Source organism: Hoplias malabaricus, chromosome Y, assembly GCF_029633855.1.
Source record: "Hoplias malabaricus isolate fHopMal1 chromosome Y, fHopMal1.hap1, whole genome shotgun sequence".
NCBI lineage: Eukaryota > Metazoa > Chordata > Actinopteri > Characiformes > Erythrinidae > Hoplias > Hoplias malabaricus.
The window spans coordinates 550,542-678,676 of record NC_089820.1 but is presented as its reverse complement, the minus strand read 5'-3'; the positions used below and the strand labels follow the sequence as shown (position 1 = coordinate 678,676).

The window sequence follows — 128,135 nt, the reverse complement described above, 5'->3', positions numbered from 1 at the left end:
GTTATTTTGGAGGTACGTTTTTGATTGGATAGCAACGATGTACTTGTATGCTCCATTGACAACTGTACAGTAGGTGAGACACAGGTGAGTGTCCAGCTTGTTGTTGCTGCTCTATTGCAGACAGAAAATTTAATCAATGTCTGCCTTGATATATTTACTGCCTCCATCAAATCCAAGGAAGCACACACACACACACTCAAACACCCTTAAGGCTAACTAAACACTCCTTCAGACTTTACTCCATGTGCTGACAGAGCTGTCAGCTGTCTTAGTTTGCTCAGGGCCTAAATGCCTTCAGGCTCTAATAGATCACCTAAAACAGGGCAGACACAGTACTGCAAGAGTGAGCTCTTTAATGTGAGCTTTAGTGCCTCAATAAAGAAATAAACCAGGGCTGTTTTTCTGTAGTCAGATAAAGCATTCTTTCCTATCTGTAGGCCATTGCCTCACTAAATACACTGTCTTTCCAAATGTTTGTAGACAATCCATTGTAGGCACCGGTATTAAACTGTGCATTTACATTTTAAAGCATTGTGTGTGTGTGTGTGTAAAGCATATAAATGTAATACAAAATGCACACATTCTCCTGCTGTTTTGTCATTTTGTGGTAGCTTTTTCATATTATTAAATATGACTCTCGTTTTATTCAACTAACAACAAAGATGATTTTTTTCATCACTGCAAATCAAGAAAAATACATTGCAAAAGCATGGGCATCAATTGGTCCTGTGCTTGAGGATAGTAATGTATCCAAAAGTGTGTATGAGTTTTTTGTTAGACAATTTAAAGACTGTGATATCGATGTTAGTGGTTGTGAACATAGGGTATTAATGATACATTTTTAGGTTGTTATTAGGTTTTTGAGCAATATTCCCATTGTCATTTTAATACTAAGCAGCAGTTACCATAAAATGTTAAATTACATTTTAAAACACTTCAAAACACATTTGTTCATCTTATATATTTTGTAGAATATCCATAGAAATGTCTGAAATGGCATGGGATGCTATGGAGCAGCCCAACAGCCTATATCCCCCAGTGCCAAGTGCTGCTTAGACAGGTATAAAGACCCTCCAGCATTTTAATGTGGAACAATGGAACTGATTCCTTGAATGACAGAACTTCCATCATCTGTACATGTGTGTTTGAATCAAATCCCATGTCAATTGCTATATACCAAGTCCAACACACACACAATCTCTCCAGAACACAAATGTAATCCTTAATGTGTGCCCCAACAGACATAAAGACTCTAAAACAACCCAAAAACAGCTACCTCCCCACCTTCCTAGAGAACTAGAGACTATAACTGCAGTAAAGGGGGAGGGGGAGAAACGTTTTTATAACTGTAATATCAGACAAAACATGTATAATATTTATTGAGTAGATGACATTGGACTAAAGAAGAAACAGCTTATTAGCAAACTCTTGCACATTTACCTTGATGTGGAAAGTAAAATGTTGATTAATGTACATTGTTCCTAATAAAGAAATGAATGAATAATGGAAAAAATGTAAATTGTAGCTGGAAAAGGACATTTTATTAAAATATTCAAAAACAGCCCTGGGGTGTCTTTGTTGAGAGACTTTTGGTTCAGTTCAGTTCAGCTATTTTGTCATTATAGAGCAGGATAGCAAATAATTTTTCCAGCGTTCTCATTGATGGAACGCACACAATGGAAAACACAAAGGTGGTGGACAGAGCAGTGTGGATAAAGTGCAGGATAATGACACACCGTTAGAATAATCCAGTATTTTTCCAGCCTGTCTCTAGTTGTCAAATCAATATATTTATAGGATGGTCAATTACAACCAACAATCATCATGTGAAGTGTTTCTGTGTCCTGTACAAAGAACCATCACATATTGACTCAAACACACTCAAAATAGAAGCCAATGTTAGCTGCTTTAGCATGTCTCTTGTAATTGTGAGTGACAGACTTTGTATTCATTTCCAAGCACAACAATGGTCTCTCAAAAGTAATGTCTGCTGCCCTATACTGTATACAATGCACATGCAGCAGTTAAAGGCAACATTCACCTTTTTAATTAAAATAGAAAAAGAAAAAACACAGAAACAATCCTTAGGACTTTTGCTCACCATTGTCTAGCTCTCCAGGCAGTTTGCACACAGGTAACAGGTCTGTTGTGTTTACAAAGCCCAAGTGTCAGTAATTGTTTAATAAAAAGCAAAAACAAAAAAAAAAGTGTCTCGTCGGGTATGTTAGGCTTTCTCTCTCTGTTTACGGCAGAGAAACAGCATCTGAGGTTTTTAGACAGTGAAGAGACCTCCAAACTTTGAAAAGCATGAAACAGAAGATTATTGCTTGTCCTGATACATAGGTGGGAAAAACTTATTTTTGCTGTAGTAATTACGGTGGAACTGACTCTACATTAGGAAGAGCACTAACTGCATGAAAGTAAACATAGGCTGAAAGGCTACAAAACTAAACAACTCAAGTTACAAATGAGTTTCTGTGGTAATTCAAACAGTGATTAAAAACTTACAGACAAGTTGAACTTAAACATACCATTTTACCTTAAAAGACACTGAGCTTCTGAACATAAACAAACCTGAGAACAGATTTTCCCGACAATCTTAAAGGTTCCCTACAAAATATAACATTTAAAAATCTTGCTATATTCCCTATAATGCTGTATCATTTAAACAGAGATAGAAGGAGTATATTCTGTATACATTGGCCACAAGATTAAACTGACCAAAAAGTTAATGTAATAATATGGAATTTTTTATTTACTTTTTTTTATTTATTTTTTTTACACTGGCCCCTGTCAAGGAGTGTGATATATTAGGCAGCAAGTGAGAGTTTATTAAGTTGATGTGTTGGAATGCATAAAAAATGGGCAAACGTAAGGATTTAAGCCACTGACAAGGTCAACATTGTGGCAGCCATGTTGTATTGGTCAAAGCCTCTCTAAAATGACAGGTCATGTGTGCTGGTCCCAGTATGCAGTGGTGAGTACTTAGTTAAACCGGTCCCAGGAAAGACAATTAATTGAATTTGGCTCATAGATGGTGTGACGTGAAGGCTAACCTGCTTGGTCAGACCCAACGAACAGGCTTCTATAGTACAAATTGCAGAATGGTTCTTATAGAAAGAACCAGAACACAAAGTGTATTTCAGCTTTCTGCATATGGGGTTGAGTGACCATGCTGACCCCTTTACTCCCGTTGTACCACATCACATTTAGTATCCATAACCTTAACCGCGGTTCACATTTTGTCCATTCTTGGATCACTTTTGTAGTTCCTACCACTACATAATGGAAATATCCCAATAGAGATGTATGCAGTAGATACTGAAAAAAAGTATCTTGCTGAGATTTGTGTGTCATATGTTTTATACTTATTTTCTGAATATGAAAAAAAAACTTATTTAATAGCCATTTTGACTTGAAATTAAATAAATGAAATGGGGTTCCTGGCTATTGCATAGCATTGCATTATTAAAACATAGTTTTTTTTTTATAATAGTGATTATAGTCTTTGGGCAATATGGTGTATGCTGCAAGTAATGTTGGTGCCACACAGCTCCAGGGTTCTGGGGTTGTGGGATCATTCCCTGCCTCTGGTTACTGTCTATGAGGAGATTGGTGTGCTCTCCCTGTTTCTGTGTAAGTTTCCTCCGGATACCAGTTTCCTCCCACAGTCCAAAACCATTTGATGATAGCTGGATTGCCTATTGACAAGTGTCCAAGTGTTTTATGCCCTGTAATGAACTGGTGCCCTGTCCAGTGTTAGCGCTTTTCCACCAAAAGAACTCTGGTTCTTGAACAGGTTCTTTTCCTGATTCTTGGAACCTTGGTTCTTTCCAGTGAACTGGCCTGCATTTCTACATGTTTAGAGGGGAATACTTCACCAGCGTGGGGCATCGCTGTGGCTGAATACAGCACCAGTGCTAAAGATAATCTGTTAGAGTCACAACAGGGTCATTGTTTATTCTTTGTTTATCATGGAGTCAGACCAGAGTGAGATATAATTTGTGTGTAAATGTTGCCGAGTTCAGACCCATCCTGCTGAGGTTGTGAACAGCGGAGAAACGTAACCAAGAGCCACGGTTCTGACCAATGAGCATGGTATCGTGCCTAACAGCACCAGAAACACACAAAAACGGAGCGTGTTCCTGTTTTATTTCCTATTATTTATTTATATGAAATATTGTAAATTACCGAGTCCAGCTCTACTGCGTGATAACGATGTATTTGAATCTCTGAGCTCTTTCTTGAGATACTGAACCTCGACACGCCCATGGATAATGTCATGGGTCGTGCTGAAAAACCTTCTCTTCTTTAGTTCCAGTTGGGAATTAACTTTTCTGGTTCGTGAACCAGATTTTGTTGGTGGAAACGCGCTGAACGATTCCAAATTTAGTTGGCAAACTGGAACCGCTCCAGTTCCTCGTTGATGGAAAAGTACTGTGTGTGATCCTGCCTTGTGTCTAATGACACCTGGTAGGCTCCAGACCCACCTCTGTCCTGAACTAAATGAATTACAGAATATGAATGAATTAATAAATTAATGATGACAGTCTTTGTATAGGTTACTCCCTTTAGAAATTTTGAACATTTATTTGCTCAGACACTTTTCCCGGATTCTTAATCACACAGACACTCACCTTTCACCTATTTAGTCTGGTTTCTCATGAGAGAACCTCAGATATATGCGTGTGTGTGTGTGTGTGTGTGTAGGGGGTTGGAATGATCCCATCCGGTGCTGTGATGTGGAACAGAGGTTGCACTGTGGAGAACATGGAGGAGGTCTTTCCTCTCTAGCAGGCTAGAAAGAGCAGATATTAACCCCACAAATTCTAAGCCTTCTTTTCTTGCTTCGCCTATCCCTCACTCCCCCTCCATTCCTTTGTACTCATTTTTTCTTTCTTGTTTTGTCCTTTTTAGAGTGGGGGGTCCTTCACACTATCGTGGACCCTTTGTGGCTTCATTTTCTCCAACAATGGATACTTGTTCTCCTGAGTGATAAATAATTCCACACAACGACAGTTCAAGCCAAGGAAAACTCAAATAGTTTTGACTTGTTGGGTTTTTGTTTTCTTTCAGTGGAATAAAGTGCATTCCTCCTTAAAGGACACTAGTTCACTCTGTGGGAATGAAAGGGAGAGCTACACAAATTCTATAATCAAGATATATTCCCATGACACAATTGTAATAAAAATTGATGTTTTCACATGTTTTCAGACACCTATTTTAATGATTATAATGCATTTACTGTGGACACAGTTTGTATTATTTCCATAGAAAACCTTTATCAATACAATGATGTGATTAAATTTGAGGGGAAGATGAGTATTTGTTAATCCATTTTAGCTACTTATCACAGCTGGAAAAAATACACAGCTAAGAAGTAAAAGAAATAAAAAAGAAAAAAAAAAATTTGAACAAGTGTTACTTTTATCTTTTTTTTTTTATTGCTGTTTTGTTTTATATATTGTTTATATAAAACTTTTTGGCACTTTCAGATTCCACTCTGGTTCATGTGCTTACATCAGAACCATAAACGTCAGCTTGTTTCTAATCTTCTAAGCCAGCCACAGTAGACACCTCATATACTGTATGTGTATACATTCCTCTTTCATATGAAATCATCTTACATAAAGTACACCAAATGTGCATTGAACAATCACTAAATCTACAGTAATTTTCCGAAAAAAATTCTAGCAGCTCTGCTGTGTCTGATCCACTTGAACTAGCACAACAGTGTATATACCAGGTAGGTGTTAAAATCCAGTGATGAGTCAGTGTATAATCTCCACAGGAAAGCACAAAATGAAATGGACTCTCTGGAGCAGCTGCACATAAATCTAATGGCATTAAGCTAAGAGTGGCTAGAAGGGAACTAGGCACTGGACTGTAGTAGAAATGTGTTTTCTGGAGTGGTGTTCCAATTAGAACTTATGGGATAAGTCTGAGTTACAGCATTTTTTGTCCCAAACTAGTCGTCTAACACATGTACCTGACCTCACTAATGTTCTTACGGTGGAATGTAATTAAATCCACACAACAATTTTCCAATGACAAATTTAAAGCCTTCATAGAATCACCGATAGTGACAGTAACAAAGCAGACAAAAATACAACATATTACATATTACCATTATTTGGTAAAATGCTGAGTACAGTTCATCTTAAAGTAGCACTAGGTAGCATTTGTACTGATTTGTGATGATTCGCTGTCCTGTAATTGAATTAGAGCTTTTCTGAGATTCAGTTTTTGCTACCTGAAGCTAAGAACTGCAGAAATTGCAGTATGTAACATTTGGAGGTGGTTAGTAAACCATCCTATTCCTCCCTCTTGATTTCAGAACAGTGCTGTAAACGTGAATTACACTCTATAGGATGTGCCCAGGAGCAAAAATGCCAAATATAACCTTGTGTTTCTTTAATGAAAATTATTGTAATGTAGTCAATCAAATAGTTCACACTATAAAACCCCCATCCTGTTTGTTTTAAATCAGACACTTTGCATCTCGAGCTGATTAGTTTTGTAGCACATTCGGTACATGTTTTTACGTTAATGCATTTAGCAGTCTCCCGAATTTAAACTTAAGTAATGTGTAACAACAAATATAAGTCAATCTGCACCTAAGGAGCAGAAATAGAGCCAAAACCCTCAACACTTTTACAGCTTTAAGGTTAGGAGGTCATAATCAAAATGCTTCCATATGCCATTTCTTGTGATACAGTCAGCAATGCACAGAGAAAACCCCTGAACAATTTTGGGCAGTGACCCTTAGTTTTTCCCCACATTTACTGAGCCAAGGCTATGCGCAGACACTGGAGTTTTTTTCCAATTCAAAAGACTATAGAGGGCTAGCAAATGGTTTTACGATTAAACTCACAAACCTCAGAAGACACTCATGAGTAAAAATATCTATGATCATTCTGACATAAAGTGTAAACATAAGAATATTTTTGCCTCAGTGAGCTGTATGTAGACCAACATTCAGAATCACTCCCCAATAGTGTGATATTTAAAATGTCAGCCATTTTGTGGTGCTGTTCTAATTATATGTGATAAATACGACTCACTCTATACTATTGTATAAAAGGCCCAGCATGAAGAATAGACAGTTGGGTACCAGTGTTGTACACTTCATTGCACAATTTATACCATATTTCTGTGCATCAGATGAATGTCTCAGATTGCGTAATGCAAGAGAAAGACACATTTTCTTAGGTACTATTGTTTAATTAAGTGTCTAAAATGTCTTTTGGCTGTTCCATGGTTGTTCTCTAGTTAGATGTAGCAGTAATAGAGAAATAAATAAATTAAAAAATAAATTAAAGATAGATGTAACTTTGTCAGAGAGTCTCTAGGTGTGTGGACCACTTAGCTATAACTGCAAACATCGGAAAAACAAGCATAAAAAAACATTTAATACATTCTTAGAATGAAGAACAATGGAGAACAACTCCGAATCACATGTACGGGTCTACTGAGTCCTAACACGGTGCTGGACATTTGGGTCGAGTTTCGGTTCAGTCCAGAACTCACCAGTGGATGGCATCCGGTGACGTCGGGCGTGACGCTACTGCATGGCCCGTTTAAACCCGGAGGGCGTTGGGGGTCGACAGCAAAGTCCTGAATATTTTGGAGAACCGGAGACGCTGCCGTGAGTCTGAGCGCGGATGCAGGAGAGCGACTAAACTTCCTCTGTGTGTGTGTGGACCTCGAACAATAGTGAACGAGTAAGTTACACACAGAAAACACGCAAAGTTCACTATTTCCACAGAAAGTAACTAAAATCCGGTGATGGAACTTTTTTGGTACCGTATGTGTTTCGAGGTCTCTAACTGAAACCGTGATTAAAAGTTGAGCGAAGCTGACGGAAGTTCTAAGGGAAGAGATATTTCGCCAGATAACCGTCCTGCTACTTTTCAAAACAAGTTCGGCGGAAACTAATGAACAAATTTGCATTTGGAGTTTGTGCTTTGCTTGTCATTACTTACACCGAGAGAAAAATTTTCACTGGTTGAAAACGCCATGTCAAACGTTTGTTTATTTAGTTATTCATCTATTTATTATTTATTTATTTTTGGGATAAATGTTCAGGAAGGAAGAAGGACTTTCCTTCTCAATAAAGGGAGATGATGAGAGCAGAAGTTACAGCAAGAAGAAAGAACAACATCTTGGCCTTTCGCCAAAATTCCACCAAAATATTTATATATATATATATATATATATGTGTGTGTGTGTGTGTGTGTGTGTGCACGCGCATAATTCAGTAGCTGAGATAGAACAATGCAATTCATTAGGTTTGTACGTTCAGTTGATCATTGAAACTTGTTGAAATTGGATGGTGATTGGCCAATTCACCATCCATATATTACCATTCAAAATAACCATAAGAATAATCATAATTTTATGATCAATCTGGAATCATGCTTTTTTTTCAGGATTACATTAGTACACTGTAGCTTTTCAACATAAATAATGGCTAATGTGTGTGTATTATATATAATGTAATAACAGTTTCATATGAAACTAAAAAAACTACAGTGAGCTATCCAGCTATTAAAATATTTGTTTTAGAGCTGGAGGATAGCCTATAGGTTTTTTTTTTATGTTAATGTGTTTATTTTTAATGTTCATGCTTTATAAAATGCTTTCTCATCATTCATAATCAAAGTAAACTTTCCTGACACTGATATAGTAACACAAATCATTTGAATCCATTTAAGTGTGCTTAAGTTTAGAAGAAGAAAAATGGTAGCGTAGGAAGATTGAAATAAGATCTGGCTCTGAATTTCCTATTTTCTTTTCTCCAAAGGCATAGCAAATACTGCCATAAAACAGCAGGCCACTTCCCAAACAGGAATACACACAGCAATATGCCTGTGTATGCATGAACTTGGTTTCACACACTCTGTGAGGACCATAATCAATATACACCTTCACATTTTAGGGACTTGTCTTCCTCCATAGTATAAATCATTCGGTTTTAACATAGAGACATGTTTTGAAGTTGTGGAGAGTTTTGTGTGATTAATGCACTTAGCTGCATTCACTCCCTCTTGACTTGAATGGGCTGATTAAGGCAAGCTGTGTCAAAGGGTCAGGGTGGAGAAAAAGAGAGAGATAGAATGCAACGCTCTCTCTCTCTTTTCTTTAGCCCTAGACCTTTTCACCTGAGCAGTACCCATGCAGACCCCTTCCCTTGTCCATTTCTCCACTTTTCCTCTTCTGATGCTAAGCAGGCCTTTTTTCTCCCCTCAAAGCAGAACTGAAGGAAACAGAAGCATACTTTCATGCGTGCAGTTTTTGGTATACCTAACTAGAAATTCAGGACCCTTTTTTAATGGCTTTTGTTGGGGTGGAAGGGGTCAGTGGAAATAATAGAGAGCATTTCCCTGTCTCACTCTGAGTGTGTACATGTTTCCATACACAGAGGGGAAAAAAAAACAAACAAAAAAAAACAAGGTAAAGCATCATGCTGTATTTCAGAACACCAAGGTGACAAGTTGATTGTATTCAGCCATGTGCATCACAAAACTAATCCACATGGTATTGAATGGTTCTAAATCACTGCAAAGAACATGGTTCCAAAGCTTCAAAACTGGCTTTAAACCCGTCTAACCTATGCTTGTTTCTGTCCGTTCCAGACCATCCTATTATACAGCCAGTGCTTTTTTCAATAATAATTACAAAAGTTGGAACAAAGAGCAGGCCAGTCTGATCCCTATCCTAGTGGAGAACAAAAAAGGGTAGTGTTATAAATCCTAAGGAATTTTAAGGATATATCATAATTGTATAGGATGTAGCATTATTATTACAACATTATATTACACTTAATGCAATTTGTAACATTTTAAGTGTACTATTAGTATGTTTTATAAAGAGTAAAAGATATTTTCATTGTTGTCCACGGTCATAGGTTTATGGTTGCTTTATACTGGTTATTTAAAAAAAATCTGGGTCTGGGCCCTCAGACAGAAACTTGTTGGGGCTTGGACAGACCATAATGAGTAGTTACACTCAGTACTGGTGATATTCTTTTGCTTACACGGAGGTCTGAACCCAAAGGGCATAAATGCTTTAGTGGTGGAATAAAAGTGATTCTACTCTGATGGATTTAAAGCACTTCTACTTGTTCTCTCTGAAGAAAGAAGTGAGCTACATAGGGAGACAGGGGTCTTTGTTTTCCCTGAGTGTGTTTGTATGTATGCGGATGGGTCAGTATTTTGTTTTTTCTTTGCTTTTCTGAGATGTCTTGTATGTGTGCATCAAAGTGAGAGAGAAGAGATAGAGAAGCACTTATAAAGTTCACTGCTTTCTTTTAAACAATTATTCTTCTTTCAATGTAGATTTTTAAGGGTCTGTTGTCTTTTTTTTTCTTTTTTGCATGCATAGCTAGGATGAAATACATGGATTTATGACTTGGCCCAGGTAAAGTTTTCAGAAAATGTACTGATGAAACTGCTGCAACAGCTGGTTTCAGTTTGGTGCCTGTCTCTCCTTGCCCAGACACATCTCACCATTCCTTGTCTTTCTGCTCCTCCCTGTATGCATACCCATCTCTCTGCAGTTGAGCATGCTGAAGTAGACCTAGAAGATTTATTGCCTATGCTAGAAACAATGCTAGTTCAGTAATGACAGTATTAAATATATTTACATTAGGTATACCTACAGTAGTAGCATGTTTCCCAGTATCAGTAGACAATAAATTATTTTTATATATTTGGTAATGTGTAACGATACATACTGAATAACATACTTAGTTTCCCACACTAAGTCGGCACCACATCATGCTCAATTTTAAACCCTTACTGTAAACCTTATGTTAGTTAATATAGTTCAAGGCTAGACTAATTTATGTCAACAAAACTGGTCACTTCTTGGGAGCTTCAGATTGTTTTGAAAACACATTTAATATAAAAACTAAGTAAATACTAAATTTATCAAGAGGGACAGCAGGCATGGTTTTCTACCCTACTCCAAAAGTTACATAGTTCCGTTTCTGCAGTGCTGAGGCCAGAGTAGCAACGACAGAGGCTCTACTCTCCCAATTATAACTAAGTGGAGCATCACAATAATCATATGTTAAAACAATACTTCCTAGAGTCCTTTAATGTAACTGGAAATTAAATAAATGATGGTGGTCCCTGTCTTTTGCACAGTACTGTGTGTCAAGTTTGTACCACATGCTTTCAGCATCAAATATCACAATACCTCTAGAGAATATAGTGGGATGCTTGAATCATCTCACCAAGCACATTTGCTTTTTACTTATTCATGAAATTGTTATAACTTAAGCTGAGATTTGTGCCCCAACACAACGGCAGTAAGATGGGTTTTTAAACCTCTGAATGGAGCACTTTAGAGCCAAAGCCAGACTGATGAGCATGCAAACTGTGCCATATGCCCCAGAACAGCAAACTGGGTCACAGCTTTGTGTTATTGCCTCCGTTATGTAAATAAGTTTTAATTCCAGCTGGTCATACAGCAAGTGCTACACATCCCCAGACTCTCTCTGTCTCTCACACACACACAAATCAGTCCTTCATGGGCCCTGAAACTGAGTGAAAAAAACATAAGAAAATAGGTTAAGAGAGGAGAAAATAAATGTGTGTGTGTGTGTGCGTGTGCCTGTGTGAGAAGAAAAGTGTGTGTCCAGCCGTCCCGCATTCCTCTGTGTGTGTGATAATAGCTACCCTAGAGCGTGTGTGTGTGTGTGTGTGTGTATGACTTTGTGGGTCAGAACAGCCTTGTTGAGCTTTAGCTCTCACATACAAAGTGCAGCCTGGGGACACTCTCTCTCACGCACACACACACTCTTTCATCCTTCTGGACTAAAATTTTTGTGTGTTCTTCACTGGAACAATAGTTTGCAAAAAGAGCAAGAGGAGTGGAAGATAATTTGTAAAGAAAGTGTGAAGAAGATATAGAGAAAGGGAGAAGAGGAATTTTGAGGGTTGGAAAGAAGGAGTTGGGGCAGAGGGGGTGCTGGGTTGGGGATGAAATTTTTGGGCCTGAGAGGCAGGGGCGGGGGGTGTTTTGGGGGTGGCTTTAGTCATGCTTCAGCAAGCAACTGACACTTAATTAGTGTTTCAGAGGGAAGAGCTGGATTTAGTGGGTCAATAGAATATATTTATGGACTGTTTTAAAGGAGAGCTAAGGCACTAATGCATTTGTCTCTGCTGAGAGAGAGAGAGAGATGGAGAGTACGAGAGGGCTTTTTTGCTGCTGGCTGTAAAGTTTTTTTTGGCAACAAGTCTTAGGTGAAAGAGCCAGATCTTTCTGCAGGAACATGACTGTGAATGTGATTTTAAAGGACAGAGAGAGAAAGAGGGAGAGTGTGACAGCCTCCTGCTGGCTGATGCTTGCCCACAAAACTGAGTTTGCCTTCCACGGCCAGTGGCCTTTAGGGTCAGCCGTACCCAGTGGCAAGGAAAGTCCATTGTGAATGAATAGAAATGAACTAGAGGACGAAGATAACTCTGGGCTGTTAGGAGCTTTTCAAATTCTCAATTCCCTTTTCAAATCCCTTTTCTTAACCCTTATTTTAACCCTTATTTTAAAGTTCTCATATACAGGTCAACTAATGCCAATATGTAAAGAGCAGGATGACAGATTGCCAATATACAATGCCATATATATCATATATCATAATGTTTGTTGTCTTTCTTTCTTTTTGGTTGATAAAATACAATTTAATTAATAATAATAATACAAAACTGCTTAACTTATATTCATTCATTAACATTCATTTAGCAGTTTATTGTCTGCAATGTCTCTGCTGTTTGCATTCTGCAGTGAACTTATTTTAAATAAATATCATATCATATCAACTAAATGAATGTCCACAGGCAATAAAAATCAACTTTGTATAAAACTTATGAATGAAAAATAGTCTCAGTGCACAACAGCATTTACAAGCAGATACCAGCATCTTTATGGAGTGAGATTACTGTAAAAAATAAACATGTGCATGCTTATCTACATTCATACATATATATTTAAGTTGTACACAAAAGTCTGTTGTGTGTGTGTTGTATGAATACTTATAAAAAATAAAATATACGATTAAAAAAGCTTACGTATATGACTTGAATTATTAGTACGACTTTTAGATTATGAACACGAATTGAAAAGTGAAAAAAAAACACTGTCAAAAATCACTGGACTCACAGGCAAAATGCATTGACCAGACAACCAATCGATTCAATATCGTGTGCATGCATGGTCTGCTGCGTCTTGTTTTGAACTAGTGGCGGCAGTAGGGTCTGTGTAAATTTTATTAGTTAATTTTTATTAGGTCCTTGGACTAAATGGAGAATGGGAGAAATGAAAAAAAATGGCACATTTATTCATTTTCAGTTTGAACACATGAAGACAGAAACATGAATTCAGTCCGTGTTTTGTATACGGTTCATTAGTTTGATTGGGAAATGTGGGCGGGCTTAAAGCACACATTACACCTCATTGGTCAGTGATCACCTGTTCTTTAGCGGCTCTCTGCAGTTAAAATAAAAGTCCCAAACTCTTAGACTCTTCTTGGCCATGTATGTATTATCAGTTTGTGTGAAATTAAAGACTTGTACGTATACTGTTTTAGCATTATAATTTAACGTGGTGGGAGATTGCGTTTTATTTTTAATGAATTATAAAATCATCTTTAAATTAAGTTTCATGAAATTAAATATGGTTTGCCTGCTCATAGTTTTAATCATAGATAATGAACATGGGAATGATTCTGTTATCAAGCACTATAATTGAACCACAGAAAAATATATTATGTTATTTTTTTAGATTATTATTATTATTATTATTAATGCTCCAGGCACAAAAGCTTCATATTGCACATACAGGAAAAATTACAAAAAAAACACAAAAAAAAAAAAAACAGGTAAAATCAATTGACCAAAATAAAATGAGATAAATTCATATGATGTTTAATAAATGTGTCCTTTTCATGAATATAGTATCTCTCTGTTTCAAACTTAACTGAAAGTTTTTACACACTGGTGGTTCCAGACTTGCATCTTCATGTTCTTCACTTCATATATTCCATACTCTATAAGGCAGATACAAGGTGAAGGTTTCATATGAAAGCTGGAACTATCCTCTTTCCATCAGAGCAGAATAAAATTATGTAAAATCTGGACAAATAATGAGGAATCTGCTTCAAATTTAAAACACAAATAAAATGCAGAAGTACAAAGGGAATAGAAATTAATAATGTGTACAAAAAATAAATGTCATCCAAAAATTATAAATCATTCATCAAATCAATGGGCTGGTTCTTGGGATTATGAACTGACCAAGTATTAGTTAGTTAGTTATCGTTACACTTATATAGCGCCTTTCTAGATACGCAAGGATGCTTTACAATCTACACTGCTCAGAACACTCAATTCACACACACTGGCGAGAAGCGGCAGCCAAACTCACACAGCGTACTTTCAACCAGAAACGACCGTCCACCTCGAGGACTGCATCGGGCACTAGGATTTCACCCAGGACAGAGCGCCGATCCATATCTGGGCACACACATTCACTCACACACATACACACTCATTAACTCACAAACCAGGACAGTTATTACAGAAGCCAATTCACCTACCCTTCATGTTTTTGGACTGTGGGAGGAAACCGGAGACCCCGGAGGAAACCCATGCAGACACAGGGAGAACATGGAAACTCCACCCAGATGGGACTTGAACCCAAGATGCTAACCACCAAGCCACCGTGCCGCCCTAATGCAGAGTCAAGTGTTCAGATTTCTATATATTATAGGAAATAACTGTAATCCTTTATTTTGGGAAAAACAAATCACCAGTACTATAATATATCTGTGCTTATACAACTTGTATAAACCTGGCATCACTGACTTTCTGAGATTATCCTGAAACTAACAAGCTGGAATATGATCCACTATATTCATCAGTTACCACATGAGAATAAAGTAAAACATAGAAACAGGGCTCTAATATGTAAAAACACTTTAACCCAGGTAAAGTTTATATAATCGTAAAAAAAAAACTATTTTGGCCTCAAGGGGACACCAGCTTGCATTTGAAACCTCTCCCACTAGTTCAAAACAGGATGCAGCAGACCCTGTGCACACTACAGTGATCCCTCGTTTTTGGTGGGGGATGCGTTTCAAGACCACCCGCGAAAAACAAATTTCTGCAAAGTAGAGGAAAGATTTATTATGTATTTAGTGAGTATTTGGACTTTTAAAAGCCTCCCTGTACTGTTAACAACACACCCTTTGCATTAAACAGTCATTCTATAATGTTTTTCAGCTGGAACTACATGTGATATCCTACCAGTTTCTTTAGTAGAGTAATTCCTACGCTGTGATTTAGCGTAAGTAAATTTCACTCGGATGTGGACATGAACAATACATTTACTGTACGTATGAAATACTGGTAAATGATATATTTTTGATAAATTTGATTTCCAGCATTTTATTTTATAAACCAAACTGTCTTTGTACAAAACTTGTTTCCAACAACTCACATAAAAAATTATATGTATGCTACATTGAGTAAAAAAAAAATAATTTATTATTTTTATAATGTGCAACCAGCATTTCTTTATATTGTTTTGTTTTTTTGTATTATATTGTTAAACAAACTCCTATTCAAGTATTGAATTTACAGATGGTAAACAGTTTAAATGTCTTTTTAAAGTTAATAATTACTGATCTAAAATGCAGACAACAATGCAGGCAAATTGAAATTACATAAATGGATATTGGGTGATGCTGCCATGTGCTGAGAATAAAAGGGAAATTCAACTAACACATATGATCAGATATTGTTAAGATATTTAAGATTTTAGAGAACTAATGTTGTAATTGTATAAGGAACACACAACCTACCATTATTAAAAATTAGTGTTTACATTATTTAATAACACAACAGTGTATGAAATGTAAATATACACTTGGCTGTGATACTCAAACACTAACACGCAATGCCCGAGTCAGAAAAGACCTTGAAAAAGGCTTTAAAATGTATTATTAAAAAAATGTAAAACAAATGTTGGTTAACCACTCTAGCAGACTCTAGTAACATTGAGTGAGAGAAAAATAGAATGAACTTACTATACTTAATCTCTTTCACACACAGCTCCAACAGGCTTCATTTTCAGGTGCTCATGTAGTGATGTTGTGCTGCCGTGCCATGCGAGATCAGCTGTGCTGATTTTGCACCTAACGCTGTTCCTTGAAGGCACACACGCTGGCGAGAAGCGGCAGCCAAATGCGCACAGCGTACTCTCGACCAGGAACGACCGTCCACCTGGAGGACTGCATCGGGCACTAGGTTTTCACCCAGGATAGAGTCCCATTCACCCATTCACTCACAGAGCAGGACATTTATTAGACAGAAGCCAATTCACCTACCCTCCATGTTTTTGGACTGTGGGAGGAAACCGGAGACCCCGGAGGAAACCCATGCAGACACGGGGAGAACATGGAAACTCCACCCAGATGGGACTTGAACCCAGCCCTGGGAGGCGAACGTGCTAACCACTAAGCCACCGTGCCGCCATACTAACATTATTATAATGTGCTAACATTATCCTCTGCTGTGACCACCTCCGCCATTTTTCAAACGCTTCTTCCAGAGTTCGTCAGTTGAGCTGTGCAAGGCATGGCATTGGTTCCCTTCTTAAGGCATCCAGCTTAATGGTGCTTTACTGCCACGACTTTGGTTGGCTTACTGCCACATATTAGGGTGTAGCAACTGTACCTATATGTATAATAACTTAGACCCAACTAATCGATTATTAAATTAGTTGCCAACTATTTTAACACTCGATTTTAATCAATTTAATCGATTAGTTGTTGCAGCCCTAGTAGCAAATCCGCGAAAGATGAACCGCGAAATAGCGAGGGATTACTGTATATAGAATCAATTGGTCGTTGGCTCGATGCATTTTGCCTGTGAGTCCAGTGAAGTATTTCTGACAGTGTTTTCTCAGTTTTCAATTCGTGTTCATGATCTAGAAGTCATACCCGTAATAATTCAAGTAGTATGCGTAAGTCTTTATAACTGTATATTTTTGAAGTTGTATTCGTACAAAACACACATACACACAACAGACTTGTGTACAAATTAAATATTTATGTACAAATTAAGTAATCTTACTCCATATATATTTGTTTCAGAGAGAACAAACATTCATAAACTTACATAAATAAAAAAAGTGAACAATGACAAAATAATCTGTCCATGTATTTTGCAAATACCAGTTTAAAATAACTATTACTAAGATCTGAAGTGAAAGAATCTATTTGGTCTAAGAGTCTAAAAGACAGTCTCATCTTCATTCAGGCCACATGGGTAGCTGCCCAGAGTGGCATTATGCAGGGGGCAGCACGCTGATGAACGTAGCTCAGTTACCTATTTTGAAGTGGGCGCCCTGTCATGTTGTAGTTTTCATGAGTCATGTAGCTTCCCTGTTGTTGCTTGTTTTCCTGTCTGTTCCACGATGTGTTTAGTTTACGTTATAACAGCACCTGGGTTCACTGGAAGTCTGTCTGTGTCTCACGGTCTGGAATGTGTACAAACACCGTTACATTCATAAATACATGTTTTTGGTTTTCATAGATATATCACAATTTTATGCGAAAATAAATATATTTGTTTAAATTTACCTTGCAAATATTTGTAAAGTCTAAGTCTCGAATTTAATATGTGTTTGTAAATTGTTGGATCAAGTCACTCACGTGTTTTCGGTGACGTGCATTTGTTCATTTCCTCTCGATGGTTTCTGGATTTTGAGATTTTCCTCTCGCATTTCACCCGCTCCAAATACAAATGCAGCCTGATCCACAAATGTGGCCAACAGGAGAACAAGCCACCGCTAGATGACATTGTTGTTTTAGGACGTGTGGGGCCAACTTAAATGGAGAAGCATTTGCACAGAATTTAATGTGGAAGTTCGAACAAGATCCCAAAAAGTATTGCCCAAAAATATTATCACAAACATAAAACTTGCAAACAAAATATCCAGCTCTGATGTTTGTGCTCCATGAGTTCTGCGCGTGCTCTCTCAGTTTTTTGCGCGAGGGCTTCGAGTTCTGTTTTGTGCGCCTGATCCCTGAGTTTTGCGAGCAGTTTTGGCACAAACCTCTCGCGTGGTCGGGTTTTCTCAGGGGTGCCTTCCCATTGGCTAATGAATTTTTAAGTGACAACTCGGTGTCCAAGGTATTTTGGACTGCGCATGCGTACTCTACGTTGCAGCTCAGCAGTGGAGACACACTGGGGATTTTACATAAACACGAATACTCTCTGTGATTTACTGTTTTAAAACGCTGAAATACCTGCAAAATCCGATTATATCAATGAGGTAGTTCCGTCTAAAAAAATAAAAACATTTTACTTTTTTTTAACTTTTTTTACATTTTACTCTCGTAGATATGAGGTAAATGGACAGTGATGTCTGTGTTTACTCAGGATGAAACAGAATAAATTAGCATTATTAGCTAATGTAGCAATTACTAGCTAATACTAGCAAATTAGCGTTTATTTGTAAAATATTTTTTTTATGAGTGCTTGAGTTCCTGTACAGAAACCAATGTACTAACGTATTGAACCTATTCAACAGAGTGAATCTGTTTTTAACAAATTTCATATGTGCATTTCATATTCATTTCATGTGTGTTACATGAGGTCGGAGAAAAGAGAAACATGACAGACAAGTGAGAGATGTCCCTGTTCCTTTAAGAATGCAAATTTAACATGATTCGTTTAAAAAAATCATTAATAATTATTAACAATCAGCAATAATTATAATAATAAGTATTATTAATATTAATAAACAAGAACAGGTGATGTGACATAAAAATTTAAAATGTCCTAATAGTATGTAGTTTAAGCAAAAATGGGCTATATGTTTAAATATTAGGAAAGGGGAAATTCTATGAGAGCTATTTAGCAATGTTCAAATGCATGATATTCGGCACATGCGGAGTCCCAAAGCCAAATAACACACGCTTGCTGCAGATGTGAACAACTTCAGTGCAGTGAGTTGTCACTCAAAAATTCATTAGCAAATGGGAAGGCACCCCTGAGAAAACCCACCCACGCGAGAGGTTTGTGCCAAAAATGCTTGCAAAACTCAGGGATCAGAGCTCTCGCACATAACTCGTGCAGCTTGCACACAAAACTGAGAGAGCACGCGCAGAACCCGTAGCTCACGTGCAAAAGTCATGGAGCACAAATGTCAAAAATCTGATTCCATACCCAAGCCGCTGAATTCAGCTTCATATCACAGACAGTTAGGAGAGGGTGATCACTGTGGAGCGCTTTTGAATGTGCCCTAAATTTAACAATGTTAAAGTCCAGCAGAATTTCCCTAATTAGATTAGGGTTGTGAAATAAAATACTCCTTCCGTATTTGGACACTAAACGCCATGTTGTGTGTTGGACTGATACGGGACGCGTTGTGTTCATTATTTTTGAGATTAGATTGTTAAGATGTGATTTGTTTCAGACAGACGGATGCTCTCTCTCAGCCGGATACCCCACGGCTTCTCATTGGTCATCACTTTTATTTAGCCAGGCCGCAGCCAGAGTTAGCTGTCCATCATTTACTGCAGCAGCCAATGGAGTCATAGTCCCGCCTAGAGGGGGTTGTTTTGCTGGCCCTGAGAGTAATAGGTTAGTCCTGAAACACCGAAGGATACAAAAGTGCCACCTAGCGGTAGCTCGTTTGCCTGCTGGCCACATTTGTGGATCAGGCTGCATTTGTATTTGGATCGGGTGAAATGCGAAAGGAAAGTCTCAAAATCCAAGAACTCGGGAAGAAATTAACAAATACATGTCACTGAAAACATGCAAGTGACTTGATCCACGAATGCAGATTCATTTATTCATTCACTGTCTGTAACCCTTATCCAGTTCAGGGTTGCGGTGGGTCCAGAGCCTACCTGGAATCATTGGGCGCAAGGCGGGAATACACCCTGGAGGGGGCGCCAGTCCTTCACAGGGCAGGCTCTGGACCCACCGCGACCCTGAATTGGGTAAGCGGTTACAGATAATGAATGAATGAATATATATATATACTTTTTGTTTGTTTGTTTGTTTTAACATCATATGGATTTGGAGTATGAAATAATCAAATAACCATCCATTTTAATTTTTTATATCTGTATTTAAAATTAAAATTTTACACAGACCATAAATACATATTTCATTTTAATTTTCATTTTGACTCTTATTATTCTTTTTCTCATTAGCTTTTTCACTTTAGATTTAACCATGTAATACCAGCATAGTTCTGAAAATGACAAAAAGCTTTTTTAATTTTGTCAGTGCTGACGCATGTAAAATGATATTGCAAATGAAGTCATTTCATTTCATTTTTAATTTTGTCATGATATTTGCACACAGGTTTGGAAAAAGAAATGGAAAAAAACAGTATCTGCTATTAATTTTCTTGTTTTCATTTCAATTATACTTCACCATCCATATTTATATAGCTCTTACTGTCTATGATTTTGCACATTTTTACCCCTTAACCTCATAAAATAAAAGATATTTCAGCTCTCACAACCAAAGGTGTATGTGTATATATGTAAGGTAGTGACCGACCGATATGGATTTTTTTGATGATTTTTGGACAGCAGTAGTGGCCGATGGCTGATATGTAAAGCTGTTAGGCGCTGAAAACATATGCGCTGTTATGTGTTTGTCCCTCCTCCTTGGGTGTGCATCGCCATAACTCTGCCCCTGATTGGTCTACAGACTTGATTGACATGTCATTGGAAGCTGAAAGCCTAAGCTACGCAGCAGCCACAGGGATCATATTGTAATTATTTTTCGAAAATGAGTACTATTTTTTCGGCCAGTACTCTTGACACAAACATGAGGATTACTCACGAATGGTTTGACATAGAGGTTTGACTAGTCTTGTTTAGTCTTGTTTTGAAGGGGACTATCTCAGGTAAGCGCTGCTATGCAAACTTTGTGTGTGAGCCGCTTGTGGGATCTTCAGGCTTCAAGAAGCAGTGGTTTTGTCATCGATGAGGAAGAAACCTGAAGTTTGGATTATCTTATTTTTTCGGCTTTAATTCCTTAGTCCTACATTTTAGTGTATATCCTCGTGATCCTGCAACTGCCCGTTCGATTGATGTATGATATGTACATATTACTCAAATATAGTGCCATGAAAAATCTGAAAATCTGTACTGTCACTAATATTTTTTCATAACAATTTCCAATAACAGCAAAAATACCTATAAAATGATTAAATCAATGAAAATCGGTGACTTTAAGCTTTAATTTGGTACATTGACTGTCGAATTTGGACCTGTAGTACTTGAGATATACTGACGGATACAACAATGAGTGATTTTTTTTATAGGCACCGCCAACCAATGAGCGAAATAAGAGGCTTAATAACGCTGGGTTTCTAGGTTACAACTATCAACTCAGTCGTTTATGATGCAGATTATTGAGTGTAGGTTACAAAGAGCAGCCAGTAACAAATAGTGAGAGCTGAAGAAGAGAAAATAATTCATACCATTTTCTCTGATGAGACGGCATGCAGCTACAGGTTGGAGGCTTGTACTCCTGCACTTGTGCTCAATGATGTCTGCCTGTAAGATGGCAAAATGGACGCAAGAGCCGCTCTAACAGCCAGAATGACGGAGCTGCCCACAGCACTGTCTGTGTGCATTGTGTAAATATCAGCTTCTTGCGCTAATATATTGGCCGATGACGATTTTATATAAAATGCCAAAAATCGGCCGATTAATCGGGCGGCCAATATATTGGTCAATCACTAATGTAAGGGCCTGTATGTGGCTCCACACTAGAATAATAACCCTGTAGTGTAAAGGGTTAAATGAATCACATATGACCCTGTTGAATGAGTTAGGCCACACTGATTTAACACCAAGATTTTGATGCACTGTAGTGTAGTGGTTCTCCTCGTCTGTTCCGGAGTGAGTATTTTCTGCTCCAACAATGTGTTCCTACCATTTCTGGTCACGCGGCCTGGCCATTGCCATGGAGATAGTGGCCAGTGCTAAAGAGTGCACATATAGCCCAAACCATGCAGTTCTGACACGGGGACGTGAAGGGTGGATTTACGGAGGCAGACACACTCGCTACAACACAGAGATTTATTATAAAGATAACACAACAAAACGAACTTTGACGAGGGACACGAAATAACATTACTTAGAAACCTAGGAAAGGGCAGGAAACAACACTACAAGACTGGGGCATGAAACAGGCAGTAGACGAACAAGGAACGAGAAACAAACACTAATATAACAACTGGGAAACAGAACGAAACGACACGACCTGATTTGAACAGAGCAAAACTACAAATGACATCACACAAACACAAACAACACAAATGACCGATCACAGGAAGTGAGGGAAGAGGACTTAAATACATGAACTAACAAGAAACACCTGACAAAGATAATGACAAAGAGGCGGAACAAAAGGTGGAGCTAGAGTGGAACGAGGGCGGAGATAGGAAAAACAACAAACAGACAGAGCCACATGGTAGGAGAAAACAAACAAGAAAGTGCCAAGATGTGATAAGTTCCCAGCAACAGCACTATATGGGTGTGCTTTAAATAATATTGAAAAACAGTGTGTGTGCATTCTTAGAAAACATTCAGACTCATCAAATTTGTCATTTTGCCTGTACATATGCATGAAAAAACAGGAATCATGCTCATGTTAATAATATGGGCATGTGAATGCATTTCAATACCCTGTCATAAATTTGTCTTAAAATAACAACGTCTCATCAAATATTATACATTCATATCAATTTCATGTCCTCCAAAACTGGGGATTTACATCAAAACATTCTGCTCTTAACCATGTATTATATGTTATGCAGAGGTCTTTAAAGAATTAGTCCCAATTTTTTCAAAATGGCAAAAATATTAGTAAAGGTTATTTTACCTCACACAATACTTTCTGCATAAAGGAAGCAGTTACTTTTCTTACTACAAATGTGTGCCAATGATTGGATTTGCACATAATAAAGAGTAAGAGTGGCATAAATCAACCCAGCACAGTTCATTTGTGTCAGCCATAAAGAACAAGCCTGTTAAACCTATTATTCTGCTCCAGTGAAACAATCTAATAACCTTCCTCAATGAAGTGTGACTGTTTTTTTTCTTTTCATTTTAGAGCAGTAAAATGTGAAAACCTCAGTTCATGTAAAAGTAGTACCATTCACCATGGTTTGACCTGGATTATCTCAGAGATCCTTTAAAGTCCTGGGAAAAAGCTACAGTAAACAGTGTTATCAGTTACATCATGCCCAATGAATAAATATGTCCAATGTCATGACAGCATTGACCTAAGTAAATGCACACTTGGGCGCAAGGTCAAATACTTTATTGATTGGACTGAAATACTTTTAGGTGAGTAGAATACTCTTGTGCACAAATGAATATCAAAACACAGAAACAAACTGCTTTAATCACAAAGACCACCATCAACAGAGACAAGTGCATAGAGAAAAGAAGTGAACACCAGAGACACATTCCATTTCCATCATATGTCAACAATATCAACTTAGTAATGTATTTCAGAACATTGTATTATTTAATATATTTTTATATTTTAATGTTTCTTTATTTTTTTATTTTTTTTAATTATTTGACTTACTGCCCTGTGAAGGACTGACACCCCCTCCAGGGTGTATTCCTGCCTTGAGCCCAATGATTCCAGGTAGGCTCTGGACCCACCACGACTCTGAACCGGATAAGCGGTTATAGATAATGAATGAAAATTTGACTTATAGTGGAAGTAAAAAATCTGTAAACAATAGTAATCTTGCAAATGACGATATTATAATATATATATATATATAGTATGATATTATTATATGCGCTTACTGACTGACTGACACCTAATGTTGAAACGCGAATGTGCTTTTAATGTACTGTTAATTCAGCCATACTTCACAAAGAGACCTAAAGGTGGCGACACTACACTGTCTGTTGTTAGTTCAGCCACATTTCACATTCTAGTTTGTGAACTAAATTTGGAACCGTTCAGCGGTGACCAGAGGTCCTCTTTTCCCTGGACAAGTACCCTTTTGAGACCTAAAATGAGTGTTCTAGGGATCAGAGAGTTGAGAGCTGAATTGGGACACACTTGCGCTGCTTCAGCTTCACCATCCACCGCGGTGCGGCTCAGTGTTTTAATGGAGCCTTTAACAGAAATGTGTTGAATGTTGTTGAGGTATTATTTATTATATTCTCCTTTTTATGTCTGGAGCCTTTTGTTTTCTACTACTTGGTCATAAAATTACATTATCATGAAAAGTTGATTTTTTCATTAGTTCTCAGTTATAATAATCAAATAAAAAGAAATAAACCCTTGAATTATATCAGTCTGTGTGTAATGAATGAGTATAATATACAAGTTTCACTTTTTGAATAGAATTACTGAAATTAATCGACTCTTTCATGACGTAAAGAACCTATGACCTAACCCTATGATAAATATTACCTCAATAACGTTCAACACATTTCTGTTCAAGGCTCCAGTAAAACACTGAGCTGCTCACTGTGGTGGACGGTGGACCTACAGCGCTGAAGCGGAGCTAGTGTGTCCCAGTTCAGCTCTCAACTTTCTGACCCCTAGAACATGCATTTTTTTAGGTCCCAAAAAGAGTACTTGTCCAGGGAAAAGAGGACCTCTGGTCAGCGCCGAATGATTCCAAATTTAGTTCACAAACTGGAATGTGAAATATGGCTGAACTATCAATACTCCACCTATAGGTCACTCTGTGAATTACGGCTGAATTAACAGTTCCTACTCACGCATGCGCGTTTAAACAGTCAGTCAGTAAGCGCATATAATATCATATTATATATATATATATATATATAGTATTATATTAAAAAGATATATTTTAATGCCATACTATATATATTTAACATACGGAAAGTCATCTTGTCTGTCCCTATAACAACATGAATACATGGACACACCTAACGGTTACTGATTTTCTGACGAGTAAGAAACAGACAAAATCTCCATTCTCTATTAAAGCCAGAACACCAGAGCGAGGTGTTATTCAATATAAACAAGGCTATGAATTTGTTACAGCACCTTTTTATCAGTCGGACCCTTATATTAGGTCCCTTATCGGACCTAATGTCAGTACATAAATATCTAGCCCCCAGCAATGCCCTGTTTCTTTATCAAGTATAGATTACCTGGTTGATAAAATGTTAAGGTGCTTGGTTTTAGAAATGTTCAAAAACATAAATGTTAACTTGTTGTTTTCTGGTAAATAAGTTGCTTTAATGTCATCTCAACACAGTGCTTCAGTTTTGTAGCTTTGTATGAGCAGAAAATAACAGGCTTTCCATGATCATACACACACTGTCAGCAACTGACAAGATAAGCTATTTTTATATATAGTTTGTTTATATAGTTTGTTATTATTGTAAACAAAGACATTGATACGAAGCACCAAATCTTCTCCAGACCTTCCAATGACAATTGTATGTATTTTGGGCTTTCCTGTTTTTGAAATACCAGAAAAACCTTTGTGACAATGGCTATATGGGTCATGGCGGTCCGGCTAAACTAGGCTTGCCTAGTTTCTTTTTGCTCTTGTAATAATAAAGACTGTATGTAAAAAAAAGTATGTTTCTCTGAACAAAGAATGTAATAGTAATAATTAGTTCAACTTATATAGCACCTTTTGCAAACTTAAGTATGCTATACAATCATAGCAAAGAAAAACAGATATATGAAGGACACAAGAAGAAAGAAATGTTTTACAGAGATTTTTAGAGCCTTAAATGTGAGAAGGAGAATTTTGTACCCTAGATTTAACAGGAAGCCAATACAGTTGCAGAAGAACAGGAGCAATATGAGCTCTGTGCGTGGTGAAAGTAAGAGCCCTGGCTACTGAGTTTTGGATGTACTGGAACTGGCTGATCAGTTTGACTGGTAGAGCATAAAAAAGTGAATTACAATATTCAATACAAGAAAAGCTGAAGGCATTAATCAACATCAAAGAAAAACTATGCTCTAATATCAGTATTGCTTATCTTATATAATAGTAATGATAATATAATTATTAATTAATTATAACAAATTAATGTAAGGGTGGCATGGTGGCGCAGCAGGTAGTGTCGCAGTCACACAGCTCCAGGGACTTGGAGGTTGTGGGATTGATTCCCGCTCCGGGTGACTGTCTGACTGAATATTATTATATTAATTCTTTATAACAAATGAATAAGCCCTACTCAAGCAATATGGGTTGATGTGCTGATGATACAAATGCTTTGTATCTGTATTCCTTTTTTTCCTAGCTCCTTCACTGTACCAACTGTGTTGTTTTGTTTTTTGGAGGCCATCTGACTACCTTCTTTGGCAAACATACACTTTAACATTTGAACAGCTGTGTACTGCCACTGGTTGGCACTTCTTGCAAACACCTGGCCAGGTTAAATTCAGTAGCTCCATGAGGCAAGTATAAGCCACCAATATCACAGCTGTGAATTGAGGATTTGTCTTGAGGAATGATGAACACAAATTTAAATCCATATATGAGATTTTTCTCTTTAGTGGAACAATTTAGTAATGTATGAAAAATGTTCAGTCAGAGGTGCGATTAACAGAACGGTTACAAGTTTAATCTCGTCTACTACTCTCATGAGCCCATTGCTGTTAAATTGTTAGATTTCATATAAAGTTAAAATCACTGATTTATTTTACGTGTTTTTTCCAGGATGCGCAGCTTATTTTCCACTTACTTTCCACTTTTCCTGCTGCTTGTGGCCTTAATGATCGTCACTACAGAGGCTGGGAAAAACAAGAAAGGTAATTTCATTTTTTTAAGCTCCTATATCAGAATTTCTGCTTTAAGATAAAAGACTACCAAGAGCTTAAAACAAGATTTAAAAATTGTCCATAGTTCATTTTAGTATATTTTTTCACATCAGACAAATTTCCAGTTAAAAGAATTCCCTGTATCTAGATCAGACTTCTTCCATTCTTTTGTGTATTCTAATGAGTACAGGTCCAGGGGTATCAAGCTGATTTTCCAGATACTTTCAGAGTGTTTTCTAAATTCTAACTCAAAATTTTACTCAAAAAGGCCTCTTAGCTGATGATTTTTATCACTTGCATTAAACGAGGTGTTAAGCCTTAAGGGCTATGCAGTGCTATGGCCCATCAGGACTCAAGCTGACATCCCTCTTTCATTATCTGACTCTTTGATAATTACCAGTCTACCCATTAATACTCCAGGATATTAATATTGACAATACATCACACTACCTGTTGTAACTGACCCGTTGTAAATTCACATGGGTGAACCTATTTTGTGACTAATTTCATGACTGACTTCATTACACTTACCAATGATTTATGTTTGTTGGATCACACAAATGCCTTGATACATTAAAATACTCACAGAAGCATATATGAAACATCTTTAGTTGGTCAGGATGCTCATACATAAAAATAAATAAATAAATAAAAATCAATTTGGATGCTGCAAAATCAGTATGGTGATATTAACTATCAGATAATATAGTGCCTTATACATTCTTTATATTTTAATCAGTGTAATTATTATGTGTTATAATTTGATTGTACTGTGGGTTTTAACATAAAATAGAATAAATATATTGGTCATATTTATAATCTTAGGACTGGACTGAAAACCTGGACCTGACAACTAGCTAAACACCACCAAGATCTGAATTTTGCAAAATTATAAAGTCATACATCACATAATAATGAAGCTCATTTGTTAAATGCTGTATTACTGTAGTTTGTTTGTAGACATAATCAGAAAAGTCCTGTATGAAAAAATGTTCCATCAGACTGTAAAGGTTGGCGCTTTGGTGCCTGTGTTGCCAAAAATGGAGACTGTGGATCCGGCACAAGAGAAGGCACCTGCGATAATCAGACCAAGAAGATGAAATGCAAAATACCCTGCAACTGGAAGAAAGAGTTTGGTGGTGAGATAGTTAAAACACAGTATTATAATATGTAACAGACATAATTACACCTCAAGCATACTTCTATATATACCTCAGTATAAATTTGTTCCTCACATGTTCCAAACAGAACAAAATTAACAATGGCATTTTCTGCACATTTTCCAAGAAATAAAATAGTTTGTTTGCTGTGTTTAACATGGTGGGGAAAATTTGAAATATACAATCTGCCATGACTGTTAATGTCAGCAAATAAAATTTTAATGTCAGCAAATAACCAGTAATTGTGCTTTAAAATGAGTAGAAGTATGTGCTTGGAGTCCTGTCACACATATATGTGTATCTTTTTTATGCCTGTATGTAACTGTAACATACCCTGACATACAGGCCGGCAAATGGGAGGTGGTTCGAGGAAAATCTGAAAATGTCCTCCGAACGGCAACAGAACACCACAGCCAGTAGTTGTATTTCATATTCATTGAATTGGCAACATAGTAGAGTTTGTAAGTGTGGAGTGAGCGTGTAGGACAGGAGAGCAAGATCTATAGGTTGTAGTGTGGGTTCAAGAAATCTTCTTGCTAGTTCGAAATATCTGCGCGCACCCAGAAAGGAGCATTCTCTGGTCCTTCATTAATAGTCACAGGGTGATGCAGACAGGACGTTTTTGACTGAATATTTTTGGTTGGTGAGTTTGTCACACTAAGGTATTTAAAACTCCAGCAGCCCTGCTGTGACTGATCCATTAATACCATCACAATACACACTGTAAATTGGGACTGATAATATGGAAAAATTAATTTAGCAACAAAGAGGTCATTTAAATAGTTTGGCTGATCCATGTATGTCCATGTACATCTTTAATTAAAGTTTAATTTATACAATATGTATAGTATTATAGCATAACGTTATATTTCATTGTAACACAGTAGAGGGGAAATTGTTACAGTTACTAGTAACTGCAAAACCTGATTACCAATTTCTTATGAATGAAAACATAAGGTCCTGTTTTTTATTATATGTTTAGAAACAAAAATCCTAAATCCTGTGTTTTCTGTGTGCGTTTTTGTGTTCAGCTGACTGCAAGTATAAGTTTGCTAACTGGGGTGAATGCGACACTGCTGCGGGCATTAAGTCTCGCTCTGGAATGCTACAGAAGTCCCTCTTCGATGTTGAATGCCAGCCCACTGTCATAGTGTCTAAACCCTGTGGCACCAAGAGCAAAGCCAAGTCCAAAGGTATAAATCCACATTTTCTAACTCTCCTTATGTAGGACTTTTAGAGTTTTTTTATGTAATGTTTTAGAGTCTGTTTAGACATAAATAAGGAGCCAATACACTTCTGTATAATCAGCCCTGATTGAGCATATAACAGCTACAAGTGGGGTACTTTATACAAGTAGCCATGAGTTCACACATTTAGGTTGTACAGTGTCCAGTGATGATGAAGAAGTGAAAATTTAATTAAAATTTAAATACTCCGGCTTCTCAGGATTTTTAACACTTTCCTCAGTGTTGTATTATTGACATAATTTGTTTTAGGTTGTTTTGTTATAATCAAGTTTAAGGTGCACTTATCAAGATTAAAGGTAAGTGTTATCTAGCAGCTAAGTGGATGACTTACAATAACAATGGACTAATGTTTCCTCTTTGTAGTATTCTCCCAGTCCTGCCCATTATGCCTGTCACAATAATTACATTAATGACTTATTTCCTCAATAATTTTGCTGACCCTATCGTCAATTGTGTTTACGTGTGTTTGTTTACATAGAAGAAAATCACCAGTATTTTAACCACTCGTCCTGTTGTGTTCTTTGGGTTTCCATAGTCTCTCAATTCTGAGGCTATTTATGTTGATTGTTTGAAATTAATTTTTTATTTATTTAGAGTATTTAAACAATTTCTATAATCCAATGGTAAATAAATTTTTGATAAAATTTCATTGCTGTTTGAAGAGGTGTATTTTAGGGCTAGGCGGTATCCACATTTTTCATACCGACATATGGTTTCAAAATTTTATACCAGTATACACTGTGGTACACAGGGTGTGGGTGTGTGAGGGGGTTCACTGTCGAGTTGCACCAATCATTATATTTCTGAGCACAAAGTCGAGTGAAGGGTCTTCTGAGTATTTTGTCTGTTTTCATCTTTCTTCCTCTCTTAACCCAAACCCAGTGCTAAACTCACAACTGCAGTGGGCTACTGGGCTTGTTTTTCTGTACCCATTGTCAGACTGTCACATCTCCAGTCAGTGAGCTCCTACAGGGCCCCCTCCCTAAATGCACAAAAATGTTTAGCCATGTTCTTAAAGACACAGAAAAGAAATTTGACACAGCACACACGTCATAAATACCGCCCTTGTTTTCAAATACCGGCCACATTTTTAAGTACCGCAGTATACGGTATTATCATTATAGCGCCCAACCCTAGTGTAAATGCATTATTATGCTATTATATTATCATTATATCAGTGGCATAAAATGGTCATATTGTTTATAGCAATTATTTCTGGGACAATATATCGACCACAAAAATAGTGTAACTACAATTCTCAGCCTTTGATTAGACAGTGGGCATTGTTTTACTATATACTAGCATGATGATGTCACTTTCGAAACATTACCTGAGTATGCACGTGATTAACAATTGTGTAAAAATAAACATTGATAGAGTTTAATGGGTACAGTTTTAGAATAAAACTACACTTATAAAGGTTTGTAAATGATTTAAAACCTGTTTATTAAGGGTTATTAGATATGTTTTAATGCATTAAAAGTCATTAATATCCAGTTAAATCACATAGACAGAAAGGGCAACAGTGACCTGTTGTTTGCCAAATAGTGAACCCACATCCAGCTACACTGCTAAACCTCAGGTTTTGCCATATACTGACCTTACTTTGTCTTCCCCATAAATTGGCATTAATCTTTTCAGCTTTATTACATAGTTGTTAAAAAGTTAATAAACCACCAGGTTTATATTAACCATCAACATAATATCTTTTATATATTAATGATAATATGGTGCACCTTAACATGTGAAATTACTAAATTCACATTCTCAGATCTGAGCTTATTCTTTGCCTTGACATTTTCAGTATGTTCTCTGACACTTTCAGTATTAGTTGAAAAATAGGTCATAGGTCATCTCTGACTTACAAATGATTATTAATGATGTTTAAGGTGTTTACAACCTAATTTATAACAAAGTAGTAAACTGGTAAGTCATTTGCAAACCTTTATAAATGTAGCCTTATTTTAAAGTGGTACCTTTCAATGCTTTATAAATATCTGTTAAAGAGGAATGATGCAAATTCAGTGACCAGTACTGCCCCCATCATATCTAACAGTTCTCACCATTTATAAAAGTCCTTACAATATTCACACATGTTTTACTATGTTTCTTATCATTAAGAGTTTTTTGGCAGCAGAGTGTGCATTTTTTTAATCCACAGTATAAGCATCTGCTGCCACAGATATACAGATGTTTTTTGTGCTAATTCGAAAATGAAAAGAAATTGGCTGATGCCTCTAAGACTGGATTTGGAAGCACTGACAAGGTGAGTACATAGTTACTGTCTACTAGTCTCAGTCACAGATGCCTGCCCACAAGTTGACTGAGTGTCAAATGCTTTCAGTACACTAATCTGGCCTCACAGTTACGATTCTGCCAGTTGCATTCTGATTGGCCCTCTGTATAGCCATGTACTTCCATGTATTGTTTTGTACGGAGAAAATGGAGATAAATGTTTTTCTTTGAACAACAACAAAATAATTGACGGCATATTTTAGCTTTAGTATGAAATAATTTTACAAATCAGTTTTCTTACTGAACAAGTTCAGATTTACTAGAAACCTTGGCTAGTGAACTAAGAGCTATTCCACTGAGACCCCTGCTACCACTTTAGCATTTCCATTCAGTGACTCTTTCTATGGCCTTTTTGTTTATTTTGAGATGCTTATGTTCCTATGTTAGGTTTAAAATGTCTAATGTGAGGGGGAAAAAACAAAGGTCCGACTGAGTGTGAAGCCCTCTCCAAAAAAAGGCAAACAACCAAATGTCTTTTATCAGTGTGTGTGTTAGTTTGGGCAATTGTGGAGGTTTTTATGCATGAGTAATGTAAGCTTTTGTCTTCTGTGGGATCACAAGGCCCTCAGTGGGCGTTTGAGTAGGACGCTGAATCGAAGATGAGCCAGGGAGCTGCAATGGAGAGGCCAGGCTACATGAAGCTGGTTTTGTTCCACTATGCTGATTCGTTTATGATTTTGAGATAAATCTTCTAGGTTTATCAAACCTTGAAAAACAGAGGCTTATATTGAAAAATTAAACATGGGGACTGTATAAAGGCACTGGGCTGCATTCTAGGGCTGCATAGAATAATGGAAATTTCCTTCAGACTTATGTATCTAGGTCTATGTGCAGAAGAGTGTGGCTGTAAATGCCATGTTATCTTTGTGAGAAAACAGTTTACTACAGTATTTATTCGGTCCCATAGAAATGAAAGCCAGGTTAACTGAAACTTTTGAACTGCCATTAAAACAAAAATTTTACCCAAAATACAAAATTAAATTGTTAAAATGTTAACAAAGTCATGTTCTAAGTGTTTTGATGTTTTGATGTGAAATGCTCTATTTTAGAAGCAGTATTAAATATGGCGATCAGATCCAGACATTCAAAGCATTCAACAGCTCACAGAAAGATATTACACAAAATTGTTATAAATAAAGTACATGTTGACTGAGGCATAGTTTGTCATATTTTTATGATGAGATACTGTACTTTTATCTGTCCTTTTTTAAAAAAGCCATTCTTGTTGAAGTGTTACATAGAGGGTGTTGTTTGACGAAATTGTATGCAAATATTTTCATTTTGTATAAACACTCAGAAGACATAATTGTTCACTGGCTTTTTGGGTTGCAAATAAACTGGCTATATTTATGTGACGTTGTTGCTAATCCTGATCCCTGTTGGTAACAAAAAAAAAAGTTGGTAAAATGTACAGTGCAACATTCCACCTTAAGACTCTCTGAATTACTTTGTTTGCATTTCACAATTTAGATTATGCAAGGCTTTTTTTACTTCTGGTATTTTAATTTAAAGGAACAATAGGTAGCTTATAACTTTAAAATCATTGTAGTGTTCTCTTCGCAACTCCAGGCTTAGCACTGCAGAAACTGTACTATGTAACTTTGGAAGAAGGTGGGAAACCACAACCACTCCTTCCCCTATTGATTTCAGGGTAATGCTGTAAAACTGAATAACACTCTGCAGCTGCAAGGTTAGCCCAGGAGCAAAAATACCAAACCTTACCTAATGTCCCTTTAAGACAAAGGAAGAGTCTGATATACTAATGTTAAGCCCAGAATATTTGTCAAATGTTTGTTTTTAATCGACTAAATCATACATATATATCTGTTGCTCAGTTAGTAGCATGTAGTGCTCATCAATAGTTTTCCTAAAAAATAAAATATACAAAAACCGTGTCCTTTCAGAGGCCCTGTATCATCAATAAGGCATCTGTTAACACCTCTTTTCACTGTGTCAGAGCAAATGTAACAATGAGTGCTAATAAATATTAGTAAAGTGGACTCATACAAATTGTGATGATGTACAGTACCTGTGACACATCACCAAGAGAAACCATTATATGTATACTTACCTGTACTTACTCACCTGCAGATGGGTCATGTGAGAGGGAAAAGAGTACTATCTCTTGATGCTGAGTTTTACTTACCTGGTTGAATCCATTCTCCATAGAGGGAAGCGAGAATTAGCATCTAGAAGAGGGAAAATATATTAACTAATAAATATTGATATTATGAATAAATGTAAAACATGCCATGGCCGTAATTGAATCTTGGTAAAGTTGTTAGTTCATTGTTATTTTTATTGTTTATGAAACTTGTGTATCCAAGATACAATAACTTTTACCTCTTAAGGGAATGGTATATTCTAGGGGGCGGGGCTACCTATATATATACACAAGGGTAAAAGAGAAACACTCTGCTAGACCGTAGCGAGAGAACATAACCCAAGTGTATATAATAAGACTCAATTGACTTTGTTGTCATTATCTTTTTTTGTCTCTGCTAATAGAGAATTTCGTTTTGTAAATTTTTTGTTCTCAAGGAGCGCGCGTGTATATATTGTAAATAGTAATGTAAAGTCTCGTGTGTAAATAAAGGTGGAAGGGAACCAAAAATCGAACCCCTCGGTGTTATTTCGAGTCAACCTTACATCATCTCAGGCCTCTCGTCCGACTCTACCCATAGAGAACACCTCCCACCATTACACGTTGCGATGGTGAAGGGGTGAGCTTTATCACACAAATGCTGAGTTTAAAGATAATGAAGAAAAATCTTGGCAAATGCTCATGAAAAAAACAAACACAGACATACAAAATTCAATGTTGGAATGTTAAAGACTTTTAATAATACAAAGCCCTTTGTCCACCTGATGGGAACGACATAAAAATATAACGTGAAATACTGCACTCTTAACAAAGGAGGGTTCTTCAGCAAAGGTGATGGTTCTCCTAAGAACAATGGGTCCACTGCTGGTTTACTGGAGTAAGTGGTAGCTCACTTTTAGCTCACTTCTTAGTGCTGGACATCGATTCTGGTAATAAGTGCTATTCTGTCAGTTGCTGTGGTTATAATGGCTGGAGTAACACCAAAGTTACAATTTATGGTTGTAATACCACAATACCAGAGTACCACAGTGCAGAGTATGTTATGAGTGATGTATGAGTTTTATCATGTAGTCAACATCATTATATTCAATTACACACTCACCAGATCAACATCACCTGAAACACAGAGAGTCATTTGCTGGTGTAGATATCACCTGATATGTGTGTGTGCATGCGCGCGTGTGTGTGAGAGAAAGAGACAGGGATGTGTCAGTAGAAGCCCATAGAGCTGGTCGTGTTTGTGAGAGAGGGAGATGGGTCTGAGACTTGATTTAGTGTTCATGTAGAACCATGAACACATGAAGAAACTTTTTCATGATTCTTTAGATTGATGTGAGAATTTGTTATATATGGTTCCATATTGCACCTTTAGAGAAGGGTTCTATATGGCACCAAAAAGTGTTCTTCTGTGGTTACAATGTCAGGCACATTATACAGAACCATTGTTAGCACATAGCATCAGTCTGAAGAACCCCATTACAATGCAACAATCCCTTTAATCATGAAAAAGGGTCTTGAAGTGTTCAAGGGTTCTATAATGTAACAAAAAATAAAAAATAAAATAAAATAAAAACCTTTGTAGAACTATAACTCTTAAGTGCATAGTACACGATACATCCTTAACTAAATAACCCTTTTTTAAAATTTAATTATTTATTTATTTATTTTGACAACCGGTAAGCAGTGCCAAAGCTTCAACATCAAATGGAAGAAGTAAATTAAACATTGTTCCTCTGTGTTCTGCTCTCTTTTCAGGGAAGAAAGGGAAAGGGAAGGGAAATTAGAGAGAAGGAGAGATCTGGGAAAGGCATGAGGACTCACCCTTCACCATAAGATGAACAAACAGTTCTCCAAACACCAGCTTTTCGTTTCTTAATCTGCCATCTAACTTCAAGACAGATACTTTGTCAGACACAGCTTTGTATTCCATTCTGTGAAGCTGAGGATCCTGTAGTTTGTGTTCTAGAGCACAGGAGTGTGTCGAACTGAGATGCTTGACTGACACACTGTGAAGCATTTCTTTCAGAAGTGAGAATGAAAGGCTGATATTTGGAGGAGAATTTTGCTGACCCCACCCCCTTCCAGCTCTCTGTAGAAGACAGAGAGATTATACTCTACCACTCTCTGTCAAAACCTCACTTTTTCTGATATAACACAAGAAATACACACACACACACACAAAACACCAGCCTGTGTACTTTAATTTTTATAATAAATAAGTAGTCTTTTTTTTATTTTTATTTTTTGTTTATTATTATTATTATTATTATTATTTTTAATCTTCCTGCTCTTTTTGTAGGATAAATGTAAGAATTATGAAAAAAAATAATTTGAAATAAAATATTTTGAAAGGAAATTTGTGCTTTATATTATTGTTTTCAAAGGTGTCAACATTGTAAACAATATTTTTTAAAAAGGCATTGAGCTACCTGGACATGGACCTGGCACAACAACAAAGCTGGTTGCATCTAATAAAGATTTCATATATGAGAAAGAGAAGACAAGCAAGATTGTTTGCACTATTGTTTTACATCTATAAAGCCAAAGGCTTCTGTCCATCCATCCAATGTAAGCAGATAACCCAAAACTGGGGGTCTGAAAGGCTGTGTGGCTGCCAAATATTTAAATAAAAATAAATGAACATTTATTTATTCATAAATAAATGAAAATTTATTTAAATGAATTAAATAAATAAATGTGTTGGCCACTCCAGAGTCCAATTTCTAAGACAACACTAGAAAATTGAAAGCAAGTATGTGAAGACTGGGAGCTGTAATAAAGACACATGCGAGCACAATATGCTACTAAAATGTGATTTTACAGTGCCTTGCGAAAGTATTCGGCGCCCTTGCACTTTTCAACCTTTTGCCACATTTCAGGCTTCAAACATAAAGATATAAAATAACATTTTTTGTGAAGAATCAACAAGTGGGACACAATCCTGAAGTGGAATGAAATTTATTAACAAATAAATTTTTTAACAAATAAAATCTGAAAAGTGGGACGTGCATTATTATTCGGCCCCTTTACTTTCAGTGCAGCAAACTCCAGAAGTTCAGTGAGGATCTCTGAATTTTCCCAAGTGACTGATGATGATACATAGAATTCACCTGTGTGTAATCAAGTCTCCGTATAAATGCACCTGCTCTGTGATTGTCTCAGGATTCTGTTCAAAGCGCATGAAGACCAAGGAACACACCAGGCAGGTCCAAGATACTGTTGTGGAGAAGTTTAAAGCTGGATATGGATACAAAAAGACCACTGCAAATCTACCAAGACCTGGCCGTCCCTCTAAACTTTCATCTCGAACAAGGAGAAGACTGATCAGAGATGCAGCCAAGAGGCCCATGATCACTCTGGATGAACTGCAGAGATCTACAGCTGAGGTGAGAGAGTCTGTCCATAAGACAACAATCAGTCACCCATTGCACAAATCTGACCTTTATGGAAGAGTGGCAAGAAGAAAGCCATTTCTCAAAGTTTTAAGTTTGCCACAAGCCACCTCAGAGACACACCAAACATGTGGAAGAAGGTGTTCTGGTCAGATGAAACCAAAATCGAACAGTTTAGCCACAGTGCAAAACGATATGTTTGGCGTAAAAGCAACACAGCTCATCACCCTGAACACACCATCCCCACTGTCAAACATGGCTTTTCGTCAGCAGGGACAGGGAAGATGGTCAAAAATGATGGGAAGATGGATGGGGCCAAATACAGGACCATTCTTGAAGAAAACCTGTTGGAGCCTGCAAGAGACCTGAGACTGGGATGGAGATTTATCTTCCAACAAGACAATGATCCAAAACATAAAGCCAAATCTACAATGTAATGGTTCACAAATAAACGTATCCAGGTGTTAGAATGGCCAAGTCAAAGTCCAGACCTGAATCCAATCGAGAATCTGTGGAAAGAGCTGAAGACTGCTGTTCACAAATTGTCTCCATTTAACCTCACTGAGCTCGAGCTGTTTTGCAAGGAAGAATGGGCAAGAATTTCAGTCTCTCGATGTGCAAAACTGATAGAGACATACCCCAAGCGACTTGCAGCAAAAGGTGGCGCTACAAAGTATTAACGCAAGGGGGCCGAATAATATTGCACGCCCCACTTTTCAGTTTTTTGTTTGTTAAAAATGTTTGACACATCCAATAAATTTCATTCCACTTCAAGATTGTGTCCCACTTGTTATTGATTCTTCACAAAAAATAAAATTTTTATATCTTTATGTTTGAAGCCTGAAATGTGGCAAAAAGTTCAAGGGGACCGAATACTTTCGCAAGGCACTATATGTTTATCATATACTCTCCAGATTCAGTTAATCAAAAGTAGTCTTTTTTAACCAGTAAAACTGCACTGAACGCTGTGAGTGTTCTACACTGACAAAGACTGAAAATCTGGGGTTCAAGGGTTTACAAAGGAACTCTGTGTGTATAAAACCTATAAGAACAACCTTGGGGTTTTAAAAAAAAGCATAAGAAACACTGGATGCTTCACTGGATATTGCTAGTTAGTATGCTCCAACTCTTTTTCATTCTCTCTCTCTCTCTCTCTCTTTCATTTCTTTCTAATATCAGAAGGTGTTGAACTGTGACTACACAGCTTATATTATCTCCATAGAAAAGCACTGCCAAATTGGGATGCAGCCACCAATGCTCCTGAGGTCGCCAGGTCGAGAGGTACACTATTATTGCATATGCATCTGCATTTTCTCTAATGCTGGAGTGCCATTCAACAGCTTTGAGATTGGTTAACAGTGTTTGCTTTCTGGAATTGGCCATTCAGCATCTGTACCTGAGCACGCTAATGATTTTATGTTCCAAAATCTAGTCCAAAGCTTTCCCAGAAGACGTTATTCATAAGGTCTACTTTGTAGAGGCATATTAAAAGCCTACAAGATGAACATTAACCTAATTAGAAAATAGTCATTTATGCTTCCATCGAGCTTTGATAATTTCATTGATGTCTCCATAAATAGATTTGTATTGCTATACAGAGACATGCTTACCATAACAGCTCTGTAAGTACAAGATCTTTATTAGGTTTTGTGCATTAGAAAAAAAAAAAAAACAGGTACAATCATCTGTACACCATTCCATAGTGACTTGGAGGGGGTGCTATTTCTGTTGATAGTCTGTAATAACCAAGTATGAATAACATTCGTCACAGGAACAGTGGATTGTATTTCACCTGCAGCAATGTCACAATTTACAGGCCACATTGCTTATTTTTAACATGTGCCACTAAAGCAAAGAATAGGATTATTGAACATTGAACATATTCGACTATTCAGGTAAATGTAAACATTACCTGAACACGCAGTTTCATACATCAAGTCAACCCCCCCCCCCCCCCCACCACACACACACACCCTTTATGGCAATACATTTTAATACTGTCACCAAGAGAATGCTAGCTGGAGGTCCAAATGAGGTTGGAAAAATGAAATCTGTTTTTTTCTTTTTTTTTGACATTCTCTCTGGATTGTTTATGAGGTAGAAAACAAATGAGATGCACGCTGGCATTAACTCAAATCCCACAGTGTTAATGAGCAACAAACAAAACCAACACATTATAAACTCCATTAGAATCATATTTACAGGAGTACTGCTCTTAAGCATGCCTTATATTATTTGGTTCAGTACTGAAAATCAGTCATGAAAATGAGGAAATATACTTTGCACCATGAGCTAATTTCCAAGTAAAAATAAATAAATAAATAAAAGGCCTTCAAATGAGGGACCAAATGTCAAGCTTTCCCATTTTTCCAACATCATAGATGCCATTAGGCACCAGCTACTTTGCATAATGAGCCTTAAACTTTTGTAACAAATATACAATCCCTCCATTATCGCCCCCAAACATCCAAATGTCATCACAAAAGAAAATATCTGTTTAATACATTTGCTTACAGACAGCAATATGTTTCATACTTAGTTTGTAAAACCACATGTAAATCTTCAATTAAATACAAGAGAAGTACAAGCATCCACATATGAAGTGCAGGAAGGAAAGGGCTTTTTTCATGAGCATATATTCAACATGTTTATGTACTATTTACACTTTAGGAACTAAAGATCTGACCCAGAGTTACAGATTTATGAATGTGTAGTATTCCTACAGAGGTGCCCAAATCCAATGGAGACTATTTTATTTTCATCAGGCAGGGAACCCTGATGGAAAGGCAGTGTTAAGGGGACACTGTCTCATCTTTGCAGTGAACCTCACTTTAAACATGTGCCAATAAACCAGTCTGCAGTCTAACAGGGTTAGCTAACACCAACTCAATTTTTGTCTTAACATGGATCTGATTGGGTTAAAAATGCACATTGATAGACTTTATAAAAATATGGTCATATGCTCTACATTCCCTTTTGATAGAGATAAGCCATAGTAGTAGTCACTGAGCTCAGTTTTGTCATTGGGATTCATTAAAGAATTCATTTGCAGTGTCTTTGTGATGTTGGCCGGATTGTATCTGCTTTGAATGCTGAACCGAAACAGGGAAAATAATACTAGTAATATCATGATCATTGTTCGACTTGTCTGCGTACCAGTTTCAGAGAAGAAAAAACAACAACAACCAAAATTTGCCCTTTTTCATTCTGCTTGTGTTCAGATTATCTTTCTGTACCAGTGAAGTAAAGGACTTTTTTTTTTGGCTCCCGTTGCTCGGCTAATGCAAATAATGCAAACCATAAGATCTGCTGACTGGTTTGACAGTGTATGTAAGAAAAAGAGCATCCCACAGGTTTGGTTTTTGGCAGCAGAACAACCATTTTGCATTCAGATCCTCCATCTGATGTCACATAAGTAAGTGTACTCCGAGGGCTTTCAGTTTTTCCAGTTTTTCTTCTTTTATTGGTATCTTACAAATTTGATAACACCACACAATGCACCAAGCGTCACTGGGTTATGAAGCCTCACACACGGTACTGCATGATACATTCCAGTGATTTAAATTCAGGCTGAGAATTTACTCTTAATACCAGGGGACAGTCCAATCCTTTACAGGCCTCCATTACAACTGCTTCAGCTCATCTGGTCCCAATGTTCTTGTATTGACACATGAGCAGGTTCTTGAAGGTCTTTTTGAAGGTGGCATTGCACAGGGCATAGCAGGCTGGGTTTATGGTGCTATTGACGTAGCAGAGCCAGTAGCCTATGGCCCACACCGTGTCTGGAACACAGGAGTGACAGAATGTGCTGATCAGGACCATCACGTTATACGGTGTCCATGTGATAATGAAGGCCAAGAGAATGGCAAAGATGGTTTTGGTTACTTTTTTCTCCCTTGCCGCCATCTGACGTTTCCTCTTCACCTGACTGCGAGCAATGCTGGCAAATTTTCTGGCCACTGTGCGAGGCCTGTTTAAGGGTATGGAGCGGCCCTCACAGCCACTGGCTGGCGGAACAATCTCAATAGCTGTGATGCATTCATCTCCTGCTTGCTTGGTGACAATCTTGATCTTGGACCATTTTGAACCTGGGTTGAGTTTGGGTGCAGGGACTGGAGCAGGGGCCAGGCCTTTCTCAGACATAGCCTCACTGTTGGCTCTGTCTTTGGGCTCTTTTGGTGCGATGCTGGCTGTGCTAGAGTCATTCGAGCTCTCCTTTTCCTCTGGCTGTACGCTGGAGTCTGCTTTAGTTGAGACCACGGACTCATCAAGCTTTCCATTCTTCATGGCTTCTGCCATGCTGCAGGTGTCCAGGCTGGGCTTAGGAGGAGACTGATTATTGTTGTTCTGCTTCAAGATATGACTCTTCAACAGCACAGCAGACTTCAAGCCTTTCTTCTCCTTCTTTACCTCTGGTTTCTGCTTGGACACGCGGCTACGGCTAGCCAGGGAGATGTGAACGTATAGCACTGTCATGATGACCACAGGAAGATAGAAGGCAGCGATTGCTGTGCCAAATGTGACTGCTGGGTTGGACAGGAACTGAATGTAGCACTCTTCAGGTTCCACTGTGCGTTCCCCAACAATAAACTGCCAGAACAGGATGGCAGGAGCCCACAGTATGAAAGACAGGATCCAGGCAGAGGCGATCATCAAGCCAGCCATCTTTGTTGTGCGGCGTGTGGGGTAAGTCAGTGGTTTAGTCACACAAAAATAGCGGTCGAAGCTAATAATCAACAGGTTCATGACAGAGGCGTTGCTGACCACATAATCCAGAGCCAACCACAAGTCACACACCACAGGGCCCAGTGGCCAGTAGCCCTTGATTATATATACTGTGTACAGATTCATAGAGAACACGCCAATGATAAGGTCTGCACATGCCAGGCTGAACAAGAAGTAGTTGTTGACAGTCTGTAGATGCCGGTTGACTTTGATGGACAGCATGACCAGGATGTTACCCACCACAGTGACAAAACTGAGGGATCCGGTAACCAAGGCAATGAAGACCATCTCCACCGTCTTGTAAGGACTCCCGGTTTCCTCAGCAACTGGACATGAGCCATTGCTGCTGCTTCCATTACAGCTGAGGATTTCATCACTGGACACATTACTCAGTGAGGCTGAAAGAGAAACAAACACATCAAATAAGATTTGATTACAGAAGTTAATTTCAGCAACTCTGTAGTAGCAGTATCATTAAGCTATTTTTCTGTAGGGAACAAGGACTGACTGCAGGCTTTCTATTTTTTATTTTATTTTTTTGCACATTTTATGATAACATGGCTCTAATTAGGTACATCAGAACATTTTCTACATGTTCAGTTCTACAAGTCAATATTCTCATTGCATGCTTTTGTGATAACATCAATAATTTTATTTTCAATTCAATATCAAATAATATCACAATCAATGTTCCTGCTAAGCATTCTTATGCACATAAAAATCACTTCTATGAAAAACCACTTTTATTTCTAGAGTGAAAACAAGTAAATTGAAGTGGGAAAGCCTTTTAAATCACTCAATCTGATTGCATAGTAAAATAATTAGTTACCACTTTAAAACAAGACTACCTTCATAAAGGTTCATATATGGTTTAAAATTCAGTTTATTAAATGGTTATTAATAAGGTTATCTCTTAAACTGTCAAGGTAAAGGAAGACTTTAAAATGTGAATAGAGTCGTTTCATATGTTAAAGTACACCGCATTATCGTTATTTACTAAAAAGATAGTCTGCTGGTATTTAATTAATTAAACTTTATGGAATAATTGTTAAATTATTAACAAATATGTGCTGAAGGCAACAGGCTTAATGTTGAATGATGGAGAATACAAATTATTCACAGTAAAGTCTGTATCTGGAAAGATCTGAGGTTTAACAATAAAGGTACTAAAAAAGGTTCTTTGAGAGATGCCATAGAAGAACCCTGTTTGGTTCCATCAAAAAAAAAACATTTTTGCTTTTATGTTTACATGGGTAAAGAACTTTAAGATTGAGTGATGAATTTTAAACCTGTAAATTGTTCTTCACATTCACACGTCTCTTAAACAACCACAGTTCTTTATGAAACCAAAAGTGGTCCTACTATGTCATTGCTCAAAAACCTTTTGTAGCACCTTTATTTTTAAGAGTGTAGATGGATGTGGGTTCCTTATTAGGCAAACAACAGGTCAGTGTTGCACTTTCTATTTATGTTATATCTGATTAGTAAAAATTTAAAGGTGTTTACAACCTAATTAATGATCATTAATAAACAGACCATTCACAAAGCTCTCTCTAAGTGTTGTCCTATTCTAAAGCAGTACCATACTCCAGAACCAGAACATACTCATTTTCAATAACAAGCACTTTTCTATAGTTCATAAAGAACAGCTTACATTAATAAAGTATTTCTTAAGGATTTTGCAAGACCATAACTAAAGTGTTACCAATTCACCTTTTACATCTACCAACTTACACTAAGGACGTGTTTATTAATGCTATGGTTCATAGCAAAAATACAATAATGCTGTTGCATACTAACCTGGTCATTTTAAATTTATTGATGGTTAATTGTGACTTCTGATCAACAGAATATATACTAATCCTACCATGCACAAGAACTGCAAATATGGTCATTTAATAGTTATAACTACCATATTAAATCAGTCTGTATTTTAGTATTATTAACATGTTTATATTTTAGGGTAAGCATGCCAAATAAAGACATTTGAAGTCTGCTTTCAACTAAAGCATTAAAATGAAAAAATATTTAGGAAATGAATAAATAAACAGTTAACAACCTATTTAAACAATCTTTAAAAAAAACATTAAATAAATACCTTGTATGTTACACATTTTTAAATGCTTGCAACTGACATGTTACTATTAAATTAGTAATGGTCAATTCCTTGTTAACAGTTAATTACTTACTTGCTAAAAGTTTATTAACTGTTAAAAAGCAGACATTTAATAAAGTGTTACCAGAAATGCCTGTAAGCACACATTATGCATTTTGATATCTATGATAATAGTGAATATGTTCTGCAGCTTACAAAAAAATTGCAAGTAAAGTGGTTATTCTGAATGTCTGTTTAGTTGCCAGTATTCAACACATTGTATAAATATATTTATAACACATTTGTAAGTTCTCTTACAAATAATATGTTAATCTTAAATAGGTGACTATTAATTGCTTGTTAATCATTAATTAACCACCTGTTACTAAACTGTTAAGAGGCAGACCTTAAAATAGTGTTACTGAAAAAATATGAGCAGATGTTCACAAATTTTTGGTGATACACTCTGTGTGTGTGTGTGTGTGTGTGTGTGGTGGTGGTGGTGGGGGGGGGGGTATGCTTCTGTGACACCAAGACACCACGAGTCTGCTAATTATTTAACTTAGTCAAGAGCAATTAAACAGTAGAATACTGGAGCAGTCTCTCAGGGCACGTTCATTATCGAAAGCTATGGCTAAACAAACACAACTAGATACTGAAGTACATGGGAATGCCAGACCTTGATCTAGGCAGTATGTCTGAAACAGAACGAAGCTCTCTTCCCATGAACTGAATATTTATCATACTCTTTCACTCACTGCCATCCTCCTTTAGATCTTTTTTCCTCTGTAAAATATTAAGAGTTTCCACTTTTTCATATGTGAGTATGAGCTGCATTTCTAACAGTTTCATCATGATTTGCACAGATTCAGGGAAAAACATGCTAGCACTCCTGCATTCATAAAGCAAATCTGGGCATAAAAAAATAGAGAATGAAGCATTTAAAGTTATATCTTACCTGGATTTTGCTGTTATATTTTTTTACCGCTAATTATGATTATAGACTGACATCTGTTTTTAACATGTGCAAAATATTCTTATTATTACCTCATATTTAGCTATGAGATAGCAGCAGTTTTATATGACTGGGGGAATGGACAATTTACAAAACAAGTCAGTGTGTGTTAAAGGTGAGGTATGACTATTAAAAATCATATACTACATATTTACACACTAACTGTGGCCAATGATAATGTGTAGTATGCAGTATGTGACCAAAATTAATTTTCTGCTGCAGGCCAAAATACTTGTACTACATTTGTAGTCTGGCCATCAACTACTGCACAACTTTGTCAATTAAAAGTGTAGCCTAAAACTTTTGTTAATGTTCTGTTCAAACTTAAATGCTAAAGCACTTGATGAACTATTTAAAGTGGAATGAAAAATACAATTTAAATACTAACTTTAGCATCATATAAATGCATATTTATTGAGAGATTAACATTTTTAGCCTGGGAGATGACAAAAAGGACATGCTTATCTGCTGCAAAATCGAAGGTAAAATAGATATTTTGAATAATGATTTGCAGAATTTTAATATTTAATTTCTGATTAAAATTTAGGAAGATACAGAGGAAGATTTATATTATGCTTTGGGTATAAGGAAGAGAGCTATAGATTATTAAAGATATATATATATATAAAGCATACATTTCAAATTAATTTTATGGATTATAGAAACGTCATTGTTATTTTTCCTTGTTTCTTGGACATATCAATAAATATTCCTAAAAAAAATTACAATAAATTTTTCAACACTGTGATTATAGGAGTACTTCAAGCTGCTGTGATGGCATGAGCTATGGCCCCGATCGTGCCAACAAGCAAAGAGACTGTGTATAACTCTCTAAAACCCAAACATTTGACATGCTGGAACATCATGAAATACACGGCAGAGATCAGAGCAGAGTAAACAAAAAGGAAAAAGGTTTTAAAGGACATTTTATATCAGAGGCTCTGGACTGGATTTCTTTTGAAGGTGGCCCTCTGGTGGCAAATGAATAGAATAACTATCCCTTTAATCAGGGTTTGTAGGTAAAAGGCAGATCCAGGCGCCAGCTCCTGTTGGTTCATGGAAATCTGTATGAAAAATAAACTTAAAGCTTAACCCAAAAACAAGGAATGCTAAATTAAAGAACACATTTGATTTCAAATCCAGCATGACTCTATAGCCCTCCCTGCCTCTTGCTCTGTCTCTCTCTTTCCCTTCTCCTCCTCAGCTGTAGTCATAGGCTATCATCATCTGAATCAGTTCTCACTTGGCAGGGGCTGACGTCCTATAACCTATTCCTTTTGAAACCTCTTTGCCAGACTCCCAGTGAACACATGTATTAAAGTTCTTTTCTGGCTGTATACACTTGCTCTTCTGTTCCTTAGAAGATGTGGCCACTGGTAAATGAAAGCTCATTTTCTTCTCAGTGTCTTTTTCTCAGGTGTAGAACGATGAGTTCTTCTTCCCCTCATGAATTAGCTCTCTATTGGCTATTACCCAGTGGAAGATTTGGAGCTGAGTGTGTGCTGATACGTGCTGAACCTCATTAAATATGAATAAAAAATCATTCGTCTGATATAGCTGCAAAGACCAGAGAGAAGAGCACGGCAAGATACACTGGGATCTTTTTTAAAAGGTATATGCAGCAATCCTTTCAACTTTTTTCAATACAGTTTCTATTCTTGGGCATGATCTGTGCAGAGTCTCTTGCTTAAATTTATTCCAGACTCAATTTATTGATTCATTTCCTGTTAACCTTTATCTTGTTCAGGGTCACACTGGGTCCAGAACCTATCCAGAATCATTTGGGCACAAAGTAGGAACACTCCCTGTATGGGGCACCAGCCTATGACAGGGCCAACACAATCACACACATGTATATTTCTGAGTAACCAGTCCACCTAGTAACAAGTGGGTCATTTATAGCATATATAATTAACACTATTTTATATACAATTATTATAGAATTATTATATAATATACAGTTTTGTTCCCTAATTAATGGTATATAATATGTACCCTTGAGGGTACCACTAGAGTGACAGTTTTTAAGTTCAAAGGCTGAAATTTATAGGTTCACTTTTTGAGACACAACCATTCTAGTAGTTGGAATTGGTGGAAATGTGGGGTGTGGGTGCCATTTATCAACACGTATCTGTCACTTGATAACTACACAAGGGAAGATCAATAAATGTATGAAACAGTGGGAAGGTGTTACTGAAGAATGTATAATGCCTGCAACATGCCCTGATGCACAGAATATTATTCATTCATTATCTGGAACCGCTTATCCAGTTCAGGGTCGGGGTGGGTCCAGAGCCAAAATCCTCACACCCGGAGCAGTCACCTGGAGTGGGACTTGAACCCACAACCTCCAGGTCCTTGGAGCTGTGCGCCACCGTGCCGCCCCCACAGAATATCACTGTGGCACTACCACTGAATGCTGCTGTTTTGCACTTTGCAGTGTATTTGTTTATTTTATTACCCAGAAATGGATGATTATTTAATTTAATAAGCTATTTTGTAATACCTACCTTTTGGGTTCCATTGGCTATATTTCAGAATTTACAAGTGATTTTTTATTAAGGTGTTTAAATAAAAATCCAGTTATTTATACAATTGAATGTGTGAGTGCAGTCAGTGAGTTATTACACGACAGCCATAAAACAATTGGCCATTGCAACACTATTTATTATTTTTAATATTGAACAATAATATTTTGTCCATATAGTCATGTAAAATGTAGGAAATATTGTTCTGTACAAGTGAAAATAAGTGGTAAAACAAAGAGCCATTTAGGAGCCGAAAGAGACGGCTCCCCAAAAAGAGCCGAAATTCCCATCACTACATTCAACCAATTTCTTGCAGTTCTCTAATAAACACTCTTGTTTCTGTCTATTTGTATTGCACCAAATTTTAGTCACAACTGACAGGGTTCAACAAACAACTTTCTCTCCCTTTTGGATTTCCTTCTTGAAGAACACTTGCTTCATTGCTTTAATTAAATGACAACACATGTCATGTTCGTGATTGGTTTATTTGTTATGAAATAAACTTGAGGAAATTATGGATTAAGATTACAATCAAAAATAAACATGTGCCTGCTTATTGTACATAAATATTTAAGTTGTACACAAAAGTCTGTTGTGGGTATGTTTTCTATGAATACAACTTCAAAAATATATAATTAAAAAATAACGCTTGAATTATTACGGGTACGACTTTACCTGGGTTAAACCATCTTTACATATTAGAGCCCATTATCATGTGGTAACTGATGAATATAGTGGATCATATTTGATAAAAACGTTGTAGACAGACAGATGACAGCTTGTTAGTTTCAGGATAATCTCAGAAAGTCAGTGATGCCAGGTTTATACAAGTTGTATAACCACAAATATATTACAGTACAGGTGATTTATTTTTCAAGGATTACAGTTATTTCCTATAACATATAGAAATCTGAACACTTCACTGAATAATACTTTGTCAGTTCATAATCCCAAGAACCGACCCATTGATTTGATGAATGATTTATAATTTTTGGATGACATTTATTTTTATACAGATTATTAATTTCTATTCCCTTGGTACTTCTGCATTTCATTTGTGTTTTATATTTGAAGCAGATTCCTCATTATTTGTCCAAAGTTTACATAATTTTACTTTGCTCCGATGGAAATAGGATAGTTCCAGCTTTCATATGAAACCTTCACCTTGTATCTGCCTTATAGAGTATGGAATATATGAAGTGAAGAACATGAAGAATGCAAGTCACCAGTGTGTAAAAACTTTCAGTTAAGTTTGAAAAAGAGAGATAACTATATTCATGAAAATGACACATTTATTAAAAGTAACATCATATGAATTTATTTCATTTCATTTTGGTCACTTGATTTTATCTGTTATTTTTTGTTGTAATTGTTCCTGAGCGATATGAAGCTTTTGTGCCTGGAGAATTAATAATAATAATAATAATAATAATCATCATCATCATCATCATCATCCAAAATATAACATATAATGTATTTTTCTGTGGTTGAGTTATAATGCCAGATAATAGAAACATTCCGATGTTAGTTATCTATAATTAAAACTCTATGCGCAAACCATATTTAATTTCATGAAACATGATTTAAAGATGATTTTATAATCCATTAAATATAAAACGCAATCTCCCACCCCATGTTAAATTATAATGCTAAAACACAGTATACGTACAAATCTTTAATTTCACACAAACTGATAATAGATGCGTGGCCAAGGACAGTCTAAAAGTTTGGGACTTTTATTTTAACTGCAGAGAGCTTCTATGTAAAGTGCACTTTAAGCCTGCCCACACTTCCCAATCAAACTAATGAACCGTATACAAAACACGGACTGAATTCAGGTTCCTGTCTTCATGTGTTTAAACTGAAAATGAATAAATGAGCCATTTTTTTTTCTTCATTCAGTCCAAGAACCAAACTAATAAAAATATTTTTGACAGTGTCTTTTCACTTTTTAATTCGTGTTCATAATCTAAATGTTGTACCCGTAATAATTCAAGTCGTATGCGTAAGTCTTTATAATCGTATATATTTTTAAGTTGTATTCATACAAAACGCACACAGATGCAATAACACAACACAGCAACCCACTCACCTGTTCTGTCCTCCACATACCATTAACACATTTACATTATATTTCCCTAACTGGTCTGTGCTGCCCTTACCCACAAACACTGACTAGACTTTCAGCTACTTCTAATAACTCCTTCACAGCTGCCTTTAATATCTGGCCCCTGATGCCGAACTGCACAAGCAGGGATGTAGCAGACTTGGCTTCAAATCCCCTGATACCTATTTCCACTGGTCTTACATGTGCTTACTACCCGTGTTCTCTCACCTCAGGCACCAAGTCTGCGTACTTCAGTTCCTTCCTTTCAAAATGTTCATGTACTGCATTCTCAAATGGAATTGTGAACTCCATGTTTGTCACTAGAGACTTATGATTAGGGGGCTAAGTTTTAACCAAGGGGGTTAGGGTAATTGCCTCATAGACAGGTATAATGTGGCTTTGTTGTGGATCAGTTTAATAACCTGGATGTCTGAATGTGACATTTGACAGCAGAAATAATGTCGCTATTATTTTTACATTTATTTTTATATAAGGAATATGTACAAAGAAACAAAGAATTCTTTTAATCCATTATTTTAATCATATTTTTATCATGGTCCAAAAACACACGTTGGTAGGTGGATTGGTGACTCCAAAGTGTCCGTAGGTGTGAGTGTGTGAGTGAATGTGTGTCTGTGTTGCCCTGTGAAGGACTGACGCCCCCTCCAGGGTGTATTCCCCGCCTTGCGCCCAATGATTCCAGGTAGGCTCTGGACCCACCGCGACCCTGAATTGGATAAGCGGTTACAGATAATGAATGAATTAATGAATTAATGAATATTTTTATCAAGAGGCAATTAAATCTAATTAGAAAGTTTTCTTTAAACTGTAAAAAATCCTTTCATTTGACTGGCTTTTGGAGGAGCTGCTGCCTTTACAAAACAAGGTACAGAAAATCCATCTAGAGGTTGAAAAACAAAAATGAGTTGTGAACAACTATTAACTCATTATATACAGGTATCTGTAAAATATACAGTCATAACATCAGGAAAGAACATAAACATCAGTTCAATCTGCTGCATAATACTGCACTAAATACTGTTTAAGGCATGAACATTTTAACTGTCTTTTTTCAGCAGGCTTACTTTACACTCATCAATAATCAGGTTACCTCTGCTAGCATAATGCTATTTCAAATAGCACATCAGTGGCTTTTCAGTTTGGTTAATTAAAGATTGTAACAGGCATTCAATAAATTTTTTTTCTTTATTTTTATCTTGTGATGATACTTGCTGTCAGGAAACTCACTGCACCTTCTCCCTGCATGCACCACATGCATATTCTGTCAAGAAAGCAATACAGACACCCGTAGCCAACTGTGTCAAAGGAGTAACAGCAGCAGCTCCCCCATGTCCTAGTGCGCCCAAGTTTCAATACATTGTTAATATGCACATTGTAGGGTGGGGTGGGGTTGCTAAAACAGGTCTCACAAAGTCCATGGTTAATTCTATTAAATAAATTGTTTATTTTCAACACTATTTACAAATTTTTACCTACACCTGCCAGCAATTTCTAGTCACATGCTTCACCTCATTCGCCAATATTTAAAGCCTGCACATCCTCCTGACCATTTTTCCCCTCATGCACAAATCTAACCACTTTATTACTACAACCACTCAGCAGTGCATTAACCTCTAGCCGTTTGCTGTCCAATGGACATGACAATACCCTAAGCACCTAATTATGTCTCCACGTAAACTGACTCCACAACAAGCTAATAGAATATGCTTCAGTGTGCCAAGCCTTGAACATAATCTACAGATAGGGTTTTTGCCTACCCACAGTCCAAGATTTTGAGTTTGAATGACATCATAAGCTGCTCCGAGCAATAAATGAATGACTCTACATTGCCCACAACTCTTTCCAAGTGATCCTCCATTTCTCTAAATTTTCCCAATAAAGCAATTGGCCTTGTTTCACCTGTGACACTACTGTTGAAAACATGGCCTTCTCTTCCTGGATCTAAATGAAACTAGTGATCATTTGCCTTCATTCTGGCAATGTGGCTTTACCAAACGATTTCTAAGATTCACCTGTCCCAAGACTCGATCTTCTGCATTGCACATCCTTTAGCTCTGTTGAGCTCCTAGCTACCTGCACAGCCACTCACAGATTCCATTTCCTTCCTGCTTTTGTGTCTGGTTCTACTGCCTTAGATCCTATTTCACGACTCACCTTTGCACGTTTAAATTCCTCAACTGAATAAAACAAAATACTGAGATATACTGAGCATGTTTAATTTTTCCAAAGACATTTCTGGCAAGGAAACCCATGTGGGTCCAGGCAGAGCTTTACTGGTTTATGGCATGGTATTTGAAAATCCCCACCCAATGTACTAATCACAGTCATCCACGCCTGTTAGCTGGTAACTAATTACTTTTTTTTGCTTCAAAGGCAGTGCTGCTTCTGGAACCATTTTGAGTAGTGATTTTGCACGCAAGCACATTTAGACGTGGTGTTTGCTGCTGCAAAACTGCATAATGTTATCAAATTTTATCCCTAAAAACTTGGAAGAAGTTAACTATGATGACTATGATAAGGGTGTCTGAATTCAGCATTCAATTTCGGTGTGACATAATTTCCTGTTCTGACATCTGAAGGAACACTGGAGCTCAAACACCACTCTTACTTATCCCAAAGGTATTAGATGGAACTCCATCTGAGCATGACTTTAGGTTCATATGTAGCTGCTCCACAGTGTCGTCTTGTATTTGCTTTTTCATAAAGCTGGTTATAGCAACTGAAAACCTGTGTCAGTAACGGTTCTCCCCTCTTTACAAAACATTTGACATCATGACAGTGAACACCTTTACAAGCCCAGTACTAATATTCTGACTATATTAGCAAATACAAGGGCCTACGGGTGTTTGTACAAAAAATGTTCTACAAATGCAAGAGTGAAGTGAATAGCTCATTTCAGGGAAAGGGCATTGATTGTCCTGATATTTGTGGTTTATGAGATTTGCTGATCTCTCCTACAGTCAGTGAGAATATAGGATGATAGCTGGAATGAGGGGAGACAGCAGAAAAGACCCTTCATTCTTTCATTATGTTTGAATTACTTTGATATTTTTTATTAGTATGTCACACACAATGAACACAAATTCAAAATGCAAAGATTTATAAAAATGCACACTACATATTGTAAATGCCTTTTGCTCCAGATTTGTATCTGTGTGGACAGACATAGCAGATGATAAAAGCATTAAAATTACCATTTTATCATTAGTAATAATAATTTTAAAAGTATGATTTTAGCATCTCCTTAAAATTATCTATTCCACTTTCAATAGGGAGAATCTGAGTTCCTTATTTGCCAACTTCTTTTTTTCAGTTTTAATTCATTCATTCATTCATTATCTGTAACCGCTTATCCAATTCAGGGTCGCGGTGGTCCAGAGCCTACCTGGAATCATTGGGCGCAAGGCAGGAATACACCCTGGAGGGGGCGCCAGTCCTTCACAGGGCAACACAGACACACACACACCTACGGACACTTTTTTGAGTGTGTTTTTGGACTGTGGGAGGAAACCGGAGCACGCGGAGGAAAAACACACGGACACGGGGAGAACACACCAACTCCTCACAGACAGTCACCCGGAGCAGGAATCGAACCCACAACCTCCAGGTCCCTGGAGCTGTGTGACTGCAACACTACCTGCTGCGCCACCGTGCCGCCCAGATCCAGGTTGCGGGGGAAGCAGTTGGAGCAAAGAAACCCAGACCTCCCTCTCCCCAGCCACCGACTCCAGCTCCTCCGGGGGTATACCGAGGCGTTCCCAGGCCAGTCAAGACATGTAGTCTCTCCAGCGTGTTCTTGGTCTGGCCGGGGCCTCCTCCCCGTTGGACATGCCCGGAACACCTCTCCGGGAAGGCGTCCAGGAGGCATCCGAACCAGATGGCCTAACCACCTCAACTGGCTCCTCTCGATGTGGAGGAGCAGCGGCTCCACTCCGAGTCTCTCCCGGATGTCCGAGCTCCTAACCCTGTCTCTAAGGGAGAGTCCAGACATCCTGCGGAGTACACTCATTTCAGACGCTTGTACCCGCGATCTCGTTCTTTCGGTCACTACCCAAAGCTTGTGACCATAGGTGAGGGTTGGGACGTAGATTGAACGGTAAATTGAGAGCTTTGCTTTTCTGCTCACCACAACGGACCGGTACAGAGCCCGCATTACTGCTGATGCTGCACCGGTCCGCCTGTCAATTTCACGCTCCATCTTTTCCTCATTCGTGAACAAGACCCCGAGGTATTTAAACTCCTCCACTTGAGGCAGGATCTCACTTCCAACCTGGAGAGAGCACTCCACCCTTTTCCGACTGAGTACCATGGACTCGGACTTGGAGGTGCTGATCCTCATCCCTACCGCTTCACACTCGGCTGCAAACTGGTCCAGCAAGAGCTGGAAGTCCCGGCTCGATGAAGCCAACAAGACCACATCATCTGCAAAAAGCAGACATGAAATCCTGAGACCACCAAACCGGACACCCTCCGCCACTTGGCTACACCGAGAAATTCTGTCCATAAAAATTGTGAACAGAACCAGTGACAACGGGCAGCCCTGACGGAGTCCAACTCCGATTGGAAACCAGTCGAACTTACTGCCAGCCATACGAACCAGACGCTTGCTCTGTTTGTACAGGGAGCCCAGTACCCCATACTCCCTGAGCACCCCCCACAGAATACCCCGAGGGACACGGTTGAATGCCTTCTCCAGATCCAAAAACACATATAGACTGGTTGAGCAAACTCCCATGCACCCTCCAGGATCCTAGCGAGGGTAAAGAGCTGGTCCTGTGTTCCACGACCGGAATCCGCATTGTTCCTCCTGGATCCGAGGTTCAACTATCAGTCGGACTCTCTTCTCCAGTATCCCCGCATAGACCTTACCGGGGAGGCTGAGGAGTGTGATCCTCCTATAGTTGGAACACACCCTCCGATCCCCCTTTTTAAAAAGGGGAACCACCACCCCAGTCTGCCAGTCCAGAGGCACTGCCCCTGATGTCCACGCGATGTTGCAAAGACGTGTCAACCAGGACAGCCCCACAACATCCAGAGCCTTGAGGAACCCGGGGTGAACCTCATCCACCCCCGGGGCCCTACCGCCAAGGAGTTTCCCTACCACCTTGGCCACTTCAGCCCCAGTGATAGACGAGCCCCCCCAGGGTCCCCAAGCTCTGCTTCCTCTGCGGAAGACGTGCTGGTGGTATTTTTGTATAATTTGTGCTGTAGTTCAAAGGTTAGATCCTCTTTTGTAAGTCGCTTTGGATAAAAGTGTCTGCCAAATGCATAAATGTAAATGTAAATGTAAATGGTGGGATTGAGAAGATCCTCAAAGTATTCCTTCCACCGTCTGGTGACGTCCCCAGTCGAGGTCAACAGTTCCCCACTGTACCTGTCGGCTGCCTCCGGAGTCCCCTGAGCCAACCAGGCTCGATAGGACTCTTTCTTCAGCTTGACAGCCCCCATCACCCGGGCTGTCCACCAACGAGTGCGGGGATTGCCACCCCGACAGGCACCGACAACCTTGCAGCCACAGCTCCGTTCAGCCGCCTCAACAATGGAGGTCCGGAACATGGCCCACTCGGACTCGATGTCACCAGATGGGAGTTGAAGATCTTTCTGACAGGTTCCTCTGCCAAACATTTCCAGCAAACCCTCAGCACACGTTTGGGCCTGCCAGGTCTGTCTGGCATCCTCCCCCGCCATCTGATCCAACTAACCACAAGGTGGTGATCAGTTGACAGCTCAGTGCCTCTCTTCACCCGAGTGTCCAGAACATATGGCCGCAGGTCAGATGATACGACTATAAAGTCGATCATCGAAATGCAGCCTAGGGTATCCTGATGCCAGGTGTACTTGTGGACACCCTTATGCTCGAATATGGTGTTCGTAATGGACAAACTGTGACGGGCACAGAAATCCAATAACTGAATACCACTTGGGTTCAGATCAGCGAGGGCCGTTCCTCCCAATCACGCCCCTCCAGGTCTCACTGTCATTACTCACGTGAGCGTTGAAGTCCCCCAGCAGAACAATGGAGTCCCCAGAATGAGTGTTCTCCAGCACTCCCTCTAGGGTCCCCAAGAAGGCATGGTACTCTGAATTGCTGTTCGGAGCATAAGCACAAACAACAGTCAGAGCCCTTTCCCCAACCCGAAGGCGCAGGGAAATTACCCTCTCGTCCACTGGGGTAAACCCCAACGTACAGGCACTAAGCCGGGGGGCTATGAGTAAGCCCACACCTGCCTTACGCCTCTCACCCTGGGCAACTCCAGAGTGAAAGAGCATCCAGCCTCTCTCAAGGAGATTGGTTCCAGAGCCCATACTGTGTGTCGAGGTGAGCCCAACTATATCTAGCCGGTACCTCTCAACCTCGCGCACCAGCTCAGGCTCTTTTCCCACCAGAGAGGTTACGTTCCATGTTCCAAAAGCCAGTTTCAGTAACCGAGGATCAGAACGCCAGGGCCTCCAACCCCGACTGCCTCTCCCACAGGTGGTTGGCCCATGGGAGAGTGGACCCATGTATCTCCTTCGAGATAAGCCCAGCCGGACCCCATAGGTGAAAGCCCGGCCACCAGGCGCTCCCAAAGGAGCCCCTCCCCCAGGCCTGGCTCCAGGGTGAGGCCCCGGTAACCCTGCTCCGGGCAAGGGAGGCTGTGTCCAAGATCTTATCTTTTTCATCCGTGTCTTTATGGATCACTCTTTGTCTGGCCCATCACCTAGGACCAATTTGCCTTGGGAGACCCTACCAGGGGCTATTGCCCCCGACAACAAAGCTCCTAGGCTCACGCAGGCACGCAAACCCCTCCACCACGTTAAGGTGGTGATCCAAGGAGGAGTTTTAATTTACACCTTAAATTTATTTGTCAAATTTCACAACTGCAAAAATAAATCTGCAAACAAATTTTTTAGAATCAAGAGGAGAAAATATACACGGTGGATGCAACAGGAAAAAAATATATCAAATATATTGTTTTAAAAGATAATTGGTTGCTTTATCATCCTTTGCAGTTACCTGAGCCTTTTTCATTTGTATTCTGTCCATCTTTGCTATCTTTCTTTCTTAGTAAGGTCTTTTGCCTCAGGAATCTCTTACTTCATTTTTTGGAATATGAACTTATTAAAATTCTAGTAAACTGGAAATAGGGAAGAAATATGAGCATCTGCAATATCTACAAATCATTTTGCAATTAATTATGTTTTTATCATCTTTTTTAATGCTAAAATTCAGTTCTATTGATTGTCTGTATGTGATTTTAGTGCTGTTTATATTCAGTGAAATGAAAATGGCTTGGCAAACAACTGTGTACATACATTTTTAAATTCATCTTATTGTATAAGAAGACAAGAAAATCATGCCTCTAAACACTGCTAAATGCAGCCACACTAAATAAATTATTCAATTTAATTCTAGCTATATGTATGAATGACCATGAGCCTGAAATATTTCTACACCTGATACAGCTGTTGTTTCTACAGCTCTAAATCTAGATTCTTCTAAGAATTCTTAAAAAGTGCATGGGTGGGTCTTTGGAAAATGGCTCCATGAAAAAATAAAGCATAAGCAAACAATAGATTCCAAGAGCATAATACCTCACAGAGAAAAAAAAAACATGGCAAAATGCAAATGAAAATAAATATCAAATAACTGGAAAGGGTAATAAAGTAACCAAGTATCTTTTAAAATGATTAATTCACTCATTGTGTGTGACCGCTTATCTGGTTCAGGGTTGCAGTGGGTCCAAAGCCAAAATGTAGGATGATTTTTTTCAATTTAAATAGAATTTATTATTCAATTATTTTATGTTTTGGGATAAATAATTTATTTTCAATGTTCACATTCCTATATATTTTGATACTTGAAGTCTTATATTTTTCAAATGCAGATTTTCTGTTTTCAAATTCAAATCTTATTTTTTTTTCATATCTTTTTTTCAGTCACAGATCTTATTTTCACTTTCAGATCCTTGTTTTTCAGTTTCAGACATCTGCCCCTTTTCTCGCATGGGAGGCGGGACATCAGCGGAGAGGGGCATAAAATCTGCAATTGAAAAAAAACTTCAAATATCAAAATATATAGGAATGTGAACATTGAAAATTAATTAATTGAATCAAAATTCTATTTAAATGGAAAAAAAATCATCCTACACTTTTTTAAAATTTGAATGCACTATTGTATCTCAAGATTTGTACTTTCAGTTTCAGATTTTTTTTTCAAATGAACAAAACTTTTGACACATATGGACATTTTTGAGTCACCAATCCATCTACCAATGTGTGTTTTTGAACTGTGGGAGGAAACCGGAGCACCCAGAGGAAACCCATAATGACGCGGGGAGAACACACCAAACTCACAGACAGTCACCTGGATTTTTAACACTAAATTAGCTCCATGCCTTAAGAAGCCTAAATTAGCATACTAATTTGAATAAGTTAAACCACATTTAATGGACAACGTTTTGATGTTAATTACTTTTGAATGTTCTTCTATTTCCTATTCCAAATTATACCAACTTAAAACATAATCCTCTAGGTTACAGCCAAGCCTGATGATCCAATCCCAGATCGTCATGAGTTGACAGCTCAGCCCCTCCCTTTACTTAAGTTTTCAAAACACATGAGATCAGGTCAGAGGACATGATTATAAGTCAATCATTGACCTTTGGCCCAAGTATACATAAGAGCAACCTTGTGTTCAAACATAGTGTTTCTTATGGACAAACCATGACTGTCAGATGTCCGATAACATGCCACCATTTGGGTTCAGATCAGAAAGGCCATTCCTACTAATCACTCTTCCCCACTTTTCCCAGTCATTGCTAACATGAACACTGAAGTCCCTTAGCGTAACAATGGAGTTGATTCATGGACTCCTTTCCAGAACTGCACCCACTATCTCCAAGAAAGCAGAATACTCTGAAATGCTATTTGTCACACATGCACACATACAACAATCAAAGTTTTTCTCTGCTGAAGTCACTGACATTTGGTCCAGTGCGGAACTGTCTGGTTCGGGAAAAAATGTCAACAATGTACATTGGCATCCCTCCACTTCACTGTCGACAAACAAAGTTATCGCGTGCAAGCAGAGGAACAACAAGAATTTAACAGGCAGCCAATGCAGTGATGATAGAACTGGACTGATATGATCAAATTTTCTAGTTTTAGTGAGAGCCCTGGCTGCAGCACTTGAACTAGTTGAAGTTTATTTAAATTCCTTCTGGTGCATCCTGACAGTAGTGCATTACAATATTTAGGCCTTGAAGTAATAAAGACATGTACTAATGTTTCTATGTCATGCAGGGATAAGGCATTTGTTATATTTGCAGTGTTGCAAAGATGTAAATAAAATGTCCTAGTGATACTGCCTATGTGTTGATTGAATGATAAATCCGGGTCAATTAAAATGCTATGAGTTTTTGCTGCTGAACCAGGTTGAGAAAACTGGAAAGTCAGTGAGATTTAACGGTAACATGTATAATGTGTATAGTATTAATCCTAAAATAGAGCCTTGCGGAATTCCAAATCTTACTTTAAAATAATTATAAATTGCTGTTTATCCTGCTGCTCACACGTGATCACTCGGGTTTGTTTATGGTGGAGCGGAGGAATGGCAATTGTTTCAGGGTGCTCCCATGTTATGTCCTTCTGACTCTCTTCTTTTAGTTAAGCTGTTATAGTCAGATCTGCCGGAGTCATTCGACACACTCTGGATACGTTCACATTCTCTGTTTTACATACGCCCAAACAGAACCAATTCAATCCCATCTCCCTACCTTTCGTCAGAGTAAGTGACTGCCCACCTTTCTGGATGACTGATGAATGACTCACTGTCAAGCTCTCCTGCTACCCGCTTCTAACTAGCTGCACAAGCTACAGCTACCACCACTATTATTATTATTATTATTATTAATAATAATAATAATAATAATAATAATAATATCATAACATGAGCATAACAGCAGACCTATGTGATGGTATAGGGTCCTTTTTTTGACAATAATTGGTAGGTAGTTTTGCCTTGGATAGGTCCCCCCTTGTGAGCCTTGGTTCCTCCCAAGGTTTCTTCCTCAGGGAATTTTTCCTTGCCATGCCGCCACTGGCTTGCTCATCTAGGGGTTTTACATTTACTTTAAACTTTATTTTACTGGAATTCTGTGAAGCTACTTTGTGACAACATCAGCTGTAAAAAGCCCTATACAAATAAATTCAATTTAATCTAACATCAGCTTAATTTATTTATTGTAGCTCTGAGTCTCACCGAGAACCTATGAATCTAATCTTCTCAGTTAAGAGCTTTATTGCTGCAGGTCTGTTCTGTAGCAATCAATCTCTTAATTGGATATTTAAATATACTGGTCCATGATTGGTTCATGACAAAATTAATTCATGACTTATAAAATTGTTCTGCTTCATGATAACTTCCTGGTTTTTAATAGAAAAAAATATATTATGAAAGCATATCATATTGACACCAATATCACCCTTTATATTCATAACAACCTATTTTACTTAAAAAAGGGGCAGCACAGTGGCACAACAGGTACTGTCATTGTCACACAGCTCTAGGGCCCTGGGGTTGTGAGTTTGAGCCCTGCTCCAGGTCTTCAAGGAGTTTGGTGTGCACTCCTCATGTCTGCATGGGTTTCCTCTGGGTACTGCAGTTTCCCTAGGTGTGAGTATGTGAGTGAATGTGTGTGTGTGTGTGTCACCCTGCAAAGGACTGGCGCCCCCTCCAGGGTGTGTTTCCCTGAACCGCATGGTTCTGTGTGCACATGGTCTTTGAAAAGTGTAGTATACTTTGTAAGAAAAAGTGAAAATATAATCCAAATGCATTTTCTGTTTGTTTATTTACCACCAAATAATTTCATGTGAAGAACATGCACACATATTGTACATTACATACAGATTCTGGCACAGACTTATAGCTGAGGGAACATTCACAGGGACCAGTATCACATTCTGACAAAAAAAAAAAAAATTATATATCATAATACTAACATCTACCAAACATTATCTTTTTCATTTAGTTATGATGGTGAGAAACAGTTAATTTTCCCTGTTGGAAAATATATTTCTACATGAAAATTGTTGCTCCGGTTTCCTCCCACAGTCCAAAAAAAAAAACACACGTTGCAGGTGGATTGGCGACTCAAAAGTGTCCGTAGGTGTGAGTGAATGTGTGTGTGTCTGTGTTGCCCTGTGAAGGACTGGCGTCCCCTCCAGGGTGTATTCCCGCCTTGCGCCCGATGATTCCAGGTAGGCTCTGGACCCCCCGCGACCCTAAAATTGGATAAGCGGTTACAGATAATGGATGGATGGATGGATGAAAATTGTATTAAAATACTATTAAATTGTATTAAAATACATTATGCCAGATCAGCTTTATCCTGATTAACCTTATTTATGCTTTTTTTTTAAGATTAAACATGTTATTTAAGGATAAATAATAAAGCTGTGGAATAATTATGCTGGATTTACATCAGATTCACAGTCACAGACAAATTTCCAACATTAGAAAATATCATGAGAGTTTTCTTATACTATTTTGGCATGCTTCAATCACCTTGAACCTTTGGTATGTTGGTCAGGATAGCAATCTTGAGTCAGTTTAACACAAATAAAGACCTTACAACATCCCATCTTTACTCTAGGTTTGTCTTTATATGTGTAAGACATTAGATTTTAAAGATTATTCAGTTGTTTTAAATTCTTCTATTGAATTTGTACATGTGATTTTAACAAAACAATCACAAACAAATATACAATATCACAGCTATATAATATCAGTGTTGCAAAAAGTAAATATTATGATTATGATTAATTATTCATATATCATGCTGCACTTCTGCAGATATTGGATTGGACCATGTCAAGTTCCATCTCTTTCCAGCTAGATTGTGTTGCTGTGCCCTGTATAGGCCTACTGGATGTGCACCACAATAGCTCACAATGACCCCTGAGCCATCCAGCCCACCCACTTCTGTTATTACTGTCCATCAATCTTATTCTGGGAGCTCTACCTGTATATATGGCCTCATACAAACACAGAGTTATCCATCATTACTGCTCTAACCCCAGCCTCCTAATGCAACAAGCCTAATGTATTGGTCTCTGAGGCCCGTCCACATGGATCAGTTTATTTTTAAAACAAAAACTTGCTGTTTTTGAAAAAATCCCCATCCAGAGGAATATAAACATAGTTGCATTATCATGTCAGTCCAGCAGGGTCCATAGTACCTCTTAAAAAGAGACATCGAAACACCACGAAGCATGGGAGAAAAGGTTTAATCCTAATCTCTCCCTACTCCCTATGTATTACACATTGTAAGTCATGAAATTACATAATCTAGATCTTAATAGCTCATTATATATTTCTAATACAATATCATTTATATTCATTATGTGGGAATCTGATGTATATCTATATCTATATGTATGTATATATCTAATCTATATGTATGTGTACATTGTTGTTATTTAACTTACGTAATATGACATAGTAAGGAGCTATTTCAATTTCAGCCAAGGGCAGGCACTCAATGTTACGTCAGCATTTTTGATAAGATGCGTTTTCCTCATTCACACAGTGACAATGGTGTTTGCAAAAACCTCCATTTTGGGGAGTGTTTTTGAAAACCTCCATTTTCAGTGAAATGCTGTTTTCATGTGGAAGGCCAAAATGCAGACAAAATATCCTTATCCATGTGGATAGCATCTGAGTCACATACTGACTGTTGTTTATTTGAGGGGTTTTCCCCACTTCAAAAGTGGGATAATACAGAGCAACACCAAATGTATTCTTTGAGGCTGTACTGATATTTGTGTGCTGCAGGGGAATATGAGCTTTGAACCTTCTCATCTTAGATTCCAGATTAGGAATGTTTCACCTGAATTCATTGCCCATAAATAAAGTCAGATAAAATTCACAAAAAAATACTGTTAGGACTTTTAGGGAAATTCCATCAAATTGTCAAATCTGTTGTTTAATTCAATATTTAACATATAAAGACAGTCATTCAAAAGGGTTTCATGTTAAACCAGTCAGACCTTTTCATAAATAAACTACAAAGCGGTTATCTAAATCTAGAGAAATATGTTTTCTGTCAATTTGCTAGTACAGACCAAAGGACAAAACCCCGTAAAGGCTGAAACAGGGAGGTGAACTTAGAAGTTTTTGGGAAGGAGTTTAGGGTGGCTTATGAATGTGTATGGAGCCATACCCCAAAAATTACAGGAATGCTAGACATTAAGTGCTACACAATGGTCAGGTTGAGGTACTTTGGTCAAGTGTTTGGCTGGTGTCCTGTTTCATGTGTAGGTGAGTGAAAGGGTTTAGTGAGTCAACAAATTAAGATGGCTAAGATCATCGGGCCAGTGGTAAGTGGATTAGTAGCAGCCCTGAAGGTCAAATACTACAGAGGAGCAGCATTAATGAATTGAGATGTCTTGAGTTGGCAGGTATGCCATGATGGTGGGAATTGAGAAATGGAAGGGTGATCTGGGGGATGACAGGTGAGGCAAATAAGAAGCCCCAAAAGAAGAGCTGACGGTCAGCACTACAGAAACAGCAAGTTTGTACGACGTGGAAATTATGTGAGTTTGCAGGATATATATAGGGCTTAGGGGAGGACTTTGGGTGTGGTCATACTCCCAAAATTATGTTATTACATAACTTCAATTTTATTAATTCATGTTCCTCAGAAAAAGCTTTTTTCCCTTATTATTAAGATATTGTTTGTGTTTCCTTAACACTTTTTATGTTCCTGCAATTTATGTTCCCTTGATTAAACACACCCATTTACACTCAGAAAGGGCTTAATAAGATGATTAGTTGTATCAGATGTTTTGGAAGCAGGAAAAATGATCAATATGTGCTGGATAAGAAGCATTTCTTGAATTGGGTATCACTGCTCTAATGAAGTAAATCCAAATATTTTTGCAATTTAATTCATGTTTTAACTCTGAATGCACACACTGACACTGTCACAGTGCTTTCAACAGTAATCGAAGCACTGATGTGTCTTTTATATAGTGTAAGTGTTGAAAAGGCCCAGTGTGTATAACAGACTTATAGTCGTTCAGTACATAAGAACTTAAATGTGTATGTTAATATTTAGTTTTCTTTATAAATGTGCATTTAGCCATAGTTATTTCTCATTGGTTGAAGCTCTGTCACATGACACACGTTAGTTTCCAGCATCTTCTACTAGCGGAGCAGTGGTTAAGTGCAGTCACCATAGTTCCTCCTCAGTCTGCTTTGTGTTATTCGAACTAGCCGATGTGCGTCATTGATGAAACGTGAGTCAAATGTTATTCATTGGTATTAGTACCTGGATGCAAAGGAAACTCCGCGAGTTCATATTTATGAGCATTATTGCTTAATTAGGCGAGTGTGTTCTGTCCATGTGCTCCTTTTGTATGTTCCGTTTCCCTTCTCTCGGTTGTGTACTGTGAATTTATCTCTTACCGATAGTGTCCTACTTTAAGTGTAGATTTATTCATTCTTTACGTTATATGTTCATATATATATAATATTCTTAATTTATGTTATGGACATTGAATTGGTGGGTGGAGAAACCGTAGGAATGCTACCATCGTCTTCTCTGAATATCATTGGGTTAGTTACAGGAACCGACCGCTAGGTGGTGTCTCAGTACTATTTATAATGATTAATGCTCTGATGTTGCTGTACTGATTCCTGAGTTTAGAACCCCACCCATTTATCACAGTGTGACATATGTCGCATTTCTTTCTTATTCATATTGCTATTTTGTGTATTAATATTTACAATCTTGTATGTATTTGTTTTCTACAGACCACACACACACATACATACACCCAGAGCTCTCATTCCTCATGTTCATGGACCAATAAATTCTTGAATTAACTCTGGCCTCAAGTGGTGTTCTGGCCGACACACCGGATTGAACCCAGGACAAACTACGTATCAGTGGTAGCCTCCTAAGAGTACAGTGGTCTCCACCACATTAATGGTCCTTCGAGCCGGATACTCCTGTGTTTACTCCCGAAATGGATACAGTTCAAGAATATGAGGCAGAGGGTGGACGGACTAAGCGACGTATTAATCCCCCATCCCGTTATGATGATTATGAAGTACAGTTTCCCGGTTATCGTCGTCCCCGCCATGAACATGAGGAGGAATGGACAATGCTTCAGGAGAGACCGGTCAGGGTGACCCCTCTCACATCTCCCCATTGCTCCCCAACACGACTGCAGCTGAGACAGGATGCTTTTCTCCCACAAAGGGATAAGTTCTATGCAGTCAAAGATGTGACCTCTGACGAGAATATGCCAGCCCACCAGCTGCATCCTGAGCACCAACATGGGCAACTGTTTCCTAGTTACTTAAAACCCTCCTCCTTGGTTGAACACTCCAGACAACCAGTCGGTCACATTAGTGCAGAATTAGAAGAGATACGACGTGAGCGACTCTTGCTTCAACAGTCCCAACAGTGTATCTCCTCTGACCTAACAGAGCTTAGAGCTATCAGATCAGAAATTAAACAGCTAGTTGATACAGCACATACAATTCGGTATGACATAAGGCATACAGGTGCCCCTCAGGGACAGGAGGCAGGGCCAGGGCCAACTTCTGCCCAAAGGTGTTTACCCCTCAAAACTGCACCAGAGAGCGAGGAAGAGGACGACTGGCCTCCTCCACCTCCATGGCCAGACAGTACAGAGGAAGTACCAGGAGGAGAACAGCCAGCAATAGAGAGGATTGACCAGCTGATGAATGAGCTTCAAGTTCTCAAAATGGAGACCTTAGCCACAGGGCAGTACAGGCCAGCTATAAAGGTACCTACAACAAGTACAGCCTCTGAGTTGTCTCCTCATAGAAAGTACTGTGCCATTGGGACTCCTTATGCTCATCCTGGAATTTTCAATAAGACATCAGCACCTGATAAACCTTATGGGGGGCCACCCAACAGCCATCCTCAGATTGGACAATCTGTAGTTACATCGCAGCGACTACCCGGCATGACCCCACTGCCATCACCTCACCCAGGGCAACTGCCTCATAGTAACCTTACCCTTATGGATACCACCTACAGGGGACCTCGACCAACAATACCCAACTTTACTAGTCGTGATCCCAGTGAGTTCGCTCGATTGAAGCTAGCACTTGAGAACCTTTTACCAGCTGATGGGACTGAGTTATTTAAATACCAGGTCTTGGTGGACCATCTAAAGTTAGAAGAAGCGAGACTTGTCTCAGATGCCTATCTGCATTCTCTGACACCTTATACAGACACCCTGGCTGCATTGAATGACAAGTTTGGTCAGCCACACCAGTTAGCGTTGAAACGGATTGCTATGGTGATGGAATCTCCTGATATAAGACGTGGAGATGTTGCTGCTTTCGAAAGGTTTGCCCTTCAAATCCAGTCCCTGGTGGGCATGCTCCACACCCTTGGCTCTGAGGGGGAAGTGGAGCTGCAGTGTGGTTCCCACGTTGCACGTCTTCTCAGTAAGTTACCTCCAGAGCAGAGAGCAGATTTTCGTCGCTACATGTATCACCGTTCTGGCACCAGCTACACTCTGGTTGACCTTGCAGACTGGCTTAAGTATGAAGCCTGGTGTCAAGACTTTGATGCTACGCTGCCTGCTAAAGCAGCAAAAGAGAGCATGGGGGCCAGTATCAGTAGCCGTCAAGGGAAAAGGTCTGTCACGGTTCTGCATGGATCCAAAGATGAGATAAGAAAAAAAGGGTTACTTAATGCCACTACAGTAAAGAGCAAGGGAAAACCATACTGTCCATTTTGTGATAATTCAGATCACTACCTCAGTAAGTGTACCGCCATTTCCCAGCTCTCCTCAGACCGAATAGCCGACTGGATAAAGGTAAACAAAAGATGCTGGCGATGTGCACGATCACATCAGGCTGCACAATGTAATCTAAAGAAACCTTGTAACATTTGCCAGAGGAGACATTTGCAGATTTTGCATGAGGTCAATGAAAAGCCGTCACGGGGGTTAGTGATGACTACAGCAACAGAGAAAGGTGAGAGATCAACAACGGATGTGCTCTATTTGGATCGTCCAACGGAAGGTCACAGAGTCTTATTGAAAGTAGTGCGTGTTCTTATTCACCATGGTGATAAGACTATTGATACCTTCGCAGTATTGGATGATGGGTCAGAGAGATCGATGTTATTACCCGCTGCAGCCCAGAGTTTGGGACTACGAGGCACTCCAGAGCCCTTACCCTTACGTACCATCAGACAGGATGTACAGACCCTCCATGGTGCTTCGGTCTGTTTCTCTGTCTCATCCCCTGCCCGACCAAAGAATAAATACCAGATCTCTGGAGCCTTCACTGCCACACGGATTGATTTGGCCGATCACACTTACCCCACAAAGCTCCTTAAAAAGAGATATAAACACCTAGTTGATTTACCCATACCTTCTTTCAAGCGGATCCGACCTTTACTACTGATAGGCAGTGACCATCCGCATCTCATTACCCCAACTGAGCCATTCAGATTGGGCCCACCTGGGGGCCCTGCTGCAATTCGTACTAGGCTGGGCTGGACACTGCAGGGCCCAGCAAGAGCGATCCAGCAAGCTGCATGCCCACAGCAGTGCTTGGTTACATCAGTACCACCCCAAATGAGTCAACTGATGAAACATGTTGAACGGTTGTGGCAAGTAGATACTGTCCCACATCGAAGTGAGAAAGTTGTGAATCGCTCAAGACAGGATTGTGATGCAATTGCTCTGCTTGAGGCAAAGACCACTCGTGTGGAAGTGAACGGTATACTCCGCTATGCCACTCCACTGCTCCGTAAAAAGAGTATGCCACATCTCCAAGCCTCAAAGGAAGCAGTCATGCCAAGCTTGAGAAGTGTGGAGCGGAGGCTCTCTCGGAATCCAGAACAGGCTAAAGCCTATAAAGTTGAGATGGATAAGCTGGTTCAGGCAGGGTCAGTAATCAAGCTGAGTCCCCAGGCGCTGGAAAGGGAGGCGGAGGCATGGTATGTTCCCCATCATATGGTGAGCCACAATGGAAAGAATCGTCTGGTATTCAATTGCTCTTACCAGTATAGAGGACAGAACCTGAATGAATACCTCCTACCTGGACCGACATTGGGACCATCACTGATGGGTGTCCTCTTACGGTTCCGGGAACATCAATTGGCCAAGCAGAAGATCCATTTCCGCTTCAACCCCCCGGCTGCTCCTCACTTTGGAGGTGTATGGGAGCAGGAGATTCGCTCAGTGAAGACTGCACTTTACACCACCATTGGTGCGCAACCTGTCACTGAAGAAGTCCTTCGCACAGTACTTCTTGAGGTGGAAGGAATCCTCAATTCAAAACCCCTGGGTTATGTCTCATCAGATATTAGTGACCCAGATCCTGTGACTCCAAACACCCTTTTGATGGGGCGGCCAGATGGATCTCTTCCACAGATAGTCTATCCGAAAGATGAGCTTCTGAGTCGTCGTCGGTGGAGACACTCACAAATACTGGCTGACCACTTTTGGACTTGTTTCATTCGTCTGTACTTACCCAGTCTGCAATCACGCCTGAAGTGGAATTCCAGAACAGTAAGTAAATACAGAAAACTGAAATCTCTCCTTAAAAATAATAATGTTGTTTTCCTGCATAACAAATACAGAGCAAAAATAGCAAAACGTCGATGTGTTCTTTAAAAAGTCAGTTTCCTGTGAAGCAGACTTCACCAAAGTGCTTCCTCCTGTGTATACTTCTGTACATCTTGTATTTTGTCTAAATAACAAAACATGTAAACAGACTGAATGAAATAAAATAATAATAATAATAATAATAAAAAATCCATCCTTCAGTCATCAGTAGGGCTGGGCGATATGGACAAAAAAAAATCATATCTCGATATGTTTTAGTTGAATGGTGATATACGATATATGTTGTGAAAAAATAATGTGAAAAAATTTTTTGAAAGAAATTTTGTTGTAGAGCAAAGCAAAAAAAGATGTCAGAAATCCATTTTTATTTATCAAAATAAAGACTGAAGTACATGTCAAATTTATTAATTTACAGACCTACAGTGTCTGTAATAAAGTGCTTTTAAGAACAGTGTAAAGCAGGGGTGGGCAATCTTATCCGCAAAGGGCCGGTGTGGCTGCTGGTTTTTGTTCCAACCAACTAGGAGGTCACATGATCATTTGTTTTACTCAAGCCAACTTATTAAAGGAGTGAAATCAGGTGTGCTTGAGCCTGAATGGACTTAAATCCAGCAGCCACACCGGCCCTTTGCGGATAAGATTGCCCACCCCTGGTGTAAAGGCTTTGGCTATGTGTTCCCTGTGTAGACTTCTGGGAAATAGCTTGTCTGCAGACACGCAATTTAATCTCCCAGTTTTCAATAAAGTGTATACTCACGCTCAAACATGGCTCACAGGTGTGACCATATATCTGTCTTCAAGGCAAAATGTTTTACTTTCGCGAGCCGGTTGGAAAGGGTCTGTCGGACTTAAATGTACATGTTAAGCAGTGCAAAGAAATTGCGACTGGACAATTAGTATCGTGGATCAAGAGTTTTAATCAGCCTTTTGGAGCGTTTTTTCTCTATTGTTGAGATGGGGAGCATACATTTTGCTATTTAGTAAATTAAGTAATACCACGCCGATTAGTACCTTTTCTTTCGCAAGTCACAGCATTAGCTAATGAAGCTTGCAATGTTGTCTGAACTGGTTTAGTGGAACTGTATTGGGATATGAATACTTCAGAACCGTAGCAGCAGCACCTCAGAGTTTGACAGCTTCAGACAGAAGTTTGTGCTAGTGATGTGTCGGTCGCAAACGAACCGGTTCAAAGAGCCGGCTCTTGTAAGTGAACGATGAGAGCCGGTTAACGTTTAAGACTGAGCCATTTTTTTCTAAGGCTTGTCATTCAAACAATCAGAGAACAACAAGCAAAGCTGAGACACTTGGTTTTCCTGAATGCCAATCTGCCTTCTAGGGTTGCAACAACTAATTGATTAAATCGATTAAAATCGAGTGTTAAAATAGTTTGCAACTAATTTAATAATCGATTATTATACACATAGGTACAGTTGCTACACGTGACGAACTCTGGAAGAAGGGTTTAAAAAATGGCGGAGGCGGTCACAGCAGAGGATAATGATAGCACAAGCAGAGAGAAAAATGTACGACCCAAGTCATCAAAAGTATGGGAACACTTTACATTAACGCCTTCAAGGAACAGCGTTAGGTGCAAAATGTGCACAGCTGATCTCGCATGGCACGGCAGCACAACATCACTGCATGAGCATCTGAAAATGAAGCCTGTTGGAGCTATGTGTGAAAGAGATTAAGTATAGTTAGTTAATTCTACTTTTTCCCTCACTCAATGTTTCTAGAGCCTGATAGAGTAGTTAAACAGCATTTGTTTTTCTTAGTACATTGATATTACACTCGCGTTTAGCGAACAAGCCTTAGCATCCCTCCCGAGTTTTCTCTTCCACCTTAAATGTGTCAATGCTCGACCAGCAGTTCCAAAACAAGCCGTAGTTTTAGTCAAGCTAACGTTAGCAACGATAGTTTTTCTCTCACTCAATGTCACTAGAGCCTGCTAGAGTCGTTAAACAAGATGTCTCATTTTTATTAATTTATATCACTCTTGTATTTAGCGAGTTTTCCGTGCCACCTTAAATGTGGCGGCAGTTACATTCAGAATTAAAAAAAGAAAAATCCAAACATTTTTTAAAATAATGTATTTAAAGCCTTTTTCAAGGTCTTTTCTGACTGGCATTGCGTGTTGGTGTTTGAATATCACAGCTAAGTGTATATTACATTACATACACTGTTAAATATTGATAAATATAAAATTAATGTAACGGTTGGGTTAATTCTTCATGTAAACACTAATTTTTAATAATGGTAGGTTGTGTGTTCCTTATACAATTACAACATTATTTCTCGAAAATCTTAAATATCTTAACCATATCTGATCATATGTGTTAGTTGAATTTCCCTTTTATTCTCAGCACATGGCAGCATCACCCAATGCCCATTTCTGTAATTTCAAGTTGCCTGCATTTTTGTCTGCATTTTAAATCAGTAGTTATTAACTTAAAAAAGGTGTATGTTCATATCTACCCGTTCTCTCTCACCTCAGATAAAAACAGCCCAGCATTGCTGACTATGTTTTGAAGATCTGCACACCACAGCAAGCAGCTGTTCTCACTGATGGTATCCTGGATATGCTAGTAACAGACAGGAAACCAAATTTGGCTTGTTTTCCTTTTTATCCGATTAATAATCGATTAATCGAAAAAATAATCAACAGATTAATTGATTATCAAAATAATCATTAGTTGCAGCCCTACTGCCTTCCAAAAAATAGTTGAAGAAAACGTTAAATCAGTTAAATGTTTGTTGACAGTTGTGGTTGTTTTAATCACTACCGTTGAATGTTGCTGTTTTGCACTTTGCAGAGTATTTGTTTATTTTATTACCCAGAAATGGATGATTATTTAATTTAATAAGCTATTTTGTAATACCTACCTTTTGGGTTCCATTGGCTATATTTCAGAGTTTACAAGTGATTTTTATTAAGGTGTTTAAATAAAAATCCAGTTATTTATACAATTGAAAGTGTGAGTGCAATCAGTGAGTTATTACACGACAGCCATAAAAACAATTGGCCATTGCAACACTATTTATTATTTTTAATATTGAACAATAATATTTTGTCTATATTGTCATGTAAAATGTAGTTAATATTGTTTTCTAGCAGTGGAAATAAGTGGTAAAACAAAGAGCCATTTAGGAGCCAAAAGAGCCGGCTCTTTATGAAGAGCCGAGCCAAAAGAGCCGGCTCCCCAAAAAGAGCCGAAATTCCCATCACTAGTTTGTGCTGCTGTTGTAAGTGGTGAACTAGGCTGGGCGTACCCCCGCATTTTGACACTACCTCCTTTCGGCGTTCCCTGCAGATAGCCGTTTCTGCTACTCATCTGACCGGTAAAATCTGAACCATTTACATATAACCGAACCGCTGTTCTTCTTTTTCACACTTTGTGTTACTCAGCTCTATTGTGTGTGTGTGTGTGTGTGTGTGTGTGAGAGAGAGAGACAGAGAGGGAGAGAGAGAACCCAGGTGGGTGTGGGGCTGTGAGCAGAGCAAAGCAGACAAGCTGAGCAGAGCACAGAATGGCCCTGTACAAGATTTAGTTTAAAAACTTAAATTATCGATATCAATATCGATATAAGCAATATAGCCTCACTCCATATCCCGCTCTATCGCCCAGCCCTACTTTTTATTTTAATTATCAGATAGTCCTGTAATTTACAATTAGTCCCTACTCTCTTCATCATAAACTGCTACTGCTGCGCCTGCGAATGTTTTGCAGTAGCAATGCAGAGGTATGTATGAGTCCCAGCTGGATCCACTTCCAGGTTGGGAGACCCTGAGGACACAACTATTCATGTCCTCATTTCTCCTCTACGCCACCGACAGGTCATGTGATAGAGCTGAGTTCTTTGCATTCTTATTCAAGATAGTTGATCTAGTTGCATAGCAAGCAGCATCATGGCTCGAAGCACATAATCACCTAAATACCTTTGTTCATTCATTTAGCAGTTTTTTGGTATAAAATTTAAAGAACACGTTAAAATAAGTGTTCTATTTCTTGTGAATATTGCTCAAAACAAATTTAGTTAATGGTGTTATACACAGCAGTGTGCTGAAGGAGAAACCTTTCACTTGTTTTAATTTACAGTTGAAACAGGTCATTCCATTCATTTCAAAATATTCTTTATATTTTCTCCTCCCCAGAATTCCTTATCTCCATTCTAATCAGCCCTGCTACTTAAACTTCTCAGTTGCACTCTCTCTTTGCGAAGTACTGCCAGTACAGTTGTGTCTGCCTTACCAAGCCTTTCGGTATCTTGCCCACGTTGGTTGTTCTTTGGACCAAGTTTGCTTGTTTTTTGGACTGTCCTTTGCTGTTGGCCTTTCTGATACTTTTGCCCTGGTATTGTTTTGTTTTTTGAACTCTTTTTTTGTGTGTGTGTCCATGAATTCACCCATTGATTTTACCTGTTTTAAACTGTTTTAACTTGCATATGGATCCCTCTCAAGTTCAGATAGGAAATTAAAGCTAACTGCAAAACTAGTCAAAATAAGGGCTGGTCATGATTGTTTAAACATATGGCACTGTACCTTTGGTTCATAATTGCGGCATTTATGTAATTAGAACTGGGTCATTAATAACCATGCACAATTTAAGGCTGATCAAACCCAATATTGCCAATTCATTTCCATTTATTTTTTTTATGAGGCCTCTGAAGAAAATCAGGGTTTCTTCATTGCTGTGTCCTGACCATAACAAATTTTGCATCCGTTTATTATAGTATAATATTATCGTGTGGACTTTTGTACTGAGAGAGATTACAAGTGTTTGGTGGTCAAATTGTACTACTGTTAGTTAAGCGTTTAGGTAAGATTTGAGAGATTAGGAGTTTTATTAGTGCTTATTTCCATTAGCACAGCTCCCCCAAGAAATGTTGTCGGTAACGTTGAAAAACCACAACAATGGTGGCAGTAATGTTAGGCGCTGTTTACTCATTGTGTATTCACGTTATTTTATGGGTTTTTTTTTGTCCTGAACACGGCTCCATTTCTCAGTTCTTACAGCAGAGTTTTCCTTGTTGCAGCGTCCGGCTCTCACTGGAGGTTTTCACCGGCCACCAATCCAAGCAGCGTTTGAACCTCTTAAAAATACCACGGCATAATTTCATGAGCTGCTGTTGTGAGTTGGATAAAAACAAATGTGACTTCTGCTGTAACCTGGAGATTTTATAAGCAGCTAGTTTGTGCTGGAGCTCTGCATTTTGTGGTGATTAACAAATCACCTGGCAAATCTCTAGCAACTCAGCGCTCAGCAAGGTTTAAACATAACATTTAGTACCTATTCATCTCTATTTGTACCTGGCATGAGCAGGGACTGAAAAAGTTACCAGTTCCAGGGACTAGGTACATGATTTCACTAGTTGAAAAGCAAAATAACCAAGCCGAGCCAAGTAGAGATGAGTATGTTTCATGTAGTGCAAAGGCATCATACAAACCGGATTCCAAAAAAGTTGGGACACTAAACAAATTGTGAATAAAAATAGAATGCAATGATGTGGAGGTGCCAACATCTATTCAGAATAGAACACAAATCACAGATCAAAAGTTTAAACTGAGGGAATGTATCATTTTAAGGGAAAAATATGTTGTTTCAAAATTTCATGGCATCAACAAATCCCAAAAAAGATGGGACAAGGCCATTTTTTATCACTGTGTGGCATCCCCCCTTCTTCTTACAACACTCAACAGACATCTGGGGACAGAGGAGTTTCTCAAGTTTAGAAATAGGAATGCTCTCCCATTCATATCTAATACAGGCCTCTAACTGTTCAATCATCTTGGGCCTTCTTTGTCGCACCTTCCTCTTTATGATGCGCCAAATGTTCTCTATAGGTGAAAGATCTGGACTGCAGACTGGCCATTTCAGTACCTGGATCCTTCTTCTACGGAGCCATGATGTTGTGATTGCTGCAGAATATGGTCTGGCATTATCTTGTTGAAAAATGCAGGGTCTTCCCTGAAAGAGATGACGTCTAGATGGGAGCATATGTTGTTCTAGAACCTGAACATAGTTCTCTGCATTAACGGTGCCTTTCCAGACATGCAAGATGCCCATGCCACAAGCGCTCATGCAACCCCATACCATCAGTGATGTAGGCTTCTGAACGGAGCGTTGATTACAACTTGGGTTATGCTTGTCCTCTCTGGTCCGGATGACATGGCGTCCCAGTGTTCCATAAAGAACTTCAAATTGTGACTCATCTGACCACAGAACAGTCTTCCATTTTGCCACACTCCATTTTAAAAGACCCCTGGCCCAGTGCAAATGTCTGAGCTTGTGGAGCTTGCTTAGAAATGGCTTCCTCTTTGCACTGTAGAGTTTCAGCTGGCAACGGCAGATGGCACGGTGGATTGTGTTCACTGACAATGCTTTCTGGAAGTATTCCTGAGCCCATTCTGTTATTTCCTTGACAGTGGCATTCCTGTTTGAGGTGCAGTGATGTTTAAGGGCCCAGAGATCACAAGCATCCAGTAGAGTTTTACGGCCTTGACCCTTACGCACAGGAATTGTTCCAGATTTTCTGAATCATTGATGATGTTATGTACGGTTGATGATGATAACTTAAAAGTCTTTGCTATTTTACGCTGGGTAACACCATTCTGATATTGCTGCACTATCTTTCTGGGCAACAATGGTGGAATTGGTGATCCTCTTACCATCTTGGCTTCAGAGAGACTCTGACACTCTGAAAAGCTCTTTTTATACACAATCATGTTGTCAATTGACCTTATTAGTGTTCATTGGTCTTCCAGCTGTTCATTATATGCTCAATTTCCTTTTTCCAGCCACTTATTGCTACTTGTCCCAACTTTTTTGGGATTTGTTGACACTGTGAAATTTTGAATCAACATATTTTTCCTTTAAAATGTTACATTTACTCAGATTAAACTTTTGATCTATCATCTATGTTCTATTACGAATAAAATATTGACATTTGCCATCTTCACATCATTGCATTCAGTTTTTATTCACAATTTGTTTAGTGTCCCAACTTTTTTGGAATCCGGTTTGTAAAATAAAAGAGGTTAGAAGATTAGGATGATATATATCCTGTAATTATGAACACATCAAACATGTTGGAGTGAAATATTTGGGAGATGTGATAGTGATAGGGAAATGACCAACAAAATGTAGTTTTGCCAGATTTGAACAATTCTGTCAAATTTGTTGAGATTTCCTGCTTTCCCAGGCTTCCAGTATGCATTTAAAACCTAGGGAGCACTATGGGACCCACGTGATTAACTGTAGTGTCAGAGCAAAAGTTTTCCTAGAACAAATGAAAGGGTAACATTTTCTTACTATCAAAGGTCACTCCAAATCCAACATCATCAGGATATATCCACTTCCAGTATTTCAAGTAAAAAAACTGCTTGCCATTATGTTCTCATTTGAAGTGTACACTATTCCTTCACAATTATTCATATATGTTTGGTATTTATTCCTACCAAATATGAACAGAACTGTCTAGGAAGAGTTTGAAATTCCTGGTAAAAATTTGGTGAAAAATGCACAAATTGCAAAATGGCTGACTTAATGTTGATCTGAGTTACCCATACAAATAATTTACTAATGCTATGGGTAACATGTCATAGTGAAGACAAGATTGTAGCCAACACACTAATAAAGGCAATTTAAACTTTTAGGGGTGCTACTGAGTCCATTGGCCATACCCAAAGTAACGTTCACCAGACTTTAATGCATATGTGAAATTTGCTGGAATTTCCAAGTGAGTCCTGACCAATTAATGTTTCCAATTAATCTAATCTAAAGTAAATCAACTGCCAAACATTACATCATCATTCGAGTAATCAACTAATCCTTCACAATTTATCATTAAGTGTACAGTATGTGAAGTTTATCCAACAACTTTTGGGGAAATGTGACAAAGATTCTAGGAAGAATTTGAATTAGTTGAAAATGTAAAATTTTCATGAATTCCAATTTCCTGTTGAGCAGAGCTAATACATGCTAATGGCACAATGTGGGACTCATGAACATACGAGAATAGGGCACTTTGGCATCATCTAGCCGCACATAAAAAAAATTAATCAAAATATTTCTAAAATGCTGGAAGAGCTTAATTATTGCAATCCATCAAAAGTTCAGTATACAGTCCCTGTTTAGCCTGCAACCCAGGCTTGCTATTGACTTGCTTCCCATATGATGGCACACCTGAAGACATATGCTTTGAAATATGCTTTGAAGATACCAATTCAGAAATGACACCATTACAACAAATACAAAAACACCATCTTTTCTGTACTGTTTACAATTTATTACAGGATGGACAGACTTTATATGTCATTGCTTAATGTTTATATGAGGGCTTTGCATACTGTATTTACTATATCTACAGAGCTTTAATAACTCAGTTAATCTAAAGTTAAAATATCTAAAGTGGATTTCAGGGATTAAAAAAATTCAAAATTCTCAAAATGTATGAATACAAGTAATATATTTGTAAGTGTGCAGATATGTCCTTCAAAATTGTGCTTGGAACTAGCTGCCCCAAGACCCCTTAATGAGGAGAAATTGTTTTGGAAGATGGCCAAAATTGAGCCCCAGCAGATGGTGGCACGGAAACCTGACAGAAAAGTTAGTTTTAAATGTTGCTGATATATAGAGGCAAGAAAAATTGTGCCATATGGAATCGAAGGACAGGTTGAGTGGAGATTTTGCACACAGTATCATTTCTCTTTCTAGCTTATTCCCTTTGGACATGAAATGTAGCCCTGACATGAATCATGAAAATTGAGCTAACGATTAATGAACATAGAAATGTAATTTAATTGTTTTTATTGAATAGGAGAAATTAAGCAAAAGCCTAAAGACTGGATCATAGTTAACACGGACTATCCATATTGATTCTTGTTCATAGTTCTTGTATCCATGTTCTGTGTGCTTCTATGCCTGAGCTAGGGTAGTGCTGTAACGCTACTGGGAGCTGCTCTTGCCAGCACAGTGGAATGAGGAACAAAGGAATGCAAAGGAAAGCTCAGATCATATACTGTCTACACTGTACATAATATACTAATAATTTAAAAAGATAAATACATTAAGTGTTAGGCAAATGTGCACATGCCCTCGTTTGGCAAAAAAGGTGTCTTGAATAATGATGTCTTTGTTCATATTGTCAAGGTTTGCACCCCTTTGCATATCTGCGTTAAATATGACCCAGCCATATGTGTCCAAACTGGCTGATGAGCTATCTTGCATTATAACTACAGATTCTTAGTATCTCACAACTGACAACAAGCAAAAATAAACAAATATTACTCAAGACTGTCCTCTTTAGGTAATGAATGATATGGGCAAACATTTATGTACACCTGCTTATCCAAAATCCCTAATTTAAAAGTAAGGGTATTTATATAGTGTTTGCCCATTTTACTACAGTAACAACCTCTCATCTAGACTCCAGCCAATTTTGGTGAATTTTGATGGATTACTGAAATCAGGAAATGATGCTGGTGTAAAATTAGATGCTGCTCTATTACTTCAGAAAGTGGAGTTACACCCCAGCCCTGTCCAAACACTGGTACGCAGGGACTACAAAGCTGTTTGAATTTTCATTTCATGCGATTGCACTTTTAACAGAACAAATAATCACTTTCATATATATGGTTGGCTATATTTTAATAGTAAAAATGACTTCTCTAAATGTGTTTCATTTCTACTGATGATGAGAAGATCTGCTGTCAGTGTTTCTTGGTTGCCTATAGGCCTACTGTGTGTGTGTAATCTCAAGATATGCAATACTGCTACTCCTCTTTAATCGATGGTCCTATCCCTGCAGCCTCCTACTGTTCGGATTTCACTGTCCTTTGCTTCTGACATGAGGAAATGTGCTTCAGTAACCCAGTGAATGTCTATGTATCCAATTAATGGCTTGTGCCTATTTCCCGCCTGATGCATGATAATCAAAGTGCACATGCGCACACACATACACCCACACACACAGTCTATTAACTGGCATTGCGTAAAACATACTGAAATATGAGACCTAAACTTCTGTTAGCTGTAATTGAATGCAAATATTGATTTCATAAATGCATTCTTTCATGCAGGGACTGACTGGCCATCTGTCATACCAGGCATTTTCCTGGTGGGTCAACGCTATTTGGGCTGACAGTCCCAACACTTTTTTTTTTGATTGACTAGTGTAAAGCATTTGACAAAAAAAAAAGTCAGCACAAGAGTTTGTTTCCTAAACACCGGCCCTTAAAACACTGCAGCCAATGGGCATTTTTTTTCAGCCCTGACACAGGGCTTGCCCAATCATATCATTAAACACCTCCTTCCTTTGGCTCTGTGTGCCGGTGTGCAGTGCAATGTAGGATAAAAGTAATGTTATCATTTAGGATCTTCTGAGATGGAGAGAAATTGCAAAGGAGGCACAGAGAAAAAAAGAAAAAAAGGAAACTTGCACTTCAAGCAAACGCTGCCAAATGTGCCACATGGACATGCCACAGCATGGCCTTCGTTAGCTCCTGTGGCTGATGACAGTAGTGGTGGTGGCAACTCAGTGACACTTAGGCTTGGTAAATATGATAAAATGATAAAACGACAATAAAATAATTTTGGCTAATGTTCTATGGACAAGTTAGAAAATAAGCCTAGGTTAGCAGGGGTGCCACTGGGGGAAATTTATTATGTTATTAATAAATAATATTAATAACATATTATTAATGTTATTTTTATAGTATTGCTTTGTGCATGCTTTTGAAATAAAACATAAAATTTCATCTGTTAAAATAAGCAAATCAAACATTTTTTCTCAAATTATTTATCATATTGCCATTTCACTCTTTTTACTGAATGGTACACTATGATTCTGGTAGAGCAGGACATGTTAAATGTGTATGCTCCGGGTATGCTCAGCTCAGCTGTCAGTCGTTCTAACGTGAGCGCTACCACTGTGCAGGTACACACGTCTCGTTGTTAAGCAGGACTGATGGTGGTAGTGAGGTGAACTATGAAGTCTGGTTACCAAAAGTGCAAAGAAGAAGAAGCAGCAGAAAGCTGAGAGGGAGAAAAAGAGCCAACAATTAGAGACTCAGTTTTTCCCCCAAAGAAAGATATTATTCACAGACCTAAGCTTGGTGCCATTAAAACCAGGGGCACAGCTAGAAATCTTGAGCCCCATTAAAGATTACATACAACCAGACCAGCAAATTTCATATTAAGCTGGTTGAATCATCAAGATAAAAATTTACAATAAGCAGTACAGTGTTATTTTATTTAAATACTCTACTTTTATTGCCACAGGAGAACAGAAGAATGTAATGTAGAAGGTCTGCACAGGACTAGCTGAAAAACTACTAGCCTAATACGCAAGATAAAATATTAGCCTACATAATGCTAATACTGTAACTGTTTTTCGAAATCTTGATTACTTATGATGTTTGCCAGAGGGCCCTGGCTCTGATGGCCCTGGCTCATCCATAATGTGCATACAACTGAATCTGTTATACATCCATACTGACACAGTGATGCATGTAAGTTTTCTCAACACATGAACATTTCTCATACAATAAACTACATACTAAGTAGCCTAACAATATTCATTCATTCATTCATTATCTGTAACCGCTTATCCAGTTCAGGGTCGCGTTGGGTCCAGAGCCTACCTGGAATCATTGGGCACAAGGCAGGAATACACCCTGGAGGTGGCGCCAGTCCTTCACATGGCAGCCTAATAATAGTTGCTCATAAAATAAAAGAAACATTTTCAAATGGTGTGAAAGTTGTTGTGGTATTAGATAAAGCACGCTAGTCCAACTGTATTTTAAGTGGTCCACTTGATTATTTTCTTTCCAGCAGTAGTACACACACACACTCTAGAAGCCCTCGTCTCCAACCTGTGACATCATCAAATATTGACATTGTAGTGAACACCACATCTCCACATCTTCCATCTAGAATCATTGGGTAGACTACCAATGACCCAACAAAGATTAGAGGCTTATTCTGCTTCTGTGGCTGGAAGGTCTAGTTCCTGCCTGGACCTAAACAACCAGGACACATTTAACTTAAATATTATTTTAGCAATTAGCTAAACACATCCTAGCCTTAATGCTTTTCTATCCTGCATAAAACAAGACTGCTCATATTTAATCATTTTGTTCCAAATGTATTTTACTTTTTGTCCATATGCAAAACCAAGCATATTTATGTCAACAAAACAATTTTCTTTTGTTCTGGAAATTGTCTCAGAACACCATATTAATTTACAAGTCCAACCTCTTTGGTTTTACCACCTCTCTACCAAATCTGGTTCTTGGAGTTGATGGTGGGTCTGGAACAGTCTGCTTATTTGGTTCAGCAGAACTTTGCCCTGGAACCACCCAGGCTTTACTCTGTAGCCCAATCCTTTCGATGCTCTGCTGAGGACACCATTGGAATGAGATGACTGCGATTTCGCCAGGCTGTCCTGTCAGGTCCCTCAATGATGCACCTTTATCTTTTACCCACACTTACTCTCCAGGAGTGAGTCAGTTGAGACCAGTGACGCAGATTGTAGCGCTGAGCATCTCTCCTCTTCTTCTCTCTGTCTTTTTGAGCAACTGCCTCTCTATCAGGAAGAGCAAGGGTCAGCAGAGCAGGGAGAGTTGGCACAGTTGTACGAAGTCTTCTCACTATGAGCAGTTGAGCTGAAATGTATCCATTCTATAGTGGAGTTGCTCAGTACACGTGAAGAGCAAAGTAAGGGTCGGTTACTTTCTTCAGGAGGCCAGTCAACATTTTAATTGCTCGTTCCACTTCCCTGTTACTCTGAGGATATTTTGGGCTCCTACTAACATGTCAGAACACATAAGTCTTAGCAAACACTGCAAAAATTGCTCCCGAAAACTGCGGCCCGTTGTCTGTCACCAGTGTCTTCTGATTGCCGTGACATGCAAAAATTGATTTTAGGTGGTGAATCACATCTGTAGATTTGGTGGGCATTAGCAGAGTGATTTTCTGGTATCTTGTTGCGTAATCCTCTACCAGCAGGTAATTCTTGCTCCCCAACATGAACAAATCTGCTCCAACTTTTTGCCACGGGCGACTGAGATGGAATCAGCTGCCCTTTGTTGTTCTCCCTATCCTTGTACAAGGTTTTGCAAATGAGAACCAATTCATTCAGCTGCTGACTTAACCCAGGCCAGCATACTGACTGTCGTGACTGCTCCCTACACTTCACCACTCCCTGGTGACCTTTGTAAAATTGGGCAAGCACATCATTTTGCATTGTTGAAGGAATGGAAAGCCTATTTCCCTTCAGAAGCAGTCCATCCTGAACACTGAGAAATGCCTGTTCTGCCCGGTATGTCCTCACTGTTACTGTTTTGTGGACATCCTTCCGCGCAGAGCCGCATCACTTGAGTGCACACACTCTTGAGTTGCTCCCATCTCATCTGTTTCACCCATCATCACAGGAGCATGTGTGATATGTACAGAAACATATCCCCAGGAGGCTCAGGAGCGGCTTGTGATCCATTTCCCAATTAAAAATGCTTGCCAATTAGAAAATTTCTGAACCTTCCGCATGCCCATGTCCAGCCCCAAGGCCTCCTTCTCAACTTGTGCGCATTTCTGCTCCGGCTGAGTGATAGAACGCAAAACGTAAGCTACCGGCCTCCACACTCTATTCCACTCAAGTAAAACACTCCCCAAGCTGTAGGATGATGCATCAGCTGTAACTTTACACTCTCAGTTTGGGTCATACATAGCTAACACTGGTGGGGGTGTCAGTGCATCCTTCAGTTCTTGAAAGGCTCTGACCTGCACAACTCCCCACACCTAGCAGTTCTTCTTATAAAGGAGATCTCGTAAAGGCTGGTCCCTCTCAGCCAACCACAGGATGAACTTTCCCAGTTGATTTACCATGCCAAGAAAACTCCTCAACTCACTCACATTTATTGACTCCCTCATAAGGCGTACAGCTTCTGTCTTGCCTGGATCTGGTTTGATGGTGCTGGCGGAAATCACATGACCTAGGACGGTAACCTCTGTTTTGGACAGGTCACACATTTCAACGTTCAGCTTGATGCCAGCCTTCTCGAGCCTCCCCAGCACAACATGCAAACGAGCATCATGCTCCACCTGTGTCCATTCCCACACCAGCATATCTTCCATATGGCACACAAATCCCTCTGTAAGGAGTTGATTACAGAGTCTCTCTGTAACCTTGGGCACCATTCGGTCTTGAAAATGTTACGGGGCTGAAATTATGCCAATTGAAGTGGTATCAGCCTCCCTCATATGGCATAATTCCTTGTACAAAATGACTTCAAGTCTCGGGAAAACCTGTCATGTCTCAGAAATTGTGTAATTAAACATCAGGCTTCAGAACAAACGGCCTCAGCCCAAACTCTCTATATAAAAAAGCTTCAGACCAAGCACCCTCGGAAAAAAAAGCTTCAGACCAAATGCCTCAGCCCAAACTCCCTCAGAACAAAAGGCTTAAGACCAAATGGCCTTAGAAAAAAGTCAGATGTTAAATTACACGAGTTCTGAGACATGACGATGGTTTTCTTGAGACTTGAAGTTGCTTCGTAAGAGGAATGATGCCAATCTGTTCAATGCCTGAGTACTGAGGTCTGAGGATGTCCTAAAATGTAGACCATACTCTGGAGGTTGTATGCTGAATGTAGCACTGGGTCCATGGTCTGTTTGATTATTTTATCCCCAGCAGAAGTGCATGCACACACATGCTCTAGAAGCCCTCGTCTCCTACCTATGACATCATAAAACATCAACATTGTAGTGAACACCACAAAAGAGGTTAATCTAATTCTGACAGTTGTGCATTTAAAATATTACCATAATTTGATCACCTAAACTTGCTAGGTAGCTGATCACATACAGCAAATCTTATAGTAAATGTAAAAAATAAAAAGTAGAGAATACTTTTTAAAACCATCATTCACCACCAATAAGTAGGTAAGTCAGCGGGCAGCATTCTAATTTCATTATACTATTAATGTTTGTGGGCTGAGAAATAGACTAGACTAAGCCTTAGATAATTTTTGGCCCTGGAAAATGCAATTATGTAGGTGGTTAACCACTTATTTATGCTTCCTCATTTGTTCATTTTGGACGCTGACAGGCAAAAAAATCACTCAACGTTATATCCATCAGTATATCTCAAGTACTGCAGAAAGAATAGCCGAAAGAATAAGATACTCCAAACTTCAGGTTTCTTCCTCATCAATGACAAAACCGCAGCCTCTCGAAGCCCGAAGAGCCCACAAGCGGCTCACACACGAAGTTAGCATAGCAACACTTACCTTAGGTTATCCCCTTCAAAACAAGACCAAATTTGAGTCTCTCCGTCAAACCATTTGTGGGTAATCTTCATGTTTGTGTCAAGAGTACTGGCAGAAAAAAAATTGTAAATATCCAAAATATAGTACACATTTTCAATAAATAGTTAAATATGATCCCTGTGGAGCTCCACCACATATACTGCCGCATAGCTTACGCGCTCAGCTTTCCAATGACATATCAATCAAGTCTGTAAACCAATCAGGGGCAGAGCTATGGTGATGCGCACCCAAAGAGAAGGAACAAACACGCAACAGAGCGCTTATGTTTTCAGTGCCTAACAGACCCAGACACCGCGAGAGACGACTCCCAGAAACAAACATCAGGTGTGTGAAGTGTTGAAGTATACATTTTATAGTGTTAATAAATGACACTTTTTGGAAGTATTTAATGTTGCAAAGTTGGTATACACATTCAAAAGACCGGAATTATTGAATATGATGGGCCGGTCTAGTCCAAAATGTCCCAGTCAGCCCCTGCTGTCATTGTGTAGATTACAAGAAAAAATGGCAGAATTAAATATGTGCCTGCTATGGAGGTCTGTAAAACAAAATATTGTTTTAATTGCATTTATATTGTACTTTTTTTTATTTGTTGTTGCACCATTTTATCTCTTGTTAGGCTGTCGTGGAGAAATGAATAGCTTTCACATCCAAGGGTTTTCACCCTCTCCTGTCACACTTATTTGCTCCCTGGCAGTTCAAAATATCCTAGTCAATCTTATACAAAGTTAGGGGTAAACAACTAGATTGATTATATTATGTATCTCATGCAGTGGAACATTTACTATCAGATCTATAGAAAAATCCTACAGGAATAGAATAATGCTTTTCTGCAAAATGTTCCTAAAGTAATTGATCACAGCAGAACAAATGCAGTCAAAGTGGAAAAATGTCCTTGTGCAACCACAAGTATAAAGCTAATTTATGAATGAGTAATTTAACCTGTTTTATGCCTGAACTGGAGAAATATGTAAAGCAGTGGCATACAGAAATGTATCTTTATCCACAAGATTCAAACAAGCATGCAGTTTCATGAGAGTAAAGATAATATGCATGTAATATTCACATGGTCAACCGTATATCTATAACGAGACAAAGGTACCACATTAAAATAAAACTACACTTAATAAAGGCTTATAAATATCAGTTTATTACATGGTTAATAATAAGGGTGTAAACATTTTAAAGGTAATTAATAATAATTTTTAGTAGATAGGGCATCTTTTTTTAATAAAGAGAATGTCAGATAACTTACTGAAAACATTAAGGTAAATGAAAATGTGAATTTAGTCATTAAGTATTATTTTCATTAAATATTATCATCAGTGTCTAAAAGGTCACTGTATCAGTGGTTAGTTGATTAAACCTGGTGTTTAAATGATTAAACCTATAAACAAATATGTGCTGAAGCTGAATGAATGTTGACTGATGGAGAAGACTAAGTATGCTCAGTATTCTGCAAGATCTGACTTTTAACAGAGTATATGGACATGGGTTCACAATATGGCTAATAACAGTTCACTATGTGATATAAATGATTATTACTGGCATTTAATTTATTTAAGACCTAAATTATTAACCATAAATTAACAGATTATAAACCATTTATAAGCAAGTGTAATCATTCGAAAGTGGTACCAGGACAAATGTTAATCACCTTTATATTCCAGTTACAAAAAGCAATTTTTTTTATCCTCTGTTAGGTCTCATGGAATTGACAAGTACATAGAGTAAAAAGAATTAAAGCATTAAAACCAAAGTCTAGAAATGTTTTTGATAGGCTGCAAATATCTTTCTGAGTGAAATTAATACAGGCAGTAATGCTTAGACCTCAAAGACTTCCAAATCAGTGCCCTGACGTTTGACAGTAACTGCCAACTGTGAGTGAGAGTGATAAGAAGGGGCACCTCTGTCACAGAAGATCATTGAAAGTCAGTCCTCTACCTGCACACTATTTCCTTGTGTATTTTCTATTAAAATATGAATTTGTTAGCATATAACACATTTTGCATCTACCCAACAACAAAATACAGTTTCTTTGGCCTATAAATTTACAGCAAATATCTGCTGAAGGTCTGCAAGCTGTGTGAGTTTCTAAGTGTGTACTCCCTAGTTTGCTCATCTGCAGATTTTATGTGATTAGGTCTATGTAGGCTTAATCCTGGATGTTTTTTGTGCACTACCCCAGTGTCTAGCTGGACCCCCACTCATTTCTACTTTCTGTATTTCATTTTATTTTTTTCTTATTGACCTCACTATGATCTAATGGTTCGATTGTTCAATTTTTTTTTCAAAGCAGTGTTAAACAAGTCAGCAGATGCCAAATTTAAATATTGTTAAGCCAACTGAGTATATAGAATGTTGTTAAAGTGTCACAGCTTTGACCATACAACATTGTATTTGCCTGCTTGAGGTTGTATCAGCATGATGCAGTTAATCTTATTAAACTTATAGAAGATATCTGCTGATCTTTCTGTGTAATTGAAAGGGTAAAATGCGAACAAAGTCATCCAGAGTGGGTTGATGTGAAATGCTCCCATTTAGAATCAGAATTGTTTACAATGGTGTTGATTCCGAGCATTTCGTAAGAAAAATTTTGTTTTATGCTTGAGACTGTTTTACTGTAGTCTTGCCATAAGCATTTGACTTAAACATTTATGGTATTCATATTTGACAGATGTACGGAGATGCAAGGTAAAAGAGTCTGTAGGGAAAATATATTTTTTCAGGTCTTGCACATTTTTTCCAATTTCTGCATATAAAACTGAGAAAAATGGCAAGTTTATTATGAAAACAAAATTAACTTGATCCAGTTCTCACCATTAAAATGTGTGAACTTTATGGAAGTTTTGTGGTCTCCCATTAATTACAAGCCGGCAATTAATTAAGTGTTTTGGGGTTATAAATTAATATATAAAAACATGCCCTATAATAATTTATGATCTTTTTGTGATTTTAATTAGGTCTATTTCAGTGGACTACAGGTAAATTTAGACTAAAAGGACACTGTCTACAGGATAATTTTAATTAGTAGACTGTATAGTCCAGCAGTGACAGAGGGAATGAGAATTTCTAGCAACTTTAGCATAAAGTTTGATTCAAACCCAGCAATTTCTGCATTAGACTGCCTCTGCTAATCATGCATTATCTGTAACCGCTTATCCAATTCAGGGTCGCGGAATCATTGGGCGCAAGGCGGGAATACACCCTGGAGGGGGCGCCAGTCCTTCACAGGGCAAAACAGACACACACACACATTCACTCACACCTACGGACACTTTTGAGTCACCAATCCACCTGCCAACGTGTGTTTTTGGACTGTGGGAGGAAACCCACACAGACACGGTGAGAACACACCAACTCCTCACAGAGGGTCACCCGGAGCAGGAATTGAACCCACAACCTCCAGGCCCCTGGAGCTGTGTGACTGTGACGTGAATTGTGTGTGCACTATAAAACAGCTTCTAACTCCCACCTCAGATGTCTTTTATTCAGGTAACAGATGATGAAAAAAAAGTGAAGATGATACAGAAGGGCTGATCAAATACAAAATGCAGGCAGCAGTAGAGACTGTGGTGTTTTGTTGTCATTTAAAAAGCCTCAGGGAAATCCAGTGGGTCTGTGGCCAGACTGTCAGACTTCAGAATTGATCCTTTTCCTCTCTCTTATATGAAGTCATTCTAGGGTGTGTTTCCCATGAAACAATGGAGCCTAGCATTGAATTAACATGGTATGATGCATCGTTAAAATAATTAACATTTGTTAGTACCACAGTAGTATAAATCAAGTTGGTTTAAACCACCGTGGTCAGAACTACAACGGTTCCTGATGTGTTTGATGTGAATTTCATAGCAGGAAACTTGCAAAAACTCACACATTTGGTAAAATTATGCTAAAATATGGGAGTTGTGACCGTAATTATTCATATAGTAATCATATATAATCAGCAGCAAAAAGAATTTTGCTTGAAATAAAAATGAATACATATTTAAAAATGAAATTTTAAAAATAGTAATAAAAGGCAATTATTATTGTGTAACAAAAAACAACATTTCAGTATGTTTATGAATATAAAAATATATATGGAGTATATTTGAAAAGTTTATAAATATGATGGCTGAGGAGCTTCAGCAGTGTTCCTAAGTGGCACAGTGGGCTTCTCGTGAAAATCCCACCTTACTGTATTGCACAGAGGTGGGTTTGAGACCCGAAGTACAATGATGAAAAATTGATTTACTTAAGTACTTAAGTACAGTAAAGTGTTCTCTTTAAAATGTTCTCTTATGATATATATTTGTAATATATACCAACTTGAAAACTTTACACACACATACACACACGCACATAAATTAAAGTGTCAGTTGTACCCTGTCATTTTTCATGCTTTGTTTGAACTTTTTACCTCTGGGTGAGTCCTGCACTAATTAAACAGTTTAGAGCAGATGGGAAATATGTGAGAAAACAACTTTTATATGTTTATGCCCTAATCTCACACTTTAAAATGCTGGTTCTACAAGGGTCATTTAGTAAGGAAAATGTTTCTATATAGAACCCTGAATATTGAAGAACCTTTGCATGATTAAAGGTTCCTTTGTATCATGAAAGTGTTCTTCTGATTGATGGAGAATGTGCTATAGATGGTTCAATATAGCACCTTGTAGAAAAGGCACCATAAACGGTCCCTTTATTGTTACAAGCTTGAAATCATAGTAATAGAAGAACAATTCTTTGTGCCATATAGAACCCCTTTCTCTCATCTGCCCAACCTGCTGCCTCAACACAGAAGCCCTCATACCTAGACCCACTGGCTTTGAAGCTTCTCACATCTCCAATGTTCCCCACCCACCAGATAGTAATTAATATTGTTCTTTATTTGTTAGTTATTAATGTGTTTTATAATGAGTAGCTTTTTCACTTTTATAGACTCTGATTGATCCTTTCTGCGTCCAATCCCTTCTACCCATTCCCTACTTCAAATAATGCCTGTAAATTATGCCTGCATGCTGCCCCAACTCCTCATTAGAGGTGGGGAGTAGAAAATAGATGTATTCTGTCCAGCGGGGCTCTGCAGAAAAAAGTGATGCTTGGTGTATTAAGAGATGAATGAATCTATAAATCTGTATCTGTTTAAAAATCATGTTGACATTCATTCAGTGAACTGAAGATAAATACTACTACATTAAAATTATTATACCCCCAACATAAAACGTAAAAACATGTCATTACTGTTTCAAGTGGGACAAGATGAGAAAGAGTATTGCTGGAAAACAATACCATAACACAGTGTGGGGAATGAAAGCTGCTAATCCTTAAGTTTTGCTCTCCTGTTCCTTTTATTAAAACTTATCTCTAAGCTCACACAATGTATTTCATAATGGTCATTCATAGTTAAAATACATCAGGTATAAAAACCTAAAAATAAAAATGATGAGGTATTTAAAACCAGGGGTTAAATGATGACTGTGTATTAAGACCAGTTTTTTTATATGGATTTTTCAAACATTTTTATAACTGTTATTCAAATTAAATTTTATATAGGTTACATGTGGTTCACAATATGTTTTTTTTATTTTGAGTGTTATTTAAAATTTTAAAACTACTAAAAATAAATAAATAAAATTATTATTTATTTAATTATTGTGACGAACTGGTGTCAAAATGAACTATCTATGCCTTCATTGCTGCCTTTAAAGTTCTTTATTAAAACTCTCTGAAAAGTACATCAGAGAATAAAAACAAGAGACAGGTAACAATTAGGCATGACTTGTATAGAGGCTCAGCCTGAACCTCACCAAAGCTGCTATGTTTCACGCTGAGGTCGAGGCCTTGGACAAAGTGCAGTTATTGCTTCAAAGAGAGACCTAACAAGCCCAAACACAAGTAAACATCCTATATATTACTCCCACACTCACAGCACACAACAACAAAAGTAAATCACCAAAATAAACCCCAAACAAATGAAAAAGGTGGGCCCGCAGTGCATGCTGGGAGATCTTCCTGAACGTACCAAAGCCCATAGCCATAACTACAATTTCAAGTTAACTTCACTTTCAAATTTTCTGTGAAAGGGAAAGGCTGAAAACTCATATAATCCAGTTGAAATCACAAAACTTAAAAAAAAATCTGATAACTTAAATGACAAAAAAATGTCATGACTTATTGCTAAACTATTTTTTTACAGTGTACCCTAATTTTTTTTTATTAAATTAGAGGTAAATATTATATTATTATTTTTATAATTTGCAAATATATATATTTATATTAAACTAACCTAATTGTACTGTTTTTTCCATCATCAATGATGTAGTCACCAGGAACTAAGCTTCTAACATCAAGTCTCAAGCTGTAGTTGCAACTACAACAATTTAACCACAGTGTTTGTGAACGTTCAGTGGAACTATGGTTTCGAGAAACACCTGTGTCATTTAACAATGATTTGGAATATGCAAGTTACCATCATAGTTACCTCAATAGTGCTAACAACGGTTTTGAGAAACACTTACACTGTAACTGCATCATTAAAACAATGTAAGCTGCTAATGTAGTTAGCAACTATCCTTTTGGGAAATGCACCACTGATCTGTTTGAGAGCTCAGAGATTCTGAGATACGAAGGGTCTGATACACTAAGCCTTTTGAGGCAATTATAGCCTCACTGAAACATTGCCTCAGAGTCAGGCTCAGCATATGTACATTTGCAATCAAAATGTTTCATTGCAAATTAGGTTTATTTGCAATAAACAAATCATATAAGAACAATCAAAAGTCAACACAACCAATACAACAAGTGGTTTCTCCAAATTCAACACAAAATGCAATTTTAATGACTACTGCAGTCTCAGAATTATTCAAACCAGTAAATACACATAAGGCAAATTAGGTTTTTGCCTCAACGACACTTAAAGAAACTAATCAAAGACTTTGTTAGTTACATCAGGTTTGCTTGAGAAAAAACACATCAAATATATGGACTGGCTAGAGTGTTTCTGACTGACATTTGATTGCATTTAAAAATATGGCTACAGCCATATACATTTTCAAAATACAGAATTAGTTTTTACATGTGGAAAAGGGTAATTTAATTATTGCCGGAGTATCTCCGTGATTAGTCCTGTCAATATAGATCATTGCTATTTATTTATTTATTTTGCACATTTTTTGGCATGTGCACTGCCATTTTAGGAAAGGATCAAGAGCCTATTACATAAGGTATAAAAACCAGTAAAATGAACTCCAGGCTATATTAATCCTCTGTGAATTGACATGTGGGTGAATATTCTATCATATTCCGTGGTCAAGGAGTATTTTGGCAGGTCCTCTCAAGAATAGAGGAGATGGAGGGGGCATTTAGTGATGTAATATATGGCACAGATCAGATTAATTAGTACACGACTAACCTCAGGTGTTGAATGATGAACCATACTCAAATACACGAGATCAACTAAAGGATTAGCTAAAGGAACCCTCACAGGAGTGAAAATAAGAGTCATGAAAGTGTATCCTACTTATTAACATTCTACCTTTATATAGGTTACCATAGCAATTTTAATATTTGTGTGAAGGATAACAACAGAGGATTGCCATAATATCTTCCATTATCTGAGGGACTAGAAAATAAGGTTGTTTAGGGATGGATATTCTTGGTTGGCAGGCTGTTTTCAGGAGAGCAGTGACAGTCTACAACTTCAGTAGCACTGCTGTGTATGGTCCACAATCTGGAAAATATGCACAGAGACATTCTTCTGGGAAACAGCAGAAACAAAGTATTCACATGGTCTTACTGGTGCAATGTGCAATTAATGAAGATTGGCTACCAGGCTGGTCCAATTTAGCCATGAAACCTCCCACACTAAAATGACAGGTGTTTCAGTTTCATTGTCTAACCCCTGTAAATCAAGTAGCCACTTTCATCTCCCTTGCTTACACCGTTATTTTATTCAGTGTGAATATTACTGACATATTTTAGTGAAATGACATTACCCCACATTAAACTAATTCCATCTGAACAGGGCTTAAATGAAGAGAGTTGTCTAGAAGTTGAAAGAAAAGTTAATTGTCTTGCACAGACAAGGAAAACGATACAATGATCTCAGATATACAGTTGGAAGTATACTTCAGAAGTCCACAGTTAAAAGAACACTGGCTAAAATGTGGCAAAAATAGTATGCTATCACTAGCTGCAATAAAATTCCTGAGAAGGTAGTTAGTCAAAAAACCTCAAGTGCAGAAGACCTGCAGGAAGGCACTGAATTCCAAGATGTCCACATCTACTGACCCCAAAAGACATATAAAAAATATAAAAATAAGGCAAAGAAGTTTTGGGATTTTGTTTGAACAAGGAAGCAAAACTGGGAACATTGTGGCCTACAGATCAGCGGGAAGGAGAAAGAATGAAGAACATGCTGAAAAGGACACCCTGCCTGCAGTGAAGCATGGTAAGAGGCTCTGCGATTTTTGGGACTGCTTTGCTTCCTCTCGCACTGGACAGCTACAGTGGCAAGGTGGATTCAATCAGGTATCAGGTAATCTGAAGAAAAATCCTGTTAGGAAGCTGAAGTTTGTTTATCACTGAAATTCTAAGAGCACAACAATCCCAAGCGTACCTCAAAGTCCACCAAAGATTGGATCAGAAGAAATCCTGGAGGATTCTGGAGTCACAATTGCCTGACTTGATCCCCATAGAAAATCTGAAGAAGCTGGATGCAGCAGGCAAATCCAAGAATATTAGTGAACTGGAGGCCAATGCACAAAAACACAGAAGCTGGTGTCAAGGTTATGGATCACATTTGCAATGTACTAAAATGTTAGTCATGTAGGGGTTGAATGATTTTGAGATGAATTTTGTGTTGAATTTGAAGACAATACTGTATATTTTATTTTATATGTTTATATTAGCTGTATAGAGTGATTTAACATGTTCTTGTTTGTTTGGTTTATTTCAAGCAGCTGGAGGTTTGTAAAATTTGCTAATAATTTTAATTTGCAATCTGTGTTGAATATTTCTGATAACAACTTGTCATTTGTTCCTCTGCTCTCCCCTGCTAGTGAACCACTCCAGCTCCCAAGATATTGGGAGCTCCTCTATTATAAAAGCACAATTTATGGACTGTGTGCTAGGAAAAAAACATATGTGCATCTTGCCCCCTTGAATATGAATCTTAGGGAGGGCTCAAAAAGAAAAAGTAAGTAGGGAGATTTTACATGCAGCCAATTGAATTGTATGCTAATTTTACAAGGTTTGAGCAACTTACTTCAGCTGGTTTTGTATCTAGTTCCCGGCTGTGAAGTACAATAGGGTCTCAAAACATGTACAACTATTTGTACATGTTTGTGTGCTCTCCAAGCTCTCCAAGCATTGGCAATAAATTGAGGTGCACTAGAGCTTCTCAATCCTCACAAACCTCAATGCCAAACATTTGCGAAAGGGGCCATTGAAGCAGTTAAACTGTTCAATGCTTTTTAACTGCTATGATGCTTTTGAGATGACTTTTTGTGGTTTCTGTGATCCAAATGAACTTAGTGATCCTGAACTTGTTAACATATTGTGGCTGAATACACTCAAATCCTTGCATGAAGGTTTCAAAATATTCTAAAGCCTTATCAGAGTATAGAAGCAATTGCTGCAGTAAAGGAGTAGTCAAATCTCCAATGAATTCAGAAGCAATGCTGGAAGAGCAAGTGTTTTTTTTTACCACAGTGTATATATCAGGAGACAGAGACAAGCAAAAATTCTTACTAAAACTAAATAATGCCAAACATATTACATATGTTTTTTGTCTCCTAAGGGGTGAAAGAGTGGAATTCATTGGGTGCTAAGCAATAGCAGCAGATGAGAATAAACATAATAATATGCAGGAAACTCCAAATGTCTAAATGCTGGCCTTGTCTTTTTTTTTGCTGAAAGATGTCTTTGCTAATCCCCTGAACTTGGTTAATAAGGTGTTGGCTATTTCATAGTAATTATTCAAACCACCATTGTTTGACAATGCCTATATATCAAGGATTTTGGAGGGTGCAAATCAAACAAGGACAATGGAAAATGTTCATGAAGTGAAAACCATTAAGTTTGAATTTGGACAGTACTTACACTACATATTACAGAATGGATCATCCATTCCAGTCCCGCAGGCCTCAGACCCAACACATTCCATTTATTTCCCAACTAAAACACACCTGTATTTTGTACAAACCAGATTCCAAAAAAGTTGGGACACTAAACAAATTGTGAATAAAAACTGATTGCAATGATGTGAAGTTGGCAAATGTCAATATTTTGTTCGTAATAGAACATAGATGACAGATCAAAAGTTTAATCTGAGTAAATGTAACATTTTAAAGGAAAAATATGTTGATTCAAAATTTCACAGTATCAACAAATCCCAAAAAAGTTGGGACAAGTAGCAATAAGTGGCTGGAAAAAGGAAATTGAGCATATAACGAACAGCTGGAAGACCAATTAACACTAATTAGGTCAATTGACAACATGATTGGGTATAAAAAGAGCTTCTCAGTGTCAGTGACTCTCTGAAGCCAAGATGGTAAGAGGATCACCAATTCCACCATTGTTGCGCAGAAAGATAGTGCAGCGATACCAGAATGGTGTTACCCAGCGTAAAATAGCAAAGACTTTTAAGTTATCATCATCAACCGTGCATAACATCATCAAAAGATTCAGAGAATCTGGAACAATTGCTGTGCGTAAGGGTCAAGGCCGTAAAACTCTACTGGATGCTCGTGATCTCCGGACCCTTAAATGTCACTGCACCTCAAACAGGAATGCCACTGTCAAGGAAATAACAGAATGGGCTCAGGAATGCTTCCTGAAAGCATTGTCAGTGAACACAATCCACCATGCCATCCGCCGTTGCCAGCTGAAACTCTACAGTGCAAAGAGGAAGCCATTTCTAAGCAAGCTCCACAAGCTCAGATGTTTGCACTGGGCCAGGGGTCTTTTAAAATGGAGTGTGGCAAAATGGAAGACTGTTCTGTGGTCAGATGAGTCACGATTTGAAGCTCTTTATGGAACACTGGGACTCCATGTCATCCGGACCAGAGAGGACATGGATAACCCAAGTTGTTATCAACACTCCGTTCAGAAGCCTGCATCACTAATGGTATGGGGTTGCATGAACGCTTGTGGCATGGGCAGCTTGCATGTCAGGAAAGGCACCATTAATGCAGAGAACATTGTTCAGGTTCTAGAACAACATATGCTCCCATCTAGACGTCATCTCTTTCAGGGAAGACCCTGCATTTTTCAACAAGATAAAGCCAGACCACATTCTGCAGCAATCACAACATCATGGCTATGTAGGAGAAGGATCCGGGTACTGAAATGGCCAGCCTGCAGTCCAGATCTTTCACCTATAGAGAACATTTGGCGCATCATAAAGAGGAAGGTGCGACAAAGGCCCAAGTCGATTGAATAGTTAGAGACCTCTATTAGACATGAATGGGAGAGCATTCCTATTTCTAAACTTGAGAAACTGGTCTCTGTCCCCAGACGTCTGTTGAGTGTTGTAAGAAGAAGGGGGGATGCCACACAGTGGTACAAAATGGCCTTGTCCCAACTTTTTTGGAATTTGTTGACACCATGAAATTTTGAAACCACATATTTATCCCTTAAAATGATACATTCTCTCAGTTTAAACTTTTGATCTTTGATTTGTGTTCTATTCTGAATAAAATACTAGATGTTGGCACCTCCACATCATTGCATTCAATGTTTATTCACAATTTGTTTAGTGTCCCAACTTTTTTGGAAACCGGTTTGTATTACACAAAGCAGGATTTCTCAGTTAGTCAGCTAACTTTAGCCCAACAGTGGCTGCAGGACTGTCCCATAGGAATACCCCCCCCCCCCCCAGCTCTGTTCCTATTCGACAGGCTTCACTTTGGGCCTAAGATTTCTGGCTAAACTGAGAAATCCTGTTTCATTGTAATCTCCTCTGCTCCAAATGATCATTTTCAGTTGGTGTTGGAGCAGGGAAATTCATCAAATTGAGCTGGACATTTGCATCTCTAAATACTTTCGGCTAATCCAACTGAATCCATTATGATCATGATTAAGACTGAGCTCTGTTATATTGTAGACATTATACACAAATATCTTTTATATGCACACTCTATTCAACAATCAGATAAAAACCTTTGTTTACAAGTACAGAAAAAAAGATCAGATCCAGTCTTGTGTGCATGTAGAGCACTGTTTAGTGTCATGGTTACCATGACAACAAGCATTTTGTGAGTCCAGATGACTCTGGGTTTCCTGTATAAATTATAGTGCTTTAACCAAGAATGTGTCAGAGACAAAGGGTCTGGATTAAACAGTTTTAAAAAGTCTTTACTTACTTTTTAGGATGATACAGATCATAGTCTAACAAATGTTCAATTATACCAAGTTCAGATTTAGCTGTATGTTTACATCACTTACACAGAAATAGACAGTTTTCCAGCACTCTCAGCCTCTACCACCTATTCAGATTTGATTAATTTAGCAAGGAAATGTATTTCATTTGTGCCATGCAGCTTCTTTTCCTCTACATGTTGCATGCATATATGTATATATATATATATATATATAATTATTTTTTTTTGACCCAACATTACACTTTCTGCTCAGCATTTTATGTAAAAAGGCAGCATAGAAGATGGGGTACCACATTAGGGTAAGACTTATAAAGGTTTACAAATGGTTTAAAATCTGTTTATTAATAGTTATTAATTAATGTATGAGTGTGTGTCACCCTGCGAGGGACTGTTGCCCTCTCCGGGGTGGGTTCCTGTCTTGCGCCCAGTGATTCTGGGTAGGCTCCTGTCAGGAACACGGAGCGGACAGACTGAGGGCGGACGCATTCGCTAAAACACAAAACTTTATTATAGAACAGAATCACGAAACAGAGACTGGGACTGGGGCACAAACCAAAACGAGGGAAAGCAGAAACAGACAGACTCGAAATTAAATGACGACGGGGAAACAAAACAATGACAGGAAACGAAGCGAGGCACGGACTTAGACAAAACGAGGAACAGACAAACTGACGGGAGCGATACTACTTAAGAAACAACTCGACACGAAACACGACAAAGGAGATAGGAGAAACAACACGACAAAACAAAGGTGAAGGAGAAATGTTCGACAACCGGATGAGAGACAAGAGGGCTTAAATACTAGACATAAACGAGACACACCTGGACAGATAACGAGGGGACAGGTTAACAAATGACAGACGAGGAGGCAGGACAAAGGCGGAGACAGGGGCGGAGACAAGGACAATAACAAACAAAGCCATGTGCAAATAAAGCACATGGCGGGGACAACAGACTTGACAGGGCGAAGGCGTGACAGCTCCAGACCACCACAACCCTGAATTGGATAAGCACAATTGAATGAATAGTTCTTAGTTATGTTATTTCCACATTCACAGTAATTAATAAAATTAATATTCAGTTATAACAGGGTAGCAGTGACCTGCTGTTTGCCAAATAGTGAACCCACATCCATCTTCATGTTAAACCTCAGATCTTGCCCGACCTTACATTTTCTTCTCCAGCAGTCAGAATGTAGCCTGTTGGCTTTGTCACATATTTATTAATAACTTTAACCATTAAATGAGTTAACCACCAACAAAGTGACTTTACATACAGTAATGATCATTTTGTGTTTACCTTAACATGTGAAATGACTAAATTCACATTCTCGGGCCTTAGTTTATTCCTTACCTTGGATATTCTAAGTAAGTTTTCTGACACTATGAATATTAAACAAAAAGAGGTCACTGTCACATTTCCTATCTCTGTGTTACAAATGATTATTAATTACTTTTAAGGTGTTTACAACCTAAAAATAACCATGTAATAAACAGACTTTAAACCATTTATAAAGTTTTATATGTGTAGCCTAATTTTAAAATGGTACCGATCATGGGTCCTCAGTAAAATATAATTGAGATACAATGTGTATGTATGTGTGTTTGTGGTCTACTTATCACAAATTACAGTTTCAGCCTGCTGCCTCTCAGCTGCAGTCTGCTGCATGAGTATCCAAACCCAGAGTTTTGCTAGCACTAGTGCTCCATAACTGATGCTGCATTGCTGCCATGTGACTGTCAATAATTCTGTGAACTGAAATGCAAATAAACACAAAGAATATTAAACTAAAAACACCCAGACTATCATGAAAACCAAGTAGAGTATTTTGAGGGTCAGTTGTCAGTAGAGGTACACTATGATGCTGCCAATGTTGGTCCACAAAAAAAGGAAATTTTAATTTCCTACGTTCTTGGTCCAATATCCTTCTGTTTCTATGAATTTCGCTACTTTTTTTTGTTTATTTTTTGGTTGCATTTGTTTTATGTTTTTTTTTTTTGATGCTACATGTAGTGCATACATTCATGTTCAAGTAGGTTGGTTGACGCCAGTGTGTGTATGATAACTTCGGAGTATGACACCCACATCACAATGCAGAGACATTTTCAGGGATACTTGCAAAGGTTTAAAAAAGCTTTTCCCAAGATTTCCGTTGGGGTACTTTTGATATTCATTATTTTAAGATCACTTCTGACTTTTAGCTTTGTAAAACACTGATTTGAGAACATTTACAGGATTATCTACCAAGTTCAGTAGGATAGAGATTGTAACTGAATCAGCCTCTATGATAATCTGTGGTGAGGTCGATGGACATATTCTGTTCTGATTTAAGCTAGTAGATGGATTATTAACAGATTACCCGGTTGCATATAAACCTAGTCAATGTTTATATTTAAAACTTATATTTCCTCTTTTGAGGGGAAGCACAAATTTTACAACCACACATTTAATTTTATCCTTCACTGTATGTTATAAGTAATTAATTGGATTGAGTGATTCTAGCTTAAAATATATTGGAAAGTTGCACTCAATTTAACAGTTTAATTATTTTCAACAGTGCTTTCATTTTGAGTTTGTGAAACTGTAAAATTTTGATTGAGCAGAATCCTTGGATTTAACATTTTTATGGCAACAGATAAGTTCTGCTAACTTATTCGGGTAGTGAAAACTGTCTAGATTACACAATATGTACATGCCAATGTTGCTACTTAAATCGCACATTAGCCCCATCTACACCCCCTAAATTTACTGAAAGCATCACTGATATATTGACCTCAGTCAATGGTCCTACACAACTCACTGGAGCTAGACAAACTAAATATTTAGATAATACACTTTGACTAACATTAGATAGTGTACCACCACTTAAGCATAAAAAGCTCCAACTGAAAAACTCACTCCGTGGTATAATGAAGAAACAAACTGTATGGAAATTAGAGTGGAAGTGGCACTCGACTAAAGTATAAGTATTTCTAATGTGTCTGGAAAGACAGCCTTATAGAATATAGAAGGGCACTTGTCAAAGTGCGTTCAGCATATCTGTCCTCGTTGATTGAAAGTAATAAAGACAATCCTTGAGTACTCTTTAATGTGATCTCTAAATTTACAAAAAATCAGGCAGCTGCTGATCCACAGATCCCAGCCATTCATACCAGCAATGTTATCATGGATATATTTAATTATTTAAATCAAAATATGAAAATATTAGACAAAAAATAAATACCATATTATTAAAGCCAAATTGTCTTCTGTGGCTGATATAGAAAAAAGCTATTATAGAAAACATAATAGAACAAAGCAATAGCTATAGCTATTGAAGAAAGCCTGGAGGACTTTGACCCACTTCCACAGCTAGAACTGAAGAAAATCATCTCCTCGATTTGACCCAATACATTACCAACTAAACTATTTAAAGAAGTTTTACCAGTTATAATCAATCCCCTTTAAACAATCTTAAATTCATCCCTTAGCCTGAGCCATGTACCCAAATCATTTAAGCTAGCAGTTATTAAACCCCTGATCAAGAAACCAAATCTTGATCCTAATGTATTATCCAATTACAGATCTATCTCTAACCTGATCTTAGAAAATGTAGTGGCCCAACAAATTTAGTCATGACTATATAAGAATAACATTTATGAAAAATAAATAAACATTTATCTCAATACACACTTGTTCAGTTTAGCTTTTGTTAAATAACCTCTTACTCTAGATTAAATTTGTTGTTTCAGTAACTAATGGACATGGGGAATCACGGTAAACTTGGCTGCTGTGCTCTACAATGCTGTGCTCACAATCACTCTGGTTTGACAATGGTGAAGCGGATGCATGGTGACATTTCAGGGTGTTCATCTGTTCCCTTTGGTTTCCCTGCTTTCAGTCAGTCTGTTACATTCAGATCAACTGGAGTCACTCCACTGATGAAAATATTTACATTTGCTTTTCTATTGCACTCACCTAAACTAATTCTTTCTCTATATGGTTTCCTGAGAAAATGGTGGCCCCACGGATGGAAGATTGTCTGCTGGGTTCTCCTGCAGTCCACACCAGACCAGCTGCCTCAGTGTTTAGGTTCTCCTCTGAGTTGCTACCATGTGGCAGAGTCACTTGGCTACAGTGTAGTAGTGTGGTTTAAAAGTGACAGCACATGAACACACATTGGGAACACAAGAGAAAAAAAAAGTAAAAAACTGATATAATCAATATAGACAAGATTCTGTTGATTAGCAGTTCTAAATATCGATTTTGATTAGTTTTCTATTAATTTCCCAGCCCTTCTCAAACTGATGCTTCCAACTATGGTAACTATAATAAGTACACTATAGTATAATGACAGACTTGACTGGTTATACTATTTATTTCTATCAATAGTTTGGTCAGAGGAGGATGGGATGAGTCTTGGTTCCTTCCGAAGTTTCTTCCTCCAACCTCGGGGGAGTTTTTCCTTGCCACTGTCGCCTTTGAATTCCTTGCATGGGGCTTTCTGATTTGCAATGCTACCTGTCCAGATGCTTATTCTGTAAAGCTGCTTTTTGACAACGTCAGTTCTAAAAAGTGCTATATAAATACATTTTCATTTGATTTGATTTAAACACTGTACAGGAAGGCTCGATTTCACATTAAACTACTCTGAATGACTCTTTACTCAGTTAATTATGAAAACTCAGTGGAATCCATATTTACATGTTATATCAGGATCAGAATCACATTATTTTGTATGTTGGACAAAGAATTTTATTGTCCATGAGTGCTTGAGATTACGTATTAATACAAATGCTGTCCCATTTACATTTCTACCAATAAACCGTCTTTGAAAGTCACTATTTAATTTGCCAAAATGGAAAAGTTCCACTGATTTAAATAATTTTCTAATTCTTTCAAATTTCTTTGTGTGTGTGTGTGTCACCATCCCTTCATCTGGAAAGTTCCCTACACAGCTTAATCCTTCACTTTAAATTATGACTTGACTAAGTGACATTTACTGAACATCCTGGATGTATGTACAGGTGCTGGTAATAAAATTAGAATATCATGAAAAAGATTATTTATTTCAGTAATTCCATTCAAAAAGTGAAACTTGAATATTATACTCATTAATTGCACACAGACTGATATATTTCAAGTGTTTATTTCTTTAAATTTGATTATTATAACTGACAAGTAATGAAAAACCCAAATTCAGCATCTCAGAAAATTAGAATATTACTTAAGACCAATACAAAAAAAGATTTTTAGAAATGCTGGCCAAGTATGAACATGAAAAGTATGATCATGTACAGCACTCAAAACTTAGTTGGGGCTCCTTTTGCCTGAATAACTGCAGCAATGTGGCGTGGCATGGAGTCGAAGTCTGTGGCACTGCTCAGGTATTATGAGAGCCCAGGTTGCTCTGATAGTGGCCTTCAGCTCTTCTGCATTGTTTTGTCTGGCGTGCGGTTATCCCTCTTGCTTGTACACTTTTTTCTACCACATCTTATCCTTCGCTTCGCCTCTCTATTAATGTGCTTGGACACAGAGCCCTGTGAACAGCCAGCCTCTTTAGCAATGACCTTTTGTGTCTTGCCCTGCTTGTGTAAGGTGTCAATGGTCATGTTTTGGACAACTGTCAAGTCAGCAGTCTTCCCCATGATGATGTAGCCTGTAGATTGTGTACAGAAGTAGACTGAGAGACTATTTAAAGGCCTTTGCAGGTGTTTAGAGTTAATTAGCTGATTAGAGTGTGGCTCCAGATGTCTTCAATATTGAACCTTTTCACAATAATTTAATTTTCAGAGATACTGATTTGGGGTTTTTATTTGTTGTCAGTTATAATCATCAAATTAAAAGAAACAAACACTTGAAATATATCAGTCTGTGTGTAATGAATGAGTATACTATACAAGTTTCACTTTTTTAATGGAATTACTGAAATAAATAAATAAACTTTTTCATGATATTCTAATTTTATGACCAGCACCTGCATTTGTGTATGTGTGACCTCATTTACAGAATGATGCTGGTGAATACATTGAGACCATATAAATGCTTATTTTAAAAGCATATTTTTTGTTTCTAAAAGGTGTATTCCAAACCTTTTAAATGTTTTAGTCACCTGTCCTGTGTTACATTCTGTACAACCCACTCTGATCCTTTTTCAAGGACAAAATGTGGAAATACAAGTTTAAAACATAGTTGTTGTGATGTTTATGTTACATTGGGACCTTAATCCAAATATAATTACAAAATACAGGAAGTAATGTGAAACAACACAAGCCATCGCTAGGTGGCACTGTTGTTTTCCCCAGTGTCTCAGGACTGACTTGTTGCTCTCAGGGCCACAGTGAAACAACCCCCTGTAGGTGGGACTATGGCTTCATTGGCTGCCACAGTAAACAATAGACAGCTAACTCTGGCAGCTGATTGGCTAAATAAAAGTGATGACCAATGAGAAATGCATATTCTGTTTCGGAGCTGTGTGGTTTTACAAATATATTCAATGCAAATGTATACAAATGTATTTATTTTTGCATAAAATTGTGATATATCTATGAAAACCAAAAACATCTATTTATGAATGTAACTGTGTTTGTACAAATTGCAGACTGTCAGACACAGATTGGGATGTATTCATTTGTGAACAGTGAAACATATTTGTGTTTTATTTGTGGATTAACATTTACGCATTTGTGAAGTATTTTGAGAATATCTCTCTCCATATGTGTGTGTGTGTGTGTGTGTTTGTGGTCTACTTGTCACAGACTACAGTTTCAGACTGCTCTCAGCTGCAGTCTGCTGCTTGGGTATCCAAACCCAGACGACCAGAGAATTTATGCCGTGCAGCTCCTTTTCCTCTACAAGTGACATGCAGATTTTTTTTGACCCAATATTAACACTTTCTATTCAGAATTTTATGTACAAAGGCAGTACAGAATATGGGGTACCACTTTAGAATATGACTACACTTATAAAGGTTTATAAATGGTAAAAATCTGTTTATTAATAGTTATTAATGCAAGTATGAGTGGATGCATGTATGTGTGTTTGTGTGTGGTCTACTTATCACAGACTAGTTTCAGACTGCTCTCAACTGCAGTCTGCTGCATGGGTATCCAAACCCAGAGTTTTTGCTAGCACTAGTGCTCCATAACTGATGCTGCATTGCTGTCATAGTGATGTGACTGTCAATCATTCTGTGAGCTGACACGCCAATAAACTCAAAGAATATTAAATCAAAAACACCCAGACTATCACAAAAACCAAGTAGAGTATTTTGAGGGTCAGTTGTTAGTACAGGTACATTGTGAGGCTACCACAGCTGTTCAACAAATAAAGTGTAATTTTAATTTCCAACTTTCTTGGTCCTGTACTCTCCTGCTTCTTGTTAAAGTGTATTTGTGTAAATGTGGTTTCAGCAGTAAGAAATAATGATCCCAGCCAGACATTTAGCAAATATCACATGTCCTAACAAACCATAACCATTATCTTGTGCTTCATAATTAAAACTTCTACTGCAATTAAAATTAGTTAGAGCAATGGATTCTCATTTAATTTCTCACTGACATTTGTTGCTTCAGGTTGCTCATTTTATACAGTTTATATTGAATCCTGTTTTTGCCAAAAGATGCCCTGTACCTCTTCATCAGCAAATTTTCATTGAAAGAAAAAAATAGGAATCAACATCAGGCACCTTTCTCACACTCACATCTTCCCTCTACTGCATCATGTCGGATGCAAATTAAGTGATGTGTTGGCATACCCTGCTGTAGCCTCCCGCCATTTCAAAGATCCTCAGTCTCTCTCCAGCACTCGTTTTTTGAGCATTGTTTGCCATATATCTTGTATATCATATATGTTGATTTGTTCATTGTATTCAATATGTAGTTAAACCTAAAATGTGTATGTCTGTATTGAACATGTATAGATTTGTTTCCTTGCAATTACTTCCTAAACAAAAGCATATAACAACGATTTATATAAAATGTACATTAGGTATTTTAAGTATTGTAAAGATTTTTTTAAATATATGGGAATATGAGGAACTAATCCTCCATGGAAATGTAGAGCCAATACTTCCATTAGACCAATAAGTAAAGAAATGATCTCCTGAAAGGATGGATCTGAATCTATCAATTCACAATTTGAGAATTCTATATAAAGAGAATTCTATATTCTACATTTTCTTGCCACTAACATATAATACACTCATCAGAACTATGAAAATCAATGTGTTCTTTGTCACGCCCTCGTCCTGTCATGCCTGTTTTCCCCGCCATGTGCTCTCTCTGCACATGGCTCTGACTGTTATTGTCCTTGTCTCCTCCCATGTCCTGCATTTGTTCCGCCTCCTTGTCCTTAACCCTCGTTATCTGTTTCAGGTGTGTCTTGTCTGTTCATGTATTTAAGTTCCCTTGTGTCACTTCCTTTCATCGGTCATTTGTTTTGCTATGTTCCTAGTCATGTTGTGTTGTTTCTTTCCCTCTCCTAGTCAAGTCGTTTTGTTTCCAAAGTCATGTTGTGTTGTTTTGTTTCCTAGTCATGTCGTTTTGTGTCGTTCTCGTTCCTATTCCTATTCCTAGTCACGTTGTTTTGCTTTCGTTATTATATTGCTCAGTCCAGTTTTTCTGTCCCTCGCTTCGGTTTGTTCTGTCTGTTTTCTTCCTTGTGCCTCTCTAGTTTGTTTCTCTGGTCTGTTAGTGTTTCCTCTTCTGTGCTTTGTGTACTTTTGTGGTTTCTGTCTGTAGTCTATTAGTTCTCTCTGTATAAGCTCCCTTTGTCTAGGTTTTTCTCTGTCTGTCTAGTTCCCTCGGTTTAGGTTTAGTCAGTATCTGTCTCTTTAGTCTAGGTCTCTGTTTAAGTCTTTATGTCCAAGTCTGCCTGTCTTTGTTTTGTTTTCTTCGGTTTAAAATAAAGTATTCTGTGTTTTAGCAAGTGCATCCGCCTCCGTCAGTCTGCCCCGTGAAACGTGATATTCTTGGTTTTGAAGTTTAATCCACATGGGAAAGCATAAAAAATAAAGCATTTTTTTTAAATCACAGAAAATGTAGCAATGGGAATTAAGCACAGAGAAAAAACACTTATGTTGTCATCTAAATAGTTCCACAGAGAGGAGAAGCTATGTGATGTAAGTGGTGATGAGGGATGTGTTTGAGGGCATTATTAAAATTTTTAGGGGATTATTCATATATTTTAACTTAAAATTTGACATAATTGAGTATACCTAATCCATTTTGTCCTTTCTATCTTGTGCTATTTCTCTGTCAGGATCACGGGGTGGACTGATGGAGGCGGACGCACTTGCTAAAACACAGACGTATATTTACAAGAAAAGAACAAAACAAACATAAACTGACTCAAGGGTAAACATGTCGACTGATAAATGAGAGGACTAGAAACAACAACATGAAACGAGGAAACAAAACAAGGAACAACTGACTAGGAATTTACAAAACGACTAGGAATTGGAACAACACGAAACAACACGACTTGGAATTGGAACATAGCAAAACAAATGACCGATGAAAGGAAGTGACACAAGGGAACTTAAATATATGAACAGACGAGACACACCTGAAACAGATAATGAGAGTTAAGGACAAGGAGGCGGAACAAAGGCGGGACATGGGCGGAGACAAGGACAATAACAGACAGAGCCATGTGCAGAGAGAGCACATGGCGGGGAATACAGGAATGACAGGACGAGGGCGTGACATTCTCCTACATAATTTTAACTGAATATGTATAATTAATGGATCCTCAGGGAGCAATATTTGAGAATTTTGTTTTGGGGACAGTACTGTAAAACTCAAGACATCTTGTACAGGTTGTTGGGTATTCATTCTTACAGAGACTTAATAGAGAGTTTAATCCTTAGCGTTGTTGGACTTGGAGCAACCATTTGGCAACTATTGTCAGGAAAGATGCAGCACTCGGCTCCTACTTTTGGCGAGCTTTTTTTTGATGTTTGTGATGTGATGGAGAATCCACCCCCCCTACCCCCCCAACCCCACCCCAGAGAGATGGGATGCTTCCAGAGAGTCTGTCAGATTCAATCTGTTATATAAGCTGTCAGCGATTTCCTCTGCTGCTTTCTTTTAAAGAGCTTTGGGATGCAGTGAACAGTGGCTGATTATCAACACCCAAAACCATACTCATGCACATACTTGTGTGAAAATATCAGGCGCACACATAAAATGCCAGTCACAGATGAAACATCTTACCCCCCAACTAACCTATAAGAATAAAGCGTACAAACTGAATTTCCACAGCTACAAACATAAAAAGCAGACTCTTTAATTCCTTGTATTTTGCTCACTAACACATTCACACACAGCAAAAACCTCCCTGCCAAAATCAAACCTACACACCTGGGCCAATTCTGATATGATTAATCAAGGACACCAGTAATTGTAGACATTTATTTACCATAAATTTGATTACTGTAGTATGAACAGTCATCAAAGCTGCCCATGTTCCCATTGTGTTGGTGTACTCATGATCCACCCTGTTCTCTCCCTTCTCCCTGTGAAAGTGAATGCTTGGATTGGATTTGCTTGACCATTTGGTCCACAATTCTATCAGTGAAATTGGACCAGAACAAATATGATTTTGTTTTTTGTCATATTTGCCTCCTATATGCACATTAACACCAGCACTCCAACTCGTCCCAAAAGGTCCATGTACATTTTAATAGTCTGATGCATTCACAGAATTAAAAATGGAAGATTTTTTTTTTTATTTAGGACTACAAAACAACACAAGCAACATTGTTTTGATTTGCAAATGTGATTGGGTCTATAGCCCTAGTTGTATACTACTGAATTGTGCCACATTTACAGTCTATATAAAACCCACTCTCCATTAAAGTGAATACAATGTAACTGGTCAGGTTTTTAAAGGAATTTTTCAAAAGGTTTAGAACATCTTATTTTATTTTTATTTAAGTTTAATATTTATTTTTGTGACATAACCATTTCAAGCATAATTACTTTATATATCTAAGTTCTAGTCATTAAAATCTCAGAAAAATAATTGAACACCACGAATATCTTATTGATTTTATCCTTATTCCCAAATTGCCTCATGAGTTTGACAAAACCATTTGAGGTATAAGATTTTAATTAGCTCAAAATCTGCAATTTTTTAAAAAATGTGACTCAGGATCATGACTTATATTACTTGCAGAATTTACAGTATTTCTGGGCTACAGACCCACCCACATCGGCTATTTAAAAAAAGCAACTTAATTTTGATTCAGTGCATTAATCAGTCTTTTAAGACGGACCTCAAAGGTACTAAATGGCGCTTACAGTTGCGGAAAAGGGGGTTAAAAGACCACAATACAAAAGATTATGCAGGCAAGCCAACGAGTTATCAGGCACCTCTAAACCCACAACACATCCTATAGAATTGCAAGTAGCAAGAAACTAATACAAACTAAATTTTGGGAACATTTATAAGAGGCTACAATGATGAAAACAGGAGGGTTGGAATGCTTCAGTTTGCCTTTAAGTTTGCTATATATTGTGGAAGATAAATTAGATTAAACTGTTAAATTTCTGGTGATATGCTCTAGGTGGCTCTCCTGGTGATTCCCTGAATGTGTGCACATTAAGTGCAAAGAGAGTATTTTATCTCCATTAAGATCAGTGTCCACTAGGAATGCAAAAACATTCAGTGAGTCTAAATATTTATAACTGCATAATTTAGAGCCACCTAATTGATAAGATCTAGTCAGAGATAATGAAAGATAAAGATAAAGTGTTACTCCAATAAGACGAGTTTCATATGCAGAGATGGGATTCAAACAATAGGATCTCAGTTATTTACATGGGGGAATGTAAAAAATATATTATGTATACATTAGTTACAATACTAGGTAATTAGTTCATAAAGCTAAAATAAAACTTAAAAGGAGGAATAAGTAATTTTGTTCCAGTGATTCTTGTACATGCTATTTTTTACTGGTACCTACTGCCCAGGATGTGTCAGATATTCTGTACTAAAATTAATTTTAAGCATTGCCATCACATTTGGCAGCTGCACTATTTAGAGCAGCATTAATTTAAAAAAAAAAACTTGTCCCAGGAAAGAGGACCTCTGTTCACCCTGAGCTATGGAACTGGCTTGTGTTTTGGGAACGCAATCAGCCATTGTCATGCCAGCTTCCCTACAGTTCCCAATGCTAAAATCTTTTCAGCACACCTCCTCCCGCAGTGATAGGTGTGAACTCCTTAGCCTCAATGTCTTATTGTCCTTGCTGTCACACAGATTAGTGCTTTGAAACTAATATTTTTACCTAAGTTGCCTTAGAAAATGGCTCATAACCTGCAATATTTTTGCACATTACCCATATTACTGGGGCACTAGTTCACCTACAGAGCTCGCCAAAATGATTGAATTTTGAAAAGATTGGAACAGAAAGCAGGCAACACATTTTGAGCATTTATTCTGAAACGGCACCTTCTTCCCTCGTAACACTGACTTGATTAACAGTATTGCACCTATTTAGCAGCTCCCCTCTCCATCTGTCTCCAGCCATCATCCCAAACCCCTCCTATTATCATCCCAAACTCCTCCTTTCATCATGCAACCCTTCCCTTTCTCCTCCTCTCTTCACTCATCATCCCATCTGTCCCTTTATCATCCCATCCCCCTCCCTTCATTATCCCATCCTCTTCCCCTGTGGCAGCTGCCGCTCCATGCCTCAAACTTTCCAGCTTGCACCCCTCCACAGGGCCTGCCTCCTGCCCAGCACTCTGGGCACTCAATGCATTCTCCTCGCTGCACGTTGTAGATTCGCTCTCACCTTATCATCCCACCCTCCCCTCATCCTCCTAGCTTCTAACTTGACAGCTTTGTTTACATTTGTCCCAACTACTTTACTTTGTGGCTGTGCCATACGCAGCCTCTAACTTTACAACTATCACTTTCTCTTTTCAGGTCCTGCTGCTGACCCTCATCCTGACCCATCTGCTGGTGTGCTCCTCCCACCCTCCAGCTTCCAGCTCATGCTCTTTCTTTTTAGCAGCTGCTGCGGACCCTCATCCCGACCCATCTGCTGGTGTGCTCCTCCCACCCTCCAGCTTCCAGCTCATGCGCTCTCTTTTCAAGTGCTGCTGCGGACTCTTGTCCCAATCCCTCCCCTGTGTTGTTGTGCTGCTCACACTCTCCAGCTTCCAAGCTCATATTCTTTCAGGTGCTGCTGTGGACCTTCATCCCATCCTCTCACCACCCCTTTTTGCTGCTACGCTGAGGACTCGAATTACCAGTCACACCATCCCCTTCACTCTAGAATATCAAACATTAAAGGACATTCAATTTACTCAACCTAATTCTCTTACTCTACCGTCTCACACAGCATTCAGTCATGCACCAGTTTATTAAAAGCAGTTAACTTGTGGACTCACTAAACCCTTTCACTCATGTACACACAATCCAAGACACCAACCAAACCCCTGACCAAAGTATCGCAACCTGTCCATTCTGTAGCACTTGACTAGTATTCCTGTCATTTTTGGGGTATGGTTTCATACACATTCATGAGCTCCTCCCCAAAGATTTTGAGTTCACCTCCCTGTTTCAGCCTTTACAAGCATGGTCTGTATTAGCAAAATGAGTGAAATGACATTAAACCTAACACATATTTTAATGAAACAACTAAGAGAAAAACAAATTGTCTAAATCTGCTACTAAAATTAACACTTCTTTGGAGAATAAAATGTTTCAGGGACATCTAAGTAGCCTGATTTGTCATCTCATACGAGTGGCAAAAATGTAAAAATAATAAATAATCACTTTCATACATCCTGTTTGCTACTTCTTGGTTATAAGAAATGTAAACCATGTTTAACATTTGATATACATTTTTCTGGAAGATCTACCAACAGCACCTTCAGCATTTTTCTCCCTCTCTTTAACAGGCCTGCTGGGACCCTCCCCTACCCTCCAGTTACCAGGTGGCAGTGCTCAACCATCTGCCAGCATGCGCACTGGAACTCCATTTCTACTACATATGGGCAACCAGGCAGAATTAATTAGCAGCTAAAGTAACAGCCTGACCATATGATCGGCTGGCAGCAGAGAGGCTTCCATGTTGCTTTTGTTTGAAGCTTTTTCCTGAAGAAAAAGTTGTCTCTGGAGTCAGCATCAGCACTCTTCTGCATACTGTTCCCTAGTAACAAGCCAACCAAAATATGCAAACTTCCAAAGAGTGCAGCTGGGCGCGTGTGTGCATGTGTGTGTATAATGGTTGGTACGAACCATCATATCCCCACTAGTTTATCGTCTCCTACTTTGATTTCATGTCCTCATTACTGGCTCCCTTGTGCTCCTCTCTCTCTCTCTCTCTCTCTCTCTCCTCTCTCTACAATTGTACAATTGTTTTCAAACACAACCATAACTTAACAATTACATTTACCCTTATTACCCTGGTCCCATACTACTGAGCAGGAAGTTTAAAATAAGTCTCTTGCCTAAGAGTGGGACCACAACAGAAACCACATTATCGGAACTACATACTCATTTTGTTCATTCTGAAACTCAAAATTTCTCAAAGATTTTGCTTGATGTCTTCCAATTAATTATAATACTGGGGGGAAAAAAAGCAAGCCAAAAAAATGTTAGTGAGCATTGCCATTAAACCCAATAATGTATTAGAATATCCTACATAATTAAATAATAAAGCAATAATCAATGTGTTACAGCGATTTTATCACAAGGAAAGTTAAATAAATTCAGTTCATAAATCACATATGAAAGTAGTATTTGTAATAGGATTAATATTACATTAATCTGGACAATCTCTTCACAAAATTCCTCCACTGTTAACCCAACTGATATATTAAAAGTTGGCAAATTTTATATGCTGCAAACTAGCTCAATAACAAGGTTTAAAACAGTGGTGCGTATACGCCACAATATGGAATTTAGATGCTGTGAGGCGGTAATAACTGTGCGTATATTGTTTACAACAGGACCGGAGATTTTAGGACCGGAACAATCCATTTTATAATAATCCTTTTACTGCTAACATTCTAACATATTATAGATTATATATTCTTTATATATTTCACATATAATTTTGAGATAATATGCAAATTCTAAATGTGCAAATTTCAAGGTGAACACAGCTAATAGATAAAAATTACACTACACTAAATTAGCAGGAAAATATATTAGAAAATCCAAATGTAATTAACAAACGGCAATCAAATCGTTGCATCTTGCTATATATGAAAAGTGAGTTGCAATAACAGCCTGTTTGTCTTTAGAAAAAAAAAACAGATAGATAGTTATGCGAGTGAGAGAGAGAGAGAGAGAGTGAGAGAGAGACAGTAAGAGAGAGTTTTCTGTTGAGGGGCATCTAGAGAGTTGTACATTTTTCAGTTTATGTAATTAAACAGGAAATTAAACAAAACATCCTACACCAGCAATTATAACCAATATTCTCTATAACACCTCAGTACATTAGATGTGTGTTTGTGTGTGTGTGAGAGAGAGAGAAAGGGAGAGAGAGAGAGATAGAGAGTATGAGAATATGTATACACTGTTATTTCGTGGAGTGCTGTGGCTTTCAGCACTTTGGGAAATTCTGACTCCAATATTTTCACTACTTCTTCTTGAATAAATATTAATCGGATATTAAGTATTAAGTAAGTAATGTTTTACTAATAAATTCAACTACTTTAAATTAGACTGGTTCAGTTGCTTTGTGATTTCCCTTTATATTCTATATTTCCACAGTGTTTTATTTATATGCACAATTATGGATATAGATGTTCAGTTGCGCACATACACAACTTGTGTAATGTCTACACATATATGAAGGACCAAACCTGCCAAAATAAAAAAATTAATTGATTAATTAATAAAAGTGGAATTAAGTAAAGAAAAACAAAATGAGGAATGTAAAAACAAGGAATAAATAAATAAATGTGGGACATATAACCAAAAACAAATAAATAAATCCGGAGAAATGGAGGTATAATATTATTTATAACACTCATTTTTTGTGCATATTTATATTTTAAAATTTTTTTTGATCTACATATTCATTTATTTATTATTTTTTCATTTATTCTGTATTTCCTCCTCAATATATGCAATTGAAGGGGGCATGTTTTTCCACGTTCAGGCTCAAATTCAGGACAGGACAGAGCAGTTGATTCTAATAGAAGTGCCCGAGACAATGAAAATAAATGTATGCAAAAAAATATAGTTATTGAAATAAATAATAGTTAATAAAATAATACATAAAAATGAATATATATATATATATATATATATATATATATATATATATATATATATAAATATATAAATTAATCAGGGGGGAAAATAAATTAAATAGACATACAGGTAAACAGACATTTTATGTCTGTTTTTGTAAAATGTTTTTGTATTTATTTTTATATTTATTATCATTATTATGGAGGAAGGTCATTTTATTGATTCATTTATTTATTTTTTATTTTAGCAGGTTTAGTCTACCATACACAGAAACCTGAAATGGGACTTGACTCTATGGAATAGCTGTATCTGAACCTCAGTTCCCCAGCATTAGGAAGTTTGCTGTTACTGGAGCTTTTATTCATTTCTGTTTGTCAGAGAAATCTGCAGGAATATTTGTCTACACCTCCATTTTTTTTTCATCAAACCTCAGTAATGCTCTTATTGTTTAATGCAGTACAAATCTGTACAGCAAAGCATTCAGTGTAAACTCTAAGGAGGGACAAAGAACTTGTAGATACCCTTGATATCATCAGAAATATCAGAGGATTCTACAAACTGTTGGAAATACAGTGTAGCTCAGGCTAAGCAGTGTAATCCACAGCCAACTGAACCTGTCCCTCAGCTTGAGCCTTCAACATGCCAACACTTTCCACACATCTTAAAAGACTGAAAACCAACAGTTGTAGCTTAAATAATATACTCTGTCTATGCCTGGAGGGAAATAGTTGGATCATGTGCTTTGACTGAGGTCCCTGGAACGGTTCACTCCCTCAGGAAGCTTACAAATTCCCTTTTCTGCTTTGCCGTTCTCTTCTTTTACACAGAAAGTTGTATTTTCCTGTCTACTTTCCTTAGTGTTTCTATAAAGTGTTTCTATTCGAAAAGCTGAATTAAATCCTAAATTTCTATATAAATAGTATTATATTATCTGTAGATTTTTGTCTTTTTTGCATGCATGTTTAATGGAGTGTTAATCCAGAGTAACCAGCTCAAAGAAAAAAAAACTGGTCAATTTAATGAAACTTTTGCTTAAGTAAAATGGTTTTAGGGAACAACAAGTGATATGTCTGTGGCACTGTTTCGTGCCCAACATGTTTTATAAAAGAATACATTTTTATGTATTAATAAGTAATCTGTCCTCCTTTGCTGCGGTAACAGATTCTAAGAAGGCTGTAGGTAGGACATATTTGTGTGGATTTGAAAATGAATATATAAACTCATTTTCTGAAACGTTGACACTGTGTATATAATGCAATAAGAAAAACAAAATCTGTGATTTGTTAAATGTCTTCAAAATTTAACTGACAAAAGTTCAGAGAAAAAAAAATTCAGTGGGCTGACCAAATTGATTGTCCTTTGGAAATAAACAAAATTGTCATTTGATCCCTTCATCAAATCAAATCAAATCAAATCAAATTTATTTATATAGCGCTTTTCACAACTGATGTTGTCACAAAGCAGCTTCACAGAATTCCAGTAAGACAAGATTTGACATGAAATGTAAAGACAAATGTAAAACCCTCAAGTGAGCAAGCCAGGGGCGACAGTGGCAAGGAAAAACTCCCCCAGCTGAGGAAGAAACCTTGGGAGGAACCAAGGCTCACAAGGGGTGACCCATCCTCCTCTGGTCAATCTACTGGTGATGATAGTTAGTAGTCCATGAGAACTTCAGTGTAGGGACAGCTTCAAGGCACTTGGTGGCACTCCCCAGAAAGGGTTTAATGGAAAAAATAAACACCTTAACAGAACTTAAAATGCAATTAGATTAAATAAACACCTGAGAACTACTGTAGTTGCAGGCTGAGTGGAAGGTGTTAGTGATGAATTAAAATCGTGCAGTGAAACAAGAGAGTTGAGCTTTAGATTTTCTTGTAACACTTTCTTCATTTCAGTAAAAACTTGCAGTCCCTCAAGGGTTATTCAATAACTGGAACGAGTCTGATATTTTGCATTATTTACAATGAGAATGTTTTGTGAAGTATGATGGCATATGACCAGAAAGGGCTCTGTAAATGAAAGGAAGCCTGTGTATATCTTGACGTACTGCCAGAGAAAACCAACCCAGTTTTTCACAGAGTAAAAAAATTATCTTTGGTAAAGGTCACCAGTAAGTAAACTTAAAGCTGAAAGATTTACAGAATTTAAGAATGTTACAAGATGCATACCTGTAGATCATATTAACATAGTCCAGCACAGACAACAACATTGTTTCAGTAATCTTATACAACATCTATGTCCACAATGGGTAAATCTTCTTAAATGTCTACACTTATTCATTTATAGTATACATTCATTCATTCATTGTCTTTAACCGCTTGTCCAGTTCAGGGTCGCGGTGGGTCTAGAGCCTACCCGGAATCTATGGGCACAAGGCAGAAACACAACCTGGAGGGGGCACCAGTCCTTCACAGGGTGACACACACACACCCATTCACTCACACACCTACGGACACTTTTTGAGTCACCAATCCACCTACCAATGTGTGTTTTTGGACTGTGGGAGGAAACCCACACAGGCAGAACACAACAAACTGCTCACAGACAATCACCCAGAGCAGGACTCGAACCCACAAACTCACGTTTTCAGTTCTTGTGCACATTATTTAATATAAACGTCAACCCAGTTTAAAAGTTTTTTGTGGGTTGATTAAGCCTGAAAAAAGGGATGAAGCAAAATGTTCAAATTTGGATTCTTTTCTTATGTAATAAGGGGAGTCATATGAATCGTAATGTCCCTCCAATTACAGGACTGGGCCTGTTTTTATGAGAGCATAAAGGTAAGATGATAAGTTAAACAGGCTAAGCAAGTGCAGATAAATTAGGCAGAAATGGCCATAAGAGACTAGAACTAATAGAGCTGATCAAATCAGCAAAAACAAGAAGGAAGCAATATTAGAACAAAAATAAATAAATAAAGAATATAAAGAAAGAAAAAAATTCTTATGCTCACTCTTCTCTTACTGCTGTACACTCAGGGTGAAGTGACAATGTGCCCTTTATCATTTATGGTGTTTTATCTTTGTGGTGTTTTGACAATGCCACTGATGTTTCAGTAAGACCCCTGGAAACTATGGCTCCTTTGTGTACTTTTGAATAAGACTACACTTATAAAAGTTCATAAAGAGTTTACAATCTGTTCTTTAATGGTTAATAATTGCGTTGTAAATGCATGTAAAAATCATTAATACTCATTTTTAACACATAGATAGAAAGATGATCTGATGTTTGCCAAACAGTGAATCCAAATTCATATACACTGTCAAATGTCAGATCTCTGGATACTTAACATATTTTGTCTTCTACTTCAGTCAGTATTAACCCTGTCAGGTTCAGTACATACTTGTATGATATCAATGGAATGTCTTTTTAAACATTGATGAAAATTTGGTGCATCTTAAGATATGAAAAGACTAATTTTACGTACTAAAGTCTCAGCATATTCTTTACCTTAGTATATTCTCTGAAACTTTCACTATTAGAAGAAAAAGAGGAATTCCTTTTTATCTCTGTGTTACACATGATTATTAATGACCTTTAAGGTGATTACAACCTAATTAATACCACGTAAGTCCTTTCGGTAACAATTTTTTCCCCCAAATTTTGCTAAAACACCTGCTCAACAAGAATGCTCTCTGAAATTAAAGTATTTTTCCTCCCTTTGCTGCAACATTGCTGTGTCGATCTGATGGCATTCTGCCATGAACTCATGAGTGAGGTCTGGTACAGTTTGGTAACTCTGTTGAGAGCATATGATGAGTGGGTACTGAGATAGTATACTAATAGACACTGAGAGGGTACTGAGTGAGTACTCTCTATTGCCACCGGCCAAATGCTCAGAGCTCCAAAACCATTCCTGCCTTTTCAGCTGCTGCGGGTTCTTCATACAGCACAATTAAACTTCTCCAAAAGAGTAGAGTCTCAAAGAGTGCTGGATATGTCCCGCAGGTTTTTTTTTTCTATCTTTTTTTTACTGTGAGTGTGTGTGTGTGTGTTTCCGTACGTGTGTATATCTTTGTGTGTGTGCAAGCGTGCATCTGAGGCTCATGCTGGCAGGGTGAAGTTGCAGCACCCTGACACACTTTCCTCTGTAAAACTGGGTTAACAATTAGACACAGAGAGAGAGAGAGAGAGAGAGAGATGTGATTAGGATGTTGACTACTATAATGTTTGAGAGTAAAATGGAGGGGAGAGAGAAAAATCAAGGAAAATATATAAATAAAAGAGAGACTGACAGAAAAACAGTGTACTTATTGTGCAATGAATACTAATCTATATACAAATTTATAATAATATACTACTTCATCCAAATCCATAATATATACATAGGACCAGTTGATTTTTAGAATGGCAATAATGGACTATTGTCCCACAATCCAATGAGAAACAGAGAAATATCTCTGGTAAAATTACATGTTAGGTTTTTTTTTTATTAATTTAAAATAATAATTGAGAAAATAACAATTGATAAACAGAACAAAAAATATGAAATTATACATTACAATTCACATAAATAAATTACCATATTTGCATGTGTTCTGTGCAGAAAATGATTTAAATTATTTTCAAATAAAAGCTAATAATATATAATTTGAATTTGTGTGCAAATATTTATAAGACTGTAGATATATGGCAAAAATGATTATCTTATGAATGCTCAATAATAGGTTTGTGCATGACATATATAAATAAAATATAAAAACAATGCATTGTTTATTGTTTGATTCTATGTAGCTAGCTTTCACTAGATGTGGAACAACATTAAACTGGAAATTACATTCAAGTTTTAAAAAAGGCAGCACACTTCTACAAGAGCATTTTTTGTATTTCAAAGCAGTGTGGCAAAAAAGAAATCACAAAAGAAGTGGGGAAAAAGAAAGTCAAAGGGAGGGAGAGGATTATTTAGGTGAGTCGGATATGAGAGAAACATAGAAACAGAAAGTAAAGCAGAGAGAGAAAAAAAGGGAGGGAATGATGATTAGGAAGATTAATGATTTAATGATTAATGAATGTGCATGGGTGTGAGAGGAAGAATGTATAAGAGAGAGGGAATAAGCAGGAAGGAGAGAGAAAGAGAGAGAGAAAGAGAGGGAGAGAGAGAGAGAGAGAGAGAGGAGGAGGAGGAGGAAAAGGAGAATAGGGAAGGAATTAATCCACTTTAACTTTTTCAGGTAACACACAAATGAAGAAAGGTCGTCTGTTTGACTGTTGGAGTAGACTAGAGCAGTGCACCATTGTGGGGGAATGTGTGTGTGTGTGTGCGTGTGTGCGTGTGTGTGTGTTTGTGTGTGATCTTTATTAGGCAAACAGCTGTTATTTGTACGTGGCTGAAGTTTAACTTGTTAACCTGTTAACTTTTTTTTTTTTTTACTTTTTGAATTACCAAAGAAAATAATTTGTGTAGTTTTGTATCACTTTGCAGTAATGCAGTAAGATATGTCTCGATACTTTTTTTGGACTGGATACTTTCCACCTTAAGTAATCTGAAATAGCAAAAGTAAGGCAACATTACCCACCTATGGAGCAGAAATAGAGCAAAATCATCATCTCAGTTCAAGCTTTTCAACGTTTGGAGTTCTATCCATTGTCTACAACACACCTGATGACTTTTCGTTGCCATTAGCAGAGAGAGAAAGACTAGCATACTGGATGGAGAGACTATGGTTTTTTCATCCATTTACTGACACTTGGGCTTTGTAACACATTAAACTGGTTTTGATCACACAAACAGCCTGGACAGGTAGCAAATGGTGAGGAAATCCTCAGAATTTTCTAAAAGTGTTTTCGAATGAAATTGTGAACCTCCCCTTTAAATTTCCATAAGAAATGTTTACATTTTGTAAGGGTTGACCATTTTGTAGTAATAGATGGATATGGTTGCTATTGTGTGTATGTGTATATGTATGGGATTATAATAACATCTTGTAACTTCTTACTAAGAAAGACTGCTTGTTTGGTAATTGGTAAAAAACTGTGGTATTTAAGGTAATAATTCAATAGTCCTGTTTTGCGTATAAAGATACATTCTGAACGTTTATGAATGCAAACTATGCTTGCTTTCATATTAGCATGATTAAATGCTCACATTCACAGTCACACAGTCAGCTGTCACAAGTAACTCATGCACACAAACCATGAACAAAGACAAACATGAGAAAATGCAAGTGCCATTAATATTTTTCAGCCATAAATTTGTGTTATTACAGAATAGAAACGGCATTACACAACTTAATTACAGGAGCACATTGCAATATTTCACTCATCTCTCTCTGTCTCTCTCTCTCTCTTGCTCTCTCTCTCTCTCTCTCTCCGTGTGTGTGTGTGTGTGTGTGTGTGTGATATCTCAAATATCTCATTAAGGCAGAGTCACAGTTTGAATGATTTCCAAGTCAGATAGACTGGACAGGACCACCCTTGTATTCCATCACCAGCATCAAACACACACACACACACACACACACACACACAAATGCATGCACGCACACACACACAGAAACACACGAATATATGTATGTATCTACACTCCACTTAGCATAAAGTCATCAGTAAAGTACTGACATTCACACTCTTATTTGTAACAATAATGGGACCTGTTTTGGTGCTACACAGAATATTTTTTTCTACAGACGAATCATGCAACAGGTTTTCCAGTATAAAGAAGAAAAAACTGACAAGGCAAATTACCATTTTGCATTTAATTTCTATATTGAACCATAAAAACAGTTTTAGGGATTGATGTCAGATACTCTATTTGCTTTCTGCTTTCACTGATTTAATTAAATCACATTTTAACCTCAGTCTATCTTGGTCACCTTTTACTTTCTTGCTCTGCCTTTTCCTCTCTCTCTCTCTCTCTCTCTCTCTCTCTCTCAAAGAAAGACAGTATATTTATAAATGTCATTGTGTTGGATTATGACGATCAGAAACAATTTGGATTGGTGACTGGACATTCTGAAGATAAATGGAGATAAATAGAAAAAAATGCCCTAAATTCTCAAGCTCCCAGTCTAGGCATTTATTAGTACTTTGATCTGTGTAGGTGTGTATGTGTGTGTGTGATTCCTAGAGTTAGATGCAGTCAAGCATGTTGTGAAGGGGTTTAGACAGAGAGTGTTGGGGAGATACTACAGCTTTGCATGGCAATGTGAACACATCCCTTCTCCTCTCAACCACCCCCAATCCAACTCCCTGCCACCACACACACACACACACACACACACACATAGTAATCAGCCCACTTTAAAGCCTTATTCTCCACAGTGCAGTGAGTAAGTACAGAACACACACACACGGCATATTAGAATGGGGAGATACTACAACATAGATAAGGGAGGGAGCAAGGGGGACAGAAAAAGAGATAGAACATCAGAGGAGAAAGGGTAAGTTAGAAAGAAGGAGAGAGAAAACAGGGTACAGTATGAGGTAATTTAACACATGGTGAGGGAGACATAGTGTGTGTGTGTGTTTGTGAGAAAAAGAGAGCGAAAGAGAGGGAGAGAGAGCAAAAGAGAGGGAGAGAGAGAGAGAGAGAGAGAGAGAGAGAGAGAGAATTTGGCTTTTGTTTTTCCTCTGGTAGTTCTCTGTGCACTACTGAATGAAGGGGAAAGATGGAAAGATCCTGCTTTTATTTTCTCATGACAGATCTCCAAAGTACAGTCACATTAACCAGTAAAAAGAGACCCACCTTGTGTGTGTGGGTTTTTTTTTTTTTGCATATTTTTCATTCATATTTATACTGTGATTATTTTATAATATTTTAAAAATGAAAGAACAATACTGAGTGCTGCAGCAATCACACACATACACACACACACACACACACACACACAGAGAGAGCACTACAGCAGTAGATCTGTGTTTGTGTATGTGTATGTGGGAGTGACGTCAGTGTAAAAAGACCTGCAAACCATATCTGAGATTAAAACTGACATGAACACTGAGCGCTGGAATACACAGCCAAGTTCATCAACTGAATATCATCACTAAGCCCTGTACAGTTTAATACAAGACTATTCTCAGTTGTCTGCAAACATAACTATATCTCACATGGCAGGCAGCAGAAAAAGACAATTATAATAAAAACAATTTTTTTTTATTGATTTCACCCAATCACATTATGATTTGAAGTCTACCTAGCATCACTGAAGCACTGTCAAAAGGGTAGGCACCACTGGTCAAATTTCATAGTTATAGTAAAAGTAAAACATAAAATGTTAATTTCAAAACCAAGTTTACATTTGATGTTTTACTTTTTTCTAGTATGCTCAGTGCAGAAAAAAACTGTAAATAGAAAACGCTTCACTAAAATAGACAAAAAATTGCCAAATTTTTGTGTTACCTTTCAATTTTAGCAGGAGAATATCAACAACTCATGTTATTTGAACAGATTCTGTATTAATTTTCTAATTAAATGCACACAAAAAAAGCAAATGTTAGTAAGGTAAACCTGCTCACACAATTTCATACAAGGCAACTTTTTAAACATTAATAAATTAGTTGGGTCCATTAAGACAGGGATATTCAGGTATTAACGTGTTTAAATGTACTACACATATGTCCTTGTTTCTCACATCATCCCACAGCCTTAAACCAGACTTAATAATGGAAATGGGCTCCATTTTATAGTCATCGCCTATTGAGTCTAGTGCATAAAGCAGAAGAGGCAGTTCTGCATTGACGGGAACAGAAGTGGACCTTTGCTTCAGTATCTGTTATTGATACTAAATTTGATGTGTGAGGTTTGACCTATACTTCAGTTATGACAATACAGAGATAGCAATCCATAAAGTTTATTTCAGACTAAGACATTAACCTTTATAAATATTATAAACATTTCATTTTTGGGGTTGTTTTTTGTTTGTTTGTTTTAATTAAGGGTTTTTAAATGTGCTAGTTGTAATAAAGGCTGCTTTAGTTATTCAGCCTGATAATTGCTAAAGCCCTACAGTGAAATTTATAAAGGCTTATTCCAACAAGCGGCAGTAGACATAAAATCTTCTCTGTACATTGTAGAGTACCTGACATGTGGTGGAATAATAATTTATAGATGTTTATGAAGGCTTATGACACTTGTCATGATAGGCTTGTGAGAGTGTAATGTATCCTTAGGGAATGCTGTCCAATTGAGACTTAATCCACATCCAGGAATCCAGGCAAACGTCTCATTCTTTTCTGGACTACCACAGTGTTTGTAGACTGAGCTTTTATTGCCACATAATACCACACATCTGTGTCTAAATACTAAAAGTGAGATTTGCCACATACACACACAAGCAGAGAAAGTCGCGCGCACACACCACTCACCGGTAAAGTTCCAGGGCGCGAGACCCTCCGCTCCGCCGCCGTTAGTTACATTCATCAGTTGCATTGTTTTACTTGGTTTTTCTTGCTTTGTTCTCAGCGCGAATGGAAGAAAAAAAGAAAGAAAGAAATAACAGAGAGTGAGTGCGAGAGAGAGAGAGAGAGAGAGAGAGAGGGAGGGAGGGAGGGAGGAAGGGAGAGAGAGAGAGAGAGAGAGAGAGAGAGAGAGAGAGAGAGAGAGAGAGAGAGCGAGCAGGACCCCCGCGTCTCAGTCGCCGCTGCTCGGTGTGCAGGTGAGGCGCCTGGCGCGCGACAGTCTCAGTAGCGCGGTGGTGGTGGTACTGGGGGCCATTCCTGTGCGAGCGCGAGTCTGCGGCGCCGCGAATGCAGCCAGTGTGCTCCAGATGTGCGGTACATCTGCAACTGCGCGACTCGCGCGCCTTTCCAGCGGCGGGCGTGGCCGAGACGTCACCGGGCATTCGCCAATCATGGACCGAAACGCTCACGCGTCCTCGCCCGCCCGCAACTAAGCGCAATGAAACAGCTCTGTGCTCTTGGATAATTTATCCTAAACGGTTTCAAATAAATATGCAATTAATTCAATGTTAATTGCAGCAAACTGTTTTGAAATATATGCCTTCCTGACAGTATTAATGCACCGTTTCTGAAAGCACAGCATGCAAACATTTTTTTTTTAAATTTATATATTATAGGATTTTTCTCTTCTTGTTTAAGGAGCTCCCACCAGGGATGGGTATCATCCACATGTTTTATACCCACATACGGTCTCAAAAAAACCCACATAATTAGAGGATAAAGCCTCATATGAGCCCAATGTCGAGGGTCTTCTGAGTATTTTGTCTGTTTCATCCATCTTCCTCTCTTAACCCAAGCTCAGGCTAAACTCACAATGGCAGTGGGCTACAGGGCTTTTTTTTTCTGTACTGGTTTTCAGACTGTCACATCTCCAGTCAGTGAGCTCCCACAACGCCCCCTCCCTGTGGTTCACTTAAAGGCACAAAAATGTTTAGCCATGTTCTTAAAGACACAGAACAGAAATTTGACACAGCACAAACACATCATAAATACCACCCTCATTTTGAGACACCTTCCACATTTTTAAATACTGCAGTATACGGTATTATCATAATACCACCTAACCCTACTCCCACTTACAGTTTCTTACTGATAAGAAATTGTCTTGTTTGCATGTTTAAGATCTACCTTCACAGTTTAAAACAATGTAATCAGGGAGTTTGACCTATTCCAAAAGTTTCAGTGTAGGTTTTTGTGGACTTTGAGGTGTGTTTTTGAATCATTTTACTGTTTTTAGAGCCGAAACTTCCAGAGTTTGCTGGTACTTTCATTCATTCATTTATTCATTATCTGTAACCGCTTATCCAGTTCAGGGTCACGGTGGGTCCTGAGCCTACCTGGAATCATTGGGCGCAAGGCGAGGGTGCCAGTCCTTCACAGGGCAACACACACTCACACACTGACACCTACGGACACTTTTGAGTCGCCAATCCACCTACCAACATGTGTTTTTGGACTGTGGGAGGAAACCGGAGCACCCGGAGGAAACCCATGTGGACACGGGGAGAACACACTAAACTCCTCACAGACAGTCACCCGGAGTGGGAATCAACCCGCAACCTCTAGGTCCCTGGAGCTGTGTGACTGCAACATTACATGCTGCGCCACCGTGCCACCCCTGGCTGGTGTTGTATTGTTTTTCACTTTATCTGAATTGTACCATTTCTCCTGTAACATTTGGATCACAAATTCCCTGTCTTTAACACCTCTGATAAGAACAGCTGTTAACTTTACGACATTGCACCAGGAACTCAGATGATGTTTATGGCCTAGGTTGTTACGACAGTTCCTGGTGCTTTCAGATCCTGTTTAGTTAATGATCAATCCATGTGTAAGGTTGTAAAATAGGGTATAAAGATGTGTGCCTCTTACAGACCATCAGATCAGTCTGAGGTTCAACCAGAGTGCTCAATAAACAGCATTATATATCCAGACTGGTCACCTCTCTTCAATTTTAAACCACCAGAAGACAAATTTACAACAGTTGGTGTTTCTGCCCGGTTCTGATGGTTTCAGATGGTTTCTGAACACTGCTGGTGGCTCTTCATGATGGTTTTGACTGCTCACCAAGAAGACAACTGAAGTTGTGCTGCAGATCATCCCAGAAGCAGAATCAGCTCCCTAAATCCAGATGGGGTGGTGATTCTCTCTCTGACGACAAACCACATGCAAGCGGTGAGCCTACTAGACCCTTATGAGTCCATTTAAGGAGAAAAAGAGCTGTTAAATTAAGAGAGTCTATGTTTTGTCTTTGTATTGTTTTTGGCTTCTTAGTACTAGTCTAAGAAGTGAGGCAGGGTGTTTTCCTGGCCTTAGCACACAGTCATTCCTAATTGGGTTTATTAGAAGTTAGTGGGATTTGAATTTGATCAAATCCAGTTTCCGGTCTTTTGGTATTTTTCCTAATTGTGTTTCATTAGGACAACAGGTGCAGGAAATATTTGCCTAAGGTCTGTTGCGATACTGTGATATTCTTGTGTGTTTCCTTAAGACAGAAGACAAGGTGGGGCAGAGTGTTTCTTGTGCCAATAGAGGTGTGCTTAAACTTTCCCTAGTTTCCCAAATGTATGAAAAAGAAGGACCTTGAGGGGTGTGTTCAGGTGTTCAGACAGTGGCATTCTTTACTAATGAAAGAACAGAAGGAGCAAAATGCACAACTGTTACAGGAGTGTTCTAATCATAAACGTGCAGCCATTAGTGCACAGAACACATGTGAACACGCTCAATGCATTCTCAATGCACTACAAGTTAAAGTAAATAAACTTATAAAAGAGAAAAGGGACCTTCAGGAATTAGCTGCAAAAAAGATGGAGAAGCTGTATCCATCTCTTACAAAATTCCAAAGTACAGAGGAGAAGTCTTCCAGGTCAGATTCTAGTGACAGCACTGATGAAGAAAATTATTATCTAACAATGTTAGAAGCTGCTCCAGTTGTAGTGAAACAAGTAAAATCTAGAGAGTAGGAGGATAAAATTTCAACTAAGCACAACCCACTAAATCCAGAACAGATAGACCGCCTGTCTAAAGAGTTTAAGCATCCAAAGGAAATGGGCATTGGTCCTTTCTTAACACAAATGACACGTAAAATCAAACTGTATTCTCTCCATCCATTAGACATCATATCTGTGTGCTCACAAATACTCCTACCAGTTGAGATTGAAGTCATGGAGGAATATTATGAGACACAGATAAGTTGAAATCTACATAAGCAGTTCAGAAATGTAAAATGGGGTATAAAGATGTGTGCCTTTTCAATCTTTGACCAGGTTCAACCAGATCGCTCAATAAACAGCATAATATCCAGACTGGTCTCCTCTCTGCACTTTGACGCCAGAAGACAAGTTTACAACACTGGTATGGTTTCTACACATAACAGAACACATATAATGTGCTGCTATTTGTTGCCACAGCTGCAAAAGATAAGAAGGCAACAAGGTATCAGCAGAGCACCACTACTCCTGTGTGAGCTATACTTCCTTGAAAGGCATTATTTTGTATATCTGTCCAACATTTAGGCTGTCCTCTTGATCAGATTTTAGATCTTGCTTTGACTTCTACGGTTCTCCAACAGAATTACTGAGTTGGAAGTACTCAATATTTATGGTCACCAAGGGCTTTGTAGGCATACATTTTCATTCAGAGGAGGCAATGGACAAATTTATTATCCTGTAAAATTTCCACCAACTGTCAAATTATTTGTATAATTTCCATAGTAAAAGATTCACAGTAAATGGGATGTTCTAAAGTAGCCTTATATCAGCTTAAATCAAATGCCAAAAACAAGCTAGAAAGGTATAAAACCAGCAATGGACTGATGAATGAACTGCAGTCTCTGGAATGATGGATCACCATCCAGTACCACTGGGATAGACCCCAAAAAAATCATTCCGTATCAGTAGTTGAGTTGAGTAGTTGACCTAATTATTCAATCATTCATTTGTTAACTACTTACAGAGTACAGGCTCAGGGTGATGATTCTAGACAGAATCACTGGGTGCAAGACACCTTGAACAGGTCAGCAGTCCATCACAGGCACCGCACAATCACACCTATGGATCATTTTGCAAAGCTAATCAATATTTGGGCTGTGGGAGGACACTGGAAGATGCAGAGGAAACACATGCAGACGCAGGGAGAACACAGGAAGGCCTTCTCGCAGATAGTGACCCGAGTCTCGAACACACTCAGGATCTGTGTGAAAGTAACACTTCCTGTTGTGCCACTCTGCTGCCCTTCAGTAATAAATAAAGCTGAATGCATTCAAAATATAAATATAAATATATAAACTTATTGAGAGAAAATCCCAGTTATGTTAGTCCTCATATCTCAGCTTTGGGATGAGATAGACTGAAAATAATCACACCCCTGTGTAAGTCAGGACCTGCTCAATCAACGTCATGAGTTTGGAAGAAATCTGAGACGGTCAAAAATTTAGTCTAAAAAAACACAAAGGGGTAACCGTTAGTTTTTTTTTTGGGTGAAAAATGTGACCTCCTCAGATCTTCTTCAAACCCACACCGTGTGTCAGGGAGGTCCTGACGAAAACAGTGGTGTGTTATGTTTTGCAATACTACATCCCAAAGCTTAGATATAGGGACATGTTGTGGTCCATAAAATGTATAACTGTAAATTTCATGATGGGATTCCTACTTACAGTGAAGCTAGGTAAACACATGTGTAGAAGGGTGCAATCAGAAAAGCCTAGTCAGTCCAATATATCCTACAATGCATCTGTATTTTGCTTTATTGGATGTATAACAAGTTCATGAATTTAATTCCAATATATTCAACACCAATAAACCTATTGAGCTAAAATCCCAGTTATGTTAGTCCTCATATCTCAGCTTTGGGATGGGATAGGCTGAAAATAATCACACCCCTGTGTAAGTCAGGACCTGCTCAATCAACATCACGAGTTTGGAAGAAATCTGAGACGATCAAAAATTTAGTCTAAAAAAACACAAACACTTAGTGATTTTTTGGGTGAAAAATGTGACCTCCTCAGATATTCTTCAAACCCACACCGTGTGTCAGGGAGGTCCTGACAAAGTCAGTGGTGTGGTAATTGTTGCCCTACCACATTCCAAAGCTGAGACATAGGGACATGTTGTGCTGCATAAAATGTATAACTGTAAATTTCATGATGGTATTCCTACTTCCAGTGAAGCTAGGTAAACACATGAGTAGAAGGGTGCGATCAGGAAAGCCTAGTCAGTCCAATATAACCTACATTGCATCTGTATTTTGCTTTATTGGACGTATAACAAGCTAGTAAATTTAATTCCAATATATTCAACATTAATAAACTTATTGAGAGAAAATCCCAGTTACGTTAGTCCTCATATCTCAGCTTTGGGATGAGATAGACTGAAAATAATCACACCCCTGTGTAAGTCAGGACCTGCTCAATCAACGTCATGAGTTTGGAAGAAATCTGAGACGGTCAAAAATTTAGTCTAAAAAAACACAAAGGGGTAACCGTTAGTTTTTTTTTTGGGTGAAAAATGTGACATCCTCAGATCTTCTTCAAACCCACACCGTGTGTCAGGGAGGTCCTGACGAAGACAGTGGTGTGTTACGTTTTGCACTACTATATCCCAAATCTTACATATAGGGACATGTTGTGGTGCATAAAATGTATAACTGTAAATTTCATGATGGGATTCCTAATTCCAGTGAAGCTAGGTAAACACATGAGTAAAAGGGTGCGATCAGAAAAGCCTAGTCAGTCCAATATAACCTACATTGCATCTGTATTTTGCTTTATTGGACGTATAACAAGCTAGTAAATTTAATTCCAATATATTCAACACCAATAAACCTATTGAGAGAAAATCCCAGTTACGTTAGTCCTCATATCTCAGCTTTAGGATGAGATAGGCTGAAAATAATCACACCCCTGTGTAAGTCAGGACCTGCTCAATTAACATCGTGAGTTTGGAAGAAATCTGAGACGGTCAAAAATTTAGTCTAAAAAAACACAAAGGGGTAACCGTTAGTTTTTTTTTTGGGTGAAAAATGTGACATCCTCAGATCTTCTTCAAACCCACTCCATATCTCAGGGAGGTCCTGACGAAGACAGTGGTGTGGTAATTGTTGCCCTACCACATCCCAAAGCTGAGATATAGGGACATGTTTTGCTGCATAAAATGTATAACTGTAAATTTCATGATGGGATTCCTACTTCCAGTGAAGCTAGGTAAACACATGAGTAGAAGGGTGCGATCAGAAAAGCCTAGTCAGTCCAATATATCCTACATTGCATCTGTATTTTGCTGTATTGGACATATAACAAGCTAATAAATTTAATTCCAATATATTCAACATTAATAAACTTATTGAGAGAAAATCCCAGTTACGTTAGTCCTCATATCTCAGCTTTGGGATGAGATAGACTGAAAATAATCACACCCCTGTGTAAGTCAGGACCTGCTCAATCAACATCACGAGTTTGGAAGAAATCTGAGACGATCAAAAATTTAGTCTAAAAAAACACAAACCCTTAGTGTTTTTTTGGGTGAAAAATGTGACCTCCTCAGATATTCTTCAAACCCACACCGTGTGTCAGGGAGGTCCTGACGAAGACAGTGGTGTGGTATTTTTTGCACTACCACATCCCAAAGCTTAGATATAGGGACATGTTGTGGTCCATAAAATGTATAACTGTAAATTTCATGATGGGATTCCTACTTAGAGTGAAGC

The 128,135-nt window shown here is 38.1% G+C and overlaps 2 protein-coding genes across 2 annotated transcripts; one reads left to right on the top strand and one right to left on the bottom strand.

Annotated features, from left to right (window-relative positions):
• The first annotated feature begins 7,568 nt into the window (after positions 1 to 7,568).
• Positions 7,569 to 35,982, top strand: LOC136679581 (midkine-B-like). The gene is made up of 5 exons (XM_066658193.1): positions 7,569 to 7,724; positions 26,734 to 26,825; positions 27,836 to 27,973; positions 29,026 to 29,187; positions 35,396 to 35,982. Exons 2-5 carry the CDS (start codon positions 26,735 to 26,737, stop codon positions 35,422 to 35,424), a joined length of 420 nt encoding a protein of 139 aa, XP_066514290.1. The 5' UTR covers positions 7,569 to 7,724; position 26,734; the 3' UTR covers positions 35,425 to 35,982.
• A 3,036-nt stretch (positions 35,983 to 39,018) lies between these two features.
• On the bottom strand, positions 39,019 to 121,432 carry LOC136678922 (muscarinic acetylcholine receptor M4-like). Its single transcript, XM_066657113.1, has 2 exons — positions 121,341 to 121,432; positions 39,019 to 42,155 (listed from the first exon to the last, which is right to left on the bottom strand). The coding sequence occupies exons 1-2, from the start codon at positions 121,402 to 121,404 to the stop codon at positions 40,672 to 40,674; spliced, it is 1,548 nt and encodes a 515-aa protein (XP_066513210.1). The 5' UTR covers positions 121,405 to 121,432; the 3' UTR covers positions 39,019 to 40,671.
• Between the last annotated feature and the right edge of the window lie 6,703 nt (positions 121,433 to 128,135).

Bases quoted from the DNA above. Each gene is read 5' to 3' on its own strand.
- LOC136678922 (XM_066657113.1), bottom strand. From the start codon at position 121,404: ATGCAACTGATGAATGTAACTAACGGCGGCGGAGCGGAGGGTCTCGCG. The intron at 42,156-121,340 runs GTGAGTGGTGTG...TTTCTCTTTCAG, and splicing joins CGCGCCCTGGAACTTTACCG to CCTCACTGAGTAATGTGTCC.
- LOC136679581 (XM_066658193.1), top strand. From the start codon at position 26,735: ATGCGCAGCTTATTTTCCACTTACTTTCCACTTTTCCTGCTGCTTGTG. The intron at 26,826-27,835 runs GTAATTTCATTT...ATGTTCCATCAG, and splicing joins GGCTGGGAAAAACAAGAAAG to ACTGTAAAGGTTGGCGCTTT. The intron at 27,974-29,025 runs GTGAGATAGTTA...TTTTGTGTTCAG, and splicing joins CTGGAAGAAAGAGTTTGGTG to CTGACTGCAAGTATAAGTTT.